Source organism: Gambusia affinis, linkage group LG02 (genome assembly GCF_019740435.1).
Source record: "Gambusia affinis linkage group LG02, SWU_Gaff_1.0, whole genome shotgun sequence".
Lineage (NCBI taxonomy): Eukaryota > Metazoa > Chordata > Actinopteri > Cyprinodontiformes > Poeciliidae > Gambusia > Gambusia affinis.
The window spans coordinates 30,759,391-30,903,569 of NC_057869.1; the positions used below are offsets into that span (position 1 = coordinate 30,759,391).

General features: G+C 38.9%; 1 protein-coding gene and 1 long non-coding RNA gene across 2 annotated transcripts; one reads left to right on the forward strand and one right to left on the reverse strand.

Annotated features, from left to right (window-relative positions):
* Nucleotides 1-20,497: 20,497 nt before the first annotated feature.
* LOC122846138 lies at nucleotides 20,498-43,972 on the reverse strand. Its single transcript, XR_006373188.1, has 5 exons — nucleotides 43,884-43,972; nucleotides 35,871-35,996; nucleotides 35,591-35,788; nucleotides 29,139-29,214; nucleotides 20,498-23,945 (listed from the first exon to the last, which is right to left on the reverse strand). It is a non-coding gene; the product is annotated as an uncharacterized LOC122846138 (long non-coding RNA).
* Nucleotides 43,973-44,632: 660 nt separating this feature from the next.
* tshz3b (teashirt zinc finger homeobox 3b) lies at nucleotides 44,633-90,523 on the forward strand. Its single transcript, XM_044142913.1, has 3 exons — nucleotides 44,633-44,771; nucleotides 45,182-45,744; nucleotides 85,310-90,523. Exons 2-3 carry the CDS (start codon nucleotides 45,705-45,707, stop codon nucleotides 88,957-88,959), a joined length of 3,690 nt encoding a protein of 1,229 aa, XP_043998848.1. The 5' UTR covers nucleotides 44,633-44,771; nucleotides 45,182-45,704; the 3' UTR covers nucleotides 88,960-90,523.
* Nucleotides 90,524-144,179: the final 53,656 nt, after the last annotated feature.

Consider the following 144,179-nt stretch of genomic DNA (forward strand, 5'->3'; position numbering starts at 1 on the left):
TGAATACATAGATTCATCCTAATGTTAATGTTCACAGTACTTGCTCGACACTGTGAGCGGGACATGTCTGGAATGAATTAGTCAAATCAAATCAAATAATCTAAAGTTTATCAAGTGTTTATCTGTCTCTTAGAAGATTAAGGAAAGCAATGCTTCATGCCAATTTTGACCTATCTTATTCCGAAAGGGAAAGAGGAAAATAAGGAGGGAGGGATGTGAACCAGCACAGATTAAATGGGAAAGAGATCCTCATAGTGAGAATGGTTGTTTATTCTTACAGGATCCTCCATCTTCTTCTCTCTTGACTCCAGGTGTGGTTGTCCTTCCTGTTCCTACTGCAGTTTTATCTCCTTAGTGCTCACTCTAGATCTGGTGCTCAGTTCTCTGTATGTCCTGTTGGTTCCTCAAAGAGCCGGACGAAATGGCAGAACAACATTTCACATTATAAGCATTTCATATCAGTCAATATTGATAATAATTGATTAGACTGTTGTTTAAAATATCCAAAATGCTGTCAAAATGGTTATGTGTCATTTCCTCTTTTATGCACAATTTCTCATCAACTCCTTTCACTCCACCCCAATCTTTTTAAATATTTTTAGGCAGTTATGTACCATGGTGGTAAAACATGAAGCTCCTCCCACATACTCAGGCGTGCACTACCTCTGAGAGTTTATAGCCAAGTGAACCAATTGCCTTCATTTCCCACAATCAGTTTGGACACAAGCAGGTTTGATGAGTTAGTTGGACGCCTCGCCCCGTTTCTTCTCCACAGGTAGCCACTGCACACCTGTCAGAGCTGCAGTCAGACACGCTATGCAGTCTTCTGACAGGCTGCACTGACTCTCAACATTACCAGCTCAGTGTTGCATCCAAACGATTTGATGTGAACATGATTTCCTGTGGCAGTCAGTGCATCACCAACCACACATCTGCATTCATAAAGGCATACCTTTGTTAAGATGAGTCCACATCAGAGTACCTGCAACCAGTGAATGTTTGGGGGGACAGGTGTCACTTCACATGACACTGCTACACAACAAGTTGTTGCTAAGTAACCAAAGTGTGAGTGAGTTCGTTGATCCTCAACCTTTCTTATCTAGCCATTACAGGTTAAGCAACTAAATCATTTTTCTCTGCCTCCATCCCCCAGAATGCTTCCATCACCCAAACACTTTTGCCACATTCACATTTATAAGCCAGTTAAACAGCAAAATGACAAACCAAACTTCACTACACAGTTGTATAACTGGGTTAAACCTGAATTTGACATCACTGTGTGATGTGACTGAATCGACTACATTTATACATATGAGTTTGTTTTGAATCAGAACAACATAAATAAAGTGAATTAAAATGAAAAAAATAAATCCTAGGGCATTTGAATTACAACGTTACAAAATTACAACAATTTTGGTCGTCGATCTGCTTCAAATGTTTTAGTACATCTATTGCCATAAATATAATATAACACATCGTAATATTAAAAATAGTTGTCAAAGATTTTGTTGCTGCCATTTTGTTGAGTCTGTGCTATTCTAATGTAGGTTTTTGTTAAATTTTCTTGCATCTCATTCAAGCATAATATGAAGTTTAGCTGCAATAGGAAGAGAATCCTGCAGAAGATAGCGAGGGGATCTAAAGGTCATCAGAAAATCTGATTTCCAATAGTGTAACTGTAGAAAAGTGAGATTTCATGTTGGATTTTAGAGCTCAAACTGTGAAAATTCGGGTTCATTTTGACCAAAAAGGAATTAAAGGATGTCCAGAATTAATGACACAAATATATACATGTCCAAATGTCTAAAATAAAAAGAGTTGTCCAGTGAGACCAAAGACTTCTTGCCTTTCCACTCCACTCGTCGCTCCACTCTAAGGGCATTCAACGAATCAAAATTTGCAACCAGCAGATTACATGGAGTAAAACATGGATTAGTTTTCTCCAAAACCCCACAAGCCTATTTCTTTCAAACCACTTTGGATGACAAAAAAGGACGGACTGAGATGGAAAATAAGACGAGTGTTGGAAGAGATAGTACAGATTTGAATCTTTGGATCAATGTACTATCAGGAGCAGCAAGTGTTTAAGTAACAGCTGGTGCACACATGCTTAACACCATTTCAAAAATCCATTTCAATTTTGCTATTTTCACTTCTGGCCGTGTCATTTTGCATGACTTTGTCCACATATCTGTAAATAAAAGCATTTAGCTAGTTCAATTTTCTTCTATATTTTCCTTTCTCATTCTGATTTTCTTAATTCCACCTCTGTCTTTTTTCCCCCTCTCTCTCTCTCTTCTCCAGTCGATGTTTTTCTAATTTCCTCCTCTTCTTCCTCTCCTCCCCCAGCTGACAGGCTCTGGGTTTTTCAAGTGAAGAAAGCCGGCATTAATTAAGACAGTGCCAGCTGTAATTTTCTGGGGAAGTAAATTTCTGCACAACTAAAGGTTACGGGGACCTTTTCACTGTCAGAATTTACTACAGCCTGTGAATGTTAATGCAGCTAATGAAGACATGCTCTCAGAGTCTGAACTTAAAAAACTTCCAACAGGAGGAGAGGGTGAGAGGAGGCGAGAGAGGAATGGAGGACGGAGGGAGATGGACAGAAATTGGGGCATGTAAATAAAAGACTGCAGTGTGACAAATTCCTGACATTTATTTTATATTTAAATAAGCAGCTTGAAAAACATTTTTTCTGCTCAACAAAATGCTTTGACTTCTTTGTTTTGGTCTTTCTTTCTTCCTTTGTGCAAATATTCCTCAGTAGTGGAGACAATGATAAATCCAAGACCTTGACCTAGAACTGTAGGTGTGAGTGTACAGGGTTACATTTGCCTCTGCTTGCCTTGCTTCAAATCTGCTGTACATGATGAATGATGGGCTTTGAACGTGATCCAGATAACGGATCCAGTAGCCAGAAGGAGCGACTTTCATTTGGTTTGTCTTTGTCGCTTTTCTTTTTCTTGTTGGTATTAAATGTGTGAATCTTTATTTTGTACAATTACAAGTCAAACATTAAAGCGGCTGTACCTAACTTTTATAAAAAAAATAAAATGTTTTTTTTTTTTTACATACTAGTTAAAAAAAATCATCATGGTGTGACAGTATGAGGCAGATAATCTATGAAAAAAATGTATTTCCTCCACCATCTTCTCCCAGTGCTCCCAGTACTAACTGCAGCACCACACAACACTCAGTCAGAAACAACCAATCAGCATCAGGAGGAGGGATTTAGTACTGTCAATCACTCTCGTGTTCACCCCTCCTCTCTGCAATACTTCAGCTGGTTTACCACAACATTGTCTTCCACAAATGATAATGCTAGTTAGCATGGCCAGCAAAAAAAGACAGAAAAAAATAAAAAAATTAATAAAATGTAACAGTAAGTTGTTTTTCTGCCAGCTTTTTAACTTACCCAATATGTAAATATTGGCAATTCAGTTTTTGTGAAATCTGGGTTCCTTTTAAACCACAAACTTTTTCTCAACTTGTGTTCACAGTTTTATGCTTCATAATTACAATACATTTTTATAATACATTTCAACCAGCAGCTGATGACCTAAATCAAATATTCCTCATTTATTCTTTTTATTTTTCCTACACTCGCTTTCTCTTTCTCTCCCCAGTTCCTCTGGCGTTAGAGCCTCTAAAAAAAATTACAAAACAAAATTTAATCTTTAAACCAGGTTATTTCATCACATATTACCCCTTAAAAGTTTAAATGCTATCCTTGTTCACATGTTCCTCTCTTAGAAAACACATTGCAGACATACGACCTCTGTGTCGAGCAGTGCACCAGCACTCTGAGCCGGTCCGGTTCAGTCATGGCAGAAAAAACAAATATTAATGCAGACAGAGCTATTTCAGAAGGCCTTGAGGCAACTCAAACAAAAACAACCTTCTCCTATAACAAAAGTAATGAACAAAAAAATAATGCAAACAGATAACGCAGTCAGAGATAAGGAGATAGTAAAAAAAAAAAAACAAGGAAGTACTAAGATCAGTGACAAGGTCAGAAATGAGCAGAGAGCCAGCAGACCAGAGAAGATCCTGGAGAAAAGTTCAATTTTACCCGAGGCTAGAGAATAATTTCACCTTCCCTCAAATCAGTTTAAAAAATCTCGTGCTGTCAGGGACCGACAGATTTATACAAATTAATGGCCTTTAGTTGAAGATCTCCCAGTGCTTGGTTTATTAATTGTTAAATTGCATACATTAAACAAAATGAGCAAAAAGTCATTTTCATAAATTATCTTGTACTAAAAAAAACCTGGTAGGTAAAAGGGATTGTTGGTCGGCTTTTATGTGAGCTTATTATGACCACAGGAACATGATGTACACATGGCAACAGGAAGGAGAACATCTAAAACCAGACAGATGTAAATAGAAAAAGACTGTAGTTTATTCTCCTGGTGCAGAAGCTGCACTTATTATATTATGTATAAACTCAGTAAATAATCATGCCTGATCAGTTTCTTGACAATTTGGTAATCTTAACAACAACTGTGTTTCCATTATAAACGTAATTATCTAATATTGCAAAAAATAAAACACAATTTCACAATTGCTGTGATCCTATTAAATACACTATTAAAATAACATCTAGGTTTGTTCATATCATTAGAAAAATGACATTGTCACAAAAATATGAATGTGCAAGATCCAAATAAACCCAAGAATCCAAAGTTTTACAGCACGTTGTTTAGATGTGTTCACAGCAGCGTATGGAAAGTCGTTTTATATAAAATGTTATTGACTGGTTGATAAGAACGATGCCAATTTATGACAAAAAAATGTGTTTCTGTGTTACTTTGAAGGTGTTCCAAGCTGAACATCTTCACTGGTTACAGTTTGACCATATATAGGCTTTTTTATTGGACTTTCTGTTTCCTCATACATAAGACCATTCTGGAAACTGCTGTGTGTCTTTTTTGCATTTTAAGTCTAACTGAAACAGCCTAAACATTTTAAAGTTTAAAAGAACCAGACTGTTTCTATCATTTCCTGATTCTCAAAACCCCAGACCTGAAGGAAGGTGAGCTTTCTGTTTAGCGTCAGTGTAAGCAGGAGGGAAACCTAAGGACTACGTCTCTGTCACAACTTACTGCCTTTATAATAGTTCCACTTTTCTCTTCTGAAAACAATAATTTTGTTATGCAATACACACCATGTACAACACACACTAAGGAATATGCACTTGAGGTGTCACTGGTCTTGTAGAGGCTGGGTGGGGGGAGAGGAGGTGAAGGAAGGACAGAGAATAGGACGACATGTTATTTCCTAAATTTGGCCCCTAGGAAAAAGAAAAGGCCTGTTTGATATTCATCTATCCGCCGGTGGCAGACCGGCGAGGGAACCTGTGAAAATCTATTCACTATGATAATGAACAAATTGTCATACATTGGGCTCTGTCTCCCCTTGACAGTGATAGTTATCAAAGAGAGAGATCCAGGCAAAGGCTGAATGGGTGTGTGTGTGGGTGTGTGTGTGTGTGTGCGCCGGTCAGATTGTCACCGTTCCTGAGCGGTGGCCATCATTAGAAAGACAAGCCTCCTGGCGGGAGGCGACTGTCATGTTACAGCCTCACACTTAAACGCTGTCATACCTGATTGATACATGCAGCGCTGCCGTCTTTAAGCATGTGTGTGTGTGCGTGTGTGTGTGGGCGTGCGTGCGCGTGTGTGTGTTCATGACACACTTTTGTAAGTTTTGACAAGATATATCAAGCACATGTGCATTTCTGTCTGGTGTTGCATTTAATTGTTGAATGCCTTCCTGGGGGCCGACTGTCAGAGCCTCCAAACACACTCATCAGTTCCAGAATCAATTCATAGAAGGTCACAGCAATGGACGGAAACCTGAAACACTTCCTGGGAATTTACAGACATAACCTGCAGTTGGAGGGAAAATATAACATATCATTTTGAATATTTTATACGTTCTTAATGTTGGACTTTAAAGCTGCTCTGATTGCAACTCAGGAGGTTCTTTCCTGCTGATATTCTGCTGTATTGTCACTCACTGACTGCTCCCTTCAGAAGTGTGTCAGCTATTATGTAATTTGCATGGAATTAGCTTGGTGATGCCCTCGAGGCCTGAGGTCAGCCGGCATGAAAAAAGCCACTGAGCGGATCACAGCGCTCATTCAGCATTCAGAACAATCTATTCACTGGAGAGATTCTTTAATTGGACAGGACACTTTGTACCTGGGGAAGTTAGATTTCATTTCCATATACTCTCATCTGTTCTTTACCTGGATTTCCTGAGTAAAAACATAGAAGGACAGAAGGCAGTTAGATATAAAAGTGACTCTCCTACATTTGAATGTGTTTTTTTTTTTGCATTTGGCAGGATAAACTCTTAAGCCTTCATCTTTTGGTGAAAATATGAAGATATTAATATCACAGTTAACTGTAACTTCCTGTTAAAGTATACATTTGTAAAGTAACCTGAATGTTCCAGTGCTGAAACGCCTTGAACTCTTTCATATTTTGGCACCTTACAGCCACAGACATACTTATGATATTGTGTGATATAAACACAAAGCACCATATTGTTTTGATTTTGCTGGAAAATGAAATTTGATTTTCAACTTTTTGAAATCACAGTGTGAAAAGCTGGATTCTTTTAGACTATCATCTCAAAATAAAAACAGTTCAAGCAGTTGACTTCAGGAAGTACCTAAATAAACTGGACTTTCTGTTTAGTTTTTATTTTCCACCATTGGCTCTTTTTATTTAGAAATGAATCAATTATACCAACCAGAAACACTGGAACCATATTGGTGTTTGAAATATTGAGTGGATAGCTGTCTACATGTACCAGGGAAGATTTATTCTGCTAAAACGATATCTTGAAATGGGATTCTTATTAATTCAGACAGCATCCAGCATCATAATAGGCTTTTTCTCCCTATTCAAATATTCTCAAGATCTAAATAATGGGACAAAGTTTCTATTTATGTTGTTTTAAATGTTGTTTAGTTGGACCATCTCCCTCTTTGTCGTGTTGTTTGCATGTTGCACAGCATGTAGTTCTACTCTTTGCTCTGTTCTGAGTCTAATCTCCTGAACAATGAATCTGATTTGATTGAATTTATAATTTCCAAAGACAACTGGCATTTAGTATGGATTTCACAGAAGAACATGTCTATATTGAAAAGGTTTGTGGCAAACCGTATAAACAGCATGCTATTCAGCAATGCTGACCATTAGTACCCTTGTGAGTGAGAACAATGGAAACATCAGTGTGCACAAAGCAATATTCCTAAAAGTCATGGATGAACAAGTTTGGTGTGAAAGAACTTAATGGAAAAAACTTCTGTCATGAACTTGATAGAGGACCTTTACTTTGAATTAATGAAGAAATTACAAGCCAGGCCTTTTCTCCCAACATCAGTGTCAGACCTCAGAAATGTAAAAGTGGTAAAAAAACAACAACAACAACAACAAACAAAAAAGCACACATACCATAAATAATTGAGAGGATGTAAGATTATTCAATCATGACTGCTGAACATATAACCTTACAAGTTGTATTACCTAACCTTACCTAGAACAATTAAAAACTACACACATGCAATTAGTCCATTAAATTAAAACAGTGCATTTAGGACACTGTGTATGTTATGATAAAAATCCACCATTATGTCCTTGAAAACATCCATCCTAGGTAGGTCAGCTCCAGAGAGCACTCAGTAATTTATCCAAAGAAAATGCAAAAAAAACCCAAAAAAAACAACAACAGTGTTCTAGGTGGGCTTGTGAGCAGCTCTCTGAACGCTTTATTTGATTTTCTACATAAATCATCCTAATGCCTGACTTTAAATCTCTGCATATTATTAAAGAGGGAGCAGTGTAATGCACATGGAGAAGCAAATAATGGGTGAAACATAAATGGTGGCCCTTGAGAGATTCAGATTCATGAGGATCGGTACTTTGGGAGCGGCTCACTTTGATATATTCAGATCAGTCAAAACACTTCTGCTGGCGTCAGAACGAGCAGCTTCACACCTCCTCTGTTTGTTTGTACTGGTAATAAGCTTCACTGGCATTTCGACAGAGCTTATCTTTCATAACGAAGTTTCCTTTTTATCTCAATGTGACCTACTGGAAGCTTTGTTTATGTCGTAATTTATATGTTGTTCAGATGAGAGGCGGCTGCCAAAGTTACTCACAAAGCTTTCTGTAACCAATTTATATCAAGAGTCTTTTTTATTCGAAAACCAAGTTCTTACACAAAAGTAGCTTTAGAAAAGCTTGTTAATAATATTGTGGGAGGAATCACAATAATTTATCTATCAAGAAGACACTCAGCATAGAGAATGTTTGCACAGAATCGTAGGCGTTTCAGTCTCTTCACCGTTCAGCGAGTGATACAGCGCCATTAAAGGCTTTGCTTCGCAGAGATTTCTTCTCTTTTTTCTGTTTTTGGATAGTTTCTGATTAACAAGATCATTTTAATATCATTGATGACTTTGCTGAGTACAGAAAGTAGCTTTCAAATAGTTATTTATTCATTAAGGGTGGTTAGGTGTCAGATTCAACCTGGTTCAGAGTAAAAAAAAAAAATAATACCACTCTCCTTGTTAAATCAGAAAATAACTGTTTCACTGTCCACCACCAGGCCTGAATACAGGGTGACCTTCATGTTTTCAAACTGCCTGTTTGAACACATGAATAAGACTAAAAGATCTCAAAATGCTGCTTGTTAGAATCAATCAAAAGAAAATAAACGGCAGATAACAACGCAAAGATGATAATATCAGTCAATCAGCAACAGAGAACAGAAATTTTTCAGTTACCTCTGTTATCAGAAATACGGAAAAAAATTCAATTCTTTGAAATTTTATGTAATTAGTTACGTAGATTTTACCATGTAAAACATTTAACACAACAAATTGCTTTTTTGTTACATCCAACAGTCCCAAGCCGGAACCTTTGCATTCACGTTTCTGGTACGCCTGTAAATCTGACGCATCAGAGACTTTGCAAACAAAAGCGATGGACGACAAAACCGCCTCTCACTGCTACCGGAGGATTACCTTTAACTTCAAATAATGACCTGATAGGTTGATGATATTTACATGAAAAAAGAGCCGCAATCATGTTTGACATCCACCAGATACCAAATGAAGTCCTCTCAGTGTATAATACCTACCAACTGCAGGTGAGATTTTGATCGTTGGAGATTCCTAAAACTCCATTTAAACATTTCTAAAAACCGTCCCTTTAAGGAAAGGATTGGAATGCAGATAAAACAATAAGTCTACATAATGGAAAGCTTTACCTCTGTTCCTCTCCAAGCTAGATAACAAAGAAACATTTGCTTTACACAGTGTCTCATCCACCTGCCTAGCCAGCAGCGTTGATAGAAAGGAGCAGCGGGGAGGTGGGGGAGCGTGGAGCAGCCGCTGATATACACGCCGTGCCCTTAAAGAGATGACGGCCCCTGTCACAAGGCAGAGGGCCCTGCGACACGGCAGGATATAAATCTACACTGGAGATAAAGAAAGTACATGATGAATTAAGCTGGTGCATATAAATTCTTAAGAGCCTCCATTTTAATGCTGGTCATTATTCAACAAATTTTTCTAAGAAATGCCACATGGGCAGGGACAAGTAATTAGGTGGAGAAAAGTGAAACTGTCACCCGTAATGGTTTACTCCTCCACCTTACCTTAGCAGGAGAAGGCGAGAGAAAGAAGGACCTCCATGGGGCCGTTCTGTAGCCTTTGGGCCGGTTCGGAAAACGGAGCGCTAAGGAGTTGGCAAATATGAACCGCAGCATCACTCCTGCTCTGAAAAACACTGTCAGAGGCGACGCCGTTTCCTTATTTTCCTCCAATCCTCTCTCACCTTCTCCTTTTTTTTGCCCCTCTCTCAATTCAGCCCAGACCTCAATAAATCTGTGGTCACCAGGGATATTGTTAGTGTTGGCCAAAGTACTATTAAAATGAAGGAAAATTTATGGATGACACTTTGGAACAATTAATCAGGAAATGTTGATTAATAAAGTTAGTCGGATATTCTCCTGAAACCAAAGGAGGCTTCACCGTGTTGTCAGGCTGATCATTTTATTCATTATTTTTGATTAATGTACCCAGATACCCTGACTCGAAGAAAAGAGGAAAAGCAGGAAAAAAAAAAAAAAGAGTGTGTGAGAGTGCATGAGTGTTTGGTGGGGCAGTGTGGGTGAGGAGGGGGTGTGTAGTTATCATCTATGCAAAATCATAAATAGTGAATGAGCGTGTGGATGGGTATAACCTTGGCCGTGGCAGCAAGATTTGAGGGGAAGGTGGGTGGGATGTAGGAGGGAAGGTGGGGAGGGAATGTGCACAATCAGCAACTACACTAAGTGAGGATTAAGGATACAAAATAGGCTGAGTGCATTTGGGGGTGGAGAGTGGTGAACATCACCTCTCTGGACCTGTCCGTCTTTGCTGGACGCTCATGATTAATTAGTTTGTTTAGTTACTCAATTAGCCCAGCCATGCAAAAAAAGGCAAGGGAAAGCATCTGTGTGTGAGTTGAGAGGACGAATGGATGAAGGGTCAGCGGGAGCTGCTTAATGAAAGTGAATAAAAACACCAAAAGAAAAGCAAAATGTTTGGGAAAATTAAAGCAACTTTTTCTGTGGGCATTAATCAACTTTGAATCGGACCGTTTTGTTTATTGGTGACGGTGTCAAAACCTCGCAGGACAGTTTTACAAACTTTGAGGGTGCGCCACCTGGTTCTGTGTCTTGGCACCAATATAAAAAAATAGGTCACCATTGTTGGGAAATCCAGGAGCAAGTAAAGTTATTAGGAAATATTAAAAGGGCAGTTTTGTGTATCTTCCACACGGTGTCATTTTATGCTTACTTGATTACAGCATAATCAAGTAACTATGTTACCTTAAATTGTTATAAAAATGTTTCATATATCAAATATGACTAAAATATTCCAGTCAGAATCAAACTTCCTGTTTGAATGAAAATGTCATTTATTTTTTCTTCCATTTTTAGTCCTGTTTGCTTCTTGAGTTGTGTTACACCAGCAGCAATGTTGTATTTGTCTTCAAACTTTGGAGATTAATTTTTTTATGGCCTCCTGGAATTCTTACACTTAGGAATATGTGCACAAGCATAACTCCACATATGACAAAAAAATGATGATAGCGTTTAGATTGACAGCAATGCAAACAAAGTCATCAATTCAACCCGCAAAAGATTCAACTTGAAAAAAAAAATAATAATATTACACATCATAAATTGCAGATTATAATTTGGAATGCTACTTGGTGATTAATTAAGGCTTGTCCCAAACAGGAACTGAACTGAAACAAACTGAAATGAATGGTAGAGGCAAATACAGTTTACATTCTTACAATCCAAGCATCTATGAACATCACTCTGACAATACATTTACATAAAAGCCTGAAACTGATTAGTTTTTTATTAAGCAGTCTATGTGCACATACCCAAGTCCAAGGATGATGTCAATTATGTTCATTCAGCTACAGTATGGTGCCAAGAAGCCTTTATTTCACTTTGTCACATTAGATCTGCTAAAACAACTGTGAAAACACACCAGTTCTCCCTATCTGTGTCTTTCCTTTTGTTCCCTCTTTGGCTTCCCTCTCATCCACTCTAAGCAAGCAGGTACAAATGGCTGCTTTGGGACAGTGTGTGTGCATGTGTGTGTGTGTTTTGTTCAAATGATGTCTCATTGTGTTATGTGTGATAAGGTGCTGTGACAGCAGAAATGTTTGTGTGACAAGCACTCTGCACTTGGAGTCCATTAGCTGCCTCTTTTCACTCTCCTTGGCATGCTATCACTTTAATACAAACATGCTTACATATTCACAAATCCATGCATTTACTTAAACATTCCTGCAGACGTGCAGAGCGCTAACAAGACAGCTTGGACTTCTCATGTTCTAACGGAATGCGTCTCAGGCTGGTTTGTGTTTGTGCCTTTGCAGATATGTGTAATAATGTGTGATCGCAAACACAGACGCAGACACCAACAGCTGTGATATCTGGGAAATAATTAGTAAAACAACTGCACTGCTTATTTCAGTAAAGAAATAAAAAATAAAAAGGCAATTGTGCTTGATATAATTAAGTTTCAAACAAAGAAAGAAAGGGATGCTTACAGTTCTCAGTAAGACTTCAGAACCCCATTTCAACAGTGAAGTTGCACAAAAAGAGACAACTGTCAATAACAGGAGCAAATATGGGTCAACCGTGTTGTTTACACTCAAGGTTTCTCTATAAGTGATTTTTTTTTTTAAAAAGAGAAGCTAAAAGCTGGTCAGGGAGGCTCAGGAGAACATGACAACAATCTCCTTTATTCCTTTTTCTCCATTTTGACTATTCTTTAATGGAATAAAATTCTTTATTAAGTGGAATGACATTCAGAAGTACCAGTGGTTAACACTGCTACTTAAAAAGTAAAAGTGCACTATCCTTAAAGTATTAGTCATAGACATTAGCTCCAATAGCACCAATATGGTATTTAGAAAAAGTTAATGCTAAAGTGCTTCTTTAACCACCACATTGTTAACCACCATGTGATACAACATGGTACATCACCCTCCACAGGGTGAATTTTTTCATTGTACTCCTACCTGTATGGTTAGTGCTTTAGAAAGTGATTATTTGAACAGAGCTTCTCTCATAGTTTCAATTTCATGGCTGCTGATTTTGCCAAACAGACTACAGTAGGGTCAGAAAGCACTTGTGACATAGATTTTAAACTGTTTACTGGTGTATTTTGTGTACAGAATAAACTTCATTTGCTGCGTTATTGGTGGAGAACTTGAGGAGAGGAAATGTAAACAGCCTTCTCCCACTTCAAAATAAGAGCATGAATATAAACATCCAACTACTTGAGGAATTCTTAACAGTCGATAACCAAAGCAGATGTTGAACTTTATTTAACATGAAAGTTTACAAAACAGCAGAGTTAATTAGCACTCTGGAATTTATCCGGTATAAAAACTTAAGGGAAGCTGAAAGCCTTCAAAGTTAGCAATAACAATAAATCACAAAATGACAAAATTAGCTCTGCTATTAGTGGAAGTGTCAGTATCAGTTAGTATTGACTAAAATCAGCTGCCTGACAGAAATGTGAAGAGGAGAGGAATTTAATTTTCACCAACATTGTCCAAACACACTTCAACTCAACAAAAAAAAGTGACTTAACCAGAGAAAAATTTGTTTTGTAATGTATGAGACAGAGTCCAGAATAAATTTGATGGAAAAATCTATGGAGTTACCTGAAGAGGCCTGTGGACATGAGAGAGTTTCACAATCTGATAGATTTGCACAACTTTTGCAGAGTGGGAAAACATTGCTAAATCACCGTCATTCCACTGCAAAATCTATCGTGTTCCTGGCGCTGCTGGTGATTAAACTCATAATTGCTCCTCTGTACTGAGCAGCTCTGATAGCAGATAGCATGTCCATGGTCCACAGCTAAGCTATAATGTTGTTTTGGTAATTTTAAGCTAGTCAACATACGTGGTCAGCTGTCAATCAAATCGCTTTGATACCATACCTGACATGATCCGGCTACTAGGTATAAAAAATTGAAAACAGCTAGCCAGCTGGATCTCCTGACATTACCGTACCGGTTATTGGCATCTAGTGGACAAGTGCCTTAAAATACTCTTGATTCATAACTAAGAGTTTTTCTGTCATAAGGGTAGTGACAAATCCTAGACAGACAGACAGACAGACAGACCAAAATGTTTCCTGTTTGGCTTAATTCTCTGAGCTGAAACTCCCATCGGACCAGTTATAAGCTGGTTCTGCTGCTGACTGGTGTTTAACCAAGTCTCACTTTTCCAAAACGGCCTAACCTATTGGGACCTCACCCCACACCCTCACCAGTCCCACCCTCCAAACACCAACCACTCCCAATGTTTGCCACTGTGCACAAACACACACAGATACAGACGTTTCCAACGCAAGGAGGTTAAATTATTGATGCTCAGCCTTTTGATGCATTTGTTAAACTTCACAAGTCAGACAAGGACTGACAGGATTGTGTGGCCCGACCGGTCTGAGCGCGTGTATGTGTCATTCTGAGTATGTCTTCCAAAATCCTGCCCCCAACCCCTTCTCTTCTATCATCCCCGAAAACATGGACTGTCTCTGACATCCATCACGAATGCCACATGTTGTCCTTCGCCCTTTTCTCCCTCGCTCTTACCGTCTCTCTGTTCACTCTCTCTGAGACACAAAACTGACAAACACACAAACTGCTTCTGATGTGAAACTGTGGACCAGAGAAGCTTTTAGACCTCTTGCACTGACAGTTAAGGGAATAAGGCTGTAGATGTATGTGGTTGTAGTTAGTGGGGGATGAGGTAGTGGGATGCATGCAAGTTTAAACATACAATAAGGAGAGAAGGGTTTTTTGAAAGAGAGGGAGAGATGTGTTGACAGATGAAGTGGGGAGAATAAAGGCAGACGGGTGCTGAAGAAGCGTGGAGTTCACTTTGAGTATTTCCAAGTCAAATGTCTTGACTGTTTGCCTCTGTGGTGGTAAAACTGTGTTTGTAGCATGGCGCCATGTCTTCTGTTTCTTATTTTATAGAAAGTGCTGTCACAGCTCACAGATGTGTATCAGGACTTTTTTTTTCTACAAAAGAGCAAAACTAAGACATGCCAGCAGAAAAAAACAACAACTTTTCATTCAAACTAGTGTGTCTCAGTAGTCTGCATTGTGTATGAGATTATGTGATATTAATTGTGATCTCAGTGCCTTGCTGCGTCCCCTCCAAGAAGCTGGGGGAAAATGACAACAACAAGAGGAGGCAATAACAAACATTCATCAAAACTACAGATAGGATGAGGCTATTCATTCTAGTGGCAGGAAAGAGAAATATCATCAATATTTGACATTGTTTTATGGAGAAGCCACTTGATTTCGTCCCAGGTCCTCTGCCAGTGACCAACAGCAATCAATTACCCCTGACAAGATTTGTGTACATGGAAGGCTTTTGCACTTTGTTTCTCTCTGGCCTGGCTCTGTAAAGTTGCCTCCTCACAGAGATCACAAACCAAGTCCTTAGTGAGTACTCCATCTTTCTGTGACTGCCTGGCATTGTTAGTCTCAGCCTGCAAGAATAAAGAGAACATAGAACCAGCTGCGCTCGGTTGATGGGATGCAAAATACAACATTTTTGGGCCCCAAGAAGCATGATCAAGTTGAGGAAAAGAAATGAAATTATTTTGACAAATTTTAAAGAGTACATATGTCATATTTTAGATACTATCTAAATCTAAAATCTGGAAAGACAGGAACAGAAATAGACCACAGTCAGAATTTACATTTTTAAAACAGAGTAATTTGACAACAGAGCCACCACAGCGACTGGCTGATTGGTTGATGGACTACAAACATGGCCCACATGTACTTCTAAGCACCATTAATACAAACATTACTTTTTACCAGTGGTCTGCTACAGCTGATCATGGCAAGAAATGAATGGCTTGTGTTATAAGCACAGCAGCATCCAGACTGGTTACCTTTAGGATTAGCAGAGCCTTTTGTTTCACAGTTAAGTAGCAGAGATGATGGACAGTCAGCTTGTTTTTAAGGTTATTTTATTCAGGCTAGTGAGAGGAGATAGAAGTAAACACTGAGGAAACAGAGTAAGCTCACTTTACAGGAGTAAAGAGACTCTTTACTCTTATTAACCTTACAAAACAATGTTTTTACCTCAGGCTCAGCAGCATGTTTGCACTAAACGTAATTTAGCAGCACAAACAAAATACACAATTTAAATTGTTTTACCCTTACTCTGGGTGGATCGTTTACTCCACCCAGAGTAAACGATCTGGGTGGAGTATCGCCCCCAGATCGTTTACTCTGGCAGTATCGCTCACTCCTACTCTAAACATAAACTGGACCAAATTGTAATTTTCCTTAACATTTGGTGTGTACCTTCCATAACCTGCACCTACTCTTTGTTTTTCCTTTCTGCTTCAGATCATGTGCATTAAAACTCTCATATCTGACAATTTGTACATTTTGTATAGTGTGCTATCTGCTTTTAGCATCTTTATCATTACTAAATAAATCATTGTAGAATATGAGTGTCATTACATTGATATTAGCCACTTACACACACAAAAATCTTCTTAGCAGCCACAGAAACTTAACCTGGAAAACAACAGTAGCCGTTCATGTCGTCTTCTATATGATATTGCACTTACAGCTCATGGAAGACTGTTGGCTCGTACTAACAGTAATATTGGATGTATAGCGAGCACTTTTGCATCGCTATATAACTCACTCATAATGGCTGCATGAATGGATGGTCACTTTAGTGTGGTAATATAGCGGCGGGTAACACCGACCCCTCTGAGTGCTGCAGTGGTAGCAGCTGATTTGTAGCACTGGGAGACTAATGAAGTGGTCGCTCTGCCACCCTGCTTCTTTTGCAAAATCAATTCAGCGTCAGGGCGCGTACGGCGGCTGTGCTTTATGAATGATGGAAACCTCCTTAGGCCATCCATATACCTGAATTCTCAGCATCACTATGCACCACCCCTACACTACCCCTCTGCCCCCCGGGCTGCCGTACCCACAGAGGCAGGGATTCAGCAATCCTTCTTGTTGGAGAAAAATACATTACCAGTGGCCTCGGCAGTTTGCCGGCCTTTGCTGGCAAACAGACACACACATCAACAACTTACACGCTGCAAAGCTTGACTTATTGGCTGTGAAAATAAGATTAAAAACAATAGTTAACGACAGTTTAGGGTGCAACTCTCTGGAAAAGTATGTGCCTGCTCAAATGTTTTCTTCATTTTGGCTTTGTTGTCAAGGTTAAATGTTTCAGATAGTCTAACAAATTTAAACAGAAAATGTACTTTACAAAGAGTGACTTCAGTTCTTAAACAGGTAATATTATGTGTTTTACAGGTACATAGTGTAATTTTATAGCACAATCAATCAACTCAGGAAGTCATCCTAACAAGGCCCCTCTTTCAACCCTTTGAGTTTTGACCACTGAGAAGTAGCTCCTATAACGAGCTCAGCAGATGCACAGTTCTACCAGGTGTTTGCTAATTTATGCTGGCTAGTCTGAAGGAACCCATTGGAGGAGTTGCGGGGGAGAGCTGTTCTGTGAGGCGGAAGCTTGGAAACTGCAATACTGAAGTGTTCGGTCCGCCCAGGAATTTTGCACAGCTGAATTGGTGCCATGGAGATTAAAGTATTTCTCAAACATGCATGAAAGAGTTATGAAAGTCCAGATTTTGAGCAACTTCAAACCTTCCATTCAGTGTTTGTCCTGCTGTAGCTCTCTGTGCCTGAGCTTAGAGTGAAGAACCGATGGCAGACACTGACCTCCAGGATTTACTGTCTCTGTTTTATGATAAAACGACATGCTGTGTCCATAAGTGTATGTTTATGTCCACTTTCAAACAGGCTTCCTCTGTACTTGGAGTGACTCACCTTCTTTTGCCACCAGGTGCACTGCCACAGCAGCCATCAGAGTAAATAATTTGACTGAATTGATTTTAGGCTGCAGCCTCTTAAAAAAAATAAAAAAATAAAAAAAATAAAATAAAATGATGAGGGGAAAAAAAGGAGCTTTTAAACTGTTAATGTGTGACATGATGGTGGATGATAATGAAAAGGAGCTGAAGCTGTGAGGAGGAGAGCCAGTCGCTCTCTCTCCTCTGCTGACCTTTGATCCCATCCAGCCTGGCTTTTAAAACGTCTGTTTCCATAATGAGGGAGAGTTTAGCACAGCCGACGTAGATTTGGGAAACATATTCAAGCGTTAATGGTATATTTGTCCCAGCGCTGATGACAATGTAAAGCTACACCATAAAACTAGTTGTGTAAAAGAAAGAAAGAAAAAGCTTTTATCCTGAAAATCCTGTAGTATCCTGAAATAATTATAATTTTATTTTATTTTTTTTAAACTGTGTATACTCAACATCAGTATTGTGCAAAATGTTCTAATTTTACAGTAAATGAACTGTTCCTCTTGGAAGGTTGTAGTGTAGGTCGTCTAAGGAGGCACTTCGAGAGGAGTTTATTTGCTGAGGACCCCTGAGGAGAGGTTGATAGGAAAAAGCAAAGTGACAGTGAAGATGTCCCGGAGAGAAAGCTATACAACATCACACCTTCTTTTCTTCTCACTTAGAACAGAAAGAAACAGGAGGAAAAGTAAAATAGAAGCTATGAAGTAAGATTGACTCAAAAGATCAAATCCAGGTGCTGAGGTTTGTTAATGTGGTGTCATGTGAGGTCATCAAATATGATGAACATTATGGTCCTTTAGACTACAGATCATTCCAAAATTCCTCATACCCCATGGAAGATTCCGATTTAAGATTATTTTCAGTTAAATGAGGTTTTTTTTTTTTTTTTTTTTTATTTTTTTTTTTTAGAGAATTGGTATAAAAGATACAACAATTTTATGGTGGGTTCAGCATTTTTAAGGGGTGGACATACCCCATGAAGATTTGGGGGTGAAACTAAATCAAACCTTCTTGTCCTCGCTGATCAGCGTTTTACAAGTTTCTGGTTGGTTTATTGATGTTTTATCTTTGGTGATGAGCCTCATGTTTTTGAGGTCAGAAGTCCTCCTAGACATAACCCTGATCTTGGACTCACTCTCTGTCAAATATGAGTCAGAACTCTGGCTGTGTTACTCCAAAGCCTTAATATTAGTCAGGATATATATGCTGGTAAAGTCAAAAGATTATATTGAACCTAAATCTGCCACTGTTTGGAATAATTTGAGGCAAATGTGTGTTCATTCTCTGTAGGAATGCAAACACCTGAGAGGTTTATTAAAGAACATTTAGGAACAAACAGAAAACCGAGGAACACCGTCACAAAATGGTGGTGGCAGTTTCATGCTGTGGGGATGCTGCTGATCAGAGCAGACAGGAACCTGGACTTAGATACAAGGAAATCCTGGGAGAAAACCTGTTAGAGACCATAAAAGACTCAAGACGTTGACATCCAGCACTGACCCTAAACATCCAACCAGAAGCGCAGAGACGACACATAGAACCTCAGAACCGATCTCAAATCAGAATCATTTTTCAGAATATCCAGATCTAATCTCTCCTGATGGCCTGCAGAGCCGCGCTTCTGACATCTTTTAACTTCAATCATCCTTTTTGTCCTGAGTAAGATGAGAGGATGAGATGAGAGAATGTCTGTAAAATGGTTTACAGAGAACTTTACATTTAAAGTCTGACAGGAAATGGCCTTTCAAGAAGAGTTATAGCTCACAAATGTTTAATTTATCAGCTGTTTGACCATTTTGAACATGACTGGAAATTTATTTCATCCACCAAATCATCTCCTCGAGCCAGTCTCCAAACTCTCAGACACGGACATGTTTTCTCTTCATAGATGTTTTTAATATGTTGACCAGAAACTGGAGAATTGCAATTATTTTTAATCTGAGAACTTTCAGTTTCAGTAGGATTCTCCAAAACCTCTGAGGCACAAAAAATCATCAACTAAAGTTTGATTTTATTCTCATTTGGAGTTTAGGGAGTTTAGGGGCCTTCTGTTGATCAAATGTCGATCAGCAGTACTTATGTTACACATATTCTTCAATCTCTCTCAAAACCTTTTCTCTTTTTAGGGATTTCATCTCTGAGGAACATTTGTTTATAGAATCGCCTTTTAGTGTGATTATGTCAGGGTTTTTTGTTTCCTTTTTAGATTTTTAAGGTATATCTCCACCAGGTTACCTCCTTCAGATAGAGAATATTTTTGAAAAATTGTTTTCAAGCCTTGCAAATAAAATCGCATTTCAACGTAGTTTTAAACTTTATTATGACATTTTAGAACATCAGCATGCTTTGATTTAATGCTTGGTTCAAGTGGCGACTTTTTAAAAAGGAGACCACACACAACAATAAAATGAAATCTGATGTATAACCGGTTTGGTCAGAGAGTTTGTGGTATACCTGGCATCCTCTAGATGCCAGGTGGAAAATCTCACAAAATCTTTTTGAGAGCCAACATGAGTTCAGAGTAAACGACCATGGTCCACTGGGAAGAAGCAAATGCTACAGATTGTGGACTATGTTGAACAAGAAAAATATGTATGAAGACATCTCCAATGTCCACTGGACATTCAAAGGTTGCAGGTCAATTACTTCTGGTAATTTTAGTGTCATTATTTTGCGTAAATTTAATATAACTGTTCCTTGAACAACTGCTAAAACAGCATGGTATATTTATATTTCAAAATATGAGTTGGTTTTTTTATCATCTTTTGCCAAAGTTAATAAGAATAAAAGTGTGTCATATTTTTTGTGCATATTTTGGTATTGATCTAAAACCAAATAAAAATGGGGGTATTGCCAATACTGATACTGATACTTTTTATTACTTAAGTTTAATATATCAAACTTCCTTCATCTAGGTGTCTTTGTGTTTTTTTTTTTTTTTCATTTCAATTACGTTCTTTAAACTTTTGAAAGAATTTGAACAAAGTGTGCAGGAGTCTACAAAATACTTTAATAACATATTAACAAGATGAACAGAAACAACAGAACAAATGTATGCAATCAAATGATCATCTGAGACGAAATGAAAGCAAAATATTTTTTTAAGTAACTGAGAAACTGCAACACAAACATAAAAAAAATAACATTTCATAAGAAAATCTGAAACTACAGAAACTATCTTACTACCTAAGTATCGATTAGATACCAATACTTGCTTTGTAATATTTACTTTGGCTTGATTTGCCCCCTCTACTAACAGACATTGTGAAAGAATTACAGAGCCACTTGTGGCCCCGGAACCACTGGTTGTTGACCCCTGGTTCAGATGGTTAGCCTACAGTCAGCAGTTAGTTTTCTCAAAGCAGTGAATTTTGACATTTGAAGGAAATTAGTTCCATTGTATTTAGGAGAATTAGAATGAATGGAGTTGAATGCATCCCAGTTTTTTCAGATTTTCATTTTGAAAATCCTCTGAGCCCCACGTCTCCTGTTTCTCCTACTTCACCACTACACACCGCTTTGTGTTGGTCTTCTGCATGACACAGCGAAAAACAAGCCACAGTGAAATCTGTGCTGTGGCAAAATGTGTAAAAGGTAAAGAGGGATAAATACTTTTTTAGGTTCTGTACTTTTACCGTCTTCCATTATCGCATAAAAACCTCCATCTGCCATGACTCCTCACGAGGTTTCCTCCGTTGGAGATAAACTCCATAGTATTCCAGGGAAAGATTGACAAGCAGATACAGAACCAGTGTATCAAACGCAGCTGCGCCAACAGCACTGAAGTGCTCCACTTATTTCCCCTGAGTGTTTTACATTTATTTTTCCCTTTATATATTATTCAAGTTCAAATAATTAATTCAGGATATCAAATCAAGATGTAGGAAATCAATCAAAGAGGCTTTTTCAGTCTGCCTTTCATTAGAGAGAACCCCCGGTTCTGGCCGAGCCTGCAGCGGAGCTGGCCGGGACTTCTATGGAGACAGCCTGAAACACTTACGTGGCATCCCGTCCGCCGGAGAAGATGACTGCTCCGCTTCTCACGGCCATGTTGAACTACTTAGGCTGCATCCGATTGGGTGGTTGGAATTATTTTGTTTAGTGCTGATATAAAAATGAACCACATGGCAGGATGGGCTCTAATGGTTCAGTCTGATAATGACATTACTCTTTTTATTTTTTTTATTTTTTCTGTTCCATCCTTTAGTTTCTTTTTCCACTTCTGTTTTTTTAAAAGAGATAATCAGATGTAATTTGCTACAGAAGATGCTAAAGGATACTCTAAACCAGGGGCTTTCAAAGGCCATTTGTGGCCCTTAGACGGATTTTTTGTGGCCCCCAACTGCAGGTGAAGAAAGCTACAGATTTGACTCGTCCACCTGGGTGGTTAATGCACTTAGAGTCTTTATTTTTTTTAATCAGGGTAAAAGTTTTATTGATGTAAATTTGTTAAATGTAAAGTATGTAAAGCACAACACAAAGTAAACATCTTTTTACAACTGAATCTTTATAACAAGTAGAACCACGACTATCCAAAGAATTTTACTGGAAAGCCAACTATTAATTAAACTCGGCTAAATATAGCAAACATTTTCAAAGGAAGTGTCTCAAATCCTGTTTTTAAAAATTCTTCAAATGGAGCCCAAAAGAATTTGAAAACAAGTTGCCTCTCTTTTAATAAAACATATTGAATAATATCAGTTTCCTACAAATAAACCAAAAAAAAAAAAAAATAAAAAAATCTAACTACTTTATTTACTTGATTTTATTTTTCTTGTCATTTTCTCAGCCCACCAACACTTTTGACTCGACAATTTTGGCCCCACATGACAAAAAGCCTGGACACCCATTGAGTAAAAGATCCTTCAAAAACACTTTCTACATTTCATTTCAAGTGATTAAAAAAGAAATAAACAAACAAAAAAAAAATAAAAAAAACTTACAGTCAATAAAAACTGAATTCAGCAAATTAAACAGTGTTTGTCTGTCTGTCTGTGTCTAGACTCCCCGGCCCCTCCCTGTTCGGTTCCAGCTCACATCTTTAAGAATCAAACACCCTGGTCAAAGTGACACAAAGGGTTAGCTTCATCTCATTCCCTTTTAGGCAGATCCTGAGGCACACACAATAATGTTGTGGTAAAAACGTCAGTCAGAGACCGGCAAGTGTGAGAGAGGACAGCAGCAGACAGGTAATGAGTCGACTGTGTGAGATTATAGGTGTGTGTGTGGAGTGTCGGTGGTTGGTGGGAAGTAATTTATTGAAGGAAATGTATCTATATTCTCATAGAGGCGCAGTGAAGCCGAGATCTCCATCGCGGTGATAATTTGCGGTTGTTAAAGTGACACACTGTTGGTCGGCTGTTGGAGGCGAGGAATGTGGGGGCCAGACCTGACAATTAGAGCTCCGTATATCACACTGGCTCTCACAGGAGGGATGGTAGGGAGACGGGCAGTGGAGGTCAAAAACACACTCACGCACACACACGCCCTCAGGAACACACACATCGTAGGACAGGCATGCAACATGGCGAACGTAGCTCAAATACGACATTTAAGGGACATACGGTGGTGCACATGCACTCAGATGACCACACAGGTGAGTGGAGGAGATGGAACAGGTTTATTTGATTTCCATCACATGTCTATATATATATATATATATATGTGCGTGTGTGTGTGTGTGTGTGTGTATCACACCCATCCGGGTCATAAAACATAATTCTGTCTGACACAACTTCAACATAATATGATGTAATTGGACAACAGAGGGACAAAAAGGCATTGTGCGCCCCATAATAAACAGTGCAGGTGAAAATCTATTTCCATTTCCCCTACAATCACACGCACACACACACACACACACACACACACACACACACTTAAAACACTCACTTTATTCTTTAATTGAGCCTTTTGGGGTGCGTCACCAGACAACCCAAGTAGAGACCAAAAAGAAGGAAAAAACAGTCAATATGTGTCTGTGATATGGGCTTGAATAATTGTTATAATTAACGACCTTTGGGTATTAAACCGGCGCCTTCAGAGGCTCATTTTGCGACCGCATCTATCTGCTTTTGAGACCATCCTTCATATTCTCAGATCAGCATATTAAAAGATCCCGAATCGTCAGTTAGAAGACGTTTTCTCTGTGTGTTTGTGTGTGTGTTTGCTTGCCCCAGTGGATTTTGTCCAAGCGCCGCTCCTCTCTGGAAAACACACTGCAGAGAAACCCAGCTCAGCCTCTGGAAGCCAGCGGTGACCTTTCCCGCTCTTCTTCTGCAGCCGTAGTCATATTCCATGTGTATTGTGTGTAAAAGTGGGTGTGAAAGTGTGTGTTTTTACCAGAAAGATGTAGGGGAGAAAAAAAAAAAGAGCACAAACCAACACAACCATAGCAAACGCAGGCAGCCGTGCATATTCCGTGGTTCTTCTTTGTCTTTTATTTTCTGTAATTGAAAAATAATTCAGGCAACGTCAGGAGGAATCGATAAAGAATTAATGAAAAGGGAGAAGGAGTCATTAAAAGCAATAAAATGGGAGAGGTTATGATGAAGATGGCATCATGGAGAGACACAGAGGAGACGGGCGCTGCTAATGCTTTGCGGCTGAGTGTGGGGCAGGAATAAGAAGCGGAGGAGCAGATCAGTGTTTTTATGTTGTGATAATTTGCAGTGTGTTTTTTTGCTGGGGAAGGAGATATGAGCTAAGTCGGACCTAAACACATTTATTGATTTGCCTTCTCTAAAATGCTTCAGAACATGGAAAGCCTTTCGTTGACATTCTAGACCTTTGAAAACATTTTTTTTGTTATGAAACAAAACTAAATTCAACATTTTCCAATTAAACAAATTGTTAAGGCCTTTGTTTTCACTTAAGTGCACATAAACATTTTTAATATTCTGTCCTGGAGCTAAATGATCATCCCCACTCTCCCGTTGTACAGTTTTACCAGCATGCCGAACATTACCGTCAATCATTTAAAAGTGTAATTATGTGACACTTCTCCAGTAAAATACCTGCAGTCTCTTAATAGGATCCGAGCCATCAAGATCCAACCTTAAGCTTCCTCCCGGCCCTACCACTCATCGGAGTGCCATAAAGCTGCCAGAGGAAACAATACTGCCTCTCGCCTCGCTGCTGAGGTTAATGGCAAATGGGGCTGTGGCTGCCGGTGATATTGTTGGATAAATGATTATTGATTAGGCAAAGGTTGAGCTAATCATTAGGCTTCATCCATTTTACAGACTCTCTCTGTGACCTTTCTGCTCAGAGCCTCTTGGATCGCCACAATTTCTCTGCACAGTGTTTTGATCGTAGCTGGGCCGAAGGGGAAAGAGAAAAGTCTGGTAATGTGGCAGACAATGGAGGGAAATCATCTGATAACCTTGGATTAAAAAAAGAAGAGAGAAAATAGTTATGGATTTATTATGCGATCAGTGTTTGTAAAGCAAATACCTGTGCAAATCTAATTTTGGGAAAGGTTCTGTAGTTTACAGAGAGTGTGTTTGCAGGCCTCTTAGAGAGGTTTTTCTTTTCTTTTTTTCAGGTGGCTGGGAACTCCAAACTGCCAGTTGTAAATTTACATTTTAGTTCCAAGTTGAGTCTGTAAGATAATCTCTTGAGGGGGGTAAAGATTAGGGTGATGGCCAGGAGGCCCTTCAGTTTTATAGACTTGGAGTTCATCATCAAAGAAATCCCACCAGTGGAAAGACGGCGGAAGATGGTCAGCAACTTTCAGAGAGGCTTGGTTGTTTTTGTTGTTGCAAATAAAGAATTTGTCCACTGATTATAGAAGAGGGTATAAAAAATGTTTGATAACATGTATAAATTTTATAGAATTGACCCTCATGTAATGTTATCTGTTATCTTTGTAGGGACCCCTACCCCGTTTCCTTTCAAAAATAAATTTCTTTGTTGCATAGAAATTATTTTTAATGTAAATCTGCCAATAGTATGAATAATTTAATGGTTTAAGTGTACATGCACAAGTATGTGTGTGTGTGTGTGTTTATATTTGTATATGCTACATATAGAGGACACCTTTCCTTTCATTTTTCTGGTCCTCACTTTTTTGCCAGTTCTGCCAGTGAGAGTTAGAGGTATGTTGTGAATTAAGTTTTAGCTATGGTTAGGGATAGACTAGTGCTGGTTAAAGTTAGGAAAAAATGTCTGGATTAGGCAAAAATCTAGTTAATAAAATGAACAATAGCAAATCCTGACATGGGTAGAAATACAAACTGGTGTGTATGTGGGGGAGAGGGCGAGGGGTTTTGTGCAGAGAAAAGATAAATAGATGCATTTCAGCTCATTCAAACACTTGATGCGTGAGATACTGCATATTTTGGTATTAATCCAATACTTAATAAATACAGGGCCAGTATTATTGATAATTGTACTGATCATATTTATTATTTAATTTTGGTATATCAAACCTCTGACATTTTGGTTTTTTGGTTGTTTTTTTCTCTGAATTATTTTATTAGAATCTTAGATTGAAAATATTGTGCAGGTGTCCATAAATTACTTTAAGATTTGACAAGATAAACAGAAACAATAGAAGTCCTAAACAAATTTCATAAAGGAATCTGAAGCCTCCATCAGCTTTAGTATCGATACTGACAGTGATTTGGTATCCATTCACCAATCTTCAGCAGACATATAAATAATTACATTTCTGGCCTAAAATTCTATTTAAAAATCACAATTGAAAAGTATGTAGAAAATCAAAGCATATATTTTTAACAGTGAAATACAGTAGAAAAAAAGTGTTTAGTTTTCATTTGCTGGCTTTGAAGTGAACGTTGTGCAAGTGAAGCTTCCGCTCGGAAACCTTGACATGGTGACGAGGAAATACCTCACTCCTAACAGCTCTATTTATTGAAGTGGAGCAAATATTCCTGGCAGCGGGACTTTAACCAAACCCAGACCTGGAGCTCACATCTGCTCCCAATCACAGCAGAGCCTCTCTCTGTTCCTCCTCTGCTTCATGTATTCACAAAGCTGCGACTGGGAAACTGGTTGTTTATTTGAAGTGATACCTCTCTCCCCACTACTAGATGGCAGGATTAGTGCTTTCAGGCCTTCGGTGTAGAAATGCATTGTTTCTAGTTTTGCGGATTCAGTTCTGTGCAAAAGTTTTAGGCAAGCCCCAGTTTCCTACATTCCTTTCCCGTCTTAGAGAAAATTTTTTTATAATTCTCCACACTGAATCTGACCGTGATGTATGTAAAAATAAGGGAACTGGGCAAGAAAATAGTTTCAAAACAGATTTATCAAGAGTTACCAGCAACCTCTGGTGGATTAAAAGCTTTTGAAATAAATGAAATGATCCAGAAAGTAGAGAAATGACAACACAAAAATAAAATAAAATTTCATAAAGGAACCTGAAGCTTGCATCAATTTTAGTACCGATATTGGTACTGACTCGGTATCAATCCGTCTACCTTAAGCAAACATGTAAAAAATCAGATTTCTGACCTACGGTTCTATTTATATGATACAGCATCGTTTTTTGCTATATCATCTACTGCATCACCATAATCGTTCACTTTTTGGCTTGCCTTGTTGGGGCTACAATCCTGTTTCTTGTGTTGTCATTCAAATTTTGCTGAGATTCTGTTAAAGATTCAGTAATTCTTTAACTTAGTCATTGCTACTTGTAGTTAGAATTCAACTTGACATGGAAAACTTTGATAATGTGAGATTTTTTAAAATACAGAATCCTGACAGTAGAAGCATTTATTTGACAGTATCTTGTGTATTGTGCATTTTTAGAAGTCACATTGTGCTTAAAATGTTATCTCACTGACATTAATTAAACCAATTTAATTTATGTAAAAATTATACACTTCTAAATTGAATGTCTCAGATCTTTTTATTTCATTTTATTTATAAATGTGAATGAAACCGTTGTTGCCTCTCTGTTAATGACGGATAAACCCACAATAATCACTGAAATACTATGAAACTGACAAAAGTAATAACAAATAAAAATGTACTGAAAATTAACCAATAAAAATCAGACAGTGCTTTTGAATTGTGGTTCAATATAATCACTGACGTAATCAATGACTTGGAAGAAATTTTCATTTCTGATGTAACCTCTTGAATTTGGGCCTCTGTCTCTTTAAAAACTCATCCTCTTTCTGAAACTCTACCTTCGAGAAATTATCACAACACGGCTCCTCTTTTAACCCTTTAACATTTTTACCAGTGTTGCACTGAGGAGCAGCTCCTATAACGAGCTCAGCAGATGTGCAGTTCCACCAGGTGTTTGCTAATTACTGCTGACTAGTCTGAAGGAGCAGAGTGGGGGAGTCGTAGGAAAGGGCTGCTCTGTGAGGTGGAAAATCTGAAAGTTAGAAACTGCAGCCCAGAAGAAGAGCTGTGTCTCCAAGGTGGGGGAAGGTCCACTAAGGCATTTTGGAAAGCTGGATGGTTGCCATGGAAATTAAGGAATTTCTCAAACATGCATAAAAGAATCAAGGCAACATTCCAGGTATGATGAGGGAATAACATTATAATATGATGGCTCAAACAAGTTGATGTTCTGTGGTGTTTCCCTTTTTTATAAGCAAATTGACTGATTAGAAACTTGAAAACACCTGTAGTGCCAATTAGAGGACACACTTTACTTTAACTTGTCCGTCCAGCCAAATTAACTTGCATTTTTTCTAAAGGTATGGTCCTTTGGGTTCAGGCCTGTTTCCTTAGTTTGTTTTTTTTTAAATGGTTCTGTTGAACCACAATTCAAAAGCAACGTCTGATATTCACTGAATGTTTTTCACTGTTGGTCTTTCTCAAGAAAGTGTTGTCCATTTAAAAGAGTTTCTATGTTAAAATAGAATTTTGGTTGTTATTGGTCTTATGTAATAATTTTCTGTGAAAATGAAGTTGTGTTCCTCATTTCGAATAAACCAAATGAGGATTTAAAAATCTTAAAAAAAAAAAAAAAAATAAAAAAAAACGAAACAAAAAATCTTGTGTAACAATTAGTATTTCAGTTTCCCATTTTAAAAAAGCTTGAATCTTGTTCAGTAACATTCTAATCTACTGCAATTTCAACTGAATATTTTCCATGTATTTATTCTCTTTCCACTTCCCCTCTGTTTTACCTCACAATGTTTCATTTAAATATTTCATCCGACTGTCTTGCAGTTCCCGCAGCTTGCTTCGTGTCACCTACATTTCAAGGCCCGACATTTAAATGGAGCACGGCAGTCACTTTTAAAGGCATGTGTGTGAGAAAGCGGCACACGGAGAGAGAAAAGGACGGGGTCGGGAAGTCTGAGACGACAGGTGGTGATGAGAACTGAAAAGGTGGAGAAGACAATGGAGTGATAACTAATGTACTTCCTGTGTACTTCCTCTCTGCCCCTGTCAAGCCCTCCCGCTCCCAACAGCAGCTTCTCTCCCATCGCCTAAAAGATAAAGCCGATGTTTTCAATGTGTGTGAATCTGAGGTAATCTGATGTGAGATGCATGAAAGTTGGCCTCCGCATGAATGTGAAGACAAAGTGATGGCTGACATAGACAGTGAGAGAGAGACAGACCAGAGTGTTCTGTGGAAGCGGAGGAGTAAAGCTTTCACTTAACATGCAGATGTGTCGTGTCTGATCTGCCGAAAAGGTGAGCTGTACCCGTGTGTGTCTCAAACCCCGTCAGCGTGTTGATTTCATCTCGTGTCCGATGAACAGCTTCAACAGCTCTATGAGGCTGAAAAACACAAGACAGGGAAGGAATAAGGCAGGAGACCACGTTGGGCGCACACTCAGTCACTCAGTTCCATGAAAAACATGGCATCTTGTTGTAGTTTGGACTGTGGCTCGAAAAACATGGTGACAAACAGCATTTGGCTTTTAACACATTTCATCCTGAGTTGTCATGTAGCTCCAACCCCAAAACGTACACTGCCTCATGTCACAACACCGCAAACTACAGTATAATATTTCTAGAGCTGTAAAATCACATCAAGCCTGCATCTGTATGTTCCTGCACAGAGAATCGCCTCATTCCAGGTTTCTGTTGCTACTACATGTTGATTGGGTGAACTTTGCACAATTTATGAATCAGTAAAATAATTTTAAATTTAGTCTGCCATACAAAAGCCCATCATTGAAATCTAAAAATTGTGGATTTGGTTATGGCTTTGGCTTTTCCACATTTTGTCATGTTAATTTATTGTCCTAATTAATGTTAATTAATTGTCTATGAGTTTTATGTGGCAGACTGATAGAAATTGGCATGCCACTTTCTCCTAAATAAACTCCAAATGCATCCAATTACCTTCCATCCCTCGGCTGTGGTCAGCAGATATGGGAAGCAACAAGGTACAAGTAGCTGAAATTAGCTTCTTCTGTGGGCCATCTCAAGTCCCCCTTATTCCTGTTCACAGACTTTTACAAGTTTTTGTCCTGATTTCCCCCTTCTGATTATCTAAGTATCATAATGACTTTAAAATTATTTTTAAGAGATGTTCCTGCTGTGTGTTAAGAGCGATCAGGTCTACTCAGACTGACGTCAGGACCGCAACAATCTAAAAATTGAGGGGGGAGGGGTGTTCAACATGTTGGATTGTTTTGGCCCGATATAACAGTGTTTGTGGTGTTGCCCGAGAGCAAACGAGACCGCAGCCCGTTGAATGTGACGTGCAGCCAATCAGAAAGAGAGGTGACAGAGACAAAGGGGGAAATTCAAAATACACAGAAGACAAGAAAACTGTCATGGTGGAACAGGAAGTCTGGTGGATGTTGTCTGTTATAACATCTGATATATAGAGCCCCCCAGCTATCACCATGGCTTCTTCCATGTCAGTCACGTTTGTTCACTCTGAACTCATGTTTGGCCTCAATAAGTTTGGCAGTATTTTCCATCTGACATCTGAATGTTGGTGAGTGAATTCGGTTTGTGTATGGTATACACCTCACAAAGTACAACTGTTCCACCCACATTTTTTTACTGTCATCTATGAGGGTCTCTCAAGTTTCAAAAATTAGCCATCAATATTAAAATCTTGTTGCGTGTAGCTGGCATGAGTTTAATCTAACTGATTCACCTGTGTAATTAAATCTCAGTATTAGTGTAGCTCCTCTGTGAACATTAGTGAAGAAAGCATCATGAAAAACTCATTGAATGCTGCACCGCTCCCTAAGTGTCCAAAACCGACGATCTGGTTAGGGTTAGTGTAAATAGTGTAAAGGTGTTAGGGGGGTACCCGATGCGTCAACATGTGATGCTGAGGGAACTTGCAAAAGTGTCAAAATATTATGAGTAGGGAGTGAGAATGGGTTGGCAGGTTGGGTAGTTTAGAGAAAGGTGTTGTTATAAAGCAACATCCCACTGTTTAAATGTCTAACAGAAAGAGATGAACACAGACTTTTTGGCCAACATAGGAATCACACCAAATTATGTTGACCTTTTACCTTTCGATTGTAAAACAAGATAGTGGCAGTATGATAGTTCAGTGGATGGAATTGAATACAGGAGAATGTTCAGAAAACTTGCTGCTGTTGATGTGATGTTCGGTGGCTCACATGTCAAACTTTTCAATGGCTTTGACCAAAATGCTCTTTAGCCAGGCAGACACCTCATTCTGTACTTGTGGCTTTATCAAGTCCAGACGACATTAAAGAACTTCACACCACATTCACTCATTAACACTCCACTGGTGACAAGCCACCGTCTGACAGAGGTGAGGCTGCCATGCACCGGCGCCACCTGCAGGTGAGGCAGGTGAAGCTACAGCAACAGACATGTACTGAATGGAGATCGAACTGGCAACCCTCTCACTGCAGGACCTACTCTACAAACTACTACCACCATTGCTGCCATCATAGAAGAATTGACCATAACAGATGACTGAATTGTTTTCCTGTCTCTGTTTATCCACTCTTTAAGAATACAAAGAGACCTGACTGCATATTGTTCTCTTTGCTGTTATTCTGTACAGAACAATGATGCTACAACCACTGGGCTATGATTTATGTGTAATGCTACACCCCTAATTATAGCTACTGCAGTCTTTCAGGTTTTAGTACGGATGACTCTTGGCAAGTAGGTCAAGTCAGAACAACCATAGTAAACTATAACAAAATAAAACAAGAGTTATTAGACCCATAAAAATGTAATAGTAACACAGAAGGAGGGGCTCCTCTGTGAAATGACCTCATACAGCTGGTCTGCACAAATACTACTGTAATGTGCCCCTATGTCTGTCTTCCTCTCATGCATGCTAATATTTGGAGAAAGCGTGTAGGACATCATGGGTTCCAGTTGCCCGGCTGCTCACTGACCCTCTGCATGTGTGTTTGACATTTAAACTTTGAGCTTCGCCCCGCAGGGGAAAAGGTCCAGCTCCTCTGATGTAGCTCACACACAGATGTACACAATACGCTAACCTTTGAGTGTGTGGATTTAGCTTTGCGGGTAGTCTTTGGTCCAGCTTGTGGTCAGGCTCAGTAAGAGATAGAGAGGATATATCACTGCCTTAGTCCCTAAAACCACAAGGATGGGTTACACACACACACACACACACACACACGCAAGCCTGCACACACACTGAGACACTGAGCTCCTGATTCCTGAGCTTAGCACTTGATCCTCACTCTGGGAGGTTGACACTTCAGAGAGAAAGCCTTTCCAAAGGGTTTTGGACTGCAAACACACACACACACACACACACACCCACGCACGCACACACGCCCTATAAACCTCTGATGAAACACACAGCATCCCTGCGAGAGCCCCAAACGCTTGGAGGCCTGATGATGGTGATCTGCTGGTTAGCATCTGTTTACTGTCAGGCAAAGCACTTTGCATTTCTTTGACCATCCGTCACCTACAGCTCAGATGAAACCTCACATCTCTGTGTTTGAGAAGCAGCAGACTTATTGAAAAAATCATCTGTGTCGCCAAATGTCCTTAAGCCACGACTACTCACTTTTTGGAGAAGTGGAAAATCATTTGAGCGTATTGACCTCCTCTTCCTGCCTCCCTGGAGGAAGGGCGCCGCGCTGGCCACTTTAGCCCCTGCAGCGCAGCACTAATTCAGACAGGCGTGAAGCAGACATGATTCTAACGTGGATGTCAACTCACTGGACGTCTTTGCGAGGCTCAAGGGCAGGGAGCTGCCAGTGAGTAGGGGAGTCTGGGGGAACTGTAGCTTCTGCATTTGCGTTTAACACACTATCCTATCTATTGTGTGGGCAGAGGTCTGGACAAGCCCACGGACCTCAGTGTGGTGTCGACATGAGATCCTGCTAGGGTGTGTTGGTACAAGAGCAGACATACACACACACTGCTCTGCTCATGAAACCATTCTGTTTTCTCTATGGGTTTTTAAACTTGCTTTATTGTATCATTGTACATTTGTCTGCATGGGAACTGCTAATTTGTTATATTTTCTAGTAATTATACAAAATGAAAATACATTTTTTGAAAATTAGCAATATTTTGGCAAATTGTCACTGGTCAAATTGATCTACTGAGCTCCTCATTCAAGCATTTGTAATGTCTGAAGTATTAAAAAATATTCTTATTAGAATATTTACTCTAAAATACAATGGAGTATTAGGACTAAGATTTATTATTTTAAACTAAGACAATAAAGTTATAATATTCTGACAATGAAATCATAATATTATGAAGCTTTTTCTTAGCCTGGTATTATTACTCTGTCAGAAATAGTAAAGTTAAGTCGGAATGTTCAAATTTACTGATTCATGTTCAGTGATATGTGTACATATGATGGATCGGTGCATTCAGGGAGCAGCTGTGATACAATAAGATGCTGTTTTCAGATAAAATCATAACTGTTTTTAACTGTTTACATCACTTAAATATGATCTTCTGTGATAAAATATCAAAATAAAGAAACATCCTGAAAGACTCTTCTTCAAGACCCTTTTTTGTTAGTGACAACACCTAGTGTTCAGGAGGAGAACTGCAGCAATTTAACCAAAGAAAAAACAAGAAAAAAATAATAATAATATTGGAGAGGAGAATCCATTATTATGGTTTGGTTAATTCTAACAAAAATAAAGATTTTTGTGTGATTTTGAAATTCAGACAATAACACACAGTTACGTAATGACCTCAATATGCAACTATATATGTCTCACGCTACAAATAAATAAAGTTTGCTCATTAATTATAACAAGAGCCTCTCAAAAGCCAGGTGTGGACATCATCTCACATGTCAAATATGACATTTTCTCACTCCACTTTCTTTCTTACTATCAGGCCTCTCTTTCAGTTCCTCATATATCAACCTTATAGAGGAAGGTCTATAAGGAAGAAACAAAGAGGTTTGATAGTAAAAGCATAAGGGAAACATCAGGTGCAGCTGAAGTGTCTTGGAGCAGATGTGACAAAGAATGCAGTGTGTGTGTGTGGTTCCAATGCAGCCCTCGGAGAGGACTGTTGGCCCAATATTCAAAGTTTATCCTAATAAAGCAAATAAATGTATAATCTGTTACTGGGAAAGCTTTTGATGGTGAGCAAAAGGGATAAGCCTGAAGACAACATTTTATCAGACTTGAAGCAGGGATAGAGTCAGTACCAGACCTTTGGAGACCAAGAACCAAGACCAAGGTTGAGGCTTAATGTTCAAGACTTCTATCAATATTTTGTGGTGCTCTTTGTACACCACAAAATAAACTAATACTTATTTCATTAAATATGTTGATACACATTCTCTAAACAGAATTAATTAGCTTACATTGCACAATAATTGTAAGAGAAGCAAAACAAATAGTGACAGATTAGGCTAATGTTTAAAAAAATATGTATTTTATATGATCTGAATAAAAACAGTTCATCAGAGTATCAGATATTACATCTCTGCTTATTTTTTCTTGTGTTGCTGTGGATGTCTCGTAAAACTGGATGTGCCTTGCTCACTTTACATATCGTTAACCCCAGTGTTGAATTCACAGGTTTTTTTGCATTTTTTCTTTCCCCTTTTCTTTCTTCAGTTCTTTTTGTGATTTTGTAAAGCAAATTTAACAATTTTCTGTGGTTAGACTGCAGGTGTTAGCTCAGCAGAAGCTAGGTCACATTGCATGTGAACACACAGACACGCTGTTTTAAAAGGACCAAATGGTGTTGGTCCTTTATGTTTTCATAATTTGGACAAAAATTATAGAGCCTGGAGCCCTCCATCCCTGGCTTGAAGTGTGTGTAGTATTATTTTAAATGTTCGCTCCATTATGTCTGCATCAACCCATACCCATGTATGTACACGCGTCAAAAAGCTGAATAATGAGACATTTCAAAATGAGGCTTATGAGTAACATTGCTACACATGAAGCTTGTGGAGCTGAGTACTGAAGAACTAGTACCATGTTTTAGCTAATTCCAGTTGAAGAAGGCTCTTTTTCTGGTGATAGATTATTTTCTTAACACTTGGGCACCTACAGGCGCACTTCGCTAATCTGCAGGTGACAACCCCCATGAGACCAGCCTGACCTTGGCACCATGCCACAACCATAGCTTACATTCAACACGGATGAGTATATCCATCCATCCGGATTGCTGCTCAGATACTGCTTAACAGCTGTATCTGAGTGTTAAAAAATAAGCGAAGGAAGTGGTAGAATATCCATCCATCCATCCATTTTCTGTTCAGCCTTGTTTCTAATGGTGTCAGGAGGGTTGCTGGTGCTTATCTCCAGCTATGTAGAGGTATAATATCTATGATAGATATGCAGGATTTGGGTTGGTGGTATGCTTTTCTTTGATGGGTTCTCAAACCGAATCTGAGCTCAGCTATAAAGAAACCATATCCACTACTTATTACAGCGCCACCCAGTGTTCATGTTGCCTCAGCCTAACTCATTTGATCTAAAGCACTGACAGAAACAACTGAATGAATTCATTCATTTTTGCCATCCATAGACTTGTGTGCTGTTAGGTGGTTGATCTCTCACCTTCATCCTCTTCAGGATGCAATAGGTGTTCACCAGCCCTCGTTAAGGAGCAGTAGTTATATGAGTGGGTTTTCTGAGACAGACGCCAGATGGTAAACTTACTACTCATGGTAACTGCCGAGTTTTTCAGCAGTTGTTTGAAGAGAAATTTTTGCCACACTCACCCCTTGGTTCTGTTCTTTCCTTGTAGACCAGACCGTTCTCCATAGGATTCTCTTCGAGTTTGGGGCCATGCTGACTCTCCCTTTTAGCGGTGGTACAGAAATGTCTCCTTGTTGCTCCGTTAGAAAGAGGAGCAACAGGTGGGTAAGTGCACCCTGGACGAGCGCTCGCCCACCTGTCCGCCCCCCAAAGTTCAACCTCTGTCAGTGAAGAAACAGCAGAGCAAATCCAATCAGCAGCAAACCACAATTAGCCAACCTCAACATCTGTGGATGCACTTACTGCCCTCCTGGATCATCTTCATCTTCTTTAAATGAAAGAACATCCTAGACTCCTTCTTCTGCCAAGAACTGGTTCAGTGTGCACTTGGAGCCATTAACAACCTACAGCGCGGATCCAGACCACAATCTGTAGAAAATCATCTCGAGAATCACCTTCTCTGTTCAATTAACTTCTTCTACCTGCATCAGTAACTGTTGTCTGCAATAAAGTCAATCCATTCAAACATGACACAATTGACTTGTAGATACGTCATGTTTAAATCACACTAAATATTATGAAGGTAAAGTTAAAATAATATTCTCAGATTTAGCACATTCATTATCAAAGATTGGACAGATAGTGCCATATTTAAAGCACAATCTAGAAAACATTCAGTTTTTAAAAAATGTTATATGTCTCGAATTTGACTTAAAAAATGTGAATTCATAATTTAATGTTTTAAAGCTGCAGCTCTGAGGAGCCACATCAGAAAGGCGCCCCTCTGTCTGTTATTCTTAGAATATAGTTCTGAATGAGTACATTATGGAATCAAATACAACAGGTATTTTTGGTTGGAACCTAAAGCATAATTCCATCAATAACTAAGAATAATACATACCAAGCATAACTTCTTTATTTGGGATATTATTTCAACACATCTGACACTTGTAACAAATTTTATATACCTCAGATTGGTTATAAGTAATAGTTATGCCAATGTGTTGGCATAAATGGTTAAAGCCTTCAAAAGCAATCATGGCTCAGGAAGCCTTTAGGGTTTAATTAGCTGGTTAGGGTGTGACACCATGAGTTTTTCAATATTTTATTTTCTCACGGTATTTGAATTTCTTGTGATGAACCTTTTTCTCACTGTTTTATTTCTGATGAGAAATCCACATGTTACCTGTGAGGTCTATATATTTACAGGTTGTGATGTAGTTGGTGATAATTGTCAACAGTTTGTTGGATATGTTTTATTGTTGCTGCTGTTTGTTTCCATCGGGTTTTCTCTAGTCCAAAATAATCATTGAATTTCTCTCATAAATCTAGGAATATATATATATATATATGGATATATATAGTTTATTGTTTCCAGAGACAAGATCATGTTTTTTTCTCACTACATATAAAGATGTGTGTGGGCGTGTGCGTGTGTGTGTGTCAGTAGCTCTGGTGGTCTCTAAACTTGACTTTACCACTGTTTTCCGATAGTGTAACCAATGAAGTGCAGTAATGGAGTGTAGTGGCCTGAAGTGTAGCTATGAAGTCTTCACTAATGACTCTAGCACATGTGCGTCTGGCTTTAAGCCCTCTCCTTAACGTCACTGGACACTGTATACTTTGTGCCTGAATGCGTGTGTGTGTGGGAGTGGGTGTGCGTGTGTGTGTGTGTGTATGTGCCAGGACGGCAAAGCTTAGGGCACTCCAGTGATCTCATCTGCCCTTAAAAGTGCTCCCCCGGGCATGCTGTGGTGGCATAGGGGATAGTGTGACCCATGTTTGGAGGCCTTGAGTCCTCGAAAAGGGCTGTCGCAGGTTCGACTCCCGGACCCGGCAATGTTTGCCGCATGTCTTCTTCCCCCCTTCTTTCATAATATACTAGAGCCCACAAAAGAGCCCCTGGAGGGGTACAAAAAAAAAGCGCTCCCCTTCTGGTTGTGAAACGGTCTGTATTTTACACACACGTCTCTTTCTATCTTCACGAGGACTTTGTACTGATTTCCATTCATTTTTCATTCATTTCTAGAGCCCAACCCAGACCCTAACCTTAAACCTAACTATTATCAGTATATGGCTAACCCTAAGCCTAATCTAAGCTTCATTCATACTTTAGTTCTAAATCTAACCCCAAACCCAAAAACAGTTTTTCTTCTTCTGGTGCTTCAGGCCACAGAAGAAGCAGTCAGTCCCCTCAAAATGGTATTTGTTGAAAATATTGGGCTCAGGATGTATCAAATACAAGACCACACACACACATACACGCACATACACACACACGCACACACCCCCACACACACACACCTCTAGGATGTATGTCTTCTGGATGTTGAATCTAAAGGAAGTCACAGGGCGACTGTACAGACGTAATGCGTTTCCCCTCCTCATTACAGAAGCTTCCGTTTTCCCTAATTTTTTTCAATCTTTTTTTTTAACTGAATCATTTTAGTTTCAGGTACAGATGTTGCAGCTCCACGTTGGGTCTGCGTGTTTGCCTGTGTGGGTGTGCATGCGTGGGCATGGGTGTGTGTGCGTGTGTGTGTGTGTGGTAAACAGGCTGCTTTGCTCCGTGGAAGAAGGAATTTCCCCCAGCAGTCCCCATCAGTAATAGTGCCTGTAATGAGCTGCAGCTGTCAGCTTGGCTTCCTCACACACACATTCACATAAAAAAGCACATGCACACGCGCTCGCACGCATACACACTTGCTGCAAGGAGGAAGCAGTGAGTCACCCAGCAGTGTGCCGTCATACTGTACGCCGGTAAACAGGGCAGCTCATCAGACTGCTCATCAGACATGAGATCTAAAAAAGTCTCCACTGCTTAAAAGATCTGTCTGCAAATTTACTTTGTAGTTTGTGGTTTTATGTTGTTTTACAGCTTGGAAGCTTGCAGAGCAACGTTTGCAATACCGTCGGTGTTTGCTTATTTCATTGTTGCCCTCAGAAATCCCTTTTTCTTTCTTTCCTTTTTTTCAGTCAAAAGAAGCCCAGTTTGTATTTTACTGAATCCTAATTCTCTGTTCTTGGTAGTGCAGATACTCTGGGGGCAGAGAACAGGCTTGAACTGATTATGTGCTGCAGGATGTCTGAAACACGCATCTCTTTTGTTTGGATCTGGAGCATCCGACTGTAAAATCAGGTTAAATATGAGACACTTTCACATGCTCCGTGTCTGGTATTGGTGTTGGTGTGTCACGGCTTCATGGAATAACGTCATAAGTTATAAACCACTATGTCTGAGTGCATGTGATCCTACTCGAGGCCGCTAAGAAAGGATATGGAAAAAATATAGCTCTGAAAACTTCTCTTTTCCTTACTTTCCTTTATCTAGAATGTGTCCAATTTTTAACATGTTTTGTCAATGTGCATATTCACAGATATAAAATTATTTCTAATTTCAAATTTAGTTTACATGTGTGAACAAAGGCAGCATTGTGTAAAAAACACAAAGGACAATTTTAATGGCTTTATGGGAAACAGCAGTTTGGTGGTTCCTGCACAAATCACATCCGGGCTGAGCCCTCAACTTCGGCCGTCCACCCACCCAATCAAAATGCAGGAACTCATCTGAGACTGCGGTCTTAGATCAAATGCAGTGCAGTACTAGACAAAGCAAAGAACCTGGTCTCCATTTTCTCCTCCCTGTTGACCGAACATGCATTAAAGCAATAGGAAACTTGTTAGATAAGCTATATGTTCTTACTTTTCATCTATTACTTGCACTTGCCTCTCTAATGCTGCCCGGGGCACAAAAAAATGAAGAGCCCACTGCACTGGACCCCACTGAAAACCTGAAGGTTATTCCACTAAACATTGATTACTGAACTTTTCCTGAGTGAAAACATTAGTATTGTTGTTTCTAAATGAATATGAACTTGCTTTCTTTGCATTATTTGAAGTCTGAAAGCACTGCACGTTTTTTTGATATTGTGGCCATCTCTCATTTTCTGCAAATAAATACTAAATCTTTGCTTGGAATTTTGGAGACATCTTGTCAGTAGTACATAAAAATAACAATGTTCATCTTACTCAAACATATAAAAAGTAAAATCAGAAAAACTCTCTCTATATATATATATATATATATATATATATATATATATATATATATATATATATATAGGTTCAGTGCCCTCTCTGGCCCACCTTGGGGGGCGCCACTGTTGTGTGGTTCATTAGGGAGTGGGCTCCTCAGTGCTTTGCACTCTGGAAGAAAATATTGCTGCACACTCTGGCAGCTACTGATGCTGAAGCTAATGCCTGATACTGATACCTAGCGAATGTTTTGCTCCTAAAATAAAAACCTATCTCTGTGTTTTAACAAGCCTTGTCTGGTAATACCCATCGGGATGTAATTTGTGCTTTGCAAATATTCTTAAAACATAAATTAATGCTTAGCAGCTAAAAATAAATTGTGCACCACCTTTCTACTGTGATTGAAAAAGGCTTTAAAAAACAACATTTGTTATGAGCTTAACTGACAGTCAGTTTGCGCTTCAGGCCCCTTTCAACCTTGGGCCAACTCGGCTCAGTTTTAGCAATCACACATATCTATAAATCAAATTCAGAATAGAATAGCTAAGCAGCATTTTCAGGTTACAGTTTGCTCAACTAATTCAACTTTCTTTCTTCTGAAATCAAACATGATCCCCAATAATGTGCAAAACAAAGAAAACGGAGCATTTACATAAACTTCCTTCTGTTCTCCCTGGTGGCTGCTGTTTTGCCTCGGTGACCTCTGCCAATTTTTATCTCATTTCAGTCCAACTTTGTAGATCAGACCTTAATTTTGAAGGCCAGATCACAGGACAGTGATGAATAGGCTGCATCAAGGAGGGCTTAAATTACCCCTCTCCCTGGTGGCAACACTGACCACAAGGAAAGGTGGTGTGTGTGTGAGTGTGTGTGTCATGACCTAGTAAGAGCAGACAGAGGGAGAAAGAGGGCTGGTCAGCACTTGCCCTCTCAACCCTGCTTGCTCCGCTGCAGAGGGAGGAAGGAGAGCGAGAGAGAGAAAGGGAGGCGCACTGGATCTCTTCTCCCTCACATCGTCTGCTTTTTGCTGCAAATCTGTAACTTTTGAGGTTATTTGAGGAGAGTCAGACCCCAAAACGGCAGCATATTTTTTCCTCCACCCTTCTTTCAATGTTTTAATGCAAATAGTTGCACTGGAAGGTACCAAGGTTTCAAGTGTTTCTACAGAGTAGAACTTCTAAAGGCCAAACCGGCAACTGAAGGCTTTTAAGCTCTCTCACACGTTTCAGTCTTCTCTCATTTGACATGATTGAATGGCAGAGAAACAGCTTTTAACTGTTCCAATGTCATACTTTTAGTCAAGTACTGAAAAATATTTCTCAGTTGAAGTGGTTTATCAAAACAGCCACTGGAATACAAAGTTTGATTCCAAATTTATTCCCTTTTGTTTGATATTTTTTTCAGTTCTTCTTAACAAGCAAAACAAGACGAGTAATTATTTAAAATGTCACAAGAATAATGCATTATTCTATTTAAAAACTCTATTCACATAATATATAAAACTCTTTCATGTAAATAAATATTTAATTTTACTGTAAATACGTGAAAATTAAAGTTTCTGATAAAATAAAAACATAAACACTGCTGAAATAAAAAAAGTTTAAAAATGCAAAGTCGATTCCAAACCACTCCTCTCCTGTTCTGTTTCCTGAACAGATTTTTGAGTTCCCATTTCTGTCACCTCTCCGCGTCTCGGAGATTGTTTTGTTGCGATATGATGTGGAGAAAACGATGAAAATAAAAGAAAAAAAAAGTTTTGGAAAATTCAAGTATTTGGTTTTATAAAATAAAACTGCGGCGACATTGACACATACACACCTTAGAACCACATCTGCGCGCATCGGACATTTTTCGTGCTCTGTCTCGACGTGCGTCCGTGGAGAGCCATTTGGGGCACCAACTGCGCGTGAGACAGGAACCCGTGGGCTTCCGATTCTTTCCCTGCAGCCTCCTCTTAACACACACGCACACACACCAAGGCAAGTGAGTGCAAACACCGCTGAGGATTCGGTGTGTGTGTGTGTGTGTGTGTGTTGGGGGGGACTAAAAGTTTGCGCGCTCTAAGCTCCGCTTTGTTCTTTAGTTGCGGATGGAATCAGTGATCAAATGAATTACATGCGCGCTCATTCCGTGGCTCAAACAGGCGCTCGCGCGCACACACATGTCTATTTCTGTCTTGATCTTTTTGCAGACTTGTTTTGCAGCACGTGCAGTGAGAAAAATCTGCTCACTTAGCGACGTTCAGAGAATATTAGATTAAAAATGTAAAAATAATAATAATAATAAAACAAACTAATCAGAGTTTCTTGGAGGATATTGGAGATTCACAGCGACACTTTACGCACAGGCCTCCTGGAATCATTGCTCGCTCTGAGGCGCAGGAGTTTCCTCAGAGCGCATAACAAGCAGACACCCGTTAAATGGTTACAGTTTGTGCTGCTCGCATTTATTACAAATAACCATAATATAAACGAGAGAGGGAGAGAGAGAGAAAGCGGCACCAAATTCTGCAGTGAAACTCCTAGGGCTGGGCTTCTTTGAAATAGTTTCACCTCTCGAATAGGAGGAACGGGAGGGGAGGAATAGAACAATTCAACTTATTTGGCAGCAATAAAAGTAATCCCGGTCAGGTCGGTGATACTGAGGATGAATGATGGAGGAAAAGTTGCAATAAGGGCTGGAATCACAGCTGAAGAGTTCACGTTGGATCCGAGTGCGCGCAAGACATCAGAGTCTCTTCAGGAAGTTTTTATGAGGCGGTCCAGTTGCCTTTCCTCTGTGGAATACATCCTAACGGCGTTTGTTGGGCTTCACAGGTCGACTGTGTGGTTTAAGGCCCATTTCCATGTAACGTCCCAATGACACACACAAACACACACATTGAAACTGCTGCCTTAATAGCTTAAGTTTAAATCTATATTTTTAGATCATTATTTCTAATATAATCAAAATAACTGAAGCGAGAACGAACAGACAGTTAAGGAGAACTTCTCCAAATACCTCAACTACCAAAACGCCTTTTATAACTATTTGACTTTTCTTCAATTTCCCCCACAAAGATATGTTGAAAACATGACTTCTAAGCTGATTTTTTCCTGTCCAAAATTGACCAACAGAACATTTCAGACACAATTTAACGTTATTTTCGACGAAAGACGGATTTAGACGCATTTTCTACCGCTGTTCAACAAAAAAATGTGACTTGAGCATCTTTACATTTCCTCTACACCACTGTGGCTTCAGGAGTTCCAGCATATAGGTTTTGGCAATAAGTTTTTATTTTTCTTTTTTAATTTTATTTACTTTTTTTTTGGCGTCCTGTGGAGAGAAACCCCAACATGGAGCCGATTCTAATAATTCCACTGTCAAGAAATGCGAGGTGATTATTTGGTGACAGTTTACTGGGATATTCCTGCACCCCCAACCCCCCACAACCCTCTCCTCCTCTGGGGTCAGGTCAGCTCTTTATGTTCCCAAAGAAGAAAACACGCTCAGGCAATTAAAATAAATCTCTCCAAACTTAAATGTTGTTCATATTTATTCATCATTTTTGAATCATTTTAATTCTTTTAAAGCGCAGCAAGACGATTTTGGGAGGATAGTCGGTGATAAAATAGCGCCTGAAAACCTTTTTCTTTTTCTTTCTTTTTTTTTTTTTTTGGTCTTTCCTTGCTCTTATTTTGACATTATTGAAATAACTTTAAAAAGTTATTAATGATGCTTCGTCGTTTGTTGTTTTCATCCTGTTTTTAGTTGTGCAAAATGATTCAAACGATCATCTAACATCATAAACAAATAGCGGACTCGGGCTGAAGGAGCGGATGAGAGCGCGTGCGAGGTGTTCATGAATGGCACGTTATCCTCTGGGAGGGGTGCTGTAGTATCGTGTGTGTGTGCGTGTGTGTGTGCGTTTCCCTCTCTCTCTGTGTGTGTGACACTGATGGATGCACCAATGGAAAGACGGACAGATGCTTGGGCGGATCTAACGGCAGGCGGCGGCGGAGCGGCGCGCACAGTCGCGGAGAGATCGCGAGCGGAAACAACGTCGTTCTGCGGACGAAGGTTGATGATCGCAGCGGAGGGACTGCTTCGGTTTGATGAGCGCAAACTGGAGGATTTTACGAAAAGCGCTTTTTTTTTCTTTCTTTCTATTGACCAAAAAGTGAGAAGGTGCAGCAGAATATCTGACTCAGAGGAAGCCGGGAAGAGAAGAGGGTGAGGGCGAAAAAAGAGTGAAGGAGTGAGGAGGGGGGGAGACAGCCTCTGGCAACTCACCCTTACCTTCTATGATCTTCTGTTTTCTCCACAAAAACCTTACATCCACTGATCCGGAGACCGTCGCCTAAAAACACAGGAGAAGAATTCTGCCTCACTCCCCCAAAAAAAAGAAAAAAAAAAAAAAAAGAAAAAAAATCCTCAATAAGAAAAAAAGCACTCAACTGTATAAAACTGAACTGACAAAAGTTGTGAACTTTCTTGTAAATATCTATAATGACGAATAAAAAAAGGAAGTAAGTTTACTAAGTTCCACTTAAGTCGGAAAAGGTTTTGCGCCTTTTGAGAGCTCAGCGCGCCGCTGAAGGAGACGCGTCTGATTCTGATCTAAACAGCTCATCTCTACGTAGAGGAAGAAGAAGGGGGAAAAAAGCAGAGACGGAGAGAAAATTAAAGAAAAGAAAGAGAAGGGAAGGAAATCATCACCAGCAGCCAGGGAAGTGCCTGACAGCGCGGCGCCGACGCTCGGCTGATCCGTGCGCTGCCTGGAAGCAGCCTGGTCCTCCTCCGCCTCCTCCTCCTCCTCATGTACATTATTACAAACAAGGGAGACCCAATCAAGCGCGTATCTCATCGATTCGCGCACTCACGCACGCACGCGCGCGCGCACAGACACACGTTGTTGTGAAGGGCGCGCGCGCCCATGCTGACTGAATGACTTGCCCCTCAGCAGACGTTTCAAAGCGCTTTCGGACAAAATCGCGGAGCAGCCTCCACCGCCACCTCCTCTGTCCTCTGAAACAGGGGAAAAAAAAGCTTCACGTGGCTCCTTTTATTATTCTTTTTTCTGAATGAATGGATGTGTACGAGCAGCTCTCAGGCATGTTTCAGCTGTTGACTCTGACTCTACCTGAGAAAACCTATGGACGGTGATTCAGAGGATCAACCTGTGAAGTAAGTGTGGATCTCCGTTATCTTTTCTTAAAAAAAGGGGGATTTATTTATTTAATGAGATTAAAAATGTCTTCTTCAACAGAATCCCGGCTCATGCTGGTCAGCCATCGGTGTGTTTTTGGTGAATAAAACTGTATTCTTGTGTCCGGTGTGAATGTCCGAGGAAGGGAGGGGGCCGGGGGGCTTCAGGGATAAATCGGAGGCTAGAATAAGACAGGAGATGTCAGAAAGAGAGTGAGAGGGGTAGAGCCTACTAGGTGGAGGCAGAGGGGAGTGAGAGACGGAGAACTGCCTATCAGCGGCGGAGAGGCGCAGGGTTTCAGTTGTGTCAGCGCTTGATGTGTGGAGCTTCTCTTGTTTGCGGACTCTTGACTGACGCAATCATCTGTTGTTTTTTTTATCCCCTCCAGCTCGCCTGTTGCCGCCTCCGACACAGAGTAAACCCGGAGGATCGCAGGGAGGCACAAAGCGCCGTTTTTCCCTCTTCCTACCGCCAGAGGATCCGCCGCTCCGTCAGGTCCATCGGAGCCGGAGCCGGAGCAGAGCGAGGCGCCGGCGGGGGGGAGGCAGCGCGACCGAGCGACCGCCACGCGGAGCTCCTGCTGCCGCTGCTGGGGCGCTCTTTCCTCATCCTGTTTTTTTTTTCTTTTCTTCTTCTTCTTCTTTATTTCTCGAAAACTGCGCCTGTTCCTCTACCTTCAAACACACTCCCACCTCGATCTATGTGGGAGCCGTGAGAGCGCAGCCAAGCGGGGGGAGAAACTGGATCAAAGCTCCTTCGGATAACCCCCCCGACCCCCACCCCCCAACACACACACACACACACACGCACACACACACACACATACACGCACGCACGCACTCCACCACCTCCCCGCAGCCTCGTTTCATCGTGGCCAGAGACGACTTCCCTGCCGGGCCCCCGAAGCCGACATGCCGCGGAGGAAGCAGCAGGCGCCCCGGCGCGCCGCAGGTACGTGCTGGCTTTTGTTTCGCATGTTTTAAAACTATTACCCCCCACGCCCCCCCCCCCCCCCCAACTCACCTCTTCTACCCCCCACCTCCGCAGCTCTGGGGTTCACCCTCCTTCATGTTTTTATTATTTTGTTGATATTTAAACAACTGTGAGTAGTTTAGCAAGACTCTATAACAGCCAAAAAAGAAAAAAAAAAGAAAAAGAAAAACAAAACAAAGAAAAAGCAATTTTGTGAAAACACTGGTCAGACTAAAACTACGCCGAAATGCAAAAGTATGAAACAACACGCATTTCCGCTCTTTTTGGTGAGAATCTGTTAATTGGACGAGGTGAGGCTCCGGATGTTACCTGGTGCTGCATGGGGACGTTTTTTTTTTTTCTACATCCTTTTATTTATTTATTTATTTAATTTTTTTTATTGTTCACTTTGTTTTAAGGAAACAGCTTGAACAAACAGATGCTTGCTCTTTTTTCCATTTTCACATTCAGAAATCATGGCTTGTTTATATTTGAGAGAACTGTTAATTATAGAGCTCCTGCCCCGCTGCTTTTCCTAAAAGGTCACAGGTCACCTGGGAGCATCTGTCCTTTCCAAAGTCCCAGTGTGATGGAAGTTTTTTGTCTTGTTTTTCCTCCACCTCTCTCTCTTTTCCCACAGAAAGTTGGAATCATTTACAGTTTTGGGTTTTTCTGCTTATACATATTGACTTAGTGATGAAGGATCTACAGTAGAGGTTCGCTCGATCCCTCGGCTCAACGTAAACACACTTCTTTGATGCTTGGATTTCTTTTAAGATGCTAGTTATTGTTCCAAATTGTATCTATTTTTTTTTCTTTGAATGAAAATGCACTTTTTTTATTCGTTCTTTTAAGCAGAAATCTTTTACTTTATTTTAAGGTCATAAAATCCTTTAGAAGTATTTTACCATATTTTATTTTCTTTATTGATAATTTAATCTAAAATCACACTGATATTTCAGCATCTTCGTGTTTCTGTCTTTTGCTTCGGAGAAAGTACTTTTTTTTTTTTTTTTTGATCCAGTAAAGATTATTTCCTGCCCCGAGGGGCAGGAGAGTAAACAGGGTGGAGATTGGGGGAGGTGGAGGCCTTTAATGGACCAATTGCCACCTTTGCCTTGATGTCTGATTGATCACCTGTCATCTGTCTGTGCCTTTGATCTGCTCCTGCCCAATAAGTGTTAATAAATCAGCCTTCGCTCCTCCCTGTCCCTTGGTGAACTCCCCTGGCAGGACAAACGGGCCTTCTCAGGTCCAGTCAGTCACTTCCAACTGAGCATATCTTTTTTTTTATTATTATTATTTTGTTTTATTTCCCTCTACTTTATGTGTGTCCCACAGTCCTGTGCTATGTAGGCCGCTACATGCTGATGAGCACTCAGACTTCTACTAAAACCCAACTATTAGCGTCAGTGGAAAGAGCAGGGCTGCTTTTGCTCCATCAGAGGAGCCGTCACAGAGACTTTGTTTCATATTTGATTTAATTGTCTGCCCTCTGACAGCCACATTCATCAACGGCCCTAATGGTCAATCAGACGTTGGCACGGAGACACACACTCATGTGTGGACACACACACACACACACCCACACTGAGGGAGTCTTATGCATTGTCAGTCTGGAGACTTGCTTGATCAAAATGTTTTAGTCCTAATGGACACAGTGGGTGGGGGTGAAGAAATGACTGAAAGGATGGATGGATGGATGTGCAGAAAGAGGACTGCTGCAGTGAGAGGAAAATGAGAGGATTTCTTTAAGGGAAATAAGGAAGACATGAGGCAAAAGGAGGAGTTTCAAACCAAGCCTTCCTTTCTTCTCTACTCCTCATCTCTCTCTCTCTCTTTCTTTTTCTCTCTCTCCTCTCTCTCACCCCAGCTGCAAGCTGTAAGCTTGTGCCGCACAAAGAACTGATGACAAACTGATTGCGCTTCGGTAATGGCAACAGTTAGAAAAGGAATGCAAATGATAGGTCTTGATTAGGACTTTCTTTCTTGTTTGTTTAGATTTTTCACGGTCCTTCTCGTTCATGTGAGAGCTGTTCGGATTTTTAGATTTGACCACATGTGGTGTGCTGGACCTCCTCACCACCACAAACACCCCCCCGCCCCCCACACACACACACTTCCTGCCCAGGTGTTGCAGCGCGTCCAGCCAGCTAAACAGAGAAGTTGTTTTGCCAGCTTTATTAGCGTTCTCCTAATTAGCCAAGTGTCTGATGGTTCTCCGACAGGCCTAATGATTGGAGATGACAGGCTCAGCACACTTGTCACGCTCACCAATTAAGTGTACTCCATGCCTCCGTGAAATCAACTGCATCTTTCTGTCGCCCTCATCTGGGCCCTTACACTGCCCCCTCTGACAAAGGTGAACGTTGTGGCTTGAGAAGTCTGAAAAAGAATTGAATTTGAATGAGGTAAAAATAATAATGGATCACGCATTTATAAATTCTATACTTTTTCACTTGTTACATTTTTTTAAACAAGAAATCTGGATTTGTAGACAAATATCATTGTTTAGCTTTGATTTGGCACTGTGCAACTTCATTTATTTTGGTTGTTAAAATTTTAAGTTAGTATGTTTTATCTGTGGGTTATTCAAGAGAAATCACAAATTTCACAATTTTTGACCTTTAGTTCACTCATGATCTTAAGGTAATTGTGATTTAAGACGCCAGAAAAGAGCCAGAGTATTTAAAATTCATCTTGTTGCTTTTAACCGGCTGAACAGAATTCACGAGAAACGATCAGAAACGGTGCTGTAATGCAGGAGTTGCGCCAAATTCAGAGCCATCAAAGCCAACAATCATTTGAACATTTTCAAGCCAAATGTTTTGTATTCAAATCTACAAAAGCAAATAGAAATAATAGTAATAAAAAAAGACAAAAATCTAGAATTTTGAGTTGGAAAGGTTTTGGAATCTTGAATGGAAAAATGTGTGGAAACTGGTTCTGTACAATCTCTGGAAAATGATAAAGTCTTTAAACAGCTTTCCATGAGCTCCAGGAACCACTAAGTTAAATTTGGTCTTTAAGGTAAGTTAGAATCCACCCAGCTGTTATCAACACTGACACAGTACAGCTCTGCTCAGAACACCTTAAGCTGTACAATATATCCTCACTGCACATGTCCTGTTTGATACTTTTTAGGCTGTTGTAATTCAAGCAGAACTCACTGACTTTCTGCACATAGCTGCTCCATCGAGCCAGTTTGGTAGCCTTTGCTTGGCCTTGACGTCCTCGTCTGTTGTAGAGTTTAGTCACCTAGAAGCTTAAGTGTGGATGCCTGGAAGATTTGAATTTTAGGCGTCATTCTTATTCCAAGATGTAGACCATAGAAATTTTAATTTCTGTGAAATAATATCTTTATGTTGATTAATTTTAAATAATGCTTTGACTTACATCAAATAACCAAGTAATAGTTTTTTTTTTAGAGTTACTGAGACATTTTCATCTCTATGTAGATTAACAGAGTTTTAATACAGTGATAAATGTCAGATATTTTAATACAACTGATTTAATTATTCCAGATAAAAACAAGTAAAATGGAGCTTTACCACACTGATGAGTTTGGCAGCATTGTGTTGTGTCATGATCCGAGGAACACATCTATAGTAGTACTGCGGTCAGTTCTTGATGATAAAAAAACCCAAAACAACCCAAAAAAAACAACAAAGAACATAAATATTGAAAAAATCTTTATTTTGGAGCAGTATTCAACTTTTGACATAGATGTTCTAAATATACAGTTTCTATAAAGTGTACAACCCTATTTAACACCAGTCCCAGGAAGAGTGGTGCTAGTTGCGTGGAGCCGGTACAGTTCTGTTCAGACCGTGTTCTGGTTTTGAACTGGCCTGTGTTCTGTCACGGTGATTCTTACAGAAACGCATTATGTGTTCCCACACACGCCGTTTTATGAAGAGGGGTATTTATTGTTTCAGTGCTCCTGACAGAACAGGAGAAAAAAAAAAAAAAAAAAAGCTCAGGCACCCATGGACTTTTGTCCTTGGGCTTCAAAGCCAAGCGAGACCAAACAGATCATTGTTACTGTGGAGGAAGTTCCAACATCAAATATCTAGAGCAGTCTGTTTCAGGAATCCTGCTCCGCTTTCATCTGTCCACGTGAGGCCGTGGCTTCACGGGTCTTTCAAATGAAGAATGTTTTAGCAATAGATTGTCTCCGCACGTCGCCATCGCCTTCCGTCGTCGCACAGACCCACCATAGATTGATGACGTTGACATGGGTCATTATTAGCTGCTCAATGACACTTCCCCCTATGTAGAAGATTTTTCACCCAGGTTGATTTCCCAGAAACACCTATCATCAGCATGGTGTCCAGAAGGGCTAAGCATGATTTATGTAAATATTAACACCAAGACAGATTTGCTTCTGTCCAACAGGAGATAGATGGCAGCTAAGGGGGGAAAGCAGCTGATTTCTGTGATTTCTCTGCCTCTGAGTGCGTGCGCAGGCGTGTGCGTGTGTGTGTGTACATTTACAAGTGTGTTTGATTGATTGTAGATGAGAGCGGGAGATTAATCATGCTTGATGTGTTAACGTTGCACTCGCGGTGGATCTAAGTCGAGACGCAGTGGCCCATTTAAATACACTCCCTCACGCAGATTCACCAGAGGGAGAGCGGGAACGCTGGCGCACATGGAGGCCGGCGGATCTTCTCCCGGTTCAGCAGGAACCGGAACACATTCCCAGCAGGGAGACAGGACAGGGAACCCTTTTGGTTCGCCGGAAAAATGCTGAATAACACGACTCTCATTGGATGCTGGCGGCACTTTGCTTCAGAGTTGAACATGAATCCAAATGAGGCTTTCTATAACACATCAGAATTTGAAATCTTCTGTTATTTGAAGCACTTTTATTGAGCAAAAATGCATTTCTGGCACCGTATTCTGCTTCCTGTAAAATAGATGCAGCCCACATGTTTACCTCAAAAACTTACCTTTCTAGTTTAGCCTTTCATATCTCCCTTTCCGGCTGGAAAAAAAAATAAAAATAAAATAAAAAAAGAATTCTAAATATAAATGACTCAGTCTCTGGAACTGGAACACAAGTTAGCCTTTTCAGGATACAGTTTTCAATCAGGCAAAAAATGTTGCAAGCTATGATTTGTTTCTTTCATGGTTTCCCTAACGCTCCTCTACATTTCAAAGAAATGACCTTTAAAGCACAGCAGTAGAAGTCTGTCGTTGGAGTAATGAAATTCAGAGGTTACTCATCCCTGAAAAGAAAGTCGTGTGCTGCAGTATCTAACGAAGTGGACGTGTTCCAGGAGCCTGAAAAAAGCAAAGCTGCTCCAAAATGTAAAAAAAAAAAAAAAAGTTAAAAGTCCATCTCCATTGTTATATTTTTGACGGTAACTGTGGGATGATTCTGAGATGTAAATTTAGAGACAGTGTTTGTTATCTTTTATGTCTGGGTTCAAATAAAAAATTCTTCAAAATTTGATTTAAAATCCTCAAAGCCAAGCTGTTAGTGGAAAATGGACTGAAAAATAGATATTATTTTTGTGTGCGCACATTTATAAAACACTTTTTACACACCATTATATAATTTGGATTTTTTTTTTACTTAATAATGTAATTGAATTCTGAAGAGAAAACTTTGAGAGATATCAAGTGATGACGAGATTTTATGTTACAATATTAAACTAACAGTTGTATTTTTAAATGTTTACATTTGTGTTCATTTATTTAAAATAACTTGAGATCAAATCCTTCCAATATTTGTTCTTTTCAGTATTTAAATATGTAGAAAAGAACATTATAAAGAATAATGAGTCTAAAGTAGACAGGATCTTCCTTAGGACTAAAATGTTATGATAACCATAAAGAAAAATACTATTTTATAGCCTGCAAAAATGAAAATCAAAATGTAAATCATGACCTAATTGGTAACTAAATATCAGAAAGAACAACTGCTAAAATAATACCAATTTCTTTATCATTTATTATTAACACTACAATCACTTTATCCTTAGTAACTGAGCTTTTACTTTTTAATTAAATGGAAGAGAAATATACTACATACAGGCTCACTATGATACTACTCATAATATCTATATTTTCTTTTACAAAATTCTAAGTTTAAATCAATTAGATTCAATCTAAAGACAATGTTCAGCTGGAACAACAGAGCCAAAGAAAGATTAAAAAACCTGACCAATTTAGTAATTATTTTACTAAATGTGCTTAATGTTTATTAAAATGCTTTCAGCAGACTTTCTTTTAAACTTTCTTCATCCTGTTGACAGACGGCGCCCAACAACAAGTGGGGGAAGGGGAAGGGCTACACATGGCTGGAGAAAACTCTGGGCAGTCCTGCACATTATCTGCTGTATTATTAGAATTATTTTAAACCATACAGACAGAGATAATAAGCTTACAGTATGAAGGTCGACATTCACTTTTAAATGAATGCCCAACTTGTGTCCAACTTCTCAAAAAAAGTTATTTTTATATCATTTTCAGCTCTAGATAATTGGAATATGAAGGTTAAAAATCTCATGGAGCCAAAAATAGAGAATGCCACAGTTCCAGATCTACCCTAGACCAAAATAGTGAAATGAATTGAAAGTTGATTAGTTTAGTAATAACATGCTTATTGCTCAGAGTATAATGTCTTTTCTGACCTATGAATTGGAAGTTTATGTGTAGTAAACACTGAGTTCAACAAGTTAGCATTAGCTAGGCTAGGTGATTGTTCATCTCTGGCCAGGAGTGTGCTGAGCATTCCCCCCCCCCACGATAACTGGAAACAGTGTTGCCTTCATAAGAGGGCTGAGATGTGTGTCTCTAGTATCAAAGAAATCTCTTTTTTGTGTCATTACACATATTTCCAGTGAAACTTTTGCTTCATTTAAACCAGCAGGAAATGTAGCAGCCTTTTCTTCAGTTAGCTAAAAGGAATCAACAAGTGGAGTTAGCGGCAGTGCAACGTAGAGCTCGCAGACAACTTTTGACAAAATGAAATTGTAACAGCAACAACAAAATGACAGAAATTTTTAGCAGCTTAGTAACAGTAACTTTTAAACCCCCGAGGTTTAACCTAATACTAACAGCTGTACTTGTTCTAGTGGCACACTTAAAATAAACATTGTTAGAGATAGATCGTAAAAATTAAACAACTCCATCTCTGGTTTTCATCATACGCTTACTGAAACTTATTGTATTTAACGAACGCTTTACATAGAGATCTTTAGCTAAAAACATGCTCTGTTCATTCCACCTCGATGTGCCAGAATCCTTCTCTCAGCCTTACTTTGTGCAGAGTGAGTTTTTTCCCAGGCAGCAAACTGACATGGTGATTTGTTATGCCCCTCTTCTGCTTTTTTCAGCGCTCCTGCCCCACTCTGCCACTCTGAACCAAAAGACAGAGAGAGGAGATATGAAGTGGGGGAACTCTAGCATGGTTGAATATTCTATCATCGCAAAAGACAGAATGGGAATGAGATTGTAAAAAAGATTATGGGCATGGGCAAGTGAAGGTAGAAGTGAATGAAAAAGCAGACAAACGACAATCATTGAGAGAGAGAGAGAAGAGGGAGAGGCTGTGGAGCTTCCTCATATCTCCCCCCTTCCCCTCCATTTCTTGAGGATAAGTGGCTGATGGTTTATAAACAGTGTTTCTTTTCCTCCCTCTCCCAGAATCTTCCGTCATGGCTCCCATTAGGTTGACAGCTGTCAATTAGAGCTCCCTTGGTCTGGCGCACTGCACTTTATTGCAGGCAGTTGATGCTGTCATTTCGCTCCCAGTTTCGCCTTGAGCGTTATCACGAGTGCTCAAACAGTCAATAGCTGATGCATCAGCAGTTATTTCTTAAATTGGCTCACAAGGCTGCATCCTTTTCTCAAACCCCCACCCCCTCTGCCTCTCTACCCCTTCACCCCCAATTCTTTTCCCTCTCTGCTCTGTCTGCCTCCTCCCTGTTCTCTTCTTCCCCAAACATTATTTTTGAGGAGAGCTATGGATTGTGGCTGCATCTGGGTAAGAGCAAATAATTCTGTTTTTGTCATCACAAAGAGACGGCTAACCTCCAATTAAACATTTTAAACATTTTTTTTTTTCAGTGATTTATGAATTTCTGTTTAAATTGATGGAATTAAGTTTGATGAAAGGTGGCATAACTCCATATGCTTTTGAAAACAAACAAACAAAGAAAAAAATCAGTAGAAATAAACCTGTGTTAGCTTTCACTGTGGTCCAACGATACTTAAAGTCTGTGGTAAATCTCTAGGGTTTAAAAGCAGGAAAGAAACAAACATCAACTTCCTGTCTATGCATTTTCAACTTACCGACATCAAAAGTCTGAAAAGTTATGCTGTGAAAGCTAAGTTTCTCTGTCATATTGTTCCTAATCTCTATAGTCCTCTGAATGAGATACCGGAAAAAATACCAGTGTTTTTTTTATTTTTTTTATTTACGAAGAGACCTTTGACCTTTCACCTTTGGTTGCAGTGCACTGCAGGTCAGCTGGTAGAAACTACTACACTTTCTCACTAGGATGACTAAAAGCTCTCCTATACTTCATCTGAAGCAGTCAACTTGCGGTCACATGCTTGCAGACCATTTGTCTTCACACACACCTTTCATACAATGACCCAGACCCTCCGGATAATGGAAGTGGACTAGTTAAAGGAAATTATCGGCTTCAACTATGTTTCCGCAACATAACTACATGCATGAGGGATGATTTCGACAGTTTGGATGAAGTGTGGGAGAGCTGTAAATTGAGTTGAAGTGGGACTGTTTATGTTTTTTTTGTGAGTGTTTAAGACCGATTAGGTAATAATTAATATATATTAATTAATATATATCCATCAATATATATTACTGACACTATATTTTTCTTATTCAGTTGTCAGTTGTCAAGATCTCACATCATCTCATGCCTTTTATGGTCTAATGTCGAGTGAAATGCCTGCACAGAACGAGACAATAAATAGGACACACTAAACTCGGCTTTTCTCTTTCTCCTCAGCCTCATTATCAGCCTCACCTACTGTAGATTCATCAGTCAGTCATGTTTATTTGTATAGCACATTTCGGCAGCAAGGCAAGGTGCTTTACATCATAAAACACAAACGCTCCACGTCTTTGAGTTTGGAAGTCCTCCTAGCCATAACCCTAAACTTTAGCTCCCTCCACAGATTCTTTATCATTTTTAGTTCTGGAATTCAACAAGGTCACACCAAAGCAGTTATGCTATTTCCAGTCAGAAGAAGAATATTAGCAAAAATAAATAAATAAATAAAACCTTAATCTCCCATGGATATGAATAATTTAAGGGTTAACTGTGTTTATAAAACTTTCATAAAACTTACCCCTGCCAAATGCTTTTACAGCAGTTGGCTATTACAGCATTTGGCAGAGAGAAAACTGGTATTCTTCAGAGTCGCATAAAACAGTAGGCAAACTTACAACGGTTATTGTGAAGAATATAATTTCTAATTTGATAATATTAGCAGGCTACATGCTAGCCTACACTCTACTGTGTAATGCATGGTGACTGCCAGTACAGTCCCTCTGGAGCCGGGGTCTGCTACTGCTCCGGCTCTTTGGCTCTTACAAACCTTGACTAAAAACAATGAAGACACAATAAAAGTTTTGAAAATAGACATAATCTGTGTTTTTCAGGGAACAATTGCATTTAATTTCTACATCATATTGACACTATTTATATCTCTTTTTCTTGTTATTGAGCTGGAATCTATGTACACATATCAACATCCCATATTAGAAAGTGTAGCCATCATCTTTTTGGAAAAGGTGTTATGGTTTTCACCCTAAAAAACAACGAAAGTTAAGAATAAAATGGTTGCTCTTTAGATAATTACAACAGATTTAATGCAGTAGATATATACCACAAATTATAAGATGTCTTTTTGAATTGGCTTGATAATATTTGTTGCTCTTGACCCGTTTTGTTTAGCAGGACTGAGGAGACAAATGGCTCTTTGCTGCAGAGCCCTTCCCTAAAACTTTCTCTTTTTCTTTACTAAAGGAACTTTAATGTATGAGAACAGTATGCTGAACATATCTGTGGTTTTAAAAACAGATGTTTTTAAAATTGTGACATGGGACCTGGAGCTCTAGTGCAATGCGGAGGACAGAGGAGAATTGTAAGTGTGGAACCATGTAAAGGCAGAAATGACATTCCGTTGTGTAAATAAGATATATTACATAAGGCTAAAAGGTCATCTTTAATAATGCCCATTATGATCTGCTGCCATAAAGAAAATAAAATAATTTTGACCTTTAAAATGAAGGTAAGAGATGGTGTTAGGATTCACACATCTTAAGATGGACATCATCGCCTGTTATCTCTTGGAGATCTACTGAGAAGTCGCCTCTCTAGTCCTCCTGAAGTCTCAGTAGGTCATTATCTCCCATAATCATCAATGCTAAAATAACAGCAAACCCACAACATTTCTCATGCTACGGAGAAATAAATGTGTCAAAATGTGTGAAGCCTGTATGGTAGAACACTGTTGTATTTAATCAGTAACACTGCATTAAAGCTGACATTTATAGCTGCAGAAAAATGTAAAGTAAGACTTTTAAAAAAAGTTACAAGGAGTCTTTTCATGTCTGTGATTTTTTTATGCCATCGAGACACATTTCATTTTTAGATGTAATAACTAGAGTACTGAAAATGAAAGAATGCATGTGGAAGTATCATTTCCAATATTAGTACCTTATTTTTTGAAGCTGTGAAATTAAAAGTTATATCAATTGTATATTTATGAATAAAGCTTTTTCTTTTTTTTTTTTAAAAAAAGGAGAATGAAATTAAAAAGACAGAGATGTAGATGTTAAATAAAAACAATATAACAATTTGTAAGCGGAGCATTACTGTACGAAGTTTAGGAAGTTTTTAACAGATTGATAATATTTTTTTACTTTTAGATTATTCAATGTTAAATCTATAAGATATAGCACACAACTAAAGCCATCATGTTCTCTCCAGAGATAGTTTGCTTTCTATTTTTAGTTTTCTGAATTCTGTTTTAAATCGTCACCATGTTTCTTTTCACCTAAAGAAATATGGTGATTCTAGACATGGCAAGAATGACTATGTCTAGTCAGTATTTCTATATTTGAAATAGAAATGAAACTAGAGAATGCACTGTGTTTGCATCCAATTGTCAGGTGATTTTTGAGCAAAAGTTTGAAATGTCACATAAAGTAATAACAAATAGTGAATTAGGTATATGTCCATCTATTTTTGACTGTAATAAACAATATGTAGAGCGTGCAAATTAGCACGGACCAAACATCTCAGGAAAATGGAGAGAGCCCTCCTCTCTTATGTTTGGACTTTGAAATCTCTCATGCATCTGTTAAGGCTCAAACCCACGAGTGGATGGGACAGTTTGCTGCATCAGAACTTATTTGGCAAATGAGTTTCCTTCTCTCCTTTTGTGCATTAAATATTTCAGAAAATCCAAAAACCACCTCAAGTGAGCTAAAAAAAAAACTTTTTTTGTAAAATTGAGGAAGTTGTTTTGAATTTTGTCATTTCCATCAAGCTTTTCTAATGTGATACTGAAAAATGTGCACATATATATATATATATATATATATATAAACATTGATGGAAACACGGCTAATGTCCTCCAGGTATTCCAATCACCGGCCAGTTGGACTGTGAATCTCTGATGACGGGCGCACGGCAGAATCAGACGTACCAGATATTTCTGCGCTCTTACTGGATAAAATACTGGGAACATTTTGGCTTTAATCACTTCTAAAAGCAGAAGCATCGTTTTGGTGGTCCATCAAGTAGCAGCTCTTAACTCTTAAGAAGACAAACGGCCTCTGCTTGTGGTTAACTCGGGTCTGTTCCATGTACTTCCTGTCATGTTCAGCCGAGAGGGAGTTACACACAGAGGGACTCATGAACTCTTAAGAAACAGCAGTGCTGCTTGGAGGATGAGCTTTCCTAAAGTGTGTGTGTGTGTGTGTGTGCGCCTGTGTGTGTGTGTGTGCATCTTTTGAGTGTCATCTGGGCCTGACTCCAGGTCTGGGTTTTTCTTCTTCTTCCCCTCGGTGGGGGTTGCCTTTATGTCTGCAGAGCGTGCATGTGTATCAGTGCACGCACTGCAGACAATCAGAAGGCTTTACCTCGCTTTCCCACGGAGGATTTGGTGGAACCTAGAAAAGACTGGCAGCCATCAGTCTTGTTTATGTGTGTGCGTGTGGGCGTGTGTGTTTGTGTGTGTGTAACAGTGCTCGTGATGAAAGGCAGGGGAGCCAACAAGAACCCATATGAGGCTCTGGTAATCAGGGCCAGCCGGAGTTGACATCCTTCTCAGACTGACAGCTCCTTCCTCCTCTCTCTGCATCCACACCCCCCGGCCCCACACGCACGCACACACGCCCACACACACACACGGCTCTGTATGTACTTTATATAAATGCCACCGTTAGTCTCTGGCCACAGATCCTTTTCTTCTTTCTTGTTTCAATTGTTGGGAATCCTCTCACACTGTGTGTCAGCATGGCCGGGTGTGTGCGTGTGTGTGTGTGTGTGTTTCAGACCTGGTTGTGTTGGAAATCTTTTGGCCCCACAAGGCTGTGCTAAGAAATGTGTGCGTAAGGAAAGTGGCTTGCTTACTTCTGCAGGTGGATTTCTGCGTTCTTTGGGAGGCAGATGATAGAGAGAGGAAGAGAGTCAACCGGCTGAAAAAAATAAAAAATAAAGTGTGAGAGATGAGAGAAGAGGGGAAGAAGGCTGTTTTATTTTATACTGTGAGGGCCTGTTGCTAATTAATGTTTCTTGGTCGGTTTCTGTCGGAGCTGAGTAATGTTTTTGATCTTTATGCCTGATAACTGCATACCTAATGAGATTTCAAAGCTGGTGGAGATGGGAGTTGCTGCTCCCTGCAATTATTGACAGATGCCTTTTCTCCGCCACTGGCTGCCGCGCCATAAATCCTTCCTCAGTAATGAGCTTGAGAAGTGCCACCCTGCCAGTGAGCTAATGAAACCGAGCGGGAGGGGGTGTAGGGGGTTGTATGCGTGTGTGCGTGCGTGTCCTTGTGTGTGTGTATGGGTGTGTGCATGCCTGAAAAAGAGTGCATCACACTCCTCTGACACATTTTTTTCTCTGTAAATGCACTCTGCAGATGTCAGCCACCTCGCCTGGTAGCGACAAAGAGAGAAAAAGAGTCAGGAGAGAGATAGTCAGTGAGTAAATGTGTGTGTTGGGTGGAGGGGGCGCCCTGTTTCTCCACTTTATGAGAAGTTTGAGGTTGCAGTGGGCTGGTGTTTGGGGGTGGGGGGGTTCAGGTTACAGCCTTTAACTGAGGCTATTTGTCTGTTTTATTTGAAATACTAGTAACCTTGTTTCCAAATGGGCCTGTGAGCTGTGCTTTTCACATCCCCTCCTTTTCTATTTTTCTTTTTTTTTCCCTCCCATCACCAACTCCTGTCCAGCGAGTGCAAAGGTTACCACATAAAGAGAGAGCAGAGGCGTGTGGCATTGGAGAGAGAATCCATGTTGAGAGACTAAAACTTGCCGCGGTAGAAAAAAAAAAAAGAAAAGAAAAAAAAAAGATCCCCCTCGGTGTGTGTCTGGTGTGGACTGGAGCGCAGCTTTAGACTCCTCTCTGGTGCGGCGTGCATTCCTGGATGCGTGTGTTCGGAGTTTTCCAGAAAACCAGAAGAGGAGGGCAGGCCGCGGACAAGCAGTGACTCTGCCAAACAGTTGATTTCCCCCTCTCATCGTCGGCACCATACATCACAGACCCACCCTTCTCTTCTGACACGCTGACGTGTGTCATTTATCAAACAGGGCCTTGCCAGGGCCTCACATGTGTGGTTGTGTGGGTGTGTGTGTGGGTAAGGTGGGAGGGGTGTGTTTTTGTGTGTGCACATTAGCACATATGTGTGCCTTAGTGGTCTTCCCTTCTTGCCTCTGAGGTCTTCCAGGGGAGGAGTGAGGAATGAAAAGTGAGGAGGAGCAAGAGAAACGGAGAGGAAGAGGGTGATTATTGGTTGAATGCATGAGTAACAGAATGAGAAGGGATGGAGGAGAAGAAAGAATCAGTCACATGTTCACAGAAATGATTTTCTTTATCGCCTGTGCGAGATCTGGGAGGAGATTGAAAAAAAAGTATTTAAATGTTTAAGTATTGCTATCAAGGAGGAACAGCTTGACAATAAATCAATAACAATATATATTGTGATTGACTTGATCAGTTTTCATAAATAATATGTTTGGTAAAACTTTTATTGTTCAGTATATAGAATATTCACTGAACTCTGATCCAGAACACATTCCCACATCCCCACAGCATTCTGGGGGATGTAGGCAGAGGAAAAGGCTTTGGCCAGTCAACCTCTCACAGTCAGCTAAGCTGCCTGGGTGGTATCAACTAACTCACTCACTGTTTGGTTATCTAGCAACAACCCCTTGTGTAATTTACGCAGCAGCAGTTTGAGGTTTCACCAGCCTGACTTAAAAAAAAACAAAAAACAAAAAAAAACAACAAAAGTGTGGAGTGAAAACTGTGGATAAAACAGGACAGGTTGCACCAGCAGTTTGGCTGTGTGTCAAATACTTTGAACTAATTATGAATTATTGAGATCGACTGATATGAAATGCTTGTATTGTGATATGCTGTTTAGCCATATCATCCAGTATTAGAAAGATACAGTTTGCTGTTCCAACAATTGAAAGTTCTTTTAAAGAAATACTCAAAAAACATCTATCTATCTGTCTGTCTATCTATAAGTATATGTTCAGTAAGTTTAAGTATTTGATCAATATCTTTGCGTTATACTGTAAGAAATACATGCTCAAGATACATTTTACAGTTATAATGCTTATTTGTGTTGTAACATTTTTAACAATATAAATATTTCCTTTTCTTGCTTCCTTTTATAAATTTTTAAAACTAAAATGAATACCATTACATTGTGGCATTTTTATTCAACGTGAACATACAGTGGGAATCTCATACTGGCCCGTGTTTACACAGTACTGTACGTGTGTGAGTGACTGCAGTACAGCAACTTTAAATTTTCACACTCATATTTCAGAGGACAAATGAATATAGATTCCTGACTGTGGCTCCGATAATCTCTTTGATTCGAATTCATACACATTCATGTTTTTGTGACCTAATGGGTGTTTGCAGGCATGCGTCCGTCATGTCTTATGTAACATACGCACACACACTTCCAACTGCTTGTACAAGTCTCCCCTATGGGTTCAGCTCCTGTGGTCAGTCGGTTTCTCGTTCTCTTCACTTCTCCATGATTCAAAGGGAACCTTTACAGAAGATGGATGCTCCTTAAAAAAGAGCCTGTTGATGGATATAAGTCTGGCCCACCATTCATCACAGCTGTGTTATTTAGACCGGGTAGCGCCACAACTGTAACCTGAGCCACCGCAATGAACGTGTGTGTAGTACGTGTGTTTCGTGTGTGGAAGAGGCAGGAGATGTGAGAGGGAGATGGTTGGGGTCTGAACTAACAGAGAGAGATCAAAGGACGTGCAGGAAAAAAAATAAAACATGCTTAACCATATTCTGGTTTAGAAGACTGGAAGAATCGGTCCGATTTGTAGAAAAATCGGTTCACATCTGTGCCAGTGAGGGTTATGTAAAGGTTTGTAGTTCGACAACATGCACCAGACGTCACGGCATCAGGAGTGGAGCAGTGTGAGTCCGAGTGTCCAGCAGCAAGTCAACAGAGTCAGCGGATAGATTCACCTTGTAGGTTCACTGGACAGAACAACCATGGAGTTAGAGAGTCCCATGAGCCTGGATTGATCCCAGTCGGACAGCATTGAGGGGCGTGCAGGTCACAGCAGGCCAGAGGTGGATCTGAAGACGTAAGAATAAATCAAGTTCATCACTGCATAATAATAGGGTCTTACTGGGAAGATAAGCTTTCAATAGCAATCATTCTGATCCAGTCATACAGAGCAAATCCACGTCAAGTGTAATCTCACCCACCTAGTATTCACTGATTCACCTATTCTTGGATTTTTTTGTGGAACTTTCTTCATCTTAATCTTTAAACCATAGTCAGCGATTACAATAGATTTACACATTTATTTCCACTCCAGTTTTCTGTCTGTAGAATTTGTTAATGTAAATCATGTGTCTAAAATCTTCAGTTTGTCTGTTTATTTGCTTTAGCAATGCAACTTTCAGACTCTTTTCATACTCATCTTCTGATCTTACACCTAAATGTGTCTAAAGAACTTTGTACCAGAAATCAGTATTAATTGGTGATGTGACTATGAATTTTTTTTCATGGAGTTACAGGTTTGTAATCAATCCATTAATACCAGTTCTTCACATTTCAATTGATAACTATGTATGAACAACATAAGCACCATTTTCAATAATAATAATAAAAAAATATTTACATATGATGCAGCTAAATTGCTGAATAGACAGACTTTATGAGCTCAAATTTTATTTTCAATTATTTATGTTATTCAACCATCAGATTGGTGCAAACTGTTATTCTACTCATTCAGCTTCCAATCATTTCAGGAAGGCCTGATCATTCATTCTTTAGAAATGTGAACACTGACGTTAGCGTTGGAGACGCCTGTGCTGCTGCTACATGTTTTGCATTGAGATGCTACTTTAGGCTTGAATAACTGCGCTGACAGGCTAACTCCTTTTAGCACAACTTGAACACAACAGTAGTCTTTTACAGCATCCCAGATTGGTTTATTAAGTGGAAATTAAACACCAGTGGACCAAGAGAAGCAGCTTTGTTGTCCATCTCTGTAGTTTGTGTTTTTGCATCAGATTTACAGAAACACGTGAATACAAATGTTCTGTCTGGAACAATAATGGAAAATTTTAGTGCTTTAGAATAAAAGTAATTAACTCATCAAAATGATTGTGTTATTATTATTTTTAAATTATAATAATTGTACTTTGGTACGCATTCACAGTAAGTTTGTAATGCTAAGTTGACATTGAACGTATTTGAAAGACCAAGAGAAGATTTTACTACTTTGTTTTGATTTATTATTGAGATATATATTGAACAGAAAAATATATGTTTTATATTTGAAACAAGCCATTTTCTGGTTAATTTAATTATTCACTTATTGTTTTCTCCATTTTGGGTATTTTATATAATAATATATTTTGTTGATTATCAAGTGCCGTTGGTGTTTGATAATGCCACTTAATTATTGCCTTCATAAAGCCTTTACAATTCTGATTCATGCTTTCACCTAAACCCTAATAAATTCCTGAATAAAGACGGTGTATGATCATGTCAAACGGAAGGAACAAAGAGCTTTTGTCACCAACAGAAACAGCATCAAGCTGTTTTGAATTCAAACATTTTGGATTCCCAGATATTCTCCCTCTTTCCTGTCCACAGCTCCGTCCCTCCATCCTCTTCCCGCTTCCCAGATTTCTATAGCGCCCAGGCAGACGTGGTGATTTATTGTGGCCATCCATCTCTACCACTCATCCATCACCGGCCGGTTGCTAGGCAATCATGGCAGCAGCTGTTTGCTTTTGAGTTCGACGGAGGGGCCGTCAGTCAGAGGCGGCAGGTGAAAAGCATTACCAACACGACGTTGTCACGCCGAATAATTAATCAAGGGCGGGAAAGATAATTAAAAAGATATGACCCACGCTGACTTGGTCGTTGGTTTGCCCAGGAGAAGAGGGGAAGTTTGGGGCAGAGGGTGGTGAGGGGTGGAGAACTTCAACATTGTCACTGCTTTGCAATATTATGTTCAAATTTGTTCTAGTTTCTTTAAGAGCTATCCCAAACTCCCCTCCTTCACACAATCTTGTATTTGACCTCTTCTTTCCCTCGTGATGGAGTGGAATAAGTGAATGCTGTTAAAAGTGGCACACATTTAATTAATTAGGAGAAGATGGGAAGGAAGAAATGAGAGGAAGGATTAAAAAGAAGGCCTGGCAGAGGGAATAAAAGAGCTCCTCGAAGTGATGGGAATTCATCTGTCATCCCCGGTTTCACTTGCACAGCAAAATGCAAAAAACTGGACAGAGAAAATCACCTGCCTTGTTTTATTTCTGGGGAGTTAAGTGTTACTTTGTCATTTTACTCCTCTGTAGATGAAATGTGGACACATGACAAAAACTATGTGTGTCTCAGCTAGGGAAAACATTAAAGCATCTGTATCCGTGTATCAGTTCTGATAGACTTCAGTTCTGAATAAGTGGGTGTGTGTGTGTGTGCGTGTGTGGGTGTGTGTGTGTGTGTGTGTGTGTGTGTTCACAGTGTTCAGATGCACCAGAACAGGGTCAGTTACTTTTACTCCCATGTTGTTTTATTTATCTTTCATTCAGAATCCACTGACAATCTGAGAATTAATTGTCAATATTCTAAAAAACCCCAAGTCATCAGATAATTATTAGGTACATTAATCAGAATGTACATGATGTAATCAGTTTCACACATGTTTCACAAAGCATAAAGTGTAGCATTTTGTTAAATAATAGATATTTTTGAGTTGCTAATGCAATATTTAAGTTGCAATAGCTGTTGTACATATGTATGGTACATGTGAAATCTGTATTGGTCATATGGCTGAAATTTCTTGATGGTAATTTTGGAACATAATTTTTATGGAAATATGTCTTTCTATGCTATTTAGAAGGCAGGGAGATATTCACTACTCTCATATAAAAATCTTGTCAAAGTGACTGACAAGATTTGTTTGAAGTGCTAAATGAACTGAGTAATTTGAATTTGCTCAGAAAGACAACACTAACTTTTTTAGCACATATGTCCTGTCCAAATTTTGCCCAAATGTTGGTTCATTTCACAAATCACAAACACATTTCAAACACATTACAGACTATGTCTGAATCTGTAGAGTTTGACTTCTACAGACTCAGACATATTCCATCCTTTCACTTTTTTGTTGTCAATTGATTGCCAAAAAGATTTATTTTCACAAGTGGAGCATTACGACTTTGGCTACAATACTCTGATATATTGTAAAAACGTTGTTAGAAATCCCTCTCACTTTTGAACCAGAATTTTATTTTGTAAAGACAAGAACTGTGGATGATTTTTTAGTGTAATTTGGATAGTTCTGTTCTGACATATTTCTCTTGTGTCAGGGAGTCTGAATGTGGAACAGAGCCCTTTCTATCCTTCTCTATGCCATATTTTAAATCCCATGTCCTTTCACCTCCCTCACGTTCTCACGATTATTTGCAATATTTATAAAGTTGAGGTAATAGCTATATGTTAGGATTTAAATATTTACAGTTTAAAGAAAGATTTAAATTGATATTTAAGTTCATTGCTCATGTATGAGAATCAATTTATGATATCTGAGACAGTGTTGTATTCAGGTTTCTCAATTATTTTCCTATCAGCATCTTAACCTTAGGACCTCACCATAGACTGAAGTCTATGGTGAGGTCATGTGGGTCAGATGTCTTATGAGTCATGCAGGTTTGTGGATGTACTGAATGATAGACTACTTTGGCAAGCCGTTTTAACATATAAAACGGCTTGAATTACTTGAATTACTCAGCTTTTCCATTTAAGATATCTTAAATTAACATTCTAACTAGTCAAAATGACATTATTGATATCTTGAATGTGCATTCTGTTTAGTAAAATCATCCCTGACTTACATGGCAATTTGGAAGTTTAATAAAACAATAAAAGATAGAGAAAATGAAAAGATGCTTGAAAATGTGCCACTTTCATGTTGAAAATGGTTCAACAAAAGTAATTTTAGCTTTTCAAAGCTGTTTTTCAGTGCATTCAGTGTTCTGCAAATCATTTGCAAATTACTGAAGCAGTTTTAAGGTCCACAAAATTTAGCATTCTCCAAACATTGCCAAGCTCTTTCTACATTGTGTTATTTACTGTCAATTTTATGCAGGATATATAAAATTCTGCAGGCAACTGTTTGGACAGCAAAAAGGGGCTTCCACACAATTGTTTATTCAGATATCTAAAAATATAATTTTGACTAGTCATAATTACGTTCAGGATATCTTAAATTGTAATTACGGATGTGTGACCCTTCCAACGTCATTTGACATAACTTGAGAGGAATTTTGACTCATCAAAATGTAATTGAAGATATCTCGAATTATTATTCTTCCTAGTCAGAATGTAAATGCAGATATCTATAAATTACCATTCCAATGCATTTTTAAATATCTAGAATGCAATTACAGATAGTCAGACGTAACCAAATTTATGTTAAAATGGCTTGCTATAAAATTACAACTTTTCCTGTACTTTTCTCAGTTTGAATTTGGCTTGTGCTCCTTGTGCACAAACAACTTAGAAACATAATGTGTAAAAGGGAACAGATGTTCTAGACCTTAGAAGATTTGCTTCACATGTAATTAGACTTTCAGCTTCTGACCGCTGAATAGGACTGCATTAATAAAATGGATGGTTGTATTTTTTGATGGGGAGTTCTTCATTACACCAAGTACAGTGTTAATAGCTAATCAGAGGTTCAGTTTAATGCCAGAAGAACATTTGTTTATTTTTCAGATTGGTAGTGTTGTAAAAGTGTTTGTTTTTTACAGTTTGCCAATAATGAAAAAGTGGTAATATATTCATGGTGTCTGTGCATCCTTAAAAAGTCTTAATTTTATGTATGTAAACGTAAGGCCTTAAAATATCTTAAATGCATTAAAAAAATATATGTTGACTTTAAATACCTTAAACACAGGTTAAGTTATTTAAATGTTATTATTATTTTATTGGATTTTATCATGGCAGGACTATTTATTCTTGTATGCAGTTTCTGTCAGGCATTCTGTAACATCACTTAACGGCACAAAAATCTAGCTATCATAAGTTGGCTAGCTAACTGATGATACATTTTCACTTACCCACAATGAAGACAAAAAGTTAGCTAGCTAACTAGTAAGGGTATATTACCAACTACTATATCCTTGCCAGCTAGCTAGCTAACTTTTTTGTGTACATCTTGTGTAAGAGACAATTTATCACCAGTTGGGTTCTCAAACTGTGTATGCTGAAGAATCAGATGCTGAGGAAGGCAGAGCAGAGATTCCTACCCAAGGCGGTATATCTTCCTACACCACAGAATAGAGAGGCAGATGCTCAGAGGTCTAAGCGTAATATTAGATTTGCAATACATAACTATTAATATCTGGTTTTGATTTTTAGAAGAATAATCTTGCTTTGGGCATAAACAAGGTCTTTGATGAAAATAACATTTCTTAGTTTATTCAAACAGGAACAACAAAAGTGGAACTAATATCTAAGAAGGCTAAATTATTTCATGCAAAGCACCCATCCAAAATCTCACAGCAAAGATAGAGATCGAAAGTTGCAAATAAAGACATAGAGGCAGAAAAGAAAGAGGGCTTCACAGGAACCTGACAGATACCTCCTGAACAAGTATGAACCAGCATAACTGTAGAAACACAGAAAAAAGTGGGGGGAGGTTGGACGAGGGCAGACATGGGAGCCGTGGAAACGGATGCAGCAGACAGAGTATCAGTAAGCATTTAACATTTTGCTTTCTACATTTTCTGTCACTCTTCCAAGAGTGATTCAGCCTCGAGCTTTGCCCCGGGTTATATTCAGTCTCACTGAACGATTCCCAACACCCAACACTCACACGCACAGAGAAGCGCACATGCTTTTTTTTAAAATGTTGTAGCGATTATGCAATGCACAGACACAGAGTGGAGAGATTTTATTATTTTGTAAAAAAAAAAAAAGAAACAGATGTGATTGAAATCACCCTGAAAACCTCTGAACAGACGGATGGAGCCGGTGTGTGTTAGTGTGTATGTGCTGCAGCCTTTCATTATCACTTATAACCCAGTCAATACAAACTTGATTGGTCAACATGTGGCTATCGATTCATTGACCAATATAAGCCAGAATGCTAAGAAGTCCTCCCTGTACACAGCTACAACGATCTCTGTGAAATCTATATCGAATTAGCTTCCACTTACATCTGAATGTCTGAAAACAGAGCAGCTTACGGTAATGTTTCCTTTTCTCTCTTTTCTCTGAAATGTCTGTCACCAGAGGTCAAACCCCAAATGAAATATGATCCTACTCTACAATTTCTGAGCTTTCAGGAACTTTTGTCAATCATTGAAAGAAGAAAAAAGACAAATCAATAGTGTGCTGAGTCTCTATTTTCTTGTCACATGGGCTTCATTTCACTTGGTTTCACTGTCCTCCCATCACAAGGTCTGTGCTTGGCATTACTGTAATGAAGTCGAGTTTTGATATAAGTTACACTTTCAAAACTACTAAATTGTTACTTAGATTTAACGCTAGGGTCCTTTAATAAGATTCTGGAAAAAGTACTGACATGACAAGAGTTTTCTTAAAATTTCTGAAATTTGGGGGGCACTGGGTGGGTCAGTTTGTAGAGTGCACACATTGTGCACAGGCTGTATACTTAGACACAGTTCTCCTGGGTTTGAAACCTGGTCTCAGGATATTTGCTGCATGTCTTTCCCTTCTATCTCCACCCTACGTCCTGGCACCCAAAAAGACTATTGGTGTGTTAAAATTGTGCTAAAAGGAGTTAGCCTGTCATCAAAGCTATTTAAGCCTAGCATCTCAAAGCTAGTGTCAGCATCCACAGTTCTAAAGAAGTATTCTTTTTTTCAAAGAAGTTCCATGAATAATCAGGAAAACGCTTGAATGCTGAATGGGCATTATAGCACTTTTAATCAAAAGTGCTGTGCTTTTGAATAACAAGTTAAAAACAGTAAATGTATTTGTTGTTGAGTTCATATGTCTATTTATTATATAGTTTACCTAGAAAAAGGGTTGTTGAACTAAAAATGTTGCTCATTTTGCCCATATGTAGATTTCAATGAAATATGATTAATTAATTACAAAAGAATTTAATCGAGTTCCGCCACTAATAGGCACATATCCTTACATCAGACAGAGCAGATTACCAAACAACTCGACAATGATTGGTTGTTTAAGCTGATACAAAACGCCACAACGGAAGACATGACCATTACCAACCCAAAACAGCTAATGGTGCAAAAACAGGAAACACAACGAGTTTTAATAATAAATATTAACCCAAATACCGTAAATACCAGCTTGTTATCCTGTCTGTGTATATAAACAGGTTTTTATTTTACTTGTGTATCAAAATAAGCATGATTAAATGCTATTTCTAATAATTTGTAGTGATATTTAATTGTAGTAGTGAGTTTAAGCTAATAGCAGTTACATTATCTTAGACATTATAGTTTTAGGTTTTGTGCTAAATACCATGACTATGTGAAGTTGTTTTATTTCTATTCATACTGTGACAATCTTATCACAATCATGATTTTTTTTGCTGCTAGGGTTGATGGATGGCCAGGCTGCATCATTCTGGAATAGCAAACAAAAATGAAAAATTATGTTCCCATTTCCTGGAAATGTTGGAGCATCTCAAGGCTTTAAGGCCTTCTAACATCATTGTGGATGTAAATATTAGTATATTAAAATTAATGAGCATTTTCCCTGAGATAGCTTTGCTTGGTAGTGCACAAAGCATAAAATTGAAAATACTTCCAGCTGTCGCTCTGTCAAATCTTCACACCTTCAAACTTTTAAGTTGGGTGTAAATATATTTATATAAAACACAATTTCGTCAGTTTAATATGTTTTCCTACTACAAAATAAATGATGTCATAATTTGTTATTTATTTATTCTTGTAAAATTGCTTGGCAGTTGTACTTTGGTGTAGGCGTGTGTGTGTGTGAGAGAGAGGGAGAGAGAGAGAGAGACAGACTTAGCCAGACAGTGAAAGCTCGTGTCTTGCTGTCAGAGGGGAAACAATGTTAGACAAAATCCTGACAAGGCAAAGTGTTTATGGATTCCACAGACATATAAGAAACCAGCACCAACACAATACACACATCCATGCACACGCACAAACACCAGACTTCTGAAAGTAAGTGTGCTCTGTGTATGTTTGCATGCGTGTGTGTGTTTGGGTGTACTGTATGTTGTAAATTGCACTAATCAATTGTGGCCTGTGTCAAGACATGCCAGACCTGTCTGTTTTACATTTGGTCGGGGTTCTGGTGTGTTCGTGCACATGTGTGTATTGCTGTCACGTGACGTCTTTCACACAGCTGCTGTGGCTCCCAGTGGTGTGTCTCCAACAACCAGATACTGTCGGTTTTGATGTTGAATGAAACTTTCGGGTTTTCACATGGAAAATCTTTCCGGGATGAATCAGAGCCTGAATTGCCTGGTTTTATGGGTTAATTTTAGGTTCTGCATGAGTTGGTAGATTTTGAGACATACTGGTGAAGAAACACACCCATTCCCACACTTTACTGATGCGTTTCTGACAATATTTGCTTAACATAAACTAGTTTTTATTTTTAATACTTTAACATGATCTTTTGGCCTAATTAGCTGATTAAAATTGGCACACTCCTTAATGACTAAAGTCATTACTGCTTTTCTATGTTTATCCCGCTGCTAGTCTAAGACGCCAGTAGTCGGCTCTTTGAAACTGAATACCCACCATACTAAAACACACATGGCACCCCGTGGCTAAGATGAAAGGTTCTGGTGCCTCACAAGGACCAGAAATCTATCATGGAGCATGTCTGCTGCCATACTGAACAGTACCTTGACACTAGCCACATGGTAAAAGTACACAGAAACGTTGTTACTCAATAGCTTCAGCTATCAGGCTTCATTTTAATTGCACCTTGTAACATAAACTGCAGTGAGATTCCCTGGAGTTATCCTTACACTGAAAACCAGGTTTACTCCTATTCTTTGTCACATCATTCAAGCTCTTACACAAGGAAATGGGATGTGTCTGTGTATACACCTGAAGCAGCGGAGAGTTACTTTGTACTTTAGCAGTTTTGGTGACTTTGTACACAACTTGTTCAGAAAATTGCTTAAAATACCTTACTACCAAGACAAAAGAAATGTTTGCATTGTTTAAGTACATGGGTACATAGGGATTTGTTTATTGGAAAAAAAAACAAAAAAAAAAAACAGGAGCTGATGACATGGTAACGCGTAGATACAAAGTGGTTTATCAATTGGCGAAGCGTCAATTGAAAACATAGGAATGTCTAGTTTGATGTCTTGTGACGTATTGTGTTTGTTGCATTGTTGATCTTCTTTAAGAAGCATATAAGGATAATATTTTATTCCATCCTCTGCTGGTTGATGAGTGGTAACACTGATCAAGTGGTGTGTCTTGCCACCAGACGCATGAAACTCTTAAAGTCCAAGCCCTTCAAGAGGGGAGAAGCACAGCCAAGAGTGGCTGGCGAGAGACACTTCAGGCTGGGATCCACTGCTGGGTCTGTGCCTTGCCATGGACACAAAACTCTGAGAAAATCCTCCCTTCCTTGCTGGAGGTCCTGACTTAGAATTTTTTCTATTACTCTGAGTAGTGTGGTCCGTGCTAGTAAGCCATCTCTATATCTCGTTTATTAAAGTCATAGCGTCATCATCTGACAAAATCATACTTTTTGTAGCCTGGTTATTTCGCTGCAAACCAGCAGATGGAAATATGCCCTTTTCAGTAATGAAGCAGAAAAACACGGTAAATTCTGCACCATTGATTCAGTTTGTGCTGTCTATTGAGAACAGGACTGCATCGAGGCAGGACAGGAAGCAGTGTGACAGCAGTTCAGCTGTCACAAAATCAGTGTGAAACTTTTAAAGTCTTTGTAACGTTAATCATCTTCAGAAAGTTAAACATGTTTACTGTTACAGGTGTAAGTGTCCAGTCAACTTTACAAAGCTCATAACTGTGTGACAGCTTAAATGATAGCAACACATTTTTTTTTTATTTTTTTTTTACTGAAATCCAACAAAAACAAGTTCTTTAGTGTGTGTGTGTGTGCGTGTGTGTGTGTGTGTGTGTGTTTGCACATCAAAGCCCAAAAGAAAATAAATAAATAAATAAATAAATAAATGTGCACCAGTAACTATAAGCCTTAATAAATGAGGCTCGTACATGGCTTGGTGCTGTAAACATGCTAATAATTCTTAATGACATTCTCCTACATTCATATGCATGTGAACTGTAGACCGTTAACCCCCGAAGTCCCATCCTGCTGCTCATCAACAAATGGTCGCCGCCACTGCAGGGTATCGGCTCTCTGTTTTTCCATTAATACCCCGAGATTGAAAGCAACATTAGCCGATAAAGATGGGACTAAGATGACATATACACCATAGATGGAGGAATTAAAGCCTAATATAGTCATTCGACCTTGCTTAGGGGAAAAAAAAAAAAAAAATCACTCGTCACCGTGCCCGACATTTTGATTTCCGATCTCTGGCACGGCACGCAGGCTGGACGGAGACTGATTTCTCTTTTAAGCTAAGAGATTCTTAAGTGATTTTCTCAAAGGGTTTAAACACATACTTTAACCTTACGCACAAAATGATACACTTCAAAATAAATACACAGCGTATTGATTTCATAGCTCTTAGAAAGGCAGTGTGTAGGTGCGTTCGCGCACGAGTGTGTTTTAAAGCTCTCCATCCGGCTGGTTATTTTCAGAGCAAGTGGAGAGCACATCAGTTTTTATTAGATTAATAAATCACCTTTGTTGTCAATCAAGCAGCAGAGAATAATTGGATATGGTTGAAGCCTTGTGTGATGGATTATAAATCATTCAAGATTAAATTAAAAGATAATGCACAAACTTAATGGTTTGTGTTTTGCAGTCTAAATTGCCTCAGAGCAGCCCTGTTTTCCCGCTTTATTGGGAGCCGTTTTTCTTTCCTCTAAAAGCACTCACATTTTACACCTTTTTATAGCCCGGCCTGTTCTGTTCTGTTTTACAAATTTCTCTTTTGATCTTAAAACAAACAAGCTTTTAGATTGGGTTAATTTTGTTTCCTTTTTTCAGTCGGTGCAGATGGACACTTCACATCAACGTTTGTTATTTGGCTTTCTTTTAGTCAGTGCTGGGACTTTAATGCAATAATTCTGAATAAATAACAACATTGATTTTAATGCGTTAAAAGGCTTAGTGGAATTTTTCATTGTTTTACATACACTGGTTCCGGTCGTTACGCGTTTCTGGTACGCCTGAAAATCGGACACACAGCGACATCTTCAAACAACAGAGATAGATGACGAAGCCACTTCTCTCGGCATACTGGAGGTAAATTTTTTTCTTTAAAAAGAAAAACAATCTAGATTGACAATGACAATAGTCATTTCTCTGGAAATGACTATTGTTGTGTTCAAGTTGTGCTAAAAGGAGTTAGCCTGTCAGCGTAGAGAATAGACGTACTTAAGACATAAAATACTGTTGTCAGCTTAGAAATATCTGAAGAGTTTAGCACCACAAAAGATCTGCTGTTATTGTATCAACCTTCCAGAACTTCTCAGGTCTTCTGGTTCTGTTGATGCAGAGCAGACTCATCAAAATATTGCAGCAGCACAGATGTCACCAATGCTAATATGAATGTCCACATTTCTAAAGGAGAAGTTTTTGAAAGAAGCTTCAGGAATGATCAGGGGTTCCTGAAACATTAGGTGTAATTCAGCACTTTACATTAATCTGATGTGAATAATCTAAATTAACTTTAGTTTGCCACAGCTCTACCTGAAGCCTGTAGTGCTCTGTTAACTCTCAGAACAAAAGAAAAAAAAAAGGTCATGTTGCACAAGGATATGTGGTGTTAAATAAAGCAATGAAAGACGAATCGCAGAGGCAGGCGGCAGGAAAAACATGGGGAAAAAGAGCTATATCATGTATATTATCCTCCGGCCGGTAAATTTAAGGGTGTCCGTTTGCGTTGGAACAGACCGGGCGTTATCATAATCGCCTACTGCCTACTTGACAGGACCTTAAACTGATCCTGTCATTTTATTTACACCCAGACCACTGTGCGATTTACTCCGAGACGCGCACGCATGCTCACACATACACAGACACTCCCACCATTCCTGACTTTCCCAGTGAGCCTGGTCTGCTGGGTTGGATGACATCTTTTGATCAGAGCTGTCCAAAGAGATCAGAGCAGACTGGCAGGCAATAGATACCCAGCAACTAACCAGACTGCTCTGCAAAGAGTGTGTGTGTGTGTGTGTGTGTGCTTTCAAAAAGGTGCACACATGGATATGTGTAGCAGAAAAACAGAAATTTCCTCTCAGTTTTTTTTTTTTTTTTTTTTTTTTTACTTTATAGCATTTTTTTTTTTTTTTTTTTCACATGTGTGAACGCATAAAGTGCAAACTGTTATTTATGTGTTCTTCCTTTCTCTTTTGGCCAATCATGCTTACTGTCAATGAGACTGAGGAGGAACCGTGAGAAAGATCAAGAAATTAATTAATAGAAAGACAGTGAGGTCAAATAAATGCACGTATGTGTATTTGAAGCAGATCTGAGATGATAACGGCAGTGGGAGAATGAATTAAAGAGAACCAGGCAGAAAAGCACCAGAGCAGAGCTTTAAAATAACCAAATGAGAGATGATGGAAATGATAAATGCTCCTCTGCCCTGCTTGGCTAACTCTGCACACCCCTACTGTCTATTCCTTCTTGCCAAAGTACAAACACAGCTACATACTCAAATCCAGCCATCCATCTGTCTGTCTTCAGTGACGAATGCTCGTGACCCCAGGTTGCCCCAAACCCTTTCAGACAGAGATTGCTCTGAGTGCGAGCTATCTGGAAAACAAAGAAGATCCAGAGGGTAATTTACTATCATTCACTCCCTAATAATATTTATGTAGCGTGGGCAACACACCGTCTATGTGCTCACACACTAACAGACTGATTGTCATCTTAAAAGAAGTGAATTAAGTTGTTCCAATCTCAGAAGGTTTGTGAAAAATATTGACCTTGTTTCTAGTTGACCGTTCTCTAGCTGTGCCTGAAGATATGCCTATTTGTGTAACATTCTCTGAACTGCTGGTCCAGTTGTTAGCACTGTTGTCCCACAGCAAGAATGTACTGTGTATGGAGCTATATTGGGGCCGTAAAGTTTGTTCAATAGAAAGTAAAAGATCAAACTGAAAAAGAAAAGATTTGAACCTGAAGAAAAAATGTCTTGAACCAGAAAAAAAATTGAAACTGAAGAAATTTTCAAAAACTACTTTTCAGTTTCAAGTTGTTTTCCCCTCAGTTTAAGGTTTTTTTTTTTTTTTCTTTTCAGTTTCAAACTTTTGATCCTGTTTTGGCAAGGGGGCGGGGGGCACAAAAACATGACTGACTCGCTCAGTACAAAAGCTGGAAACACACTCAGCTGATGCATTCAGGTACCATTGGAACTGGAAATGTCTTCAAACCATCATTGATATTCTGTGTGTACGTGATTGGTTTTGAAAAATAACATGCTTCACTGATATAACCTGCTTATGTCAACGGACCACGTATGATATTGACAAATAGTCAAAATCGTAGTCCGATTTTTTAACATTTCCCACGCTGTCAAAGTAAAGCAGAAGATCCGCTGCTGTGGCTGCGGCTTTCTTAAAGCATTACTTACCTCAGCCTCCTCTTCTGATGCAGCTGCTAGCAGTAACAAAGGCTGGGCGTCATTTTATCTCAGGGGAAACTAAGAAAGAAAACCGAAACATTCACTGTTCCATTGTCTCATATTCTGTCACCTACATTAGCAGATCTAGAAAGCCTGTTTACGGGCGTCTGTGAAAAGTCAACAAAATATGTCAAAAACAGACATTTTTTGAATTGCTATGTTCTGTAGCATATACAGCACTTCATGAATGTGTATTGTCCATTGTCCCTGAAACATTTATGGAACATCTGTAGAGTTTATTAAAAAGAAAAAAAAAAAAAAAAGACTTCCCTTTAACAAGAAGAAACCGCCAGCAGAACCAGAATCAGAGTGAGAGGCGTACAGATAAACATTTAGATCTCCTTTATCAAATGAGCTGTATAATTATTCAAATCTCACTGAAATATTTCACTTTAAGTTTGAACAGTAATAAATCACATTCGTGGTTAAGTAAATAAATATAAGAAATATGGCCGTATTGCTTCAATAAACTTTTTTAATGACCTTTCTGTGTTTGTGTGAGTATAAATTTATATTTATTTTTAATTCCTAAACTATAACTTATATTTTTTTCTTTCTATTTCTCTTAGTTCCAAATAAACTCACACAGGCTCATTGCTACTGGGTGTAAAAGTGACAGAATTAAAAACTACAGATCCAAAAAAAGAGGCAGCATGCCAGTGTTACACTCTAGCATTCTTACATAGAGCAGCATGCTTCTTACTCTGCATGTGGCATTTTTACAAAATAGCAACTGTACTAAAAATAAACGCTGTTCTTATATGAACACACACGCATACACCAACACACACACACACACACGCACACACACGTCAGTATGTCAGGAGCTCTCTAACCCAGACATGCACTCTTGTGTAGGCAATGTAGGGACAGCATGTGAATATGTTGTCAGAAACCCCCAGCTGAGTGGCATGGGGAGATGATTAGCCAGGCTAACATGCCCCCCAAACCCTCTCACATACACATACATTTGTGGGCAACAAGCTACATCTGTGTTTCTGAATAATCAGAACCAGAGACAGACGCGCTTTCTGCTGCCATTCCGCGTCTGAGCTGCTGCACATGCTGCTAGCATGGCTGCTATTTACCACCTTAAAAACAGAACATCCACAATGAACTGCAGAGACAAATCCCCAGCAATGCTACAGGTTTATAGCAACACTTGAACCTGAGAAGGTTGTTTTTTTTATTTCTGTTATGGAAGAAATAAGAGTACTTTTCTTTGTAATATAAAAGTTCAAATGACATTTTACTATTCAGTTTTATTTTTATTTAAAATCCTACAACCAGGCGTTTACATACACTGAAAAGAAACATGCATTTTTTTTCCTTCACTATATGAAATAAAGACCAAATTTAGACCTGACGCTTGACTTAAGTCAAACAATTCAATGCCAACGCTACCAAATACTGAGGGAAAACTAGGACTGTTGTCAACTTATTGTCACTATGTTTGTCGAGTTTTCTGTCTCCTCTTGTTACTTTATTTCAAAACAATAAGAAAAAAATCCCGTGACTCCTTCTTGTAGTGAGTGAGCAGTGAGAGCAGCTATTAGCTTCTCCTGCTTCTTCAGAACTGCATTCAGTCTGACAATCATCAGCTCAACACCAAACCTTCACCAGTGGTCAGAGCACAGCAGGCCCATTCCACTCCATGTTCACACTGCAACAAAATCACACATCTGTAAAGCTGAGTAATGCCATCATCAATGCTCACCAGTCACTATTGCAACGCTCACTACTCCTACTCCTGACTGACTAACTCACCACCGGGCTGGGGTGGAGAGGGAGCGTAAACATAAAGAGTCATTATATGAAAAATCTTTTTTGAGCTTTAAGTTTTGTTGTAATGTTATTCCATAATCAGAAACATACCTGGAGTGTTGCTTAGATTCTTTCGTAAATGCTTGAGAAATCCTTTAATTTCTAAGACTATCCAGCAGCAGTTAGCAAACCTTTGGTGGAACTACAGCTTCTGAGCTTATTATAGGAGTTACTTTTCAGAGTAACACTAGTAAAACGTTATTAAAGAGCTAACAGAGGAGCCATGTTGTGATGGAGTTTCAGAAAGAATTTGAGTTTTCAGAGAGACAGAGGCCCAATTTTAAGTCATTTAAACACAAACTCAAAATTCTTTTAAGTGATGTTTCATATGTACAGCATTTTTTTTTTATAACAACTGAATGCATTGTGTGCCTAGAAAATACATAATACTGCCCCTTTAAAAATTCTTGTTTACCCAACTCTTGGCGTTGTAACAAAATGAATAAAAACTTAACACAACTTACTACTGTGAGTTTATTTTACCAGCTCACACATTTAAATCTAAAGCAGGCAAAATGTATTTGACTTGAAGAAGTAGACACAACCAAATGTGGCTGAGATGTTTGACAGTGTAACCTACTGTTAGCTGGTGCGTTTATGGACCATAAAAGGTGGGAGTTCATGGCCTTGATGAGTTTATTGAACACGTTTCATTCCACATTTTAGTTGTTGTGACCCTCTTATTACTGATGGGAGCTGATTAAAGGGAAACATGACTGACCCTGATCAGCTGACTGATTGGTGCGTCTTTGAAAAATTAACGCAGCAAGTCCTAGAGCTTACAGCAACACGACTCAGCAGTGGACAAGGAATTACTGCGCTCGACTGGAGTGATGCTAAAACTGTGTTGCAAGTTTAGAAAGTCATGTTTAAAGAAGCGATTCAATTCGTCAGCCATCGGGGTCGATGTAACACCTCTCACAACCTGCAGCACCCCTCATCAGTCCTGAGGCTCTCGCTACACCAAGCCTCACACAGACACACACACACGCACACGCATACACACCCATTAAGTCCCCCGACTAATATGTCTGCGCATGTCAAATCACCATAATTAAGCATTATTGATCTCAGATTCAATTAACTTTATTAACGTGGGTTGCACTGGTGATTAGAGAGGGTTGGGGGGGAGTGAGGGTGAAGATTAGAAGATCTCAGTGGGTTGGACAACTTGAAGTGTAGAACACAGAAATTCACTGGGAAAGGTGTGAGAAAATTTTTCTTGGGGTGACTGGAATGTTGTGGGTTTTGTTTCACAAAAAAAAGGGAAAAAGTGATGTTTCTTCACCTCTGGTTTTTCTCCTTCTGTGGAACACACACTCTGAGAGAAACAGCTCGATCTAAGCTGAAGTGTAAACAGGCAGCGCTGACGTGCCTGTGTGTCTGATAGGGCTGTTAAGTGGTTATATAAGCATGATAAACGGTTTTCTAACATCATAACATCTGCAGAATGCTAAAAGATTTCCTCCCTTTATGGGCAGACAGGAACACAAAGATACTCAGCTTCATCATAATTACAAGGGTTTTTGATATCAGTGGAACTCTAAATGGTCCAGGTTGGATTCTGTGAATTAACAGAGATGTTAAATTTGTAGTTTGAGTACAACGGACTAAAGTCCTTGCAGCTTGAAAAGAGTTTGCTTCTTCTTTTTTTACCTTTTCTTTGGCTCTGCTGAGCCTGATTCTCTTGAGTTTGAGCTCCAACCTTCATCCTGTCTCCTGCTGACTGTTCATCAAGAATTCACTCCATCTCTTTTTGCACTAATTAAAACAGCACCTGCATACCTGGTGTGTTTGGCCCGCTCTCCTGCTGCTTGTGTGCAGCGTGCCTCTCCATGTTTAGCTCAGGATTTTGGGTCGTGGTGTTGTGAACTTTTCATTCTGGGCCAAAGCCAGAGGCCTTCAGGGGATCATTTCTGCAAGTCTTTTTTCCTTCTTCAGTGTTCACATGTATCCATATCTGTGATTTCTTCTTCTCTTGGTTTAAATCTCTGTACAAACACTTTCCTACTTTTTGACAAACGAGCAGCTTTATTTGTGTTGCATTTTCTGGTGTGGAGCTTCAGAACTGTTTTGGTCAGGCTCGACATAATATCATATTTTGCTGGATGATGAACTCAGTCATTATTGCATTAAAAGAAAATGTTGTTTTGAGGCCATTTTCAAATAATGTATTGATAATTGCAGAATAGTGCAAGTTTGGCTTCTCATAGACCAATAACTTTACTCAGTTATACAGACAAATGCTTCTCAAGAAATAAAAAAAACATATATATTTAAAACAAAAACAAACGCCCATCTGTTGACAGTGCATGACAGAGTTGACACAGAGCTGAAGGTGGTGACAAACTAGAGAGTAAAAAGAAATACTAGATACATGTGAAATAATGTCATTCATGTAAAATACATTAAAATGAATTAACTGCACATTTAAGTGAGATTTGGCAACACTGAAAGAGTCATAATGTCAGTTAAAAACTGATGGAATTGACAAAATGCCAAACTACCTCAATTTACATGATTTTATTCTGAAGGTGGGCTGCACAATGGCACAGTTGGTAGAGCTGTTTATTTCATTCATTCTTTTTCATTTCATTCTTTTTAAGACTGACGGTGTTGACAGAAACTTGGAACAAATTTCAATGGTGTTGGAAAATATATAAAAATGATTTTTAATTGAGTTTGTTGATACTTTTATAATTATTTATTGAATACTTACTTAATTGTCATATTATGTTATCTTAGTATTCGTTTAGTTGTTTTAAACTATTATAAAGTATTGAGTTCTGCTTCTGGATAAGGGATTTTAAAGACACCAAACACCTACTACAATGTTTAAAATAAAATATATATATATATATATATATATATATATATATATATATATTCAGCAAACAGCAGGAAAACATTGCATCACTGTATTTAAACTAAAGAGCAATTTTAGTTCTAGATTCATCTATAGAACCACATGCAGCTCCTGAGCTCTCGGACACCTGACCTATAAAAAACACTGTAAATACAAAAACGTGAAATTAGTGACAATACTTGCCTACAGATTGTTATTTGCAAAAGGTGCTTTTAGTCGGTCTATGTTATATAATGCTCAGAAATTTGTTATGGATAAGAATCCTTGAAAAACAGTCAGATGAATGAATAGATAGGGAAATCTGGAATAATTGTTATTAATGAATAATTTTTCACACTTTAAAATATTTTAAAATCATTGTTAGGTTTTTCATTTTTGACAAAACTGCATAGGAAGTCGAGTCGGCAACAGAGCATTATTGAAGCATTTGTCTTGGACATAAACACACCGGTCAACAGGCTGCACTCCTGACCATCCTTAGTTAGTGAACAGTTTGTTAAAGTGTGAATGACTGAAAGAGGAACAGAAGAACAAGAGAAAATACATCGATTGTTTTCACAGTTTAATCTGCCAGTATCTGCTGAAGTTGGCTGATACTGATCTATGACTGAGTGATCAGTGCATGCTTAGTTAAATATCCAGGAATAGTTAAAAAAAAGAAGAAAGATTACCTGTTTTGATATAACATTGAATGATTTCAATCATTAAAGCTGCTCAGATTATTTGGTCAGGAACAGCACACAGTTGGGCCTTCACTTCCAGTCACTGGCTGATTTGCAAACCTGGTTCCTGTTTTGGTTTTGAAATTAAAACATTTTATAAACTGCATTTCTAACCAATAATCTAATAATAAAATAATAAAAAGGCTTAACACAAAAAAATCAAGCACAGGTGAAGGAAACAAAATTCCTATCAATTTATTTTCACCTTTTTCAAATTATATAAATCACTAATTGCTGACGCCTCCGTTCATGGCCTTCATCTGTCATTACAGAGATTACTGCAGCAGTTCAGAGATTCAAAATCACATGCCTTGAAAAATTCTGCTGCGGTAAATTCAGCTAGTTATAGTTGACCATCTGATTTATTTTCATACGGGAAAGAAAAATTATTTCAAAAATACAAAGAGTTTTTTTTTTCAATCAAGTTTTTGTAATTACTTTTACAATAAACACTAAAGTTTTTTTTTTTTTCATTTGCACAGAGCTTATCAGATATATGACTTAATTTCAAATTCTCTTAATTAGGGCTGGGACTTTAACACATTAATTTTGATTAATTAAACACATAGATATTAACACATTACAATTGTTAACACTATAATCTCTCCCTCTCTCTCTCTTTTTATATGCAAAAGTCCAGAGAGGAACCTTTGCATTCACATGTTTCTGGTACACTTGTAAATCTGACACACTAGCAACATTTGTAAACAACAATGATTGATGATAAAGTCACTACACTTAGCCCATTGGAGATTAATTATTGCTTCAAAAACTGATCTGATTGGATGCTGGAAAAGACTATTGATGTGTCCTTGAAAGGAATTAGCCTATCAGTGAAGCTATTCAAGGCTAAAGTAGCATTTCAATGATAAATATGTAGCAGCAGCACAGACGTCCCCATTGCTAACGTTAGCATCCATAGTTCAAATATTTGAAGAAGGTCCATGATGGATCAGGAGTTCCTGAAACAGTGGAAAGCTGTATGTCTTGAATAACACTTTACACCAGAATAACAGATTAGGAACAATAAATATATTTTTTAATATGCATATTTATTCTACTTATATTATTGTTTAGCAACAAAAGGGTTTTTGAAATGAAGATGTTCCTTAATTTGTCATTATATCCTTTTCTAAAAACTGTGATTAATTACAGACGGAAGTAAACGCAATGGAACAGTTTAAGTCAGACCTGTCACTATTCCTAATACATTTTACCTGATTTGTATATTTTTTATCTCTCAAAATCAAAACAACAACAAAACTTAAACTTCTACTGTATTTCCATAAATGTGGGTTTATAGGCAAGTCATGTAGTAGTTCGGTTATGTTCTGTTACCCTGCATTATCTCTGTCAGACTAATGAAACTTAATTAACATGTTGCAATGTGGGGCTGAGTTCTTTATATAGAGAGACTCAAAAATGAGGAAAAAAGTGAAAGCTTCATGGTCCTGTTAACACCTGCAACATTTAAACTGAGGACGACTGGGAATGGAACCATCAGTCTTCTAACTGAATCATATTCTACTTTCACAGCTGAGAATGTAGCGGAATAAAATTATATATTTAATAAAATAACAAAGTATGCCAGAGTGTCAAATGCCACCACTGTACTATAAATTTTAATACATAACATGTAACTCGTGCTTAGCTATCTTAACAAACAATTTTTAGTCTAGGCCAAAGTTTATCATACTTTTGACTTCCTCCTTGTTTCTTTCTTTTAAATGTCACACACTTGCAAGAACGCAGATGGCTGCATAAACATAAATAAACTCATACTTTGTTCTCATCACACAAGCGTAGCTCGTTTGAGCGGCGCTGTGAGTGTTGAAGGTGATTCCGCAGTGATGTTTGTCCTCAGCTGGAGCGCCGAGCCACTGCTTTCTACTGTTTCCTCAGTCACAGCGTTATTCTCTTAAACAGCTGTCGTTTTGGCTGATGCAGAACAGATGGCATGTACATGAGGGTCTCCTCCGCTGCACGTATGTGCAGGCGGCGGATGTGTCTCTGAGACAGAAGGAGAAAGAGAGAGAGCGAGCGAAAGAGGGAGAGATGGAGAGAGAAAGAGAGCCCCCGAACAGGGTGAAGCATGAAAACACAGTAATCTGTGTATTGTCTCCACCAGTGTTGAAAATCCAGCAGAAATGGATCATTGCTGTTTTGAGTAAGCTGTATTTCAATGCCATAAAAGAAAATTTACATAAATGCATCCAGCCGATCATGTGTCATGTGACCCAACAATTTTTTAGAGGCTGTTCATAGTGGCATGTTTAACGCCTCTCAGATGGATCCTCATTGTGAGACTGAATGCTGGAACAGATTGCATGTTCAACAGAGAAACCAAATGCTTGCCTGGAGGCAAAAAGTTGCTACAGTACAACACATATTGTACAACTGGTGTGTGCGGGTGTGTGTGTGTGTGCGTGTGTGTGTGTGTGAGAGAGAGACATGTAAGGGACTCTGGGATATCTGTGATGCACTGTGTATGCATCTGTTTATCTCACGGCGCTGTTGTATTATCGCCTATGGCAACGGAGGACCTGGCAATGACAAAGGCACGTCTCTGTTTTGTTGTTCATGCAGCATCAGCTCATGTTCAACCTCACACAACCTGAAGAGTTTCCTGATAGACGCTAGCTGGCAGCCTGCACCACTGCACTGTGTGTTCACACATCTGGAATCATACTGGAACCATTTGAAAATCCTGGAGTGGAAGAACCATAATGTGCAACGTCCATTTAACGTTAGCAGAAGAAAAATCTATATCTGTTGTTCTTAAAAATCATTTTATAGTATTGTATATATCCCACTGTTTTATTTACAGGATGCATTCCCAGCAGAATGATTTAAATGCATGTAAATGCAAAACATGTCCATCAAGTGCAGCATATGGAAGCAATATGCACCTATTCTTCAGTCGGTTCACAGTTGTCCTCTTTTCACCACAGACATGACAGGTGCAAAGAAGTGATTAAAAAATATTCTGAGTGCTGTTTTTATTATTTAATTGCCCACTTGCATCAATACTTTAAGCACATCTAATTGGAGGACTCTCATCAGAGCAGCATTTCAAAGCCAATATGATGCTGCAGATTGTGTACATTTTAAATTTATTAATTTAGAAATGTGAGATGAGATCCATTATATTTTGAAATATATTTTTTTTTGTTTGTTTTTTTTGTTAAGCTAGCAATGGAGATTGGTCTTTTGTCATCATTTTTCTTCTCCTGCTTGAACATTTCTATCTGCTTTCAGCATATGGATTTTTTTGACGCATTCAGTCTGCATAACCTAAACATCTCTGGTCTGCCAGAATGGCATGCAATTGGCTCTAGCTATAATTGACAGTAATATTAATAAAAAATAGGCAGTTTTTTTTCCACTAAGCCCATGCATACAGGTAAATGTGTATAAACTGCATCAACACATAGAGACGCTTGGCGCTCTGAAGTTATCCTCAGAGCTGATCTGGTTTTGCATCTCTGTTCAGAATTAGTAACATGCACAACCTCTGGTTCATACACATTTAACACCCACAAACAGCATTGTGAAAGCACTCCTCCATGTTTACATATATGGTTAAATGAATGTTGACCCGTAACAGAACCCAGTGGTGGTCACAATCCCACTGGGTCCACATGCCCATCTTTTTGGCAAAGAAGAAGAAGAAGAAACACTTCTTCAAAGTGCTAAGACATACAGAGGTTTAGGTATGCATGTTACTATGTTTGTTTGCTTTTTGCTTATTGCATGAGCATAAATCATTTCTCATCTGATGCCGTTTATGACTTTTATAGCCCTAACAACAAAAGTGAACATCCAGAGATTTACCAACATGCAAGACTGTGATTTGTCTTGATACATATTTTTTTTTCCTGTATGATTTCCATTGTAATATTCTTAAACTAGAGGGATTTGAATATAAATTGAAAGCTTCAAGCCCTCTCCCTGAAGCTAAACTGTAAATAATAACCTAAAGTTTCTTTTTTTTCTAATCTTTGGTAATTGAAGCAAATGGGTTTTACAGGGAGAGATTTGTCTTAGGCAAACATACATACATTTTTTTTTAGATATTATTATTTACGAGGAGGCGAAGGCTGAGCGGTGTAATGAGTGAAAATGCATGCTTAATTTAAATGGCGAGTGTGTCTGTTAGGGAATGCATTAGAGTCTGCAGAAGAAGCGTAAGACATATTAATTGACAGACAGGAACCGCTGTCTCCGAGGTTGATACAAGTAATTTATTACTTCAGAAACGAATGCCACCGCCAGAATGTGCTTCATTAATTTCAAATTTAGTTTTAATTTCAAGCTGTTGCCCCTTGAGAAGAATAAGGTGGCAAGTTATGTTTGAGAAGACATTTTTTCCCTCTCCTACATTTCTTCATTCTTTTTCTATCCCTTAGTTTCTCTGTCTTTATTCCTTTCTTACCAGTTTATTTCATGTAATACAGAATTCAAGGGTTGGGAATGGGAGGGCAGGGGAGTGACATTCTAAATCATTGGAAAATAATGTCTGTGTAAAAGTGTAACTTAGAAAATATGTGTTTTCAGGAAGACCCTAACAAAGTTCTGTATTTGTTTTGCTCTCTTTATCTGAACAGCTTATGTCCCAGACGATGAGAAGGAAGTAGCCTTGTTGGACGAGGACCTTGATGGAGAAGACTCTGCTCAAGAAGGGGAAGAGCCTGCAAGCAAGCTCCTATGTCAGGACAAGGATTTCCTTTTCAAGGACAGGCCAGAATCCGCTGGCATTCATGACTCCCCCAATGCAGCGGACTTTTCTGGTCAGGACCTGGACAGCGAGTCTCACCTGAGTGAATCGTCAGACAGAATGTCTGATTTTGAAAGCTCCTCATTGAAAAACGAGGATGACGTCCTTCTTTCTAAAGACCTTTCCAACGAACTGTCTCCCTCCTCCACTTCAGCCGTCATGGCTGCAACCAATGCTGCCGCTTCGATAACCGGAGACGAGGCCATATTGGCTGCAACAAGTTCTGTGGCTGACAGTCTGGAGAAAATGAAGGCGATTTACACTTCCTTCCTGAGCAATTCCTATTGGTCAACACTGAATCTGAACTTGAGTCAGCCACCAGCAGAAAAACCCCCTCGTAGTCACAGCAGCAGCAGTAGTAGCAGCAGCAGCAGCAGTTGTGGTAGTGGAGGCTATGACTGGCACCAGTCTGCTGTGGCTAAAAGTCTCCAGCAGGCTTCCCAGAACCACCACAACAGACTGAGCTTGGTGCAACATCCCACAGTGGCGGTGACAACAGCTTCTACAGAACCTAACCTTTTCAGCACTGTTCAGCTGTACCGGCAGAGCTCCAAGCTCTACGGCTCCATATTCACTGGTGCCAGCAAATTTCGGTGTAAGGACTGCAGTGCTGCATATGACACTCTGGTGGAGCTCACGGTGCACATGAACGAGACAGGCCACTATCGTGATGATAACCATGAGACAGACAGTGAAGGGGCTAAGCGCTGGTCCAAACCCAGGAAACGCTCCCTACTAGAGATGGAAGGGAAGGAAGATGCACAAAAAGTACTTAAGTGTATGTACTGTGGACACTCCTTTGAATCCCTTCAGGATCTCAGCGTCCACATGATCAAGACAAAACACTACCAGAAAGTGCCTCTGAAAGAACCTGTTACACCCGTAGCCGCCAAGATCATCTCCTCTGCTCGAAAAAGGGCCCCAGTTGACCTGGACATCCCTAGTTCACCCGACTCTAACGGAGGCACCACACCGAAGCCAGCCTCATTCAGTGACACTAATGACATTCTGCAGAAGATAAGCAACCCCTATATTACACCTAACAATCGCTATGGACACCAAAATGGTGCCAGCTATGCCTGGCAGTTTGAATCCAGGAAGTCGCAAATCCTCAAATGCATGGAGTGTGGCAGCTCTCATGACTCACTGCAGGAACTAACTGCTCATATGATGGTGACAGGGCACTTTATTAAGGTTACCAATTCTGCCATAAAGAAGGGCAAACCAATTATAGAGTCCCAGGCCCCCACATCCAACTCTTCAGTTGAAGAAAAGGTCCAGTCAGTTCCCCTGGCTGCCACAACATTCTCCTCTCCACCCGCCCCTGTGCCTCCTCCGACTAGCATCTCGCCCATGGCAATGGTTGTGGAAATTAAAAAAGAGGATAAGGAAGAAGAATGTACCCAAGAGTCTAACATTATCAATGCCAATAACCACAACAAAGATAAGAGGACAGAAGTGGAAGACGAATCTGAAGAGAAGTTTGATATTTCGTCAAAGTACACCTATCTGACTGAAGAGGATCTGGATGAAAGTCCAAAGGGGGGGCTTGACATTCTCAAGTCCTTGGAGAACACAGTGACCTCAGCCATCAACAAAGCCCAGAATGGCGCTCCAAGTTGGGGTGGGTACCCCAGCATACATGCAGCCTACCAGCTTCCAAACATAATGAAGCTCTCTCTTGGCAATTCTGGAAAGAGCTCTCCCCTTAAATATATGTTTAGTGGAGGGGAGATTCTCTCCCCTACTGGCAAGAGTCAGCCACTGATTTCCCCTCCCAGCTGCCAAACCTCTCCACTACCTAAAAACAACTTTCAAGCAATGGAAGAGCTAGTTAAAAAGGTGACAGAGAAAGTAGCTAAGGTAGAGGAGAAAATGAGAGACCCCGGTATGATTGTGAGTGATTTACCTCTGAGGCAAACCACGCCCTCACCCTGTGTCAGTGAGGCAGAAGATCTAATCCGAGGAGAGTCGCCCAAAAGAAGCACTGCAGGAGACTGTAAAACCCCAGAAAATACAAGTGTAGGGGAGGTAGTACAAGATGGAAAGGGAACGAATGAAAGAGATCCCAGTAGTAGTGCTGCCACAAAGGAGTCTGGGGAGAATGGAGTGGAGCCCACTGCTGTAACACCCCCACTGCCTGCCTCTCTGTGTGGCAGCACAGCTATTATCACAGACCATCCACCTCCTGAACAGCCGTTTGTCAACCCTCTCAGCGCTCTGCAGTCAGTAATGAACGTCCACCTGGGGAAGGCTGCTAAACCGGCCCTGCCCTCGCTTGACCCCATGAGCATGTTGTTTAAGATGAGCAACAGTCTGGCAGAAAAAGCAGCAGTGGCTTCCTCGACCCCACCAGCACACACCAAAAAGACCAGTAATGGTCATTTAGATCGGTACTTCTACCAGCAACATCTCAACAACGACCAACCAATAGATCTCACCAAAGGAAAAAATCCTGATAAAGGAAGTAATGGTGGCTCTTTGGGTTCAACTACACTTTCTTCTACTAACTCCACCCCATCAATTTCTCCCTCTTCTGCTGTCACTATGACAAAGGCCTCCGCTACGGTAGCTTCGTTCATGTCAACGTCACCTTTGAGAGAAAATGCCCTGTCAGATATCTCCGACATGCTGAGAAACCTCACAGAAAGCCAAGCTCTGTCCAAGTCCTCCACGCCGACCAGTCAGTCTGAGCGCTCTGACATCGAAGGTGCCACACAAGAGGAAATTGAAGATGTTTCACCTGCTCAGAAGCGCAAAGGCCGCCAGTCCAACTGGAACCCTCAACACCTCCTTATATTACAAGCCCAGTTTGCTTCCAGCTTGAGGCAAACAAATGATGGCAAATACATGATGTCTGACTTGAGCCCACAGGACAGAATGCACATCTCCCGTTTCACAGGTCTGTCAATGACTACAATATCCCACTGGCTGGCCAATGTGAAGTATCAGCTAAGAAGAACTGGTGGCACCAAGTTCTTAAAAAACTTGGATTCAGGCCACCCAGTGTTTTTCTGCAGTGACTGCGCATCACAGATTCGCTCACCATCCACCTACGTCAGCCACCTGGAATCCCACTTAGGCTTTCGTCTTCGCGACCTGGCTAAACTTTCCGGGGAGCAGTTGCTCAGTCAATTATCGCAGCAACACCATCACCAACATCAACGCCACACCAAAGGACTTTCTGAAAAACTCTTCTCCAATCTCCACCCATCCAGCCACCCACTGCCATCCTCCCTCCCAACCTCCGTACCAGCATCACTACCGATCTCACTCTCCTCGTCCTTAACAACGTCTATGCCGTCAACTGAATCTCCATCTTCCTCTCCTGATGATGATGAATGCGGCGCGGTCTACCAGTGCAAGCTCTGCAACCGGACATTTGCGAGTAAGCACGCTGTTAAACTTCACTTGAGCAAGACACATGGGAAATCCCCCGAGGACCATCTGATGTATGTGTGTGAGCTGGAAAAACAGTAGCACTGGCTTGGAACGATGCAAGACTTTTACAATGCAGCTCAACCTACTGCTGTGCCACTCTTTTGGGTTAAAACTGATGAAACTGCACAAATATGCCATTAAACTACTGCTAAGAGTGTTGGCACATTGTTTTTTTGTTTAACTTGAGTGTTTTTGTTTCTTTTTGTTTTAGTTACATGTGAGGAAGACCTACTCCAGTCCGAATCTTTTGATTTAACCTCTCTTCTCTGACTAAAGTAGATTCATACTTGAAGCATTTTTAACTAAAAAGATAAAGTTAAATGAAAGTATAAAATAGAATCTAAAATGGCAAGATGAGTTATTCTCTATTTAAAATAAATTAGGTTTATTGATATTTTGGCTAAGCTGCATGCATATCAATAAAACAATTTTGTTAAATATTTTATACCTACATCTGGTGCAATTTCTATGTTTTGTCTTTTTAAACTCCTGTCTGTGTTTCTTTTTTGTTTTTTTTATCCGTGAGTCAACATTTAAAATTAAACCTTGTGGGTATTTCAAAGCATTAAAATATAAGAATTACTGTACACTGTTTTTACATTGCTTGTTTTCTAAACATCCACAGTGATGAGTCTTAAATCCCAAAGTTTATTAAAAAGAAGATTCTTCTTTAAGTGCAAGAATTTCACCCTAAACTTCATTTTTTTGACTGGAAAATACTAACAGGTCTTAATACAAACATTGTATGGAGAAGAAATGAAATGTAATATTTTGCTTTGATTGATCAGGGACCTATATAATTCAGGTCTGTGTACTATATGTAAATAATAATAATAATAAAAAACATTCAGTTAATTCCTGTTTAAATTATGCATCATTTCTATATTTTTTAAGTTAAAAGGATTATGACTATTTGCTGGTGCACACTATATGAAGACAAACTTGTTTTGCACAATAGTTTTATAAATGTGTTATGTATCTGAAAATACAACAAAAAGGGAGGTAAAAGTGCAAATCCTTTTACTCCCAGCTCATGCTACAATGATTAAAATTTTCTTTTTTTTTTGAGAAAAAAACAAAACATCTGAAATTGCTCTACACAAGCCCCCTGTATGAACACTAAAAATATTAAAAGTTGTACAAAAAAAATCTTACTTTATGAATATATTTCCTGTATAAACTGTTATTTAAAAGCACTCTTGGTTGTTTCATATTGTTGAATGCCTATTTGATTGGTCCTACTTTTTTTTTTGTTCTGTCTAATTACTCTGCAGTGATTCCACACTGCAGCTTTATCTTTTTGTGATATGAAAGGTAACCATGGTTACACTAACCTCTTGAGTGACAAGTTCTGCTACATTTTTTGGCAGTTCATTTGCTGAAGTAACTGACATCTGCCAGAGAAATAATAATAATATAAAAAAAGTACTTATGTGTAAAATATCGGCATGTAAACAGCACAGACACTGTTATGCATTCTGTGCCGTTTGTCTCTCTCTCTCTTTTTTTCCCCATTTCATTCTTTCGTTTTCTGTTGTTGTTGTTCTTGACAATGAAACCCCATTATATGACTTCGTATAACCTTGTTTTCTACTGCAGCATTAAAAAAGAAACTGTTTTTTGCAATAATGTGCGTGTGTACATTCTGTGTGTCATGGCTATCAATTAGGTGTATGCTGTGCAGTCCCTAATGAGCACATTAGACTGGGAGTGTGTCAGCGTCTGTCTGTGACGAGCTGCAGACTAGTTTACAGTGAGTGGCAGCAGCAGGGCCGTGTGGGACACAAACATACACACACACACACACACCCCGCCACACACACTTATATTTAAACATGCAAACAGAAACAATAATTTTTGACTTGCCTGTAGCTTCCTCTATTGTGTTAGTGACTTAGTCTGTGAGATGCCAACAGACGCCTTCATAGACACCAAGTCATAGACAGATGGACGGACGGACGGATAGAAAGATAGATTGTATCAAGTTTATAACATGTCATTGTGTCACAATATCTAAAACGCAGAAAAATTAAACTTTTAAAATCATTAATGTGACAAAATTTTTGCGAGAGCTTTAACTTTTACTGGAGTTTGATTTGACAAAAATACGTGTTTGTTTTTTCTTCCCTCCAGGGGGTCTTTTGTGGGCTGTAGTGTCCTTTATTTGAAAGTAGGCTGACAGAAAAGGGGGAAGGACATGCAGTATATGTCGACGGGTCCGGGAATCGAACCCGTGATGGCCGCGTCGAGGACTCAAGGCCTCCAAGCGTGGGTTGTGCTATCCCCTTTCATCACCACAGCACGCCCTGAAATCATATGTTATAATGAGTATAAACCAGGAGTGGGCAAACGTTTTGGCTCAGGGGCCACATTGACTTTTAAAATTTGACTGCTGGGCCGGGCTAGCAGTACATGCATACATATCAAACATAAGCATAAAAAAGCATTACAGTTTTAATATTTACATTAGTTTTGTTGTGGTAATTCTCAGAACAGATCTGAGGTTTTCATCACTTAGCTAATCTCTGTGGGGTGTTTTGTTCATCACACTAAAAGTCTGTTCAAAACATGTAAGTAGAGCCAAACAACAACAGCATCCTCTGTGCCATCTTTTGGATATTTGGAAATTTGGCTGCACTTAATTAAGCATAAAACCCATCCAGTTTAAGAGAGTTGAACTTCTCCTTTAAGACAGAGTCACATTAGAGGTCAATCAGTTCCTGAGGTTCTGTTTCAGGGTCTTCTGTGAAGGGAGATGAAACTAGCTGCTATTCTCAGAGCCATAAACGAACGACCTTGCGTTGACTGGTTGTTAGCATAGTTACCATGTCCAGCCAGGGTAGGGTGACCAGATTTGCGTTTCTGAAAAGGAGGACACTTCTTTTTTTTTTTTTTTTGGAGGGGGGGGGGGGGGGGGTAGAATCGGCGGACAGACATGTGCTACCGATTTCTTTGTCATACAAAGAAACCTGGAATGGAGTAGTGGAACGGAGTGGCAATGTAATCTATGTAATGTGTTTTGAGGCAGTTGACCAAAATCCCGGACGATTTTGAAATTCCCTCCGGACATTTTTTTAGGTCTGAAAAGTAGGACATGTCCGGGAAAAAGAGGACGTCTGGTCACCCTAAGCCAGGGTAAAAGTGGCGGCATACAGGGTAAAGCAGTATGCCTTATCTGTCAAGAAACAGCAACCATTTCTTGACAGATAAGGCATACAACTTTTGACCGGACTTCAGTAAAAAAGTATTTCTTCTCTTTGGCCCACATATTGTTGCAGAGTTCACAACAGAAGTCCGAGCTCCACAAAATCAAGTCATGTATCACAACCCCTGAAGCGCCCCCTGGTGGAGCGCCAGGCATTACAGGACTAGATCAAATGAATTAGTCATGATTATAATATAATTTGATTTGGGCAATTCTGCACCAATCTTCGGCAAGCCAGATTAAAAAGACCAACGGGCCGGATGTGGCCCGGGGGCCATAGTTGCCCACCCCTGGTATAAACAAATATTCAGTTTCATTAAAAAACAAAACAAAACACCATAGTAACGGCAGTGATCCTTCTGCTGGAATCTTCCTGATCTACACACACTAGTTCAGATTTAAAAAGAAGAAAACCCCAGGCCGGGTTTGTAAGTCTGAGAAAGTCAGCAGCTTTATCATACAGTGTAAACTTAGTTTGATTCATGTTGACGTGAACATTCAGAATAAAATATATATTTTTTAATGTAAATAATATCAGTTTTCTCTGGTACTACTGACTATAGCTTGCATTTCATTAAAAATAGTGTGAGCATTATCTCCTCTTTTCCTTTGTGAAATCCACAAGCAGCATTTTCTTCTGCTCATAGAAAAGTAACCTAAACTTTGAGTTGAGGATCTGTTTTACTTTTATTTGAGCAACATTTTACACTGGTAACTTTACTTTTATTTAAGCAAAATATTATCAAAGTGACTGCATTTTCACATGAATGCATTCTTATTTCTTATTTTTTATTTTTTACTCTGTGATTCAAACCCAGGACCCGGCAGCTCCACATGTTCACTATGACGCAATCACACTGCAGTTAGTGACAATGATGACTTAGAGAGTCAGACCACATGACGGGCTGTGCAGACAGACACTAGGTCAGGTATTGTTCATGTATTATATATGTATTATATATAATGATTCACACAGCATTATGAAAATCTATCTGTGTGTGTTTAACCAGCTGGGTTTTTCAGTTAAACACCAAAAAGTATTTTAAAATATGGATTTCTTGCATGAATTTAAGATTAAAATAATTTCAACACTTCATTATTTTTATTTTGAAAAAAATGTATTGCAAGACTTTCAATTTGACTAAAATCAAAACATTTTATTTGACATAGAGAATCCATTCAATAAATTATAATATTACTGAAAAAAAAAAACATTCATTTCAAGAACTTGATCACTAAATGAAATACATTATATGGATTATTGCACAGAGATGGAATTTTGAAAGCCTTTAATTCTGTTAGGGATGACAAATTTCCACTTACAGTTCAGAAAAACACAACATATTTAGTAAAGTACTGTCAAATCAACACCAACTAATAACTTCTCTGGATTACATGAGAAACGAATTTATAAGGACCTGAATGGTTTCCAAAAGATACATTAATACTTTAAAGATGAGAAGTGAATTTTGTAGTCATTTCTTTCTCTCTCTTTTCTGCAGGTAAACACAAAAACATCCTAATGCATGGACAACTACACAAAATACATATGCAAACAGAATCAATAGCACCCAATCTGCAGGTCTGGAAATCTGCACATATACACACTTAAGACACAAAGAAGGCACTCACCCACACGCACGCACACGCACACACATACACACTTTTGTCAACAGCCAGGTACGGGGACGTCATCCACAGTGACAAGGTGCCACAGTGTGTGAAAATGTCAGCCTTCAACAGTGCTGCCTGAAGTCTGGCACCGTATTTAAGGCTCTCATTAGCTTCAAAGAAAATATGCATAAGACTGAAGTGTAAAAAAGCCCTTTTCTCTTTTGCTGTCCTCACACCCATTGAGCAAAAGCAAGGACTTATTAAGGTAAGAAACAAGCAAGCAGGAAGCAGTCGACTCACCACTGGTTCAGATTACAGGTAAGCACTTAAATAAACCGCAAATCATATGTGCATCATATTCATGATGTGGCCTAAAACGTGTTGTCAAGTAAAAAGAAAGAAATGAACCCAAATCATTGATATATCTTTTTTTTTTTTTTAAGACGTATACTAAGGTTACTAATGCTATGTTGTTTTAGCATCAACCCTTTGATTAGCACATGAACAATACTCAGATCACAGCACAGGGCATCTTAAGTTTGCCAAATAAATTTACTTATGTTGGATTTTGAGAAAGTGTTAAATTTATCTTTGACACAAGTGCAACTTCCTTCTTCACAAAATGCAAACTAAAACAGAGCAGTGTCCGATTGTTAGCAGTTGGAGGATTTCTCTTTGTCATTGGTTAAAGACACTGAGATACTTCTCCCTCTAGCGTCACACTCACATGTTTGTTTTGGTTGTATTTACCCATAATGCCCTGCGCTATAGTCTGCTTCGTGCTTTCGGAGTGATATCTGGTCTGCCATATTCATTCAAACCAAACCAGAGTTCACTTTAATTGAACCAAGATCTAGGTTTGTTGACAAAGTAGAGTTTTTTTTTTTTTTTTTTTGGTCCCCATCAGAGTTGGATGGTGCATTCACACCTCCCCAAACGAAAAGGTCTAGTTGGTTCTAGTCAAATAAACTGTAGTCGGATTAATGTGGGCTAAACAGGGCTGGTGTGAATGCAGCCTTTTTCAAACTGATTCATTGGTAGTGAACTGTCACAGGGCACACAAAGGTCATGGTCACTAAATAACCCCATCAACAAAAAGCAAAGATTCTGAGGTTCCCAGAGAAAATCACCCTCCACCCATTCCATGACTGTGGTTTGAGATCTACTCTGTAAACAGAAGAAACCAAATTAATGACAACAGACAACCCTGGCAGAGTTCAACCTGAACTGAAAACAACCTCCAAATATTTATTCAGAAGCACGTTGCAGTATGGAATTTTCAGGTGAAGGAAAAACTGAAACATTCAGGCGCTTTAAAAGATTCAATAACACTTAATTGCTTGAAGCCGGCTCTGCCACTGAACACTGGTGATATAACATGAGTTTGGGAGAAGGTTCGGTCTGCTAATGTAACACATCTTCATTGTGGTTTGCACAATGCAACCGTCAGAATCTCGAAAGGACACGGTGAGAGACTCCGCCACAGTAAGCTGCTTACACACATTTGCAGAAGGTGTGCTACCGATTCAAATGGCTTCATCTAAAACAGGACTGGTGGGAGGGTGGGAATACAAGCTCAGTGGATCCACTCCTCACAATGGAATCACAAAGCATAACACAAATAAAGCCAAGGTACAAGCAAACACACTCCTTCTACAAACACACACAGGAAGAATGCCCTGTCCATCCGAGTTCCTCTTGATTTCTTTTTTTAATCATGTTCCCTTTCCTTCCATTCTGCTCTTTATATGAGAACACAATACCACAGTCACAGACACAGAGTTTCCCTATTGACAGAAGGCTCACAAGGCAATTGCTCATTGATTTACTAAACATTTTAGAGTCTATTACTAATATTAACAGCTGAGATTTTCTTTTTCCATTTAGCATAAGAAAACTTGATATGCTAATATCCCCTTTGAGAATATTTTCCTAGAAAGCGTTTAAGGGCCATTTCCAGTTTTGTCAATAGTAATAAATTAAATTACAGGTTCTTTTATTTATTTGAAGGTGTTATATAATATACACATATATTACATATTTTAAACATTATAGTTTCTCAGTGCAATTCCTACTTGGAACATAAGTTTGTTTGGTTATCTATGTTTCATGGCTTTGTGTTAGTTTCAATGTCACGCACTAAGATTTATCACAATGTATTGTACACCATTGTATTGTATCTGGATTCTGCGTTTTGTCTGTTTTTTTACACATAAGTTTGTTTCTCCTGTATCAAGGGCAGATTGATCTGATTCTCTGTTTTGGGTCTTAAAAACAAATAATTGTCAGAATAGCTGCCAGTTTAACCTACTGTGAGAGCATTCAAGTGTGTTTGGATTATGCTTCAAATTTGTTACAATCCAACATTCTGTATTCATTTATTGTATTCATATTTTACTTCTGCAAACAACTTATTAAAATACAAATAACTATTTTGAGGAAAAATTCTGGACATGTGTGGATAACATAAAAAAGTGGATCTCTGTGTATTTAAATAGAGGAGCAGCAGCCCATTCTACGCTCTTCTATTTTATGCACAGCAAGAAATTTCAGAGTGGCACTAGAATATAAAAGTCAAGCCTTGTGAGACATCTTTTAAATATTTCATTTAAAAAGCAGATAAATGTCATAATTCTACCTTCCAGTTGCTTCTGATGTGAGACTTTGATGTGCAGGTTCCCGGTCCAAGGCACACTTCCAGTCGTCATCAGAAGGAAGCCTGAGAACTCCAACCAAACACAATTTCCATATGTCAGTCCCATGATCAGAGACATGAGTGGTTGTACAAATGAATAACTTTTTCCACATCAAGATATTAACAAATCAAAGGTCTGGTAATCTATCTGGGAGAGTTTCTCAGGGGGATAAACAAGCAAGCAGCTTTCAGAAAGTAATAAAATTTTAGGTTTTAGATCCATTAAAGGTTTCTTTCTTCCTTTCTTTTAAAAATATTCCATTTGATTTCTAATCCATGTGCCATGAAATTCTTTTGTCGCTTTAGAAAATATAATTTTCTTTTTAACATAACAATAGCTGTGACATTAATCTCTTTTCAAATCAACCTCATGCAAACAGAGAACAATTAGCTGCAAATATAATTAAGACTTACACTTTTGGCAAAGACAAACTGCCAGAAGTAGCAGAATGGTGGCACGACAGTACTGCAAACTTCTGTAAGCCACGATGCCAAGTAGGACAAGTAAGTACTTCCATATGCCATGCTAGTAATTATCACCAAGAGGCTGGAATAAACTAATTTTTCCTGTGTGGCAGTTTGTATTTACACATTTTTTATATGAATAAACACAGAATCCTCATTCACTCATGTAATTAGAAAGTAGGTTCCAGTTACTGCACCCAGAGAAGTCGAGATTGTGCAGCCTGGGAATGTGTCTGGTTTTTAGGAGTGTGGTATATCGCAAATCTTAAAAAAGAAAAAAAAAAAAAGTTGGACATTTTTGGGGAACTTCCATCTGTCTAAAAGTTAAGTGGAAGTTTTCTAAGATCATTTCCTGGATCTGATGGCAGTAAAATGAGAAAAAAGAAAACATATGTGAATGTTCCCAAAAAACTAAAATGAAAAAATATTTAAGCAAGCACAACTTTATATACATTACACGTTTTGTGAAGGAAAACATGAAGTCCTGCTTTCAAAATAAAAATGTGTTCTCTTTGATTATGGCAGAAAAACTAAATCAGATACATATCAGGTCTTCAAAGCATCTGCAGTCAGTGTGTCGCCTTTAATGCAACTTTTCTGTCATTGATGTCAGATTTGCACCAGAAGATGCCAAAATGGACATATATAATGGCTGAAACAAAACCAGAATCTTGGAATTATGAATGAAGTCTATTCCACTGAAGTGCATCACATCACAATCCCACTTCTGGTTCAACTCCACATCCAAACAGACTTCTCTAGAGAAGTTGCAGTCAATTCTCCACTAAAAGGCTGTTGTTATTAGTTCTTTCTTTTTATTAACTTTGTTCTTCTTATTATAATTTTGTGACACTTCTATTGGCACCCGTAACTTTAAAATTGATCCATAGATGACAGCATCCATTATTACCGCCATAAACGGAGCTCTGCTGGCGTCTAGGTTCTTCTGCGCATGCGAGTGGTTTTTGGGTCGTAAACTCTCGAATCAGGAGTTTGACTTTGGTCCCATCATTCAGCAGTACGAACTGAAATCAGATTTCAGTAAAAAATTCAACATCAGCTGTGTGAGCGCAGCCTGAGTGTCTCCAACAAACATCTGTTGCCTGCGCAGAACACAATTTACACTAACAAAAGATTAAAGACAAGAGGGCTTTATTAACAATTTAGGTTGTTTCTAAAGGTAAGTTGATTTTATTTAAGGGTGGTAAAGAAACAGGGGTTGGCCACAAAGGCACTACAAACTTAAATACTTTGTCAAAGTGGCAGCATTATGTTACTCCCGCATCAAAAACCTTCCTGGATTTTTGCCTTGAATCTTTCATGCAAATTTGAGAAACCTTTTCAACTCCATGGCAACCATTGAGCTGTGCAAAACACTCGGTTGGATCGAGTGCAGCTCTTTGTAGCTGCAGTTTCCAAGCTTCCGCTTATAAAAGAGCAGCTATTCCAGCTACTCCACTGCTGAGCTCCTACAGACTAGCCAGCAGCTATTAGCAAACGTCCTGTGGAAATGCACATCTGTGGAGCTCATCATAGGAGTTGCTTCTCAGAGCAACGCTGGTAAAAATGTTGTTAAAGGGTTAACAGAGGAGCCATGTTGTCATGACTTGCTGAAGGCGGAGTTTCAGAAAGAGCAGGAGTTTCTTAAAGAGATAGATGCCCAATTTCCAGGCGTTTAATTACAAAGTCAAATTTATTTTTAAGTCAAATCTAATTTACAAATAATTTTTATAAGACTGAAGGTAACATGATACAAAATGTCACTATGTTACTGGAAAATACATAACACTGCCCCTTCAAATATATTGAAACAATCTATCCTTTGTCTTCCCTTCTGATTTGATGATTATCTGACGTCTTTTCAGAAATATTTTTATTATCGTCACACTTATGCTTTTGTTCCACCTTTAGGATCATTTTAAGTCTCCAGCAGGAGGACGAGGATTTTTTTCCCTTTCTGTTTGCAGATATTTCAGAGATCACACCCCTCTAACCGCTTCTCTTCATACTCATTATCACACTTAAATTATTTCCTCCCGCAAGAAAGTTAATTAACACACATGTCCAGACTATGTCTGGCTACACAAATTGATTACAACATCAGAGACATTTTGTGTGTAAGCGTAGACGGGTGCGTGTGCGTGTGTGTGTGTGTAGCCAGCCTCTGCAGCAGCAAGAGGCAATCGGCCCTCAGAGGGGCCTGCGGGGCGCTAATGGCAGCAGAAACATCACATATGCCACACAATCTGAGGTTGTGTTCCCACTGCATGCATCTAAAATCAGGAACACAACTCTTTATTACACGTGTTGATGAGAAGAGAGGGGAAATAAACACATGCAGATAAAAAAAAGGAGTTTTGTGGTAATCAAGCCAAGCAGAGACACTCACAGAGACACACACACAAATAAAAAACAGTTGGTAATTGAGGATAGGAATCTTGTCAATGCACAAGAGCAGGACAGGAAATTTTAGGCTTGGCAGCAATAGCAAGTTTTAAGCATAATTTCAATCCTGAAGGGGTTAATTAAAGGCTGAGAGAAGAGACCGGCATTAATTATCTCACGCCTTAAAATAAAAATAAGTAATTGAAGATGAGAGAACCGTGGTGATGTTTTGTTACATCAACGTCAGCTGTGAGTGTGGAGTAAGTACTGCTTCACCTTTGAAAAAAAGTATTTATTGTTATGTGAAAAGGCTGATAGCAATAATTGTATTTTTTTTTTTTTTTTCGCTGCTGTATCTGCCATGGGTCTATGGGTTTTGCATGGACTCTAATAAAGGAGGATGGTGAAATGAATAAAGGATTCATTTGCCCCAAGCAGAATACAATCAGGGCATCTGGCCAGAGGAGCTGCTGTGAAGAACTGATTCAGGGGAAGAAAAAGGAAACAGGAAGTGTTTTCAGAAATGGTAAAGTGATGTGGGTTTGTCAGATGGGACAGATAATTTGGAGATGTCTCTGGATCAGGGCTAACCTTAGACATGAGTAAAGAAGTTAGTCAGAATACGCTGCGAAAACACAAAATCTACCGCAATTATTGTAGTATACTTAAAATAAGAGAAAACTCACTTGCAAGCATCTTGTCATCAAGATATATAATCTTTGTTTAACTCAATAATTCCTTAACCCTGTAAGTTTCAAATCTCCACCTGGATATTTTTGCTTGTTTTAATTGTACTCAGTTCATTAAATGTCCTGTGAGAAAATACATTTGCCCATTTATCCATAAAAACTGGAACTTTCAATATCTAGCAAGTTATTTTTGCAATTTACCATCTATTAAAACACTGCCCTTCAGATTAAATAAACTCCCTGCTATGCTAATATTGATTTTTTTTTTTTTTTTTTTTTTTTTTAAATAGTACTTGTCCCACTGGCAGATTTTTTCACCTGTAACAAAACATTTTCCATGATGCCTTTTTTTCTCCACTGAAAAGGTGGTTCTTTCCCCTGGACCATATATAAGGAAACTGCACTTCACCAGAGGCACTTCTATGAAAAATAAACAAAACAAACAAACCAAAAAATATATCCGTTTAGAACAAGACCCAGTTTGGTGAAAAACAAAAAAAGACAAGAGGATGGACTAATTCATGAAAGAAACTTGAAACACCAAAAAGATCTGGAAATAAAAGCTGCCATTTTTGGATTTCATCTTGGTTCAAAGAACCCTTAGCGTCAATTTTGTAAGTGAGGTGTTTTTATTATATTAGAAATGAAATTAAAATCATATGTGACTAAGCTTGTTCAAGATACAAGTCATTAAAAACATGACAATAGAGGCAGTTACACGAGATATATTCATAATTCAGCCGTGATGCTAGCTCTCATCATCAGCCAATCAGAGGAGAAGTCAGCTTCTTATTCAAGCGTTGGAGCGACAAGCCCCGCCTTCTTGGCAGGGACTATGCAGTGCTTTGGGGAAATTGTAGTTGGAGATTTTACAGAAGAGTTAGGATTCAACATGTTGGAATGACACACAGCTTTTAGTGAACCGTGATGCTTTGAGAGCTCTGGTGGAACCAGCTGCACAATGTCTGCAAAAAACCCCCCCAAAAAAAACAACCGTGATCCTCCAGCTGCATCCTGCCATTTTCTTCGTTTCCGCTGAAAAACCACCTCATCCTCTTTTAAAAAGTTTCTATTGAAGAATGTGAGTTTTCTTTTTAATTTGGTCTGTTTTCATTAAGAAAATTTATTTTCAGAATTTCAATTTCTGCAATTCCATAGTTAATGGAAACACAGCTAATGGGAACTGATTTCGGCAGTTCAGCTCAACGATGCAGAACCCTTGATATTTTTTTTTATAAGATGTGAAAGAAAGTTGTTTGCATTCCTGTATATTCCAAAGGTTTCTTTTAGGTGTGCTGATGGGCGATTTACCTCTCTGTAAAACAAAGTTGGCATAAGGCTGACGGGGGTGAAGGAGAGTCCTCCATCTCTTCTCTCTGTCTCTCTGTCTCTCTCCTCATGCCTTTCTGTAGTACTGAAAGGCTCATCAGGACTTGTCATCGCTCTAATGAATATCATTTAAATTACTTTGTGTATGGGAGCGAGTTTGGATGTCGATTTAATTTGTGCATGTGTTTGAGCTCTTGTGCTCGGCGGGGCGGACGGACACAGAGCAGCAGCCCTAATGAAACGCCCGCCTCTGTGACAGGCTGACGAGCCTCGACCCGATCAGCCGGGTTTGAGTGGAAATTCTGACGTGGTGGCGGCGAAAGGGAGCGTACCCCACATACACACAACCATATACACAACCACACAGACAGAGCCAAAGATACAAAAAACACACCAGCAATACACTAAAACGCTCGGACACACAATCACACACACAGCATAGGAAACGTGAGGCGTTTTGGAATATTAATATGCGTTTATTTGCATACAGACTCAACCAAACACACCTACAAAGACAAACATCAGCGCACGTCCAATCTGCATTCCAGGACGTAAACTGACTGCTCATGTTATCGCGACCTTCCAGCGTGTTGTGTTAGCAATGCTAGCCGGAGCACCTGTCCTAATTTACAGATCCTATCCACTTTTAGCGCAGCCCTACTAATGATGGCACTTCAGTGTCCCTGGGCTCGGGGAATATGTAAAATAACAGTCGCTCCACTCTGCTCAAGATGAGCCATACCAGCCCATAAGCATAGCCTTATCAAAATGAAATTACAATATATGCTGATACCATATTTCCACTGCCCCCACTCTGAATCCTCCCGTGTGCACTCCCACCGCCGCACACCCAGTGAAATATTACAACCTTTCCCAATGCAAAAGATATAAATCTGCATTGAGGAACTGCAAAAACAGCACAAAGCATTCCCTGGCTGGCCTCTATCTACTGAACCACTTATGATTTAGCATTGCAGGTGTATCAAGAGCCTGCGATTCCTCTCTCCCTCTATTTTTTTCTCTGCCTGTGGCACAGCGAAAGCGCAGTTGCACCTTTACCCACTCAGCTGCAGCGCCCTGTTTCATTACTATCACCCAGAGGTTTTAATTGAGTCAGATCCAATTATGAACCAGCAATTAGTTATTAATGTAATCAATTACTCCTCCACGGTTGTCACATCAGAATGCAACGCCGGATTGGAATTGTGCATATGCTACATGCAGCATATTACAAGGTTTATCACAGTCATGGTAGGTTGGGGAAAAAAAGAGATTTCATTATTGGAAATAATAATGATAGAAAAAAACAGTATTACCAGTGGGGTTGTGCTGTGTTTGTGAAGTGTCTGATGAAGAATCAAGTCTACAATGTGAAATTTGAAATGGTCTTATTTATTTTACCAAATAAAACTTTGTCAGTCTTGAAAAAGTTTCCATTTTCAAAGTACTTTATTTCTTTGTGTTGGCAGTGATACTGAATTTGCCTTACAATACACTTATTTTTTGGTAAATATACATGAGATTACAAAAAATGGTTGAAAACTGAGAATTTTGAGAGGCAGCTCTGTGACTGGAAATATTTGGTGTCATGTTCTGTGTTTTTCTGTGTATTTAGTTCAAGTTTCCTGTGTGTCTGAGTCTGTATTGTCCTGTCTATCCCTGTGATTAGTTCCCAGGTGTGTCTCATTCCCTGATTACCTTCTGTGTATTTAGTGTCACCTGTGTGTCTGTCGGGTCCTACGTCTTTGTCACGTCTCATTCGGCGTCGAGTCGTTGTCGTTCTGTGTGCCCTGTCCGTCTATTCGTCTCTTGTGTATCCGGTTGCTACCGGTGACGAGCCCAGGCTTTCGCTCGGCCGTGCTGCCCGGTGTATTAGGACTTTGTTGGGACTGAGTTGTGTTTTGGCCATTTTGTCATCAAAATATATAATTTTTCATCACATCCTGGGTCTTCCGCCTGCTGCCTCACCACCACCACACCAACTTCCTGACATTTGGTTGTTATAAATGTAGAAACATAGTATGTAGCTGCAAACATGATATGTGGAACTTCATTTGTGAACTCATCAACACATCAAACCTTCACTAAATTACAACAATTAGAGATTGGGAGAACGTTGTCTGGTCCAATAGCTCTAGATTTAAGCTTCATCATTCAGATGGCATGTTTAGGCTTTGGGAGAAACAACTTGAAATAAACTCCATGCTTTGTGCTGTCAGCTGAAAGTGGTCATGGTGTGATAGTGTGGGGAATATCTTTTGACAAACTTTGGGTCTTTGAGGATCTTTTAAACACCAGCCTTCACAAATCCATTCCCAGCTTTTGATACTCAATTCCAGCTGGATAAGCTGACATGACAATGAGTTCTTCGGTCCTCAACGGCCTCCTCTGTCATCCAATCTCAGTCCAGAAGAGCAGAGTTGGGATGTGGTGGAACAGGAGACTAATGTCATGGATGTTCAGCTGACAATTGTGCATAAACTGTGTGATGCAATCAAGGCAAAAATAGACCAAAAAATGGATAAACAAAAACTTTGAGGAATGTTCCAAACACCTAACCAAATCTATGTCAAGAACTAAGGCAAATCTGAAGGCAAAATATGATCCAACTGAGTTCCAAGGTGCTCAAGGTGTACCTAATAAAGTGGCCAAACAACACAAAGGACAAACAACCATGCACAGACACATAGGGGTAATTTAGAGGCTCTAGTTAACCTAACGGTCAAGTTTCTGGACGGTAGGAGGAAGCCGGACTCGGAAAGAACCCAAACATTCACAAAAACATCCTGAAAACTCCATGCAGAAAAATCCCAGGCTGGGATTCAAACCCAAAACCTTCTTGGTGCAAGGCGGTGCTACTGGATAATTGTATAGACGAAAGGGGAAAAAAAAAGGAAGTAAAAAAAGAATATCTAATTATTGACAGACTCCTTTAATACCTCTAGAGAAAACTCAAAATTGAAAGTGAGAAGACGTACGGGGTGGATTGTGCTCTTCAAAACATCATGTCTCCATTTGTGAAGGCTCAGCTCATAGCAGGCTGGACATTGTACTGAAAGAACCTGTTTCTCCAGGAATTGTTGGGTCATGCACAGGAAATGAAAAGGAATCCACATCATGTCCTGATACCAGGATTTTATAATTGTGGAGAAAATTGAGCCAAATAATAAATAGTTTTTTCAGAATGCTGGACAGAACCTTCTACTATGAGTCTACAAACACAGACTAAAACTAAAGAAAACTAAACAAGAATGTTTCTGGAAACATGAAGCTGATGAGAGGAAGATAATTCCAGATGTGGGGTGAAAACTTGTCAGGACGCCGAGGTCGTCGCCAAGATCTCTCTTCTCTTAACCAGCATGCATCTTGACAATGCAATCAGCTCACCCCGTCCCCGCCTGGCCCCTCCCTCAACATGTAATTAAATGATAAGTTCATATTTGTAGGATGGTTGTATGGAACCCAGTCACACCATGCTGTCATGGGGAGATGCTGCGTGACAAATACCCTTATTACCCAGCCACCCTGCACCATGTCAAGAACACGGCAGACCAGCAGCATTGTCATATGTGTGTTTGTGTGTGTAGTTCAGATCTGCTGTGTGTGTTCACGCACAATCTCTACTGCACAAACAGAACATGGCGCCAAATAGGCGCCGTCGTGTCACGCAGTCGTTCAGCTTTCAGCTGATGGTTTAAGATATGCCCACAGAGGGCAGATGGAGGTAAAGGGGACACTCACTGCAACCTGCATCTCCCTGTAAATCAGTGGAAGATGATGTGAGACCTGCATCGCAGCTGTTTGATATGCAAACAGCTCCTCCGTGTAAATTTACCCTGACGCCGTTGGACATGGAACGCTGGGGAAGAGAATCCAGAGAGGGGGCCGAGGATGGAAGCAGAAGTAAATATATATATATAATTCACCTCCTAATGACAAAACTGAGGATTCAGAACAGAAGTTCCTCACTGCCAAACTCACAGTCCATGTGTTGTAACACTGGGATAATCTTTCAGAAATAACAAAGACATTTGGAGGAAGTTGGTCTGAAAGGGAAACGAACACAACGGTTTTCACAAAATATCTTCATCAAAAACAAAAACAGCTGAATTTTGGAACCAAGCAGCATTTGGTGTTTTCTCTGCTGGTGTCTGTGAGTCAGACACATTCCCTCCTGTTCCTTTTATGAGGTGGATCTTTAAGCGTGTGCTTGCTTTAATCCTGTGTGTGAGGCTCGGTGTACCGCAGGCCTGTTCTCAGCATGACTCCTATTGTTGCCTTCACTCTTTGTCTGTGGAATAATGCTGCCTCTGTTGTCTCGCCAGCTTCCTGCTTCAAAGACAGAGCCTGGTTGCTCTCTGAACATCCACCCTCCTCCCTTCTCATCCTGCCTTTTTCCTCCATCTTTGTCTCGCTTGCTCTGTCGTTCGGCCTCTCATCTCAATTGTTTACCTCTTGTCTTTTAGGTCTGACTGGATCCCTCTAACCGGATTCTACATGTGCTCCTCCTATCTCTGCGCTGAAGGAAAATAAACCTCCTCTTTTGAACTCAGGGAGAAGAGTGATGGGCGTTCCTTTCCCTGAGCAAAAGAGCCAGAAAAGCGAGAGAATGAAGCAACGTCAGATACCAATGAAAACAAAAGACCAAAGAGCGGGATATGAACGGAAACGTAAAGTGCCTTTCAAGCATCTAGAGACTCTTGAACTTGAACTCTACAGTTTGTCACGTCAGTCTTTTTTATGAGGATTTTATATGACAAACCAACATACAGCATTTGTGCACATTAAAAAAAAAATCTTCTTCCCATGGCTTTCTTCATGCCTCTCTTCTACAAAGGTCAGATTTGTGAAGCTAATAGAAGGAGTGTTTACAGTTTCTTCAACCTAAGCAGTGGATCTCTGCAGGATCTCCAAACTTGCAGCAGCCCATTTAGCTGCTTGTCTTGTCAAGCCTCTCCATCCCCAGACTGTCAGTTCAGGTGGAAGGTCAAGTTTTAGCAGGTTTTTGGCTCATAAACTATATTTTAAAAGACAAATTATTTCATCTGACACTAACTTGAAAGCTTCATTGCAAACAATTAAGTCTGGGACAGGGGAAAATAACAACAAAACATTCAATAACTATTTACAAAATTCAGTGAAAGGTCTCTGATGATGAAAAAAACATATATTTCATGACTACTTTATTCATTTTGTTACCAGAAAATTCTAAAGTTCAAAGTCACTTAAACACGCTGATACCTCAGAGGAGTTTACTTTTTCTGAATTTACACAGACTGACCTATTGGATCTATTATGGTGTTCTGTATTTTCCAGGCATTTTATAATGCAGTTAAGTAGCTATTTTAAAGAAGTTTGACTTTTCAATTTGATGACTTGAAACTGGCCTCCATTTCCTTATGGAGCTCCTGCTCTTTCTGACACAGCACAGCATCACAGCATCACAACAACCATTATGATGTTCACAACTGATCCTAGGAGTAATTTGTATGATGAACTCAGCAGACCTGCAGTTCCACCAGGTGTCAAATGCTGCTAGTCTGAAGGGGCTGAGAGCTGTAGGAGGAGCTTTGTGGAAACAGGTTGAGCTTTGTGAGAGCTAGACTTTAGGCACACTAGGATGATTGCCATGGGAGACTCAAGAATTTCTCAAAGGTTGATGAGGGAGTAACATTATAGCATCATGGTACCAAGCTCAAAAAAGTTGATTTTACATTATACCGTCTACTTAAAAAAAAAAAAAAAAAAAAAAAAAGACACACAGAAGAAGAAGCTGTGCTTGCATCTGTGCTGAGTGTAAAAAAAACAAACAGTATTGAGTCTATTCTGGGTTTTCTGAATTGATCCATGTCATGTTCTATTAGCAGTCAAATGCATTCCCTAATTAAGCTACAGATTAACAACACATGCAGTAGGTCTCACTGTGCTACTGCATGAGAAAGTGGCAGAAAATAAACCTTCAAAGTTTATTTAAAGACCAGCTTTAGAGCAGTTTTTCTTCCTTGACAGCATCTAGCCACTGAAGGCGCACTGACATCACATTGACATGTTGGTATGACACATGCTCACCATTTGGATTACCAATATGTCTCATTCAGATTTAAATTTATTCTCATTGAACTACAATCCAACCAGAATATTCAAATTTTACCTGGTGCATTTTTTACTTAAATTCTTATTACTTACATCCATGTAAATGCAGAAGTACAGGGGTTATATTTTATTAATGATGTATTAAATAGAACTCTGAGATGGGTAACACTCTGGATTTGGTTTACTAACCTTTTTTGTATTACCTAATCCTGGTTTAAACTAAATCAGATCTCTGTCCCATTCGTCTGCAGCTTTGCTTGATCTTTCATGCAGTTTGTTTAGTATTGTTCTCTGAGGGGCAAACCAGGATCTATTCTGAGACTAAATCAAACCAAAGAAGGCTACACTGGTTTTTATTTAGGTAAATCTGACTAGAGGGGGTGAATATGTTGGTGATACCTCACTAGTTTCCTTTTTTTCAGCACTCCAAGAAGATAAGTAAAGCAATGGGCTCCACTTCACATTTCAGGTTAATAAATCATAGAAGGGAGAAGCTTGTTAAATTGAACTTTATATAACTTCTGTGTAAAGGTCAGCACTCTCTTTTTCAGAGGTAATTTAAAGATTAGAGGAGCCAGTGTTTCCATCACACTAACACACTCACACACACACACACACACATTTGAATGAGCATGGATGCACTTTTTTTTTTTCTTTTTTTTTTTGTATTATCTATTATTTCTATGAATAATAATTAATTGTATGTCATTTTCTTGTATCTATGATCACATTTTTGCAATAGGGCAGGGTCAGTTTGAATTTCCTCAAAGCTTAACTTATCTCCCTGCAACAACACCCAAGGTAAGATCGTTTTAATTATTTCAACTTTGATAACCACAATGCACAATTTGCTCATCGGTGGTCAAGTTCAAATCTAATTCTTAAAGCAAAGTTGATCTGTGAAACAAAAATCTTACAGATTTTAGTGATTATAATTCCTAAAAATAGGTTTGTAACATTTATTTATTACATAAACTCACATTACACACCTTGTTGACTCTATATTTGTAAAATTCTTCATGCCACAGGTTTTACAAGGTGTCAGATCCATTGACCAGAGGTTTGTTTGTATATATTAATATTTAAGGTGGTGCTTCAGATTTTCCCTGCCATCTGCAGGTCATAATGGCATTTCAAGAACTGATGTTAAAGACTCCAAAAAAATGACAGCCCTCTTGCGGAATCCCCTGCAATTTGTTTACCAGGCAAAAAAGTTGGTAGAGAACACAATCAACCTGGGACTACACATGTATTTATATTCCTCAAACACTTCCACTTCTTGACCCATGATGGAAAACAGCTCATTCACTCCTGTTTCCTTTCAAATCTACGTGACTGGTTACATACCATGCCACAAAAGGCATCTGGCTGATCTTTGTCCTCAGCTTCTTATCCATCTCTGATACATCCGACGACTGCAGAGTCATCAGAGTATTTCTGTAAATGACAGGAAGGGCTGGAAGTCTGATGTGTAACAAGTGAAGATACATAGTGAGAGTACAGTCCACTGTGGTGAGAATGGGCTGGTGACCACCTGGTTAGACAGACCGCTGATACCACTGTGCTCAGCGGCAAATTTTGGATTAAAATACACCCTGACTAGAGCAAGCACCCCATAGACAGGACACCACGATGCTACAGTCCCGAGTTCAAATCCCTTCCTCGTGTCTTTTCCCCTTTCCTGTTAAATAAAATCCACTAGTGCCAAAACAATTCTTAACAGAAAAAAAACCCATAACATAGCGATGGAAGTCAAGGTACTATAAAATCTACTTATCATACTTCCATTCAAGCAAAACCATTTTAGAATTAACATTTCTAAACTTCCAGGTTTTCAAATTTCTTGAATTTGAAAACTGAGATGTTTGGTTTGAGACAAGCATTTTTTTGAATGTGAATTTTCAAAAAAATGCTTACTAAGTTAAGCACGATGATTAACTGTGATTAATTACAGGGCTAGATTAATCTGATAAAAAAAAATAAAAATCAATGGGCAGCATTACTTTGAAAATTTAAAATCTATAAACTTTAAAACACTTTGATGTAGAGGAATACCATAAAGATAAAGAATGGGGTACATGGTGGTTCAGTAGATAGAGTGTGTACCATGTGGCTGTGATCCTCAACGCGATTGTTCTGGGTTAGATTCACCATTTGCTGCATGTCTTCCCTTCTCTCTCTTCTTTACTTCCTGACTAACTCCTGATCAATAAAGCTAAAATCCTTAGAAAAAAATGAAAATTGAAAGGAAATAAGTTGGAGGTTTAATTTTGTTCTAGTCTTGAGCTGTTTGATCAATTTAAGACTAATTCTAAAATGTTAACTTGCACATGACTAACTGTAGTACAAATGGGGGGGAGACCTGTAGAAATTGAACTTACTGAAGTTATGGACTCCTCACAGTAACCTGGTATCCATGTTACTGTGTAAATCTGCCCCTGATAGCTGGATGGCTTCATAGAGTGAGAGCAGTGTCCGTCACAGTAATACTTTTTAAAAGTATTTCCCCCCACCTCTCCTGACTGCCCTCTTCCTCCCCCTCAGAGCGGACTGTCACATGCACTTTGCACTGATGGCTGACGGATCCGGCCAAGACATTCGTCTCAGGGCACTACTCTATATATTGTTCATTTAATGCATGATGACGTGGCCAATTACAGCAGGCCTGCACGCTCAAATAGCATGTCAAAACCTGTGTATCAGTCTATTAGGTCCTGTCTCCGTATACATTACAAGGTGCCTTAAAACGCCACTCTGGCAATGCAGGAAAACGCTGACCTCATGGGAAACAGGTCTTTGATCCTCTCTCCAGCCTTTTAAAGTCCATAAAATCACAACGGGGCTCGCACTGGAATCAGGAACAACATATTATGTGATCGTATTTCTGCATGTATATGTGATGTGGCAAGATAGCAATGCAAGATTCATTTTTCTACTTCGTGTTGACAAATTACAAGACGTGATCCATGGTAATGGAACAGCGTTGGCCTGAACTGAGTGGAGTTCTTCCAAACTTCTTTATCTCCATCTTTCCGCTCTCCTTTTCTCCCTCTCCCTTTCTTTGCCTCCCACCCTCCAAGTGGGATTTTCTTTCTGACAGGAGGAGCTGTGAAGTTTGACTGGCTCTGTTCATGGCTTTGATGCTGTCACTTCCCATCCACTCACAGAGATCAAGGCCATCAAGTTCTTTCAAATGAACAGTCATCAGCACAGGGAGATTAACTGAGTGCTTAAAAGTCCACTTAAGCTTTGTTAGACAACAACTTCTGGAGTGAAAGCCGAGTTTTAGAGGCTCGAAACGCAAAAAACTGCACAGTAAAGCAAAGCATTGTTAGACATGATAGCATTAGGTTTACATATAGCATCTCATTAAATAACCAGATTTATTCTGATTGAGTGAAACAGCACAGTCATGAAAAAAACACACCTAGCTGTAAGTCTCTATGCTTTTCTCTCTCTCTCTTTTTTTTTTCTTGGTTTTGTTTCAACCTCTCTTGTAGTTTGACTGCTGTCTGTGGGATCATTGTTCTGACCCAGTTTAGGCCAGTCTTCAGAAGTTGGACAGAAGCTCTTAAATTCAAGTTGGTCATTTCTTTAATTGAAAAGTGACCAGGTCCTTCTGAGTGCAAAACCAAGTTATCACTCTACTACCATCCTGTTTGACAGCTGTTATTAGGTGTTTGTTGATTTGTTTGATGATTATGAAGTTTTGCAAATTGGAAGAAGGACTAAAATGCTGACGAGGGCTTAGCATGGTGGCAGACTTAATAAAAAGATAAATGAAAAACTGCCTGAGAGATAAAATCCAGTACCTGAGACAATTACAATATCACAATTACAAAACGACATTTTAAATAAAAATGTCAGACTCTGAAAAGTATTTTTGTTTCAATGTATTCAATATTTGTTTGGGGTATGATGACTTACTGCATCAATCCAGGCTCATTGACCAGGCAGTTATCACTAACTGCCTGTGGAACCCGCAAAGTCCTGTTGAAAAATCTGATATGTAACTTGAGATATGTCAACCTCAACTGTGCCCATCCTGCAGTGGTCTTGGAATGGTGGGACACCAAACTTAACTGTGTACCAGTTACAAGTTACAGAATCAGATGGATTTTCTGGTTATTATTCTCAGTGACAAAGCTGTTTCTCAGCATTCTGCACTTTCAAACACTGTAGCAACGTGTTCAGTAACAGACGTACAATACAATGTGTGCTTAATGAGATACAAAAGCATAAACAAAGTGTTTCTTATATTGTAAACTGGAAATTGTAAAATCAAGGTCAGGTGAGGAAGTTATTTTTTTTCTGAATTGGGAAATTTCAGATTTTTTGCACAAACCAAAGGGACCCATGAAAGTGTGCATTTTCAGACCACTTTCTCACAACAAAATTAGGGATGTTTCCTTGACATACAATCATACAAAAGATGACTAAATGTCATTGTGTTAACTGGTGCATTACTGCAAGTGTTTGAGAGGAGAGAATATGTGTTATTTTGCCTGATGAAGACTTCATCCCACTCCCAAATCCAAATGATTAAAGCTTAAGTATTCTAAAAATGCTGTTTTTATATATGTATATGTATCACTGATATATATTGCTCACCACATGCCAACATAAAAGTGTGTGGAATGTATCAAAATCAATACCATGTCTATGTTTCAAACTTCAGTAGATCCAGCAAAGGAACTCTCCGTTCATATTGATTTTTAACTTCTTGTTTTGTTTCACATTAAGTACACACATTTTCTAAAAAAAAAAAAAAAAACTTCTATTTTGGGAACATTTTGAATTGTAAATGCTAAATTCAGTTCATTGTATCAAATGTAGCTCTGAATAGAACTATAGTTACTGGAGTAATAAGTGTTGCCAGTTCCTCCTGAGCTGCTCACCTTTTGGTAATATAGAAAAAAGTTGTAGGAGACAGTCTGGTTGGCATGTCACTCTTGTGACCTTGTAGTGTTTTTGTATCACTGATGTAAAACTACTGACAGCATGGCAGCAATCAGGAACAGGAGTGGGAGGTGTTGAAAACAAAATGCCTTGATCATGACCCCAATCAGAAATATGGGCATAGTTGAATCACAAACAGAAACATTTGTACATGAAGAAGATGTTAAAGCAAAACCCTCATAACCCAGCATCTTAGCTTAATAAATTTATACTTTGATTCAGGCAAGCAAACTGTTGCAATGGAATGTATTTTACCACTGGCTTTCTGGGATGGACGATCGTTAACCAACTATTAATGTTCTACGACATGATTTTTCTTGAACAACAACCTAGTATTGTGTATTTTACCGCATTTATACAGTAAAGTTCTGGCAACCACTACTAATGGTATTTTCCCATAAATTAGAGACATATTTTTTTTTACAGTGTAGCAGCAGATTTTGGATTTTCTTTTCAACAATGAATGCATTTCTGAACATAAAAGAAATATAAATATTTCTGCATGTCTGACCACTATTGATTGACAGTGATAGGAGAATGACAGGACTAACAACCCAGTCATGGTCTCTCTCTCCACATTCTGTCGTGCTCCAAGTGGCTTTCTGATCAGCTCACATTAAAGCTAAACACTTTGACTGATTTGGAGTAAAATCACAATCAATTTGCACCAGGACCCTCAATTCAGAGCCCTCTCCCCCAGGCCCTGGAGCTTGTCACATCCCCTTGGTGGTGAATTGACGTTTTGACATGCAAAGTTATATTAAAAATGAGACACTAGGAGAGAGGAAAAGCAAGAGGGAAAAAAATGACGTTGAGTTTTCCTCCTATCCATTTTCATCATTCCATCAATGAGATCAAGGTTTATTGGGACATGTCACAACTGAGCAGTGTCAGTCATGGGATGTAAGCAATCACCGGGATCTACCTGGTAGCAAACCATCAGGTTGCCTCAGTGTTAGCGTGAGGCTGTTTTGGAGAAGGTCCCTTGAGAAGGCTCCGGTAAAAGATGAATCACGGACAAATTAAATTGGTGGTTGATGAACGGGGAAAAAAAACGAAAGACAGCTTGGTGGTGGGCAAACTTTGACTGACGGGCTTGATTGAAAGTGGGCCATGGTGGAGTAACAGGCTGCAGATGGAGTGTGACAAGTCAAAGCTGCTGTGTGACACTTAACACCATCAGACGTCAGGTGACAGCAATGTGACAGTCGTGGCATTTGACAGACACTGGCCTGTCACATTGAGTAAATCGACTGAAGCTTGATTGGCGCATGGAGTCTTATCTAAGAGTTTGTTGTTTTTTTTTTTCTCTCTGTGTGTTAACATTTGCATCTGGAGACAATCTGCTGATCTTTAATATTTTGTAACGGAAGAATAACCTAGAGGAAGTGCATTTCTCATACAACTCTATGTAGTCCAACCTTGTAAGTGTTCATTTCAGGGCCTTTTTGAAGTGACACAGAGAGAACAATATCCCTCTTATTTACCCCACATCTGATGTAAAAATTAACCTGGCTAGCACCACTCACAATTGGATGGAAACATGTAAAATGGTGTTTTTGTTAACCTTGAAGGATTTATGGTGGGTCCAGTTTATTAAATTTGCTTATTTTCTCTTGGAAATTTAAACCGAGGAGAGACAGAAACCCAAGTGATGAAAAAAATATGTCATTAATTCACTACATTTTAAAGTTTGTATCTAACATTATATAGAAAGTCATTGCACCTGAGAATGCATTAAGGTTGCTTCATCTGTTCTGTGTCATTTCATGAACTCAGAATAAAAAGGAAAATTTGCTGCTGTGTGTTTGCTGAGGAAGCTGTTTTACATCATGTTTTTGTGCATAAGTACACAGATCAACCTCGCTTTTCAGGCATCAGCGCTTCGTGATAACGGCAGGGTTCCAGACCACCCCTCTTTAATTAACTTGATTACATTGTTAGTTTTTCCCCTTACATAACCATAGCAACTCCTTTAATTGGAATTAATTACACACTAAGTGGAGGTCTTCCAATGAACATTAATATAAATTGTTCGGTAATTAATCATCCTGCTGCTGACTCTTCCTCTATTTGTTAGAGGTTCTTCTGACCTCAGTGAGCCTCTGCTAAATGCAAGTAATGTGAAAATTTCACGAGAAAATTTCAAACGGCTGCGATTCCATCGACAAAATTCCTTGACCTCTTGATTAATATGATATCATGTCAGTGTGCGAGGGAACGAGTCGGGCATGTCACGGTTGCTGACATCGAAAGCAAACCATGTTCACTAATGGGCGACAGCTCTGACGTCCAGTGTCATGATGTGGTTGAACCCAGCGATGTCACTGAGCTGACAGAGCTATTAACTGAGATGGGGGGTGTTGACACTGATAGCCTCTGACAAGGGGAGATGTAGAGCAACTACTTTCTGTTTATACAGAAAGCTTCTGATAGGAACAGGATGGCAGGGTCAACATGTAAGTAATGTTCTGCTAGTATGTTGGCTTTTGCATGATTCCCATTTCTATCGTCACAGCTGGTTGTAAAAAATGTTATTAATTATTATTTAAAAAAAGTAAACCCATGGTAAAGTGATATAGAAGGACAAATTATGACTAATGTAGAAATAAGGGTAGTAGATTAGATTAAGCAATATTGCATCAATTTAGGTTAGTTTCTTATTTCTTAATGTTCCCACACATAGAGAAGGAGTGAAAACTATCAATGTCATCCATTTATGAGGCTACAATATATTATTGAATACAAAGCTCTGGAGTTTCACCCTAAGGTTCTATCCTCACTTGGCCTGAGATGTTTTTGTGGTAAATGCTACCATTATGGTAACAATACGCAACACAGAATGATTCTGGGTAACATGTACCTAGTTATCTTAGGTATATGTTTTAGTCGAAAATGACTTATGATCATCCCAGATAGCAAGTTGGTTTTTCCCATATAGCAATACGCACAGCTGTACCAAACAACAAAAAGATAATATACAGGTCTTTTCATTAAAAAATAAAATAAAAATAAAAATTCACAGAATTATTTGTTTGTTTTTCAGACTGGGACAATTGTTGGTGATTTGGTAGGAATTTGTTGCATAATTGATGGGTTGCTGGTTTAATTTCTGATCTGTCCACCTGTATTCTTGTGTCCTTGGGCAAAACACTTTACGTGCCTTAACTGCTGGTGACCCCTGTGCATGGAAACCTCGCCTCTGTCAGACTGCCAAGGGCAGCTGTGGCTACTATCCAATAGCTTGCCACCATCAGTGTGTGAATGTGTGTATGAAATGCATTGTAAAGTGCATTGGGACTAACACTATGGACTTGATAACGGATGATAGAAGTACAGGCCAATTACCATATTCTACCTTAACACCCATTTTTTTATATAAGCATTGGATGTACAAAAATACTATTTTCAGGGGGGTCCACCAACGGCCTGCCATGTTTTTGTATTGAAAGATGTTAAATTGACAGAAAATGTAAAACTCTTACTGGATAATTATTTATTACTGGAAGACATTGTTGACAATGTCTTAAAGCGGCAAACAAATACAGAGTTAAAATGAAGATACATTTTTGCACTTTTGTTAGATCCCGATTAAGTCATCAACTAGTGGATCTAAAACGCTACGTCATTCTAGTTACAATTAAAGTCAGCAGAGATTAATTAAATTTGAAGATTTATTCCCAGATTCCACTAAATGTGTATTGAATCATTGTTAATGGTGCTGATCTTCTGAGCAGGAAGAGGGGCCCCAAAATCAAATTGTTCTAAGGCCCCATACAACACTGGACTGGCCCTGCATGATGAGCTAGCACCACAGTACTGAACTTCTCTCCTGAGAAAATGAAATATAATGAATGTGGCACTGGTAGGGACCAAGCTTTTCCATGTTGTGACTGTTGAGTTTTTAATAGACACCTTTTTGTTTTTGCTGCCTGGGCTTCATGGAGCTGACAAAGCGCACTAATTGCTGCTGTCATCCTGGCCCTGTAGGGCTGCTTGGTGTGTTAGAGGCCGGCTCCAAAAGCAACGCTTAGCCTGGCGGGGCAGGAGGGGTGGGCAGGTGAAGTCTGGCAGCCCACCAGGCTAGTGATACACTAGGGAAAACCTTGTCTTTCATTCAATGTATCATTATAATAGCTACAATACCAAACATGACAATATATAAAAATACATTCTATATTTTATACATGAGATATTATATTGTAATAAATCAAGTCACATTCTAAGAATTCTTAACAGGTTATTTATGACACAATCAAATAAATATCCACCATGTTCCTGTAACTTTCAATGTGCAATCCCTGATCATCCCTCAAAACAACTCAATGAGACCCACTGGTGCAGTGTGTACGTCTGAACTATTGTCCTCCTTCTTTGATGCTCAGTCTACCCTCATCACCTCCTTTCTCTCATTTTTTTCCGCTTTATCTCTCTCACTTTCTGCTGCAACCACCCATCGTCAGTTTATCCCCTCAATGGTGGGAGCACATAAGCAGACTCCCTCCACTCACCAGGGTGTAATCTCTCTTTGTTTACACTGCCAAGGGGTTATTTGGCTGTCTGTTAGAGTGTGACACAGACAGCGCTACACTGTCAAAGACAGCCTCAGCGCACTGCAGACAAGCAGATTCCATATTCAGTGTATCTAGCACGTCAGCCCACACTGACAGTAAGGATGGCTCACAAACCCACAACATGCTTTAAAAGACAGGATCTATCCACATGTTGGACAAAAAATAGGCTGTAAAAAAGATTCTGGCTGGAGTTACATATTATCACAGGAACCACATCAGTGGCTAATATTTTTCTATACTTTTTGGGGGCCTCTACATGTTTGCATGTCTGCTTTTGGTAACTGGATGGTAATGAAGATCATGCAGCTTCAATAACCATAAACAATACACAAAAGAGGGTATTTCAAGTAACCTAATAGTTTATTTTGAGGGCTAAATACACAAAAATCCAATAAATAATGAAAATGATTATAGTCTCTAACAATCCACACAGATCAGTGTCGCTCTGGATTGTATCACAACACGTTGGAAACATTTCTCAACATTTCTCAATGTTTCCAACGAGCCTTGCGATCATGTCTGCATGTCGCCACAAAGAGTGAGTTTCGATATTACTTTGAGTCAGAGTAACGTCGTCTCTGGTCAAAGCAGTCCAAGTTTGGTGGAAATTCAACTTTAGGTGCAGCTTCATGAAGGATCATTGAAAACCTTTTTTGTATTTTGAAAATGTCAGTTGGAATGATTTACTATGACAAATGTAAATCATAGTAAATCTGTGACTTTTTTCTCAGTATGTGGGGCTAAAATGACCTCAATTTACTTACCAATATGTTAAACAGTTGTCAACGAGGAAACTCACAATATTTAGTATGGATCTGATAATGAATCAGGGAGATTTTGCTGTTTCCAATACTCTAGGGGGTGCTATTTATTCAATGTACAGCATGATCTTATTGACATCCTAATAAGCTCATTCCCATGCAGCGTAGAGCCAATGGCACCGTGAATGTGCAGTTTAGAGACCAACATATGCACATAGCAAAATATGTCTGCATTCTTTAATGCAGCAAAAAATATTTTGATAACTTTTGATCTTCAATGCTGAAAGACTATGCTGAATAAAATTTAAGCCTCTGATTGGAAAGATTTAGGAGAAGTTTGCTCTGATATTTGTGTAGAAAAGCTGGCTCTATTCCAAAATCACTGAATTCAATTCTGTTCAGTTCTGTTAATTTATAAACCACAATTTCAAAACACATGTCAACTCAAGACACTTTACAAAAACAAATCAGATCAGTTCAGTCACAAATGTATTCCAATTAATCCTAGTTGTCAAACAGTATTTTAAGCTTTGTTAATCCCTGAAATTGGTTTAAAAAGTTTGCTATCCAAGGAAAACCATCAGATTGCATCTAGTCATTGACTTCCAGCATTCACTCAAGTCAGATGTGCAATGGGTACACATAACAATATTTTCTGTTAATTAGTAAAAAAAAAAAAGAAAAAAGAAAAGAAAAGAAAACTACTCCTGAAGTTCAAGTATAAGATGAATCAGAGCATTTAAAAGTTTCAATTACAATACTGTTTTTAAAAATGCTTTCTACTAACAAGGCGTTTATTACAAATAGTAGTGATTGTACACGACAATGTTAAACACACAAAACTATGTGTTTTATGTTCTACTACGAAAAAGAAAAACAGTGTTGAACGTTTGTTTTTGTTCTGCACAACCGAGTGCAGACAGCTTTAAGGATTATGCCGAAAAAGACCTCAATAAGACGGAGCAAGTTGAACAGCATGTGTAAGGCATAGCCGTTGTATTCAGCATGGTGTAGTGCTTGGCAGGTAATCTGACAGACAGTCAAAGTACTGAGCAGTGGTTCCTGCACACTGGACTAAGTGAGTTAACATGAGGCTGCTGGCTCTGTAATAAAGTGTTTAATGGACACACAGCTTCCCTCTGCCTTGGGGGAGAAAACACTAAATCCCTCTTTTACTGTCACAGGCCCAGATGTTACTAAGTTATCCGTCTCTTCAGTCGCCACACTGACTGGTACATGTGTCTTCTGGCTGAAATACACATAAAAAGTTGTTTCAGATCAGATGTGACTTTTTGACCAAACATCATAAGTTATAATCTGAGGATTGTAAATGTGCAACCTGAACGTGTTTCTTGATGTATGAATGACTCATTAAATGATATTCCACTCTTCAGTCCTTTAACTGCAGTAAATACATTTTTAGAGTCAGCGGACCAACACAAAGATGTAAGTCTCTTTACTGTAGTTGTGGCTGATGTAACTTTTGCCAGCATATGCAATATGCCTGGATTTGTTTTTCATGAATTGTAATTTTTCTGGGTTCACTATCAGTTACATTGCCAGTTTTAATTCTTTTGTGTCAAGTATTTCCTTAGTCATCTACCCTTGCTTTAATTACTCACCTCCTGACAAGTTGACCACTTGGTCAGTTTCTTCTAGTTTCCTTAAAACCCAGGATTATCACATGCTTTTACTGTATTCATATTGAACAATTCTAGTGTAATCGAATCTGCAACCTGTGTTTTACATCTCCAAGGTGAGCACAAATTGTCTACTGGTTAACTCATTCAAACCCAATGTATGTTCTGCTTACCATAGCTGGTTTATTGATCACCAACTCAGTGATTGAGTTGTCTTTAATATAGAATCATGTATGTAATCTACTTTCTTAGTGTCCTTTCCCATTCATTCCTGTTTACTATTCTTTCGTAGGAGATCAAAAGAATGGTAGAAAGTGACACTACCTTGTCTTGTAATTAAAACTCACAATTTAATTCACTTTGATTCAAATATAGTATATACATATTAATGACAGAGGGTGATGTAATTTTGTAGACATTTTTGCTCTCAGGGTTTAATAAACCTGGTAAAAACCAGCCCTGCTTCCTGGAGGCGTGGACTTTGTCGAGATTTCAAACTTTGTCCAATCACAAGCACTGTCACGTGTGACAAGATACAATTGTTTAGGAAAATAATTATTTTAAAGATAAGTATAGAATGTTCATGTGTAAATTTCAAATGGTGCAGAATCCTAACCTACTGTCATGGAGAGTTAGAGGTTCACCAGAAAGAAAGTGAAAGAAAGTAGAGCCTTCCTTTCGCTTTTCAAGACATTAGATAAAAACTGTTAATGGAACTCGAAAGTCTCAAGCCAGGAATCCAAGTCAGGATGGAAGATCTCTGATTATGCTAACGTTGTGTTTCTAAACACAGACACTTAGGAAACTACCAACAGAGAGACACAAACACAGGGAGAAAGTAATGTTGCAAAGAGGTGAGAAATCAGCATGGCTTTCAACAAACATTTAAAAAAAAGTTGACAAAAAGTAAAGACATTCAAATTCTTCTTTGACAAAGTTGAGAACCTACAAGACACTTTCTGTTTGCATATTTGCTTCTTTTATTACCACCTACATAACCACAAAGTGTAATCCTGACAACTCCAATAAAATCTGTCTTTGGAATTAAACAACTGAGCAAGAGACAGACTGTGGGAATGCATGAAAAATCCCCCAGGAAGAGTCAGTCAGGTTTTAGCTAAATTCAGACATGTCAAATCTGCGAGAACGACAAAAAATGTGTCTGGCCTGCTGACATAAAGATGTCCTCTAACTGAACCTTTTCACTGCATCTGTGCAGATCCATGTTTGGAGCTCCTCAGACTTGATGCTTCCTTGTGGCTATCTGACAATCTGATGTGTGGGGAGAGGTTGGACTCGTCTGCACATTTAGACGGAGAAGCGCTTACAACAATTCTTCTGCTTCATCCCCATATGTGTTAGTTTTACAACCAAAGCAATCGTGCTCATGCTGCTTTAAGACAAGCTAAGGTGCTGAGGAGTGGAAGTTGGTGAAGAGATTGTGGAAAAGGTCGTTCAGAGTTCAGAGTCTGCAGGGAGATGAGTGATAGCCACAGAAAGGGGGCTCTGTTGCCGGGCCTTGTTCTTTTCTGTGCTGCTTGTCGGACCGCACAGCAGTAGGCTGAGCCTTGATGGATCGGCAGACAGTGAAAGGGAACTTACCCCCCTTCCTCTATCGCCCCCCATCCACAACCTCCTCCACCCCCTCCAAACTTAGTCTTTCAAAACTATGTCCAGACTCCCCACCTTCCATGCACTCCTGTGTACTGCTTCCTTATGGCTCAAATGCAAGGAGAGACACACGTCATATCAACATGAGGCTGCACACGTGAGAGATGAGGCTATGAGATGAAGAGAATCAGGAGAGGAGCATGCCCCTCCAGATGGGAGAAGGTGGGGTTAAGTTATGGAAGGGTTAAGGGTTTAAGTACAGGACATTCCCTGACCTCGGTCAAGCTCAAAGACTCACATCTAACCTCACCCCTACCACCACCACCACCGCCTGTTTTTCAGTAGCAAGGCGGGGGGATTGTGTGTTGCGATGGGAAGCTTGTTTTACCTGGACAGACACAAAAGAGGGGCAAGCAGCAGGAGAGGGGCTTGCTAAAATAAACATCAAAGCCTCCAGGCCATGTCCCGCTTTTGTTGCCTGGAAAGGGCGGGCTCCTGCTCTCCAGGGTGGTCGAGGGGAGAGGGAAAGAGGAGGATGGGAAGGGGCGGGTGTGAGATCACATATGCTCCTTCTCAAGGCTGCCAAACTTCCTCTAGAACACTCTTTTTTTTTTCTTGATAAATAAACCATTAAACAGTTTGTAGCTATTTATTGCCCTTCGATGTTTTTGCTTTCATTTCTGAGGTTATTTTTGTCAGACTTAACGAGTGCAAAGAAAAAAAAAATTACATTTTGCTTTATCTCACATTCATACTAGCCAGTACAGTACATGCCTGATCAGTCTATTCATTGCACCTATGCAAAAAGGATTAACAACCCTCCACTCTGTTTTTCCCTGTTTAAATGTACTTTTGTAGAAAGCTAAATGTTGGCCTTGGCATCCAGGGTAGCTGCATTTAACTCAACTACCTTACAACAATGTTGTTGTTTTTTTCTCTGTGTTCAAAGACTTAGAACAAGTCTCTCTATTGTCTCCTGTTAACTGATTCTGATTACAACCTATTGCCTTAAGGACTATTGCCTAATAACAATACCGTTACCAATCTGACTGGAGGAAGAAGTCAGGAAGCAGTAGGAGGATCTTGGCAGAGCATCATTTTGAATGACTCGTCCAAAGATCAAACTATAAGTACTTTATTAATGGGAACAACATAATTGCAAAATAGTATTTTTTCTGACACTAGCGGAATATTGACAAAGTTTTGCACACATTTGCACATTTGTAATGAACACACAACTTATGGCCAGCCTCCTCAATGAATGGATGAATACATTTCAGTTGGTTTTAAATCGGTGGAGTCAGTCTTTTCAAATGGACAAGAAACAGGGTATTTCTTGATATATAAAAATCACTAATCTGGCTTAAGTTAACAGTACCTATTTCAAATGGGTTTTGTTTTGTTATTTATATAATTTTTGCAAAAAGGTATCTTGCTTAACAAATAGTCAGAGTAAATTTTGAAGATGGCTGCAGCCTCTCCAGTATCTCAAAAGTCTGTCCATCACTGAAAACACAAAACTAGCAAATGCTAATGTTTAAGATCTCTCCAACAAAAGCTAAAAGTTGAAATGTTGTAATATCAGTGTTTGCATCTACACAAAGGGAAGATTGTTACAGAGAGTAACATCAGTCAATCATGTTCATTTGCTTTTGGATTTGTTTTTACTGCTGACAGAAATGTCCGATAATTGATTTGCTGATGTCTCAAATAATTGTATTTTAACTGTGCAAATCTGTCACTGTCTTTTTACACTAATTTATAAGCTTTTCACCAAGTCTCAAAGCCATACTTGCATGACTTGTTAAGATAATTAGCTTAACTTAAGACATACAACTTGTCACACAAAAACAATCTCTTACAATCTATAAAAAAATATCATTTCATTTATATTCCAAACAAACATGACAATTTCTAACTCTACTGGATGGTAATTGGTTTTGTCAGCTGGACCAATTCAGACTTTGGCATGACTGCTGTTCAAATCAGAGTGTATAAGTTGACAGTGGGGATATGTGTGTGTGTGATTATCCCAAACACACAGAAGTGTGTGGGCGTGTGCATGTGTGTGTGTGTTTATTGAGGGGGCTCGTTGGGTGTGGGTAGCAAGGGGGATGATTATGCCCATCTGTGGCAGATGCCAGGTGTGCAACCATCCTCTTCTTCATTCCCTTGTCTACTCCTTTGAAATGACCTCCCCCCATCTCTACTCCCTTAGACTCTCACTCTCTCTCTTTATCGCAGACGCTCTCGCACAAAATGCACACACAATCAAACTCCATCAGCACCCTCCAGCTGGCAGGAAAAGCAACAGCCAACAGTCATTGTCGCTCTAACTGGTATCAGGGGGCAGTGCTCTGTGAATATATGCGCTCATACAAATTTTAATAGGTCTGCCTTCCTGCTAAGGATGTTATCCACTTTGTGTATGTATATAATTGTAGAAGCTCCTCCTACAATAAAAAAATAAAAAAATAAATCTTTTGGAGCCGCAAGCTTGTTCAGGGGAGAACTGACAGTTAAGACATATTTTATTTTGCAGTTTTTGGGTGCCTCATCCCCTTTCTGTTGCCGCCCTGGGCAACTGCTCATACCGAATACTGCCACTGTATGCATTTTTTTTTCTCAAACCTAACATGTCTGAAGATGTTCAGCTTTCCCAGTTTTTATATTCAGGAAGGTTTGAAGGAATTTATTTTGTTTTAACCATTAAATTAGAAATGTCCTTTTCCATTAATTTCTTAGGGAACTTATGAGTTGACCGTCACTTCTCCTCACCCAGCCAAACAACTGGTGTAATTGGTATATGTCAAATTTTGAGCTTGTACACATATATGGGCAAACAAGCAATATTGCCTAAGCAATATGAGAAAGTTGAAAATGTTCAACTTTTATTGTCCACTCACAAAAAAATCACTTCTCTCTATTGTTTGTTGCTCCCTGTTGAATCTTATTGTTGGTGTTCTTGTTGAATTCCTGTTGTTGGTGGAGATTTACACAGGTGGGCACAATTTGCCAATAGACGGCCATGGGTTGTGCTGGTGAACACTGCAGTCAAGCCAAATGTAACTGAAGGCTGTGTTGTTTTTCCTCTGTCATTTATTGGTATTTCCAGCCTTTAAAAGGTGGCATTGTATGTCACTCCCATAATGCTCCGCTGTGAATGAATTAAACCTCTTTGAGAGATAGGCCATATTTTTATTTTGTCACACCTTATTAAAGTGTATCTGGTGGTCTTGCTATTTCACCTCTTAGATCTGTGAAGTTCTCGTCTTCCAGATCAACTTTGATCTGGTTTTTACTTGTCTCCTCGCTTTTCAGAACTTCTTTGAACTCTCTCTTGATCCTTTGGACCGTGATCTTAGCATGTGTCAATACATACTTTAGATGGACTAAATACTGAATGTTTACTTTGAATTGATCTGAAGATAATGTTTTTGCACTGAGGAGTGCATCACTTACAGTTTGAGTCTCATTATGGGGAGATGCACTCTTAAAATTGAAGAAAGTTTTCATCAGCAGTGCCAACTCTGATTACTGAAACTGTGCCCTTCAGCTTCTTTTAGTACAACACCTCCCTAATCTTTGCTCCAATTTCTTCAAATTTGTTGACAATGTAAGACTTTGTGCAGAATAGAACATAGAAAAACATATCTATTTTTATTTTTATTAATATTCAAACTCCTAAATTCATGTAGAAAACTACATCTCCTTCTGTGTCTAACTTATGTACAGATTTGGAAGCACACATAAAAACCAGCAGTCATTCACACAAAGCCACACACACACACACACACACACGCACACCCACGCCCCCCTACCACCACCCACAAGCAGAGAGTCTGCCGATCGTAAAGCAAGTGGTGACGGCCTGATTGATCCCCCAGCGAAAATAGGCGATATTCTCCCAACATCGATATCAATAAACCCTCTTAGGCCTGAGGCTTTTCAGGGTCTGCTTTTGTTTCTCTTCAGAAGAGAGCTAAGAAAAATCTATAGGCAATTGATGGTGTCTGGGAGAAAGGCTCTATTGGAGTATATCAAATCAACATATTGGAGAAGGGAAAGTTTGGCCCTGTGAATTAAACTGCTTTTGCTCCAAGTTCAGAAGTAGAGAGGGAATGTGGTGGCAGTAATTCAAAGCTATGGAATAACTGGAAAACTAATAATAATAGACGTGAGAATTTCTGACCGTCTTTGCCCCACTCTACCTATCCATTCATTATCCATACACAGCTATCCTTGCTGGGTCATGAGGGGCTGGTGTCTCCAGCGGTCATTGGGCGAGAGGCGGGGTCAACCTGGACAGGTCACATATCACTGGCTCACAAACAGTTCATTTTATAGAATGAAACACGTAATGTTACACACATGTAACATTAGAGCAGTGTCGAAGATTGTTAATGAGGAAGCAGTAATTTATAAAATGATCATCTTCATAAAATAATGGCATAAGTCATTTTTTGTTGCCAAAAGATGATTTAGGTAAAAAAATAAATAAAATACTTTTAACAAAAAATGACTTACATCATGACTTTAAGGATGATCTGTGTATAATTAGATTAAACCACATCTCACCGTGAGCATTTGTTATGCAATATTTATGCATATTTACACTTTGGGCATAATAGCAGTGACATAATAGCAAAAAATGCCAGAAGTGAACGTGTGCGTTTGTCTAACCTATGATTCATTTGGGGACAGAGAGGCTACTGAGTGAATCGGTATTTTCTTTATATATAGCCTAGATTGTATAAAGAGTTCTTTATGAACTCTGTTACTGTCAGACAAAAACTCTTCCAATTGATTTATTTTCTGAATCTCTAAACAGCACTGAAGATAACAAAGGTCAAGAAACAACAGTAAAGTGTTGTTTACATACTGCAAAAGTATTTTCTGTAAAGGTTTTACAGAGCAAATGGTCTTTATTCACCACAACCAACATTTTCCTTGTTACAAGTAATATTAATATTTCTGAGTGATACATCCAGAGTTTGTACTTAAATCAATTTGTGGATGGAATTAAAGATTAGGGCAATGGCAAAGATTCCTTCCACCCTCAGACTTGCAGTTAGGCTCAGGGTTGTAAAAAGAGTTCAGTGAAACAAATTCTGACAATTTTAGTTCAGCTTGCAGGGCGTTCCAAGTAGAGGAGGCAGAAAAACTAAAATCTTTCTTTCCCTTTTCTGTTTGTACACATAGAGGTGCAAACAATCCTTAGAGAGTAAGGCATGAGTGCTGTCTGTTCTCAGAATGAAAGTGCATAAATAATTAGGAAGCAGGCCAATAAGAGACTCTTCCACCAGAGTCATCTCCAGTGTGTATATCACCTAATAATGCAGAGAAGACATGCCAGCTGGAGAGTACAGATCACAGTGGTGGGTGAACAACCAGTGATGCATCTCAAAGCACAGTGATACACTGGAGTCAAGAACTGCAGACAGCTGTTTGAAGCATACATATAGACAACACCATAATCAAGTACAGGCAAAAAAAGTAGCTCTGATCAAAAGTTTCTGAGCTCTGGGGGAGAAAGAAGATTTACTTCTGTAGTGAAACCCAAACTTCACGCTTAATTTGGAAAATATATGTTTCACATAAAGTTTAAAAGAACTCTCCTTATGAATAATTAAGCCCAGGTAGTCATAACTGGAGACACTTTTGATAACTTTAGCTTGGGCAGTTCTTGTGAGAGGGATAATCTCCAATAGAATGGATACATTTGATTTATCAGCATTTAAAACCAGTGTTAGTTGCTCAAAACAAACCTACACTTCATCAAAAGCAGCCTGTAGACATCTGGATGCCTGATCAATTGAAGAACAGTTAATTACACAGTCATCTGCATACCAGCATTGGACTTAGAGCAGGTGTTTGCTAATTGCTGCTGGCTAGTCTGGAGGAGCTGAGCACGGGATGGCTGCTGTTTGAGGCCAAAACTCAGAACCTTGGAACCTGCAGCTCTAAGGGAGAACTTCATCCTCAAAGGTGGTGCTAGGTCCAACTAGATGATTTGCACAGATGAATGGTTGCTATGGAGATTAAAGGATTTTTCAAACATACATGAAATAATCAACTCAACACTCCAGGTATGTTTTTGATGAGGGATTGACATTATAACATGTCTCAAAGCTCAAAAAAGACAACTTTGCATAATACTGCCTCTTTAATGTAAAGGATGTTGTGGTGATGAGAAGTATATAAATGCAAGCAGATAAAAATAAATACAGTTATTTGGACACAACTACCCTTCACACACACACACACACGCACACACACCCACGCCCACAAGTTCACACAGGAGCAGCAGTATTTGCTTTATGCATGAGGACAGGTAAAAAACACACAACGTCCACAGAGGACACAGACTGTAATTGAATGTGACTCCCTCTGAATACTCTCCATAGCTTGGGGATCCTGCCAGGTAATTGGAATATACAGCTCCCTAAACCACTGCTGAACTCCACAGGGAGCCCAGGCTGTCAGCCGCTGACGGTCCAACACAAGTTTAGCTGTGTTTGGGTGGCATGAGATTTCATTCTGGGCCTGCCTGGTGGTGTATAGGCTAGCACTTTTTAATTACATTGACGAAGACTTTAGGCCTGAACCCTGCCGGGACCCCCGACTGCGGATCTGCTCTCACTGTGCATGCTTGAGTTTTCTCTGGGTACTCCAGAGTTCACAAACACACTTGTTAATTAATTTGGTGATTATAAATGAACTTTTATGGTGAAACTTTGCCCTGTGATGGACTGGAAACTTGTCTGTCATGTAGTTCTGCTCTCCGTAGATAACACTGTTCAACAGCAACAAAAATGTCTGTTGTTTTTCAACTGTTTTAGAGTAATTTTGAGGAGCTGAATCCTAAAGTCACATTAATCTTGCTCAATCAGGTCAAATTTCTGAACTATTGACGCAGCATGAGCATCAAAATGCATGACTTGTTCTCACATCTGGATTGGTTTCCAGACAATCTGATCAATGAGTGATGAGCAGGAGGAGAGAGTCCATCAGAACAGAAAAGAGACAGAGAATTTTACACATTGAAGACGTCATGTTCAATTTACATGTAGTACTTACCCTTATCAGTGTTTATTGTTGAACTTACAGAAATCCAAGTTTGCAACATTAAATCAATACACTCTGTTAGAAAACAGGTTTTTTTTCTCCTAAACCCTTTTTTGGATGAGTAATATTAACGGGAATGAACTGAAAATGTCACAAAAATGTCATCTGTTTAGTCAGCAGATCAGATTTCTCTAAATCAAATTAGAATTAAAAACCTGACCTGATTGGGAAAAATTGATGTAATTTTTGGATTCAGATGTGCAATGAAGTCCTAATTCAGTTGAAAGAACATAGATAACTTTCCAAAAAAAAAAATTGCAAGCCAGTGGGATTGAAGGGATTAGAGTTAAGTGAAAACATCAAATGATGAACATATAATAGTCTTGTCAAAGTAAGTTCTACTGGAAAAGTGAAGCATGCACGTGGAGGCATGACAAATTGTATAGCTCACATAAGCAGCTGACATGGCGACCAATCCCTCCTAAGCTACTAGGTTCAGGATACACACAGTGAAAATGACAACTGCATGTCACCGTACTTCTAAAGACAATTTCTGCCTTTAAGAATTTTCTTTCATTTGCAATAAAGGTATTTATTACAAAATTACAACATTGTAATTTTTTCTGCTGCCCACCTTCCCTGGACTGTTGCTGTTCTCTTTTCTTCAGTTGTGAGTATTGTTATCTTTCCTGCATCAATAGTGAATCACATAATTATCATATCATAATTGCGATAAAGATGGCTTTGACAGAAATCATTTCCCGTATCTAATGCAGCGCTAATCAAATTTGTTCCCCCACTCATTAATGCAACCTCTGGTGATGGAGTTCTGGACATTTGTTTGTGTGAGCTCATAGGTACAGGACGATGGTGAGTCGCCGGTGGTGGTCATCTACCAGATTGATTACTAGGGCGTCCTCATGGCTAAGAAGTCTTGGACTAACCACACACACACACACACACACACACACACACACACACACCTCCTGCACATTACTATTAAATGATTGCTTTCAATATGTTCTTTTTGACTTTTATTGATTGACATGTGGCCAGCAAAACTTATCTCGTCACATTACCGACATGCCTGGCAGCAGAGATAAGACAGCAGTCAGTACAGACTGTTTGTATGTAAATTACTGAGTCAGTCTAATTTCTAACAAAAGATTTCCCTTTGAATACATGAAAAAAAGAAAAGAACAGAAAATGCCCTGAGCTATTTTAAATTGGCACATTTTTCAGTGGTTTTTCAGAAAATGCGTGCTGTATATGATTTGGTCAGAAGATCACCAGGATGCAAAATCATCACGCTCTTTTCAAACACATCTCTCTACCTCTGCTCACTGCAGCCAAGTTATAGGATGAATGAATCCACTGTTCTTTTTCTTATTTTAGGATAATTTGCAAAGATTTTTCTTTAAATAAAGAAAGGACATGAGCATTATTTTGAAAAACAAACCAAGGTCGTGGTAGCACACAAAGCAAGTAAAGCTTGTGAGTCGATAATCTTCTTCACGGTTTAGTCTTCAGTTTGTCTTTTCTTTTGTCTATATTCAAACATCAAGAACAGCGTTTGGTCTCTTTCTGGGTGAATGATTTATTAATACACAAACTTCCTGAACAGTCAAGAAATATTTAATTTCTAGAGTAATCACATATGGAGGCCAAACTGGATTTTGTGGTTGAGGTTAGTGATTAGTCTCCTTACAAAATGTTTGCAAACCTTTACACATTTAGTGATGCATCATCTAACAGCTTTGATGGAATGACTTTCTCCTCCTGTTACTAGGCAAATTTTCTCAAACTTTTGTTCTTTAATGTGTCGAAGCAATAATATCATTTTTCATAGTTGTTTAATTTTTATGAAAAAACAAAGATTAAAGGGTAAAAGAGTGTGTGCATCTTCTATACTTCAAATTTACCTCAGTAGAGCAAATGGAGATAATCACATAATATCTCTACTATGAGCCATTATTGAGGCTATCAGACTTTTTAAGACAGTCAGCTGAAAAGAACAGTGGATAATCTTCCACAGTTGTACTGTAGATACCAGTGTGGAGGTATCTCTCCTAACTGTGATGATTGGTTTAAAAATATTGGTGAAAGAAGGCAACACATTTGATGTGAAAAATACCAGAGGTCACCAGCACAGGAATCAAATGAACAAAGGAAAGAAAGAAAGAACAGTTCAAATATGGATGAGTTGTTTTCTCTTGCTTAAATATTCTTCTACTTAGATAATTAGGAATGTGCAAGGAATCCATCAATGCACCGGACATTTTCACAAATGTAAATAATTCAATGGTGGATTCCTTTTGCCAGTTCCTTTTGCAGACAGCCTTATCACGTCGACTAAATGCAATTGGAAGTTATAAAAACAGTAAGTAGAGGCACAGAGAGAAGATGTGTGATAGGGACTGGGGGTTGTGAGAGAAGGAGACTTGCATGTACTGAGGAAGCGTGAGGCATGTTGAGTAATGAGCGCTGCTGCTCCCAGAACAATCACGGTCTCCATTTTGCCGTGTGTTTCTACCTGATGTACGGCCTGAGCTGTGGGAACTGCTGTAATAAGACCATTTGGACCTCTCATTGGTGAGCATTAGCAGCAAATATCTCCTATATGTCCAAAGACAGCCTGAAGGGCTGAAGAGAGAGAGCAGCGTTATGTGTGCTCCTCACTGGGTCCAAGGTGATGTAAACTGTTGACTTTGGTGACTAAATGGATTGAGCTACTGTCTTTACGAAACCTTAAAAAAAGCATAAGAAGAAATTATAAGCTTTAATAGTTTATAAATATTAAGATAAAAAGCAAAAGGTGCCTTTAAACATGAACATCTGATCAGATTCTGATAGCAAAAACAAATTAGAAAAAAAATTGACTTGCAGCAGTGAATAAATGATCATGCTATTCAAAGAAGTAACTGTTGGAGATGAACGGATGAGCCACTCTCAGCCATTCCTGACCTCCACTTACCATTTTTTGTATGTACTCATTAACAGATTTTTACTAAGAATGTTTTACATGAGCATATTTACTTTAGTATGTTTCATAAAAAAATAAATAAATAAAAATATGTCATAGAATCTTGATAACAGTCACATGTGAAAGGTTCTGTGAAGGAGCAAACACTATTATCAAAGAAGAGATGTTGAACCATTCTGCTTACAAACCAATGAAACTGAGTTACATTTAATAAGAAAATCATTGCAGCACAAAATGTACAAAGGTACACACTGCATGCTGGCCTGCAAGTTTGTAAAATAGAGATGGTGGGCAAATGGCGATCAAACAGTGTTGCAAGTTTTACATCAAACACAACTGCAAGGACAGATGTTGCCCAAAACTGGAAACAAAAGCAATCAGTCAGAATGTTTAGGGAGTTTGCTGATTGCCAAAAACGGCATCATTACCAGGATCATCAAACATGCAAGTCAGCAACACAGACACACATACACAAAAAACGCTTCCCATCTGAGTGATTCAATTACACTTTTATTGTCTGACCGTTTATTCCAGAAAGCAGAGACTGAATGTGTGTGAGTGAATTTTATGTGTGTCCAAGCGAAGGAGAGTTTTTTTTTGTTTTTTTTTCTTTGCTGCAGAGGGGGGAGTAGCAGGCGATAAAGACTCTGTGAGTGGCAAGTGTACATGGATAGCTTCACATCAACTGCCAATATGTTGTGCAGCGGTGGTAACAGGCGAGGGTCTCGGGGGAGGGCTGCGGCAGAACAGACCAGCAGCAGACGGAGAGGAAAACAATTTCTGGTGCCAATAACCCGAGCGGCACAGATGAAAAATGTTTTAATATTTGCAGCTGCTTTATGGCAGTCAGGTTGACAGTGATGGAGTCAATGTCAGCCTTTTCCTTTTAAATGTCATGCTCTGTCTCAGGCTGTCACAGCAATTGTGTGCATGTGTGTGTGTATGCATGCCTGTGGAATTGATCTTTTCCTCTTGTAAAGTGCTTGAATGTGCGCCCCACCCCGACCCCCCTCCACCATCCTATCCCTAAACCGCCCCTTTGTGCCTGTGTTGCCACCGCCTCTCCTCCCCTCCTCTCCTCCCTGGATCCTCCAGATGTCCATAAAGACGCTGCGCTCAGCTGTCAGATAAAACTCCCCGAGCCCAGCAGCCATCATTTAGATAATCACTTCCTCCTCTTTGCATTTTATTTGGATTTGATTATTTTTCATCTGCAGCAAGATGGAAACCATAAATTATATTGTGTCCCTGATGCCGTTGCTGGAATCAAACATGCAGCCGGAATCACAGAATCAGCAAATGGAAAGAAATGTTCAACATCCCTCAGTTCCAGTTCCACAGCACACTGACGCTCTGCCAGGCATTCCTGTCTCAGCAATGGTTATGATTGGCTTTAAAAAAAAAATAAAAAATTAATAACTTAAATAAATATCTTTAATTGCGAAACCCACCAGCAGTAAGAGTTCAAAACTCTAAATAGCATTTCCATATTGTCGCCTTCCTAGAATAATGGTCACTTTGGTCATCAGTGGGTTTTCTTGTGGAAAGAAAAAGGTGGTGATTTTTGTTGTTGTTGTTGAAATCTTTTGGCAAAAAATGACTTAGGTCATTATTTTAGTCAGGTGACAATATCCATATCCAAAACAAACTGGAAAAACAAAAATATGCCGTTTTAGTATTGTGAATGTTACATTCAGAACTAAAAAAAAAAAAAAAATGATTTGGTCTTCACAAGTTTGAATATGATTCATATCTAAACTCAAGAGCCCCAAATGAAAGAGTCCAAACTCACCCTCTACTTCTATCATACATTAAGCAAACATTAAGTCAAATGGTGAATGTTTGTGTTAAAACTAATTACACTGTTGCTGCTTCCATAAGCTGTAATAAAGGAAATAGCCAGCAGGTGTTTTGAAAGGTTTATCCAGATGCATCTGATTAACTGATCACCTGCAACAGAGACAATAAAGGTGTTTTATTTTTGTTTTGTTTTTTTGATCCTCTGGAACACACAGTTGTGTGAGCAGGAAGGATTTTGTTAAATAAGGAAATGTTGCAGTCAACCCATCAATCAGGGTGGACAAACCTTTAGACAGATCTAATCAATTTAGATCTATGGTTTTTCTGTTAAACCTAATAACATTATTGGTAGTTAAATCAAGAATGTAATCAGTTTCAGACTTTATCAAAGTTTTTGGAACGCTTTAAAATAAATCCAATTTCCAAGTTGTTGATATTTATGCAGTTTTTCTTTAGCATAGAAAGTTTTCCTGGTTCACTGCCTCTGTGTTTTTTTCTTAGCCATCCAGTCGTGTTCTGGTCACCACAGATTGAGGCTCTATTGGACCTGGTTCTGCTGAAGGTTTCTTCATGTTAAAAGAGAACTGTTCCTCTCCACTGTCGCCATGTGTTTGATGGATGGATTCATTGTGATCAGCTGAGAATTCTTGAATCATCTTTGCACCATTTGTATTATGAACTGAATTTATGTTCTATGATTTTAATTATGACTGAGTTGGAGTCTAAATGAATGGATTGTAATCTGACTGTATGGCTGCTTTAATGAACTGGACTGAGTCTAAATGAATTTGAACTCAGAATTTTATTAGACATGTCTTGGTTCTGTTTTTTGTTTCTTTTTTTTGGCAAACTGAATTGAGATCACATTTCCAGTGAATTTTCAACACTGTAAAAGCAAAATGAATTGCATTCATGTCACAAATCGTATCACGAGCTTACACTTGATTAAAGGCCGTGTTTCAATTAAAAGTGTTCCTTAAAGCAGCACAGCAGGACTGGTGTGAGTGAAAGTTGGCTGGAGAGGAGCAGCTTTTCTTCTGTGACCCCCTCCTGGTATGTTGATGGGATTCTGATTGGTGATCTGGCACCAGATCCTGAGCTGACCCAGGATGTTTCACCTCCACCAGCAGCCTGCAGCCTGAGGCTGGAGCCCTGCTGAAGGTGTGATAGGCTGGTGGTGGGAGGGCGTGGTATTTCTGTCTCAACTCTAATTATCTGGAAACATATTTACAGATTTTTAAGCCTTAGATTGAAAAATAAAATTAAATAAAAAAAAAATTCTACAATTCTAAAAATTGCTTTTTGTGTGTGTGTGTTTTTGTTGTTTTACTTTTTTCACTGAATTTGCACCAACATAGCTTGGATAGTTTTCCTTTCCTTTATAAGAAACTTGTATTATTGTTGCCTGATATAGTTAGTTTGATGATCTGGGAGACTTATAAAAACAAAAACAGCCATAAAATGGAGTTACTTGTGATTCTGCAGAGACTTTCACAGCGTTGTAGGTTCTGTTTTCAAGAAACTGTAAGTTGTGGAAAATGATTCAGTTGATATTTTACAAGAATTAGAGTACATTAACATACCATACGACAGGCATGTCAGTAAATTAGAGAACATGTTCTAAAGAGTCTTGTTTGTCAGATTAAGAGCTTTTGAACGTAACAGCCTTTAAGAAAAATATTAAACATACTTTTCAATAAGCCCACATTTCTCTCTTTATTGGTCTGATGTAATATTCTAATCTTACATGTCATGTTTTATTAGTTGTAGGTGAATAATCATCATAATTAATAGAAATACAGATTTGACAACAGTCTGTATGGACATGTAATGGATCTCACTAAGAACCAAGTTCCTGACATAGATAAACTTTTTAATAATATCTTAATTCTGCACTGTGGCACACTTGCTGTACATATATTTACATATACAGATCTGCATTTTTTGAATCTTTGCAAGGACTGCTCTTAAGTTGCTTTTTAATTTTAACAGCATTTTATAATTTTACAATTTATAGCATTTTATATTTTATATGTTATTTTATCTACAACTACTACTCAGTGGTAGTTGTTACTTGTGTCTTGTCTCTATGCTGTAACTGTGAAGTAATTTCCCTGCTGGGATGAATAAAGTATGGTACTTCTATTCTATTCTATTCTATTCTATTCTATTCTATTCTATTCTATTCTATTCTATTTTATTTTATTAATTACTGACATGTACTTGTAGTTGAACTTATAAAACCTTATTGGGTGTATCTGCTGATCCATCCATTCATTTTCTGTACACCTTTGTCCCTAGAGGGGTCAGGAGGGTTGCTGGTGTCTATCTCCAGCTAACATTCTGTGCGAGAGGCGGGGTCACCCTGGACAGGTCACCAGTCTGTCACAGGGCAACACAGAGACAGACAGAACACACAACCAAACACACTCACACCTAGGGAGAATTTAGAAAGACAAAGTTAAAAACAGTCAAGTCAGAGAACCCACCATGCACAGGGAGAGCATGTAAACTCCATGCGGAAAGATCCCAAGTCGGGAATCGAACCCAGGACCTTCTTGCTGCAAGGCAACAGCTCTACCAACTGCGCCCCTGTGCAGCTTGCATCTGTTAATGTTTATTTTAATTCTTCTTAAACTACTAAAACTCCTACACCATTTAAATTTTGAAGCAAAATGGACTGGAGGTCCATTCCAATGTATTCTAGTATTTTATCTGGACAATATCCAGCTGACAGCAGCTGGGTGGACATTTGTGGGAAACAGTTCCTTCTGAACAGACATGATGAGGATTTTATGAATTTTTTTAGACTGACCCAAAGTATTTTATACTTTATGCTAAAATTGCAAAACTCCTACACAGACACAAGGATTAGTTATTAAAAGAAAATCACAATAAATTTAAATATTTTCATTATCCTTTAATAATAAAAACCATCCCCCTCATAATATGTGCTGTTAATATAAAAACACTGTAAAACTTTACCAGCTTAAAAGAATGTTGTATTTTTGTGTTAGAGTTGTGTCGATCCTAATATCCTAAAGTTTTTAGTCCTTTTGTTTCAGTCATGACTGAGTCGTCCGTGTGTCTCCAATGCGTGGCCTAATTAAACTGCTTAATCAGTTAATGACTCCAGTGAACACCGTTAAAAGAGAATTAGGCACAAAGAGATTAAGGGAAGGAGCCGCAAAAATGCTGAGGAGACTCTTCACCTGTCTCCTGTGTGAAATAAAATCCGGCAAGGAACAGAGGATAGAAGGCCATTAAAAAGTGAAGAAAAGAGTGCTGAAGTGTTTGCTGCAAATGTGCTTTGGACGAGGGAGCCAGCCAGTAAGGGTACAGGTTTAAATGCAAAGTGGTACGTCTCATAAAGGCGGGAGCAAACTGTTTGTTTAATTAAGCAGAAGCGAGGCAAGGGGAAACAAAATGGAAAAACAATGAACATGAAAAATCCCGGAAAATAACTGCTTCTCTACAGCTCTCAAGTGGATCCAGATCTATTGTACTCTGAACATCACGAGTGCAGATTTATAAAAAAAAAAATTGGCATAAAGGTACATGCAAAACAGCTGTAATGTTTTATGATGTTTTTCAGTAGCTGCAATTTAAAGTGAAAAATCTGAGTGATTTAAAAAAAAAAGTATTTCTCTTTTGTCTTTACTTACTTCCAGCTCCTTCACATTTTTTTCTCTATTTTTAAAAAAAATATTCTACCATCACTTATGGACAGAAAGGTCTTGTGTTGGTTTTTCTATCAGTCACAGGTCACAGGTCACACAACCATGACATCACTGCTAGCAAACAATCGGATGCTTTCAGTTAGCTAGCTTTATCTACTGTACAACCAGCTGGACAGTTTTGTGTGTACAGTTTCATGCCTGGTGTTTGGGAAAATAATTACATTCTCATATAATTGAAGATATTGTTTTGCACAAGAAGTTCCCTTTTAAATCCTGACCCTGAGCAAGTCATTTCACTCAGGTATGAAAATGTGAATGATTTTTATTTTATAGTGTCATTAAACTTAATTCTGTCTTGTCTGAAGGCAAGTCTTAGACTCTGATGCAAGCAACAGACACGTATGAATAAGAATGGTTTATATGCATAAAGGATTACAATGCGTTGAGGGACACCATCAGGAAGGGTCTGCCTAGGTACACACTGCAAGGTACGGTAAGTGGCTTGAAAAAGAGCAAAAGAATAATTTTTACTCTTCTTGGCAAAAATTTGGACAAGATTTAACTATTTAAAGTCTGCTTACTTATTCATTTTTAGTAACTTCACAGTACAATCACAAAGCTTATGGAGAAAAGCACCAGGTACCAAATAAATAAAAAGTGAACACACCAATTAAATTTTAGTTTAGGACATACCTGACGCCACACCCACAGAAGCACACAGATGTCCATACAAGATATTTTTAAACAAAAAGTTTTTTATTATTATTATTTTAATTTGCCCACAATTTTGGCAAAAATTAAGAAAAATAAATTATAAAAACTTGAAGAAAAATCTAAAGCTACATAAAGAAGTTAAAAATTCACCCAATGAAAATAAAAATGCAAAAATAATTAAGGAAGTCAACGTCCCTGCAAATACAAAGCAAACTGTCTGACCTGACTGGGGCCCAAATGAAACCAGGCAGAACTTTCCTGTGAAAAACAAATAAAAATTTCTGCTGCATATGAGATCTATTGTGTTTTCTGGACATGATCCATATCTCATGGACATAGTTGAGGCATTGCAATGTAGATGGACTGAGAAGTTGAAAGTTTTGCTCTTAGCTCAGCTCTTTCTTCACCATGACAGACAAGAGCAGCAGCTTTACTGCAAATGAAGTCCCAGTCCTTCTCTCCGTCTCCTGCTTCATCCTTCCATCTACTGAAGAGGATTTAAATTAAAATTAGAAAAAAGTTAGAATTCTGACTAATCTCAGATCTGGAGAACCACATTAAATAATACATTATTGTATTATTCAAATAGTTACTGGTATTGAACCACAAAACATTACTATTATAAATCAGGCTGCTACATATTAGCAATAGGTGGTATAGGTGGTAAACTCATTTTATCACAATATTTAGTTATATTGTGACAACAGTAACAGCAATGATATAATTAGAAAATATTTTCTATTGTTTTCAGATAACCACATGTCACTGCAGTCAACAAACTTAAAATATTGTTTCATAAAAACATCTTTATGATACCAACAAAGAGTGATTCCTGTCATCAAGATGCACACAGTTACTGCTTTTAATAATATTTTCAAATTCATTGATATTTGCTGATGCTTTCATGAAACCAACTGTAGGTACAGTAATAGTGAAAAATAACAATTCCAAAAATACTATCAATATTTTGGGGGAACATAAATTGATGTCCACCATCACTACAGATGTTGAACACTTACTGTCTGGTTAATTCTACTGATAAGTCTCAGACCATTTTTGACCAATCAAAAAATGACTGATATTTCCATCCCAGAGGGCAGCAATGTCACAGAAAAATAACATACTGTGTCCTGATGCAGCAGAATACCATGAATTCATTCCTATTGTTTCTAGCATGCCTAAAGTAATCAGTAACACCCGAAAAGCAGCACATATCTCATAGATGTGACAGCATTTGCTGTTTCACCAAATGCCTCTCTATTTCCTCCCATTTTAACCAAAATAACTGGTGTGTTTTTATGCAAGTGTACGTAGGTGACATAGTTTAATGTCCTCACAGAAAAGAGATAAAGAACACTACTGTTTCCTCTGCACCTGCAAACTCTTGATTTCATGATGTTCTCTGCTCAGGGTATTTAAAACGTTCTCTACAGTTACCCAGGATATGTTCAACCTGCGCTGTATGATGACCTCAGAGAATAAAGTCATGACTGAAAGAAAATCGTTCACCATGACAGCTGTAAGCTTTCAGACTAAACTTATAAATTACTGTTACATCATAATGTGCTGGCATCTCTTGATATCTTGGGCACCTGTGAAAAAAGGACTACTTTAACACAATTGACTGGTAAGCGTATTTGGTTCAGTGGAAATACGACCTGATTAATCAGCCATGATTTGCATTTAGCTGGGCCTCACAGGACCTTTTCACTGTGGTAAGTTATTTATTTATATAGTTATAGATTCTCATTTCTCTCCAACACATTAAGCTGCCAGTCTTGTCAGGTTGGCAGGGTCAGTGTCCTCATTCATTAATAAACCTGATGCGGTGACAAGATGGAGCTCTAAGCTCACTAAAATCAAGGTGTTCATCCTGAAACTCTGGGCTGTGTTTTCAGCTCAGTCCTAGCAAACATTTGAGAACTGTCTTTGGTAAAGTGGGTGCTGGGTTCACCTAATGAAGGACCTTGTTCTGTTTTTCTGATTATCAATCAAAAGAAGGGTCTCAGGTTGGAACCCCAAACATGAATGGCTTCTCACAAGTAATTCATCAAAATAGATGGTGTTTCTGTTTTCAATGTCCGTTAGAAATATCACATCAGATTTCCAGATTGAAATAAAATCTTCATTTAGAAATGTTAACCACAAGCTAACGGTTTGAAACGTGTGTGGCAAAGGGGAATTTCGTGGCATTACATATGAATAGAACTACAGCCTGGACCAGAGGCCTCCAGATCCTAGAGGGCCGTTGTCCTGGAGCTTTTATAGGAGTCCCTGGTCTGAATCACCTGCTCAGTATGCAGTCAGGTTCTCTGAAGTCCTACTAATGACCTCATTATTTGGCTCGGATGTGATGCGCCAGACACACATCTAAAGGTTGCAACACTGGCCCTAGAAGATTTAAGAAACCTGGCTTGTAAATGTAAAGCTGTCAATGGCAGAAATTTTATAGACACAAGGATAAAAAAAATCTTATATATATATATATATATATATATATATATATATATATATATATATATATATATATATATATATATATATATATATATATATATATATATATATATATATTTTTTAAAATTCCTTCTCACCCACACCGCTGGTGGTGATTCTTGTATTCTAGTAAGATCTGCAATTCCAAAACTTTATTTGGAAGAAAATAAAGATACAACTGGATATCACCTGCATGGCAATGACAGGAGATATCCTTTAGCAATGACAGTGTAGGACAAATAAGGAGCAGATAAAACAAAAACAACTCATCTACTCATACTACTATCTAATCTACTTTATTTCTCTCTGATCTGTCTGTTACAGAATCCATTGCCTCTCATCTCTTTTCTCTTCATATAACCCATTATTAACTCTAGTACTGACTAAAATATTTTCCATCCCTACAAATGTATCACAGGTTTTGGATTTTTTTGATTTCTTCTTAAATATAAAGAAATATGCCAGCAGATGAAGAGGGAGAAGTTCATGGAGTCACTCTATAAGTTTCTTTATCTCTGTCTGCTGTTCTGCCTTACCCCTGCTGCTCTGTCTAAACAAAACCTTTTATGGGCCCCTTGTACATATTTGCAGGTGTGTTCGGAAATAAAACTACACCGATATAAAAATCCCAACCCCCCGCACTCTCTGAACACTCCATCACAATCTGGTTCTGTACCAGGCTACAGTGTGGTACACACAGTGTCTCATAGGGATCTTGAAGTTCTGATTCACAAAGAAAGAATCTCCCTGCCCTTTGTTTCTGAATGTATCTGGGTGCCATTTCAAAAGATTGAAATTTCCCACATGTAGAATCAGACATATAACCTCCAGTAATGTATATCAGCGAAGTTATCTCCTCCCATCCATTAGCCTTTAGATGGGCTTTTCATGTTTTGCTGCTACTGTAATTTCAGGGAGAGTAGAATACAAATGACTACAAAAAATCACTTTTAGTACATAGGACTTGAGGCATCCTTTAAACACCAGATGTTTTTTTTTTTTTTTTTTTTTTGCAACTCCAGTTTTTATATCAATGGGGGGAAAGTACAAATCTTTCTATGAACTATGAGCATTAGTTCTCTTTTGACATTTATAAAAAGCTGAATTAGATTGAGCTACTGCCTCAGAGATATTCAAAGACTGGACTACGATGAAGCACTCCACGGGTGCAACTGTGAATGAAAGGCTGAGTAGATACCTCTAAATGCCATATTACTGTCTACCATAAACATCAGTCAGTATTATGGTGGATGGAAAATTTTAATCATTATAGTATGTTTTTTTTTTTTCGTTTTTTTTACTTTATGATGCCTCTTAAGGTGTAAAAGCTATTTTTATTTTTACTTGTCTGCCAAAAGATTTTGCATGAAATGATACTGACCCATTGAGTCTTTCACAGAGTAATCCATAAAACATGTTTAAGCACAGCCTGCAAAACTATCAGTATGGAACTTTTGAAAAAAAAAAAAATAAAAAATGGCAGCAGCTGCAGTTTGCTAAGTGCAGCAGGCTAGCACTAAATCTTAGGAGTTAAAGTTTTACTGGTGCGTTATGGGTAAAAATGCCCTGTCAGCCATCTGCCATCTCCTCTCCTGGCTGCCATATTTTCAGGTCAGTTCGGATCCTGAGAGAGAACCACGGGGCTGACCACGTTTATTACAGCCTCCTTAGACTGTGGAGAGGATGGAGAGACGGAATCCGACAGACGGACAGAACAAAACCACAAAGAGCCGATGTGTTTATAACAATATATTTACTAAAGCAGGAAAACAAACTATCTTTTTTGGACCAAAGTCATCTGGTTAAGGTTTCATCAGGTGTGTTAGAAAGAACATGGCAGCAAAATTCCTTTTGCAAAGTAGATTTACGGAACACAGTGGACCTCCACTGATTTAAGGTTCAGTATTCACCTTTTCCTTCATCTTTCTATAATTTACTTCTCCAAATTATTTACACAAACCCTGCCTACTGACAGAGTTGTTTTTAGCACAATTGTAAAACTTTTAAAATAAAATCTGAGATGCTTTAGCACACTGCTGCTCCACACGCTACTGGCTGGATTTTGCAAAGTAGCCAATCCAGGAGCGCCATTTATTTTCCTTGACACTGATTGGCTGTATCCCCAAGAGCGGAAATAAGTAAGACTGCAGATGTTAGCTTCAATAGTAGTGCTGAGACAGTTTCCACTGTGTGCATTTATGCATAATAAGGTATATTTAATGTGTGAAATATTAAAAAAGGGAGTTACAGTTTTTAATTGATATAAATTGCTAGTCCTATATTAGGTGAAACTCAAACCAAGCATATCAGAGGCAACAACGTCTGTCTAAATTTGACTCATGGTGGCTGAAGATTTAGAGTTGATATGGATTCATAAAATCTTGGAACCCCGAAACACTAGAGACACTGAGTCAGCTTTTTGTGTGATGTAACAAAGTAAATTTAATTATTCAGCTGTTTTTGTTTTATTTATTTATTTATTTATTTATTTATTTATTTATTTATTTATTTATTTATTTATTTATTTATTTATTTATTTATTTATTTATTTTCCCAGTCAGACAATCTATAAGAAATTTCCAAAGCAATGACATCATCATCTGAGCTCTTTTTCCCTCATTATTTAAAGAGACAGTGGTCATTCTGTATGTAAACTTCTGATTTTGAAGACATCAATGAATGAATTTTGACATATTCTGTACTAAATCTCATTATTGTGAGATTTAGTAGGTGATGTCTAACTGATGTAAGACAGTACAAGTTTGCTCTGACTTAACATTCAACACTGAGAAAGAAATGGTGAATATCTCCTTTTATTCCTCGTATGAAAACTTCTGGTTTCAGCTGGATCATGAATAATGTGTCACACACTCTTTTTTTAGTTGCAATCCTGGACTTAAAATCCACTCTGCTCTTCAAGCTTATGACTTAATATAAGAATTGCATAAAAGGAGAAGTTGGCGGGATGGGTGTGATTTACAGTATGTATTAACCAAGAGTGAAGCTGTGATGTGCAGACTGATAAATGTGCTGAAATGACTCAATCCTTTCTCTTTTAATAATTCTATCATCCCCACCTACCATTTGACCATTACACTATTGAAGTCGTATTTTTGCCAAAATAGATATTACTATCAATCATTCTAATCATTTAATACATCTCTTTCTACTCTGTTCTCGAGCCTTCTTGTTCCCAGGTTCTTTTTAAATCCTGTATCATGTTGTTTTTACCTGCAGCCGGTGGAATGAAGCCGCCTGCCGTGTACAGGGTTTGACAATGCAGCGGTGCGTTGTTAGCTTGTTTTGTGTGGATGTTCCTACCAGTGATTCATTGGATTGTTCTCTGAAGAGAGATCTGACTGGGCTGCCTCACCACATTTCAGATAAATGTGTAAAGTGTATTCACATCAGGAAAGTCCTCTGGTTGGCTTGTTTGATCTGGCCCAAAAGTAGATTTTATTTTGTTTGCTTTTGTGTATTTTTTGCAAGTGGACTGTAAACAAAGCCACGCCGCTGACGACCATGGCTCCCACTGGACAGAAATGAAAGACGCAGAGAGAAAACACTTGGTTGTCCTGCCTGCTGCATTTCTGTTGTGCACATTTGTGCTGTTGTTATGATTGCAATGTCATTTTGAACGTCAACAGCTGCTCATTGGATCCAGGTTCCATGATGGGATATTTCGGCTGTGGTTGTGGGAGCCATGGAAACAACGTTGCAATTGAACCATTCATTCATTGCAACACCACATTTTTATAGAAAACTAGAACCACTGAAAATAAAAAAAATAAAAATAAAAAGTTTGACTTTTTTTTTTACTTTTTTCTCAGAATTCAGACTTTTTATCTCAGAAAATTGAAGGCAGAATTCTGAATTTAGCCAGAAGCCTTAGTTCTCTTCTTTCTGTTTTCAATGAAAGGTCACTGACAGTCAATAGTTGGTTGCTTAGAAGTCAAACACCCAAAACATCAATTGCCTACTTTGCTCTGGTGGTCGTCTGCAAAACAGTTTCAGACTCAGTAGTTTAAGACATTAGATGATCTTAATTCTTTACCTCTAAACTCCTGTAAGACATACAGTATATATTAAGTGATTGCAGGTGTTTTGTCTTTATCTTCCAGCTTGTCAAAGTAGATCCTACTGAAATTTATGGCAGCAGACAAGGAGGTATTAGTTGCCCCGGTAATGAAGTGTTATAGATTATGGGCCGCACAAACAAAGAAAAAGAAAAAGTCAGTGACTATAATTTCATAAAGATGCTGCAGAAATGCAAACAGTTAATCATGCTCCCCTTTGATTTGATTGTGCTTGCTAAATACAAGGGGACTTAATCAAGCTTCAAAATAACCAGCAAACAAATAAAAGCGAGGTCCTGAGAGAACTCATTAGAAGGCTTGTCAAGCTCCAAGAGACTACATAATTATGATACCAAAAATAAAAAATGCAAAGCTATTTTATTTGTATTTACTTTTCTTTCAGAATTAGTGCTGAACTAAGG

Excerpts from the sequence above, each read along its gene's own strand:
- tshz3b (XM_044142913.1), top strand. The coding sequence starts at position 45,705 with ATGCCGCGGAGGAAGCAGCAGGCGCCCCGGCGCGCCGCAG. Across the intron at positions 45,745-85,309 it reads GGCGCCCCGGCGCGCCGCAG|CTTATGTCCCAGACGATGAG; the intron begins GTACGTGCTGGC and ends TTATCTGAACAG.